This window comes from Biomphalaria glabrata, chromosome 4, assembly GCF_947242115.1.
Source record: "Biomphalaria glabrata chromosome 4, xgBioGlab47.1, whole genome shotgun sequence".
Classification (NCBI taxonomy): Eukaryota; Metazoa; Mollusca; class Gastropoda; family Planorbidae; genus Biomphalaria; species Biomphalaria glabrata.
This window is the reverse complement of record NC_074714.1, coordinates 55,501,214-55,645,392: the sequence shown is the minus strand read 5'-3', so window position 1 is coordinate 55,645,392 and position 144,179 is coordinate 55,501,214. Positions and strand designations below refer to the sequence as shown.

The 144,179-nt window shown below is 35.4% G+C and overlaps 7 protein-coding genes, 3 long non-coding RNA genes and 1 pseudogene across 19 annotated transcripts; 3 read left to right on the top strand and 8 right to left on the bottom strand.

The window, feature by feature from the left end:
- Positions 1–8,177: 8,177 nt before the first annotated feature.
- On the bottom strand, positions 8,178–31,179 carry LOC129925867 (uncharacterized). Of its 9 annotated transcripts, none has more exons than XR_008777604.1 (12): positions 31,072–31,178; positions 27,782–27,896; positions 26,699–26,809; positions 25,172–25,306; positions 19,155–24,225; positions 18,717–18,921; positions 17,934–18,047; positions 16,587–16,745; positions 12,153–12,291; positions 11,827–11,916; positions 11,092–11,181; positions 8,178–9,758 (listed from the first exon to the last, which is right to left on the bottom strand). It is a non-coding gene; the product is annotated as an uncharacterized LOC129925867 (long non-coding RNA). The 9 variants fall into 9 exon arrangements; XR_008777606.1 differs by lacking the exons at positions 27,782–27,896; positions 31,072–31,178 and adding an exon at positions 27,614–27,756 and having other exon boundaries at positions 19,155–20,478; positions 24,013–24,225; XR_008777603.1 differs by lacking the exons at positions 27,782–27,896; positions 31,072–31,178 and adding an exon at positions 27,614–27,758.
- Positions 31,180–40,839: 9,660 nt separating this feature from the next.
- Positions 40,840–46,526, bottom strand: LOC129926075 (uncharacterized). 2 transcript variants are annotated; one of them, XR_008777763.1, is made up of 6 exons: positions 46,274–46,526; positions 45,604–45,696; positions 45,391–45,467; positions 45,062–45,251; positions 43,166–43,285; positions 40,840–42,478 (listed from the first exon to the last, which is right to left on the bottom strand). It is a non-coding gene; the product is annotated as an uncharacterized LOC129926075 (long non-coding RNA). The 2 variants fall into 2 exon arrangements; XR_008777762.1 differs by having other exon boundaries at positions 45,604–46,526.
- A 5,335-nt stretch (positions 46,527–51,861) lies between these two features.
- Positions 51,862–69,206, top strand: LOC106066141 (protoporphyrinogen oxidase-like; annotated as a pseudogene).
- A 3,368-nt stretch (positions 69,207–72,574) lies between these two features.
- Positions 72,575–81,342, bottom strand: LOC129925647 (glutamate-rich protein 6B-like). Its single transcript, XM_056025356.1, has 6 exons — positions 81,163–81,342; positions 78,943–79,028; positions 78,585–78,737; positions 76,315–76,543; positions 74,418–74,494; positions 72,575–72,995 (listed from the first exon to the last, which is right to left on the bottom strand). The coding sequence occupies exons 1-6, from the start codon at positions 81,181–81,183 to the stop codon at positions 72,782–72,784; spliced, it is 780 nt and encodes a 259-aa protein (XP_055881331.1). The 5' UTR covers positions 81,184–81,342; the 3' UTR covers positions 72,575–72,781.
- Positions 81,343–91,789: 10,447 nt separating this feature from the next.
- On the top strand, positions 91,790–93,052 carry LOC129925990 (sporozoite surface protein 2-like). Its single transcript, XM_056027605.1, has 2 exons — positions 91,790–91,969; positions 92,289–93,052. Exons 1-2 carry the CDS (start codon positions 91,790–91,792, stop codon positions 92,982–92,984), a joined length of 876 nt encoding a protein of 291 aa, XP_055883580.1. The 3' UTR covers positions 92,985–93,052.
- A 7,136-nt stretch (positions 93,053–100,188) lies between these two features.
- LOC129925684 (caveolin-1-like) lies at positions 100,189–108,737 on the bottom strand. The gene is made up of 2 exons (XM_056025749.1): positions 108,531–108,737; positions 100,189–100,671 (listed from the first exon to the last, which is right to left on the bottom strand). The coding sequence occupies exons 1-2, from the start codon at positions 108,591–108,593 to the stop codon at positions 100,333–100,335; spliced, it is 402 nt and encodes a 133-aa protein (XP_055881724.1). The 5' UTR covers positions 108,594–108,737; the 3' UTR covers positions 100,189–100,332.
- A 3,912-nt stretch (positions 108,738–112,649) lies between these two features.
- LOC106076198 (caveolin-1-like) lies at positions 112,650–115,127 on the bottom strand. Its single transcript, XM_013237052.2, has 2 exons — positions 114,866–115,127; positions 112,650–113,690 (listed from the first exon to the last, which is right to left on the bottom strand). Exons 1-2 carry the CDS (start codon positions 114,926–114,928, stop codon positions 113,352–113,354), a joined length of 402 nt encoding a protein of 133 aa, XP_013092506.1. The 5' UTR covers positions 114,929–115,127; the 3' UTR covers positions 112,650–113,351.
- A 317-nt stretch (positions 115,128–115,444) lies between these two features.
- On the bottom strand, positions 115,445–122,400 carry LOC129925685 (uncharacterized). Its single transcript, XR_008777377.1, has 3 exons — positions 121,940–122,400; positions 117,724–117,871; positions 115,445–116,979 (listed from the first exon to the last, which is right to left on the bottom strand). It is a non-coding gene; the product is annotated as an uncharacterized LOC129925685 (long non-coding RNA).
- A 2,273-nt stretch (positions 122,401–124,673) lies between these two features.
- On the bottom strand, positions 124,674–129,764 carry LOC106070622 (caveolin-1-like). Its single transcript, XM_056025750.1, has 2 exons — positions 129,608–129,764; positions 124,674–125,150 (listed from the first exon to the last, which is right to left on the bottom strand). Exons 1-2 carry the CDS (start codon positions 129,665–129,667, stop codon positions 124,812–124,814), a joined length of 399 nt encoding a protein of 132 aa, XP_055881725.1. The 5' UTR covers positions 129,668–129,764; the 3' UTR covers positions 124,674–124,811.
- Positions 129,765–134,739: 4,975 nt separating this feature from the next.
- Positions 134,740–138,536, bottom strand: LOC106070621 (caveolin-1-like). Its single transcript, XM_013230566.2, has 2 exons — positions 138,365–138,536; positions 134,740–135,556 (listed from the first exon to the last, which is right to left on the bottom strand). Exons 1-2 carry the CDS (start codon positions 138,422–138,424, stop codon positions 135,218–135,220), a joined length of 399 nt encoding a protein of 132 aa, XP_013086020.1. The 5' UTR covers positions 138,425–138,536; the 3' UTR covers positions 134,740–135,217.
- A 1,915-nt stretch (positions 138,537–140,451) lies between these two features.
- Positions 140,452–142,381, top strand: LOC106070624 (caveolin-1-like). Its single transcript, XM_013230568.2, has 2 exons — positions 140,452–140,606; positions 140,949–142,381. The coding sequence occupies exons 1-2, from the start codon at positions 140,541–140,543 to the stop codon at positions 141,285–141,287; spliced, it is 405 nt and encodes a 134-aa protein (XP_013086022.2). The 5' UTR covers positions 140,452–140,540; the 3' UTR covers positions 141,288–142,381.
- The last annotated feature ends 1,798 nt before the right edge of the window (positions 142,382–144,179 follow it).

The window sequence follows — 144,179 nt, the reverse complement described above, 5'->3', positions numbered from 1 at the left end:
ATTGATAGTATATCATAGGTAATAGGCTGCAAAAATTTTCAATATGTTTAATTTTCATAAAAAAAAGAAAAATAATGATGTGACCGCAGGTGAAAAATGTGGTCGAAAAAAAAAAAAAAATTTTAAAAATTCATTTTGAGGTTATGATGCGACAAAATGTATTTAACCCATATACATTTTTTTTTAGTATACACTTCTTTCACTACATCTTTAATTAGGTGATTTAATGGCTGAAGGTTACAACACATGACTTCTGAACCTGGTTAAAGACAAGGGCTTTGAGATTCAGAATATTTATGATACCTCTAAGTCCACCAAACTCTAATGGGTACTAAAAATTAGAGTGTGGTATCAGCCAGGATAACCAACTACTTAGTAGGCTAAAGTTTATATTACTGATTAACATGCATGGCTAGATTCAGTGGCGTCACTAGGGTCGGTGTCACCCAGTGCGGTAGGCTCAGGGGGTCCCCCCCCCCCTTAAGGAAAACGAAATCTCTCCCTAAAAACAAACAACTATTGTGTGTGTTTTTTTTGTTTCTTAAAATTGAACAATAAAACTGTAAGCTAAATTATTGATTTGTTACACCCGAATTTAGGCAGTGTTATCACGGATTGGAAAGCAGGAGCCATCTTTCAAAAAGCACTGCCGATTTGAACAAACAAATCAATTAGCTTGGAGATGAAATCCACCTACTCAAAACAATCATTGTCCCAACGCCACCTTGAAAAAAGACTGAGCAGTGACGGCTGAGAAGGATCATTTGAATAACATACCGAGATAATGCTACCAATAGAGAAATATTTTCCATATCATTAGTGTCAATGTGTAATGCTGAGTTCTTGCTTCCTGAAGTACTCTAGACACGTGACAAGACGAATATTATAAACTAACTGAAGCTCGTTTCAGCAGACAAACATGAAGTTTATTTTACTACAATAATAATACACTGCACTCCTTGTTAGTGCTACAAGTCAAGAAATAATAAACAATCCTATCCGCATAGCAGCGGTATCAAATGTATCAATCACGTCCGCATCTCAGCGGGTAACAATAAGAACAATTACTACTAGTGACACTGGAGCTTCAACTATAGATATCCATTGAAATACGAATAATACCTTAATATTCAATAAGCACATAATGAAATCAACTCTCAAATATTATTAATCAACAATCATTAGTCCATCGACTTTCATCCTATATACATATATATACACCAGTCCAGGAAGCAACGTCCAACCTTCCTGGACCGGGAGCAAAACCTTACTGACTTGACTTGACTTGACTGAACTCAAAGTCAACTTTATTCATTCTACTTCCTGTTTTCTACATCAGGAATTCCACGTGTCTTTTAAACTCTTAACATGACGTGAACTTTAGATCATGCAATGTCAACTAAGACTGTGACAATTAGACAAGACGAAACATGTTTACTTAAGTCATCCTTAACACGAAAGCCGAAAAGAGGAGCGCAAAAACATGCCGTCAACGTTTAATCATGGTGTCACACCGATTCAAGAGGAAAGTGTAACGGACTTAGGTTAGTTCTTTGAGGGGCTATTTAAATGCCCCAATTGTATATTGTCAAGAGAGGGGTGTGTAAAAAGTGAAATTGTGTGTGTGTGTTTATTTTATTAGTTGAGTTGTAGATTGTTTTTAGCACGGGGTTTTCAAGGGGGGGGGGAGGGGACAATAAGGTTTCCTGTGGTCCGTCTAGTCAGAAAGCTGACCTTGTCTGAGTAGGGTGCTGGTGATTGTTTTTCGGTTATTATGCCTAGAGTAAGGAGATGTTATATTATTATTCTTGCTATGTGTGCGTACTGAATATTTGGGGTAATGCTATGATGTGTCATGATACCCTTATGTAATATATTATATTGTTTGCAGTAAATAAATACTAATTTTCTACTCCTTCGTTGAGTGTACTTTATAATACGCTTGTAGAGAACTACAGTTTGGGCATAAATTAGCTCTCAAAGAACTAACCTAAGTCCGTTACAGAAAGTAGCTGTGGAGAAAGCTTGCAGCCCTATGTGTCGAATAGCGCGCGAGCGCTTATGTCAATGTGTTTCTCAACATTTTGCATTAATAAAATGTTACTTTCGCCACTCAACTGATCAGATAATTTGTTAAGGAGGAGCGCCTTAATCTCACTCAGAGTTGTCTGGGGGGATCCCCGGGTGCCAAACGTTTTTCTACATTTCTGAGCTTCATAATCTCTTTCCCGTGGCGTGTACAACGTAATATTTTTCTCATAATAGGAAAATTACTAGTCAAATCAAACTGAATTCAGAAAGTTTAGTACATGCTGATTCTAAAATGTGAGAAACATTCGAGGTAGAAATTTGTATTTTTAATATTTTTTTCTTTGGGAAAGTGCATTTTCTCGACTTGGGTGTCACCCCCTGATGGATGCCACCCGGTGCGGCTTTGCACCCCACGCCTCTCCCCATAGTGACGCCACTGACTAGATTTAAACATGAAATGCGTAGGACGTATTTATCTTCTCTTTTGAAGTTATGTCTGTAATCTATATATATTTAAGCTTTAAATGCATGTGAAAATATTAGAGTTAGTAAGGAAGATAATGTGAAGTAGATTGTAAACTAAAAGAAAATGTTTTTGTAAAATAAAATATTGTATTGTCTTCATCACCTCATATCTGAACACAATATCATAATAAAGAATAAACAAGATGTGCTTTAATAGGTTTGTTAATTGACCTCAAAACAAATTTAAATAATAAACAGGTGTAGATTCGACTGATGAGATATCGGTGGACTAATTTAATTGGCTGTCAAGTAAAAAGTTGATTAATTACAGTTATGATTGGCTTATTCTACGACTTTAAATTATTAGGCTACCAACGCAGTTTGCACAGCACTCAAGAGAAAATTATTATAGTTCGCCAACAGCTATAGAGCACAACGACCGACCGCTTAAAAATCCCAGTCTTCACCAAGACTCGAACCCAGGACCCCAGGTTTTGAAGTCAAGCACTTAACTACTCAACCATAGCCCCACCGGATATGTTACTTACGTGTAATTATTTCATTGATTGCTTACTAGTCCATCTGACAGACACATCATACACACCCAGTCTTACATAAAGTAACTAATCTTTTACAGACCAGTGTAACAAACCGTGTTAGTTATTATAATGGTAGGGCTAAATTCATAGTTGCACGAGATTGTAAGATCCTGGTCAACATGTCCAGGTGAATGTGTGTAAGGACTGATGAGAGAGCGAGTTGGTGACTCGGGCACAAATGAGAGAGAGTGCATATACTTTCAGAGGGTTAGTTTAGACTATAGTTTGGGTTTGAGTAAGTCGAGAGCTTATTAGTAGGAAAGTCTTATCGTAGATAGTCCTTGTTGGTGAGCGTTGTATTTTCTTTTGCGTTTATCTGCGTACGGGACGTACTACTTAATACGTAAATACGTAGAATAGTTAATAAAGTGTTTCATTAACTATAAAGTTCTGAGATGTGTCTATTTAAAGAGTAGCCTATGTTCATAGGGCCGGATTTAGGACAGGACATGGTGGACCTACTGCCCCAGTGAATCCACAAGATTTTAAGTCTCAAAATTTTGACGTTTCAGCCACTTTTATGTTTGTTGGTTTTTGTTTAGAACATTGTGTCCGATAAAACTTTAAATTTTACGATTGACAAGAAAGAAGTGTATGCTTGTATCATGCTTACAACTTAGAAATGCAGTTTCGAATCTCTACGGCAGTGCGTCAAACCAGGACCTTACCCTCCACAAACTCAAAGAGAAATTAAATGTACCTTCTTTGTTTAACTAAAAAAATACAATAAAAATTTTGTTTAAGAGTCTATAAAGTATAAAGTAGAATAAATTTACAAGCAGGCCTACTTTGTTTCTTTCTTCCAAAACATGGCATATAGTTTTATTATTAATAAGTGGATTTTTTAATTTATGATTTAAAAAAAGTGTACGGGGCTCTACAAAATTTCTACCCCGGGGGCCTCCACATAGTTAAATTTAGCCCTGTATGTTCATGTTACACTTTTACTAGTTAAGATGTTTCTGTCGTCAAGAAGCTAACTAAGGCTTAGAGTCGCTTTCCAGTTACCCAACCCCCTAGACAATGACGTTTAACTCCAGGGCAACTCTTGAGATAGGCCAGCGGTTCTCAACCTTTTTAGTGTTGCAACCCCCTAATAAGATTCTCCACTAAGCATCGAACCCCAACAGTAATTTTTTATTCGTTCACGGACCAAGTTCAATCGCAATTGGCTAATGTTATAAAATTCTAATCGTAATGTCTATATTTGATATTAAACTATTACTCAGCCCTGAGTTGTCAAGTTCTTTGAATTGGTTGTGTCGTGTGGTACAGTTTGCAGAGAATCTGGGTAGTGAGAAACGTTACAATATATATATCTTTGCCAGTGCTACAAAGACAAGCAGCTTAATGACTTATAAGTAGATTAGCAAAGTATAAAAGATATAATGAGAAACAAGGTAGTCTTAGACCAAGCTTAATTTAATGATTTAGATATAGTCTTTTTTTTTCTCAAGACTTTGCAGCTACCTTCGTGTACAAATAAAATGACATTGTGCAAAATTTTGAATGCCAGAGTCTTTAGAAAATGTGAATATGTTTATCTTCATGCATAGTGAAAACGAGATTGAATAAATTCTTGTGAATACAATGACATTGTGCTTATTTTTGTGTGAAATTAACAAATCTTTGGTAACGAAGTAACATTTTGTTTACACTACAGATGATTATATTGTGATTCGCCTCCTGTAACCATATTTTCTTCATAGAGAATGTATGTTTAACTCTTATAAAATAATTGATTTAATAGAAAAAACTTTTTCAAAGTATTATTATAAAAATTAAAGTGAGTTTACTACTTAACAGTACTTTGTAGTTGGGCTTCTAAGATTGTAATTGAATAACTTTTAAGGCCCTTTTTTCATTGCTCTTTTTATGGTCATTAATAGAAGTTGCTGTAAACTGGTATGCTCCTCCTGACATCCTCCAAAACTTAGTCAGTCATCATTGACACATAAACATAACAATTCTCAATCTTATCATTGACACTAAGTCATTACCATTCTCAATCTAATCATTGACACTAAGACATTACCATTCTCAATCTAATCATTGACACTAAGGCATTACCATTCTCAATCTAATCATTGACACTAAGACATTACCATTCTCAATCTAATCATTGACACTAAGACATTACCATTCTCAATCTAATCATTGACACTAAGGCATTACCATTCTCAATGTAATCATTGACACTAAAAAATTACCATTCTTAATCTAAAAATTGACATAACATTCTCAATGTAATCATTGACACTATGACATTACCATTCTCAATGTAATCATTGACACTAAGACCTTCCATTCTTAATCTAATCATTGACACTAAGTCATTACCATTCTCAATCTAATCAATGAGGTTAAGATGTTTCCATTCTCAATCTAATCATTGACACTAAGACATTACCATTCTCAATCTAATCATTGACATAACATTCTCAATGTAATCATTGACACTAAGACATTACCATTCTAAATGTAATCATCGACACTAAGACATTACCATTCTCAATCTAATCATTGACACTAAGACATTACCATTCTCAATCTAATCATTGACACTAAGTCATTACCATTCCCAATCTAATCATTGACACTAAGACCTTCCATTCTTAATCTAATCATTGACACTAAGTCATTACCATTCTCAATCTAATCAATGAGGTTAAGATGTTTCCATTCTCAATCTAATCATTGACACTAAGACATTACCATTCTCAATCTAATCATTGACACTAAGTCATTACCATTCCAAACCTAATCATTGACACTAAGACCTTCCATTCTTAATCTAATCATTGACACTAAGACCTTCCATTCTCAATCTAATCATTGACACTAAGTCATTACCATTCTCAATCTAATCATTGACCCTAAGTCATTACCATTCTCAATCTAATCATTGACACTAAGTCATTACGATTCCCATTCTAATCATTGACACAAAGACCTTCCATTCTTAATCTAATCATTGACACTAAGTCATTACCATTCTCAATCTAATCATTGACACTAAGTCATTACCATTCTCAATCTAATCAATGAGGTTAAGATGTTTCCATTCTCAATCTAATCATTGACACTAAGACATTACCATTCTCAATCTAATCATTGACATAACATTCTCAATGTAATCATTGACACTAAGACATTACCATTCTCAATCTAATCATTGACACTAAGACCTTCCATTCTTAGTCTAATCATTGACACTAAGGCATTACCATTCTCAATCTAATCATTGACACTAAGTCATTACCATCCTCAATCTAATCAATGAGGTTAAGATGTTTCCATTCTCAATCTAATCATTGACACTAAGACATTACCATTCTCAATGTAATCAATGACACTAAGACATTACCATTCTCAATGTAATCAATGACACTAAGACATTACCATTCTCAATGTAATCATTGACACTAAGACATTACCATTCTCAATGTAATCATTGACACTAAGACATTACCATTCTCAATCTAATCATTGACACTAAGACATTCCATTCTTAATCTAATCATTGACACTAAGTCATTACCATTCTCAATCTAATTATTGACACTAAGTCATTACCATTCTCAATCTAATCAATGAGGTTAAGATGTTTCCATTCTCAATCTAATCATTGACACTAAGACATTACCATTGACACTAAGTCATTACCATTCTCAATCTAATCATTGACACTAAGACATTACAATTCTCAATCTAATCATTGACATAACATTCTCAATGTAATCAATGACACTAAGACATTACCATTCTCAATGTAATCATTGACACTAAGACATTACCATTCTCAATGTAATCATCGACACTAAGACATTACCATTCTCAATCTAATCATTGACACTAAGACATTACCATTCTCAATGTAATCATCGACACTAAGACATTACCATTCTCAATGTAATCATCGACACTAAGACATTACCATTCTCAATGTAATCATCAACACTAAGACATTACCATTCTCAATGTAATCATCGACACTAAGACATTACCATTCTCAATCTAATCATCAACACAAAGACATTACCATTCCCAATCTAATCATTGACACTAAGACATTACCATTGACACTAAGGCATTACCATTCTCAATGTAATCATTGACACTAAGACATTACCATTCTCAATGTAATCATTGACACTAAGACATTACCATTCTCATTCTAATCATTGACACTAAGACATTACCATTCTCAATCTAATCATTGACACTAAGGCATTACCATTCCCAATCTAATCATTGACACTAAGACATTACCATTCTCAATGTAATCATTGATACTAAGACATTACCATTCTCAATCTAATCATTGACACTAAGTCATTACCATTCTCAATGTAATCATTGACACTAAAAAATTAGCATTCTTAATCTAAAAATTGACATAACATTCTCAATGTAATCATTGACACTATGACATTACCATTCTCAAAGTAATCATTGACACTAAGACCTTCCATTCTTAATCTAATCATTGACACTAAGTCATTACCATTCTCAATCTAATCATTGACACTAAGTCATTACCATTCTCAATCTAATCAATGAGGTTAAGATGTTTCCATTCTCAATCTAATCATTGACACTAAGACATTACCATTCTCAATCTAATCATTGACACTAAGACATTACCATTCTCAATGTAATCATTGACACTAAGACATTACCATTCTCAATGTAATCATCGACACTAAGACATTACCATTCTCAATCTAATCATTGACACTAAGACATTACCATTCTCAATCTAATCATTGACACTAAAAAATTACCATTGACACTAAGACATTACCATTTTCAATATAATCATTGACACTAAGACATTGCTATTCTCAATGTAATCATTGACACTAAGACATTACAATTCTCACTGTTATCATTGACACTAAGACATTACCATTCTCACTGTTATCATTGACACTAAGACATTACCATTCTCACTGTTATCATTGACACTAAGACATTAACATTCTCAATCTAATCATTAACACTAAGACATTACCATTCTCCATCTAGACAAAATTTACATGGTCACAGTTTAAAAGTGAGTAAAGCAACAAACAACAATTAAATTTTAGAATCTTTATTCATTACCCAGCTCAAATACAAACAGATGCTTAGATAATAATAAATAATTAATAATATAAATAAAAAATGAATATAAAAAATATCAATAGTGCAACAACTTGCATTTTTTTTTTTGCATTTGCACAGTAACAGAACTGGTATAGAAAAATACAAAAGACATAAATGTGGGAGCCACAGCTGGGCCAAAGTAAAAACACAGCATATTTGTATTTTTTTAAGCATTGTTCACCCCAGCAGCAGTAAATCGCTACATGGCAAAATAACAAAGCAAAATTTGAGTAATGGTTTAATAATAATAATGATGCTGAAGATAAAAGATGAGTGCAGTGTTTTCATAAACCCTATTACAACCTACTTTCCTCTATGGCAAAAAGGTGCCTGAGTTAATCTTTATAGTGCTTACAGGAGTACCCCGTTACGCCATCCTTGAAGATACGATTTGGCATGCAGTCGCCCCCCATGTGGGATAATTTTCCAACCTATCACAGCTGTTGAATAAGTATTTCTTCTATACTACCCACACCAGCCTCCAGCAGAACATTTTTTTAAGGTAGTTCTGCCAGTGTATGAAAGTTTGGTGAGAACTACTGCTTGGATATATATATATATATTTAATTGTGAAACTTGAAAAATCTTCTTTTTATGAAACAAAACTAAATATAACTTTTATTACAACATAACACTAACCCTAATACTAACCTAGATGAAATGAAATAAATCTAGTAGCAATAATATAAAATGGTATTTTAAACAAAATCTAACTCACTACAAAAAACCTGTCTGTACAGTTTCAGATCCCTGGGTAATTTGCATTACACTAGACCATTTTTGTAATTTCACCATCCTCACTGCATATCCACCAACCAATCGCTAATTTCTCAACGTTACCTTGGAAACACCCACACACACACTCCATAACACTGCTATACACATTTTTATGAACATACAAAACATAAACATTGTATAATTATGTCTTTATCTAACTTTTGTTTTATAATTATTTTATCTAACTTTTGTTTTATAATTATTTTATCTAACTTTTGTTTTATAATTATTTTATCTAACTTTTGTTTTATAATTATTTTATCTAAGTAATTGTAATCATCATCCTAAATATAATTTTGAGATCTTGTTTTCTAGTCTTAACATTACGAAAGATAATCTAAAAGGTTAATAGTTATTGAGCTAACAAACTAATATTAGAAAATGGTAAAAAATCACTGAATACAATATATATACAGGGTGCGCCCAAAAAAATGTATACACACTTTGAACTGTCATAGACAATTTGCTGCTAAATTTCAGCACATGGAAAGCTTAATGTCTAATTAGAAAAATAAATGTGAAGGTGGTTCTGTACCACACACAGTACCGGAGTGGCAAGGAATTAACTGCAACATGGCAGACGTGCGTTTGAGTTTTGAAGAGCGGAAGCAGATAATTATCAAAATCATCCAAGCCATAGCTGTCTGCGCCAATAGCTGCAAAGCCAGCTGCTGGAGATGTGGGAATTGTTGCATTGAACAGAACACCATCAAAAGCTCCAAGTGCATTTGTACCCTAAAAAAATAAAAATAATTACATCTTATTTATATACCACAGCTTTAATCATTAAAAGATTCATTCCAAAAAGTTTCAAAGAGAAATGTTTAGGATTCTGAGCAACACAGAGTAAGCTTAGTTTTTTTAAGTATCAGTCTAATTCATTTTATATAATGTTTTCTCAAGCTCAGTTTACTAACAGAAAGTATTTTAATAGGTTAGTTTTAAAATTGCAGGAGATAATAAAAAGTTTCATTACATTTTTGGTTCTCTGCAGTGGCAATGGACAAAAATATTCACAATGAAAAGCCAATTTCATTCAAGGAATAATTATGTTGGACTAAGTTCAACTCTAATTGCCTTTTTCAACAGCTCTATGTACATAAAAGTTTTGGGAATTCATCTATCAACATGTGACATCAGCATAATGTCATAAACTCTTCTAATAATTTTTTTTCATGACATAAGAGATGGCAGATGATATAAAGGTTATCTGTTTCTGTGGCCTACGGTTAACAAGGGTGTCATGTGGCCAGCACAATGACCAACCGCCTTTACTTTTCCCCAACTAATATCAGGTACCCATTAGAGCTGTGTGGACTCAGAGGCGCCCAAAGATCCAGAAATTAAAAATCTTAGTCTTCACCAGGATTTGTACCCAGGACCCACGGTTTGGAAGCCAAGCGCTTAACTGTTTAACCATGGCGCCTTCATTTTTTTAATTTTTTTTTGTGATTTTTTTCTCAAAAATTGTATACCTTCAAAGTCATCAAGATGAGGCAGAGGAAATGGTTGGGAGGGACGGGGTCAGAATATGATCCTTTTTGTCCAGTAGATATAGTGGTCAGTTTGTAGACTTCATCAAGCCAGACACAAACCGTGAAAGATGGAATGTGATAATATGAATATATATATATGAATACAATATTAAAGTGCTGACTTATTTATTACTAAAGCATCTCCAGATTTTCTTTTGCTAAGTCTTTCTTTTAACCAACTGATGTGGCACAGCAGTAGGCTCTTTTTTTTTTCATTGCAAGTCTATGGTTATTTTTTTCAAATCTTTTTGTCTACCAACACTCTTTAAACTATTTCCCAGGTGGATTCCCTTCTTTAAATTTCTGTCTGTTAACATTTCAGCAAAGGTACAAGATACGAATACATTGCTTATGTCCTGAGAATGTTCTGCATTAGACACTTTAGGCCTACTCTGCTACTCTATCACCTAAATAAATTAAGTTATGCTTCTTTTCCTTGGTCTTTGTTTCACTGCCAAGTTTGATACGTAATACAAAAAGAGTCAAAGGAATTCATCAGATTAATTTAATATTTAAAAATAGAATTGACTCACCATTAGCTGTCCCAAATGAATGAACCATAATGTCAGGTTGACCATTAACCCTATCTTACTGTACCAGACATTCATGCTTGTTAGTTTAGCCTAAAGATAACAATGGTAGTGATATTTAGCTGCAAACATTTTACTAAATTTATATAACTGGTAATAAATTATTGTTAAAACAAAAGAAAGTCCATAGAAAAGAGATACAAATAAAACATAAAACAGTCTAATTTAAAACTAAATAAAATGATTAATTAACACATTCTTTTTAAGACTGGATGGCTGCCTGGTTGTGCAGTATGCACACTGGATTATCTTTCACAATGGTGGGAAGCGTGGTCGAGAGGCCAAGTGCGCTTGAACTTGGCTTGGCTACCTAGAAGGGGGCTCGAGGTTCGACACCTGACTAGGGCAGAGATGTGTTTACTGAGCGCCCAAAGGCAGCACGGAAAACCAACTCCTAGATACCCCCTCCCCCCACCGGTCCACAAATGAGATTGGACCAAAAAGCGCTCTGAGCATGCTATAAGCATGAAAGTAGCGCTATATAAAAGCTATAATAATAATAATAATGGTGCCAGGTTCATATTCTGCCAGCTGACATCAAACTTTTGAATTCATTTGTCAGTAATTATATTTTCTTTTTTTTTTTTTAAATACAAGCCTCATGCAATAGCAGTCTTTAACTTTTTCTTTATTGTTATAAATTATTTTAAGCAGAAGAATCTAATGAAATATACTTACCAAACTTCCTTTAAGATTTCAAGTTAAAAGTTGTGGGTGAACATCATCCCAGGGTATACCAGGACCTATACAGATAGAGTGGTCATGAGTCTGAAATACAAATAAAGTGATTGTGTCTGAAAAACTTTTTTCTTTTATTAATCAGAGTTAATATGTCATCTAGGTATGTCAAATAGATAAGTTTTCCAACCTGTAGGTATGTCTGACAGATATGTCATAAAGAGTCTTACAGTCTAGTAATGTAACATGCTGACAAATTTTTTCTTTAGAATCTTAAGGGGAGGGGAGGGAGGTAAGAAGAGTGCTTTTAAGAAATTATTACTCACTATGGTTTCAATTACAATGGTCAGGTCAGTTCATCAGGGCTGATCAATCCAACATAAGATCCACTATTTGGTAATTTACCTACGCCACTGTCATGCTTTAAATATTTCCAGCCAATAGAAGTAAATTGAGTTGTATGTGCTGAGAAAGGAAGACAAAAAAATGTTTGTAAAATGTTTCACATATTTTAGTTGTTCCTTCAGAGTTGAAGATAATTTACTTCCTAGTCCTAACTTCCAGCAGGATGACAGCAGGCAGGGTATTAACCCAGGACCATCGAGAAGTCCAAACAATATACCACACGACCAGGCAGCCAGCCTGTATGTATTATAAGTGTGATTCAATATGTTATAAATCTATATTTTATATATGTTATAAGTGTGATTCAATTTGTTTAAAACTACAAAATTCATTTTTTTTAGGTTTACTGTTTTTGACAGTCAAAATAGTGGTTTACATTTTTTTCCCACCATTTAAGAATTCCGATTACAATACAAAATTTAAAAAAATAGAAAAAAAAACCACATACACACATACAAAAGATTTGTAAAAAGCCTTGGCAGTCACATCAAACATTTTTTTCAAAACCAACAACATGCATATCCTTGATACAAAACACACACACTGGTGATTTTAGTCATAAGAGATGTACCTGTTACCAGATGTACCAGTAAGGTTGATTGGCTGTATTGTTAAAGATTAAAAGCAATCCATTATCCATACAGATCTAGTTTCACTAGAGAAAAGATTTTTTTTCTTGGTATCCAAATTCTTATATATAAGATTTCTATAATGTGTCTTCTTTCTACTATAACATGCTCAGTACACTTTTATTGTATAAATACGGTAAGGGTTATATAATTTGGCTCTAAATGAAAGATTTACCTGCTTTCCATATGAAGGGAGGGAAGGGGGGGGGGGCAAACATTATAGTTTCGGTTCTAATGCAGTCATAAGACCATATCTAGTATGACAGTCGACAGTAGAAACTTGCAATTAGATTCCATTATAGTTTCGGTGCTAATGCAGTCATAAGACCATATCTAGTATGACAGTCGACAGTAGAAACTTGCAATTAGATTCCAAGCAATAGTTCTACAAGTATATAGTAAATTTAAGATGTAGCACATAAATTATAATTTCCAAAATCTAAACATAATTTTTCTATTGCACAAAGTTATCCAGCTAGAGCTAAATTTTAAAGTAAGAGGCAATTCACAGTTGGAAACATATGAAAATATAAAGTAAAAATATTAATGTCCATCATGCATCAGGTTTAATTACAAAATGAGGATACTGAACACTTCAAGAACTTTAAACATTTCCTTTTCCACAACCAAGGTAACCAATCGAGCCTAGTAGGAAGCGTGGTCAAGAGGCCAACTACGCTTGAGCTTGGCTTAGCTTGGCTGCCTATGAAGGGGGCAAGAGGTTCGACACACAACTCGAGTTGAGTTGTGTTTACTGAGTGCTTTAAGGCAGTTAGAAAACCTACTCCCACTGGTCCACAAATGAAATTGGACCATAGTGCTCTGAGCATGCTATAAGCATGAAAGTAGCACTATATGAAAGCCATAATTTATTTATATAGTAAATATTTAGGGTTAGAAACATGCTTACAATTCAAGTAGATTTCCTTATTGAATGACACTACAAAATGTAATCATGTATAATCTGGATATTCTTCTTTGTTTTTATTATTCATTAACTTCAACAGACCTACTTTTTTTTCAGTGTCAGAGCAGAAGCACCAACAAATGTTACATTTTTTTTAATCTTTTTAAAAAAAAAGACTCACACCATAGCAAGTAAACTGCTTTACTATCGAAGTTAGTGGAATTAATTTAGGTGAATAGATAGTTCCAAACAGGATGCATGCCATAGTTTTACTTCTTCTAGACTTAATCATTATTTCAATTTATCAGACAATAGTTACCCAGATAACGATCCTGACTGCCAGGTCGTGCAGTTTGCGCGCTGGATCAGATTTATCGATGGTCTCTAGTTCAAACCCTGCCTGCTCCCATCCCCCGTCACCCTGCGGGAGGTTTGGACTAGGAAGTAAACTATCTTCAACTCTGAAGGGACATCCGAAACATGTAAAACAATTTACAAACATTCCAAAGATAAATACATGTTAAATTAGTTATAACTTATGAAGACATATAGCTATTGACATAGTTTTGATTTAAATTTGAGGATAAAATATAAAAACAAAAAAACCTTCATTAAAATTATAACAAATAGATAGTTGTATATTCTATAGCCCCATTTTCTAAAAGATCAATAGCAAATATTCTTTTTTTATGCTTTGTTTAAGCCTGCTTAGCATACTTTATAAAAGTGCATAATTTGACTATAGTAAGTATTGCTTATAATATTAGCCTTTTCTTGCATCAAAGTAAATCAGAAATATTATTTTAAAATCAATTGTTGATTTAACATAATCATCAATTTAGTGGCTCAGAAAAGAAAAAATGTCTGAAAAAATGATTATAATTTTTAGAATAGTTGCGGATTAAAATGTAATAAGAATGCCTTTTAAAACTTGCAATCTATAGGGCTTGCTAATAAAAATACCAAAGAGTGGAGATCTATCACAATGTGAGAAATGGGGAGGCATCACTTTCAGTACCAAGCAAGATTTTTAGCAGAATCCTACTAAACAGAATAAAGGGAGCATGTGATGAACACCTAAGGGAAGAACAGGCCGGATTCAGAAAAGGGAGATCTTGTGCTGACCAAATAGCTACACTCAGGATAATTGTAGAACAATGTGTCGAATGGCAATCTCCTCTCTATGCAACTTTTGTTGACTTTGAAAAAGCTTTTGATAGTGTCGACAGAGTATCTATTTGGACTGTAATGAGACATTATGGGATCCCCAATAAAATAATAACCATAATCAAGAACCTTTATGATGGTTTCACCTGCCAAGTAACCCACTGTGGCAAGCTGTCAGAGGAATTTCCAGTCACAACAGGAGTCAAACAGGGATGTCTTCTTTCACCACTCCTGTTCCTTCTAGTACTGGATTGGGTCACAAAAGAAGCCTACTCTAACGCAGGGAAAGGAATCCAATGGACTCTCATACAAAAGCTGGAAGATCTGGAATTCGCTGATGACATAGCCCTATTATCACACAGACTACAGGATATGCAAGAAAAGGTCACAGCTTTAAGCGAAGTAGGAAAAAGAGTAGGCCTCAAAATAAACCACCAAAAAACTAAAGTACTTAAAGTAAACAATAAACAAAGTGGAGACATAGTATTGAATTCTCAGACAATAGATCAAGTAGAAAATTTTATATACCTTGGGAGTGTAGTCAGTATATCAGGTGGAACAGATGAAGACATTAAACGCCATATAAATCTAGCATGTCAGACATTTACACAGCTAAAACCAACCTGGAAATCTCCTTACATCTCAAACAAGACTAAACTAAGAATCTTTAACTCTAATGTCAAGGCTGTCCTACTGTATGGTTCTGAAACATGGAGAACAACTGAAGCCACAACAAAAAAAATACAGACCTTCATCAACAGATGCCTGAGAAATATCCTAAAAATACACTGGTATGACAAAGTAGAAAACACCAAACTGTGGGAGATGAGTGGACAGAAAAATATAGAAGTGCAGATCTTAGAGAGGAAGTGGAGATGGATTGGTCACACCCTTTGAAAAGATACCAGCAACAGAGCTAGGCAGGCCTTAGAGTGGAACCCCCAGGGAACAAGACGCAGAGGAAGACCAAAAAGAACATGGCGACGCAGTGTACTTGAAGAAGCAGAGAAGACCGGGAAGAGCTGGGACACCATCAAAAAGCTAGCAAGAGACCGTGGAGAGTGGCGTGTTTTTGTCGAGGCCCTATGTTCCATAAGGAACTCAAAGGAGTGATGATGATGATGAATCTATAGGGCAGATGATGTAAATGTCATCTGTTTCAGTGGCCTACAGTTATAAAGGTATCATGATATGGCCAGCACAATGATAAACCTTCTTTACTTTCCCAACTAATGTCATTAGAATTGCATGGACTTGAGGCACTCTAAGATCCTGAAATTCAAAAACAATCTTCACCAAGATTTGAACCTGAAAACTCTAGCTTAAAAGCAGTTGCACTTAACCACTTAGCAAGTCTTCCCCCCCCCCCCATTAAAAATCAAATGTTCCATTATGAACCAGCACATCATCATTTGCAGAGAGAATTGCTGCCAATCTTTTGACTATACAGGATATAGCTAGCTTAAGCACAATAGAGATAACTTTATTCAAGAATTTTTAACTTTGGCTGAATGTGCATTGTGACAAGCTAATTCAGGAACTGGCTTATACTGTAACATTTATTTAAATATTTTAGACTAAAATTACAACTATTATACACTAAAATAAAATGTTATTTCATTCACTATGTCATTATGTTATGGAGTGTTTACCCTGGCCCAGCATCCTCCTCCTTTTGCAGCATTACATGTACTGTAATCTTCAGGGGCCCAAAGACTTTTTCCAGTGATGTAAGCCTCCAGAGAATCATATGTCCTTGGATAATGGCAGCACAGAATCACTTTTGCATAACACTTTCCAAAATGTACAAACTATTTAAATATATTAATATATGCCTTTATTCTAAAAACAACCTCATAATAATATACTTATTCTTTTAAAAGTTTCATAGAATTCATTACATGCTAGATATCCTTATATGTTCACCTAGATGTCTACAAGCTAGCAGAGCTGTTTGTTAGAAAGTTGATTAGGTCTTTCCAAACTAAGCCACTTTCAAAACTTAATAAATAGTGAACAATACACAAGTTACACCTAAAATAAAAATGCCAACAAAAGAGCTATTCAGGCTTCAGATGGGAACCCACAGACACAAGGCACAGAGGAAGACCAAAAAGAACAGGACAAACACAATCTTCATATCTTCTAGATTACAGGCATTACTTCAAAATAGAATATAATTATGTCCTATGCATTTCATGATCAATCTAGTCATGCATGTTAATAAGTTACTTCAACTCTACTAAGTCATTGGTTTTCCTGGCTGATTGAGGCATCCCATTCCCCCTCTCTAATGGCATTAGGGAAAATTGAAAATAATTATGTGGTGTCTTTTTATCTGTTTCTATCTCATCATCACTAGTTTTGGGGAGTAAAAAACTTAACCAACATACCCAATAGCATAAACAGATTTAGCTCATTTTTTTTGTTTATCTTTTAAGATGTCATGAGCAATATCCCATCCTCCATCATGTGCTATAATTAAAATATTTTTAAAAGCCATTTAAATCTAATGCATTTCTCAAAGTCTGCAAAGAGAGAGATAACAAAGATGTCTGGTAAATGTTGTATGCAGGCCTTCTAACAGAACTAATAATTTCAAAAACAAAAATGATTTGGAAAATATGACCCTAAATATACAATCTGTTGAATTTCAATAATCAATTTATTTATGAACCATCTGGTTTATTATATATTCAAAAAATATTTTGAAAGTTTAAAAGTTATAGAAGATTGTCCTTATAATCACTTGAGAAAAAATGTCAATATTCATTAAAAGTCAGAATACTTTTTATATCATTTCTACAATGATTCCCTATAGAATAAGTAATGCCTTTTGATGACAAGAAACTAATCTTTAACTCTTTGACAACTATCAGATACATACAATATGATCTGGTAAAAACAAAGATCTTCACTTTTTCCAAAAATATACAAACTAAGTATTATTATACAGTATGTCTTATAAAGATAGTATAGTATAAAATGTAGACAATTACCTTTATAATAAGTCCTAAGATAAGTTAGGAATGCAGTATTTCCCATGGCTGTGCAGCCCCAGCTGAGACCTACATATTTATATAATCAACACTATAGCCTCTCTCATTCCATATCTGATGAAGATAAATTAAAATTAGTTGTTAGATTTATACAAAGTCCCTGTGGGGCTGAGGGGCATACACCAGTTGGCTACCTTTCAAGGGGGCTGGATTTAGAATTCCAGTAAGCACCATACATTTTCATAAATTTTCAATTTAGATTTGGCTTGAGCTATGTTGCAGAAAGGGTTAAGTAAGGGTTGGAAACAGCATGGAAATCTTCTCCCAAATACTGCTTCTCCCCACATGTTCCCCAAAGAGCTTAAACTGAGCACTGAGCAAGCTTTATGTTATGATAAACCAAAGAAAAATAATAAATAAATAAACATCTAAATTTCATTCAACAGAAAAGTAAAATCTAGACAGTCAACTGTTAATTAAGGCTAGTAGAAACTAGAACAAATATTCGTTTTGTAGAGTTCATTTTCAAGAATGTTGTTTATTATGTTGCTATCTTGACTAAGGCTAACTCATTTGCCACAGAGGGCATTTCAAACCCAAGCAAAGGGGCATAGCACTTGTAATACATATTAACATAAACTTTTTCATATAGAGTTAAATATAAATATCTTTATATTATGAACTAACCGTGTATGTAATAGAGACCAACAAAAAAACAAAAACAGTCTAGAGAAAACAATACATAAGATCATAGAAAGTGTAGGTGCAGCTACGGAAACTTACCCCAAAGTAGTCTATTGTTAAATTATGCCTTCTTTTAGCTCCAGTAATCCATCCTTTCTTTGTCTACTCAATTAATCATATACACTCTGGTCTATCGTTTGGTGGTCTCCATGATCCTAGGTTAGACCCCTGCGTGCTGCCACCCCACATCTTCTTGTGGGACGTTCAAGCTAAAATGTAGTTGTTTTCAACTCTGAAGTAACATCTGAAACATGTAAAACATTTTTACAATAATCAGAATGGGTCACCACAATTTAGATCCTGCACACATAATAATTCCAGACTCATCATAGATAATCAGTAAGTCAAAGTTAATAAGTAAATACTGTTTGCATCAGTTTAATTTAACTGAAAAAAAAACACTTTATAATAAATATGTCATAGAAAAAAGCAGTTTTAAAATCAAAATCAAGAAATTACTATTTTTCTAAAATTTACCTTAAATAAATAAGTCTAAGATTTCATTCCCTGAATCTCTGGATAGTTGACAAAGTACCATAGTTTTGAAGTTGCCTAGGAAACATTTTTTTTTAGGAATTAGTTTCAAAAAGATCAAACTCATGCCTGTAATAAACCTTCCTCAGTTACCAGTACTATAAAAAAAATCCTGTGTTTGGTACCATGGGGTCAGTTTAAGCTTTATTAGTCTCATTGTAATTTTTTCATTTATGTTTTGAATCTTAATTAAATAACATTAAATCTCTAAAATCAGTGGCCTGACTTTTAAACTTATCTGTTTGTTTCTAGTGTAACAGTGTAAGCTTACTTTATCAACTCTATGGCTTACTAGATAGTAGATAGACTGAGACTCTAGTAGTAGGCTATTACAATTTTAAACATCAATGACTAATGACCAACATGGTTTCATCTTATAGATCTAGATCTAATACGACAATTTGTGTTGTGAAGAAGTTAGAAGGGAATTCACCTTGGCCTTTTGGATCTTAAACTTAATCCAGCATTCCAGGATATCATTATCACTCTTAGTCTTACTCTTTGTAGTTACGTCTCAGAAAAATAATGATCTTTAGTTTTTAAAGTTTAAAAATAATACAATCCCATTTCGCGGATTTAAAATAGATCTAGTCTAGAAGTGGATAGATCTATTAATCACAACTTCAGAAATATATTCACGCAAATCTATGATATAATCATAACTTATTTCCTTTTAGTTTCCATAGAGATAACAAAATATGTCGCGTTTCGAAAATCTAATCTAGATTATGTAGGTCTGTGATCTTACTCTTAACCTTTTTTTTTTTTTTTTGGCTGTATTACCTATGTAAGAAAATGTGAGTTCAGAACAAAGACCTAGATCTATATATATTATATTGGGAAGAAGGATCATGTGATGTCTAAAGATACACACAAACCAACAGTTACAATCAGCCTGCCACTTAAAGGATATATTAAGGATATAATATCAAGAACAGATATTGCAGTGTCAGTGTTCCTGGTGTCATGGCCACTTAGTTGCCGTTTCTCAAGCTTGTCATTGTGTACATGTGTTGAGTCCTGGCCTGTCCCTTCTGAGACGAGTGAACGTCTTTCCTGCTCTCGCATGATAACTGTGTCGTGTCATTCAATCTACTTCGAATTTGATATGACATTCAAAGTATGTTTTGATTGGAGGTTTAACTGTTCAGACTTTAATATGCTTGATATTTGGTAGTTCATTTGCGTATCAGTCCGTAAAATAAGATTTATGGATGACTGCTATTGTATAGAAAAATATAGACATACCAATGGGCTTTTAAAACATCTGAAATATAAAAAAATTGTAAGTTCATAAGATGCTAATAACAAAACCAGTCAATCATATCACGTAAGAGTATTAATTCTTTATCTCCGTAATTATTTTTCCATGTTCTGACTGAATTGTTCATTTTTCACATTTGTACATTCTATCCTGAAAACATTACTTTTGGTATAGAATTATATGAGAATGCATGCTCTTTTTATATAACAAAAAAAAATAAAGTTTATAAAACCAAAAATTAATTAAATTTAATGGTGTCAAATCAACGATGGTATCGTTAATTAGGAGAGATACAGTTGATAAGTATAAGTGACAACATCTTTATAAATTCACTACATATTATGTTGAAAAATACAACTTGTATAGACAAAAATGTATTTACAAGGAAGAAAATAGTTGATATCCTATGATTACAGACATTTTTTGAAGTCTAGTTATTGTTCATGTCTACAAACTTTTTGATGCTTAAATACCTGATAATGGTATGTCTACATACAAGATGATAGGCTTATTTCTACTTATGCTTGCTTCCCTAGTGCTATTAGAGCATGGAATGGGTTGCCTGAGCTAGCCAGGAAAACCAGTGACTTGGCAGAATTTAAGTCATTGGTTAATATGCATGACTAAATGCATGACGCGTAGGACGTAATCATCTTCTTTTTTGAAGTAACGTCTGTATTATATAAGATAAGATAAGAAGATGTTGACAAATTTGTTGTGTTACTACTGTGTTAGTGTTAGAGCGAGACCCGACAAAAGAACGAGCAATATTTATTTTATTTTAAAATTTATATTTAGTCATTTTTAAGCTTATTTTTCATTTTAACTCTTTCTCTCTTAATTGACGATGCCAACGTCGATTTGAATCCCATTAAACTTAATTGGTTTTTGGATTTATAAACTTTAATGTGTGTTGTGTAAAAAGAGCATGCAGTCTCCTAGAATTCAATACCAACTATAACATTTTCTGATAATCAAAAAAAGTTATTGAAGCTTAATCATAACAGGATAGTGAAATACAAATGAACAAAATGAATAATACTATCGGAATTAAAAAATAATAATTACGGAGAGAAAGAGTTAAAAAAGGAACTTCATGTTACATGGAGAAGAGATTGCCGTTTGACATACTGTTTCATAATTACTCTGAATGTCGCTTTTTTTTTTTTTTTTGGTCAGCACAATTTTCAACTTCCCGTTCTTAAATAACCCAGGCCAGCGCTAGAAGAACGGTCTGAATTTAGTGTCGATCGCTATGCCTTTGACTTATCAAATTGTTTCGAGTTTTGCAAGTGCTACTGTCATTTTTCTCCACAATTTTATCTCCACATTTTACTCACATTCCCACATTAACATTCTTATCTTCGCACTTTCAAATCCACATTTTCATCTCTACTTTCTCACCTTCGCTTTATAGTCTTTACATTCTTCTCTCTGCATTCATTATTTTTTTAATTTGTCATTTTTGTGCTTGAAAAGTTCTTGACTGTTCATTTACTCTAATAACTGAACAAAATAAATATGTATTTTAAAAAAGTCACAAATGAAACAATACAACGCGCACTCCTTTATAACTCTTTCTGTAACCCTTAGGATCGCATAACACACTTTGGGAAAACTGTCTTAGAAGAGATATTTTACAAAGAGAATTAGATGAATTACAGAAATGGGAATCAAATTGGAGCATGTCTTTCCACCCAGAAAAATGTCAGTTGTTAAGAGTAACAAAAAAACTAAAACAAATTAATTCCACTTATCTTATTCATGGCAAACCAGTAACACAGACTAAAAACGCAAAATACCTAGGTGTTATAATAAATGAAAAACTGTCATGGAATCCACATATTGATGAAACTACAAAAAAAATCAAACAAAGCATTAGGATTTATTAAAAGAAATTTCTATAAATCAAATAAGAACATAAAACTAAAATGTTATTTAACCTTGGTTAGGCCAATAATAGAATATGCATCCTCTGTTTGGGACCCCTCAACTCAAGAAAACATTAAGAAACTAGAACAGACACAAAATAGAGCAGTGCGATTCATAACAAACGAATATTCACATTTGACTAGAGTAACACCTTTAGTAAAATCACTAAATTTAGAAAGCCTTCAGGACAGAAGGCTCAAAAGTAAAGTAGCAATAATACATAAAACACTGAACCATAATCTTCAAATACAAAACAAAATTTAATTAAATAAGACACAAAGATAAAGGCAGATTCCTCGTCCCATATGCTAGGACAAATTTGTACAAATACTCCTTCTTCCCTAGTGCTATTACAGCATGGAATGGGTTGCCTGAGCTAGCCAGGAAAACCAGTGACTTGGCAGAATTTAAGTCATTGGTTAATATGCATGACTAAATGCATGACGCGTAGGACGTAATCATCTTCTTTTTTGAAGTAACGTATGTATTATATAAGATAAGATAAGATAATTAGCTGGCCGAGTCTAGGTGAAACATCGAGGACTGGGGGAGGAATGTGTATGACCATTTCAAATAGTATAACAATTACAAAGCTAAATATAAAGAAAGGGAGAAGACGTTGACCTTAATGCCCTGTAGACTAGACACTTGTTATTGTCACGTGAATTAACCTTTATTACATTGTGCCCGGGACAGGAGTTTTGTGATTAAATAAATAGGAGTACACTATAATGCAGTTTTTATCGTTGATGTATATTTAGGAATTCAACTTTTGTTGGCGTATTCTACAGTTACAATTATTCCTATTAGATATATCTTATTCCTAATGCATCCCTGGTGTTTCTTGAAGCGTTGCATCATCTGTTGGAGGGTTTTAAACTAAAATATATCTGGCCCATGAGTTCCAATTCAGGTCGTTACCACCTTTTTCTTTATAAATTATTTAATAAATAAATTTAATTACATGGCTTATCCAAACTAACTAATGTGAGTACTCTTTTTTTTTTAAAGTATTTTTTTTTTATTTTCTTGTTTATGATTCATCTTTTAAGGAATCACAATCTACAACAATATCTTTTTTTTTTTTCATTTTAATACAATAAATCTAAGCCCAATTACCTTGACTCTGACACACTATCATCACTATTTGAGAAAATATTTTTTTATAAAGATCATTTCGTACTTTCGCAGAAACAGGTTTTAAAAAAAAACAAGAATCAAAACAAAAACACAATTTGCATAATCTGTACGCCTATTACATACACACAAAAAAAATTAAAAAATAACGCAGTTGTTCACTTCCGTTTTAATAATCTCCCCTGATATAAAAAAGTAATATTATATTATTAATATGTTATATTATATTAAAAACAAATGAAACTGATAAAGCTGTTAAAGTATCTTAGCATGTCATTTTTTTTTTTCAATCTACATTTTAAACTAAACACTCATTATATAAATATTACTTTTACTTCTAATATAAAAAAATCAGTGTTTAGTTGTGTCGTCAACAAAACGCTAACTAGCGAGATTCTCGTTAAATAACATTGAAGTACGAAAGCAAACAGAGTTTGAAAAACCACATTTCTAATCTAGTGCTGATACCAGTAGAGTGTGAGTGTTTGGTATGTTTCGCCACTGATTCTCTAGATTCAACTTTTGTTGCCGGGGGCTGATCATGACACCTTTCAACATTGGCTTCAGGAATGACAATAAAGCCGTAACTTAATGCTGGCATTTCTATTGGCTCACGAATGTTTTTCGGGCTGAAGATAATCTCCCGAGCTGTCCATTATGACGTCATTGAGTTTGATGGCTCTGGTTGGAAAAGAAAACCAGCGCACAAAGTCAATTTGCTTTAAAATGTTTAACAAGATATTTCGTGAAGGCACATTTATAGAATACTGTTTAAATTTTTCTATACATTCGCAAAAGGCCCGCTTGATTCATTACTATTTTTCATGCACTATAACCAATGACTTAAATTCTGCCTAGTCATTGGTGTTCCTGGCTAGCTCAGGCAACCCATGCCATGATCTAATAGCACTAAGAAAGAAGGAGCATTTGTACACATTTGTCCTAGCATATGGGACAAGGAATGCGCCTTAGCTTTGTGTCATTCTGAGTATTTTATTAGTTTTTTTTTTTTAATTGCTACTTTAAATTTAATTCTTCTATCCTGAAGGTTTTCTAAGTTTAGTGATTTTATTACAAAAAGCAAACAATTTGTAATCGACATTATTGACCAAAAACGATGTGGGAAACCCCTAATGACATAAATACGAAGCTTTTAAAATCATAATCATACTTATCTACTCGCAATGCCCATAAAGGAGATGCGGTGGCTGAGCGGTAAAGCGCTTGACTTCTGAACTGGGGATCCCGGGTTTTAATCCTGGTGAAGACTAGGATTTTTAATTTCGGGCGCCTCTGAGTCCACCCAGCTCTAATGGATATCTGACATTAGTTGGGGAAAGTAAAGGCTTTGTACTAACCACATGACACCCTCGTTAACCGTAGGCCACAAAATCAGATAATCTTAACATCATCTGCCCTATAGACCACAAGGTCTGAAAGGGAAACTATGCCCATAAAACGCTCTGCCCGAATAAGGTAGGCCTGATTCAGGTAAGTCAAAGGTTAGTTTCCTTTGTCCCATCCCAATTTCAGTTTACCCAGAAACAAGTCCTACACCATACAACCGTCACATCTTTTTTTGCTTTGAGGAAATATAAACTTGCGTCTATAACTGATTGAAACTTACTGGCTTAGTACATCTTTGGCACCTGAAGTAAACCAATAAACGTCTTTTGCTTGACTACCAAACTGTGGTAGATTGATGACCACTGGCTCGTCCTTGACATTCAACATGTAAATCACCAAGGCACCAACCTTGTATCTAATAGAACATTTTGGTACAGTTTATATTTTAGAATCCTAGCAATGGATACATTAGAACTGAAAGTAACGTTGGCCTACTGGTGGGGCTACATTGGGGCTAGGTCGAAGCCGACTTGAGCTGAGCTGTGTTTGCTGAGCTCCTAAAGGCAACACGGAAGCTTTCTTTCTGACATCCTCTTCCTCGTTGTTCCACAAAAGAGATTGGACCATAGCGCACTGAACAGATATAAGCATGAAAGATGCTCTATGTAAAAGCGATTATTAAAAAAAAACTACTTTAGTGTCCGAAAACACAAGGTTGATGTACGTTTCATTATATTTATCTTTAATATAATTATCATATACCAATCACTTATGTATCAAGAGATCTCATCAACTGCCGTTAGGAAATCGCCAGAAATTTTGTACGCAGATTCCCTTTTCCTGTAAAACGCTTGTTAAGACGCGGTTTTGACAGATTCGCCACCTGAACCAGAAGAACTGAAAGCTTTCTATTAAAGCTTGTGTTTTATTGTCGATATTTTCCCAACAGGCCGCATTCTATGCATAAAGTATACATAGAAGTAGCCCAAAAATAGGACTCTTTGTATTTTTAAAGAATTCAACTTCTTTTAGGAGGGCTCTAAAAAAAACTAATAGCATCAAAAATATAGTGTGTTTTTTTTTTGAGAGTGCGATGAGAGAGCAAGGAATGATATTTTGAATCACTGTCATTTCTCTGCACTCAAAAGGGATCAAATGAATTCTTACAATTAATAAAACCAAATTGATATTCCTTTACATTTACACCACACACACAAAAAAAAAACAAGAATAATATTAGTGTGGAGAACGGGAATGGACAAATTGAGTCCTTTAATTGAGTCCTTTGTAATATTCTGAGACTGATGGCATAAAAAATATTTATAGCGTCTAATACCCTACCGCTATAGATCCTTTTTTTTTGCGAGTGTTAGAACACAAAGTGTCGGTATGAAGAACTTTCGTACACATAGGACCAGATTTAGACTTGATAAGGTTATAATCTATTTAAGATAAGAAGCCCTTGTAATCAGCATAATAAAATTTAACTGAACTATCCCTGGAAATATTTTATTTTGGGGTTTCCTAGAAAGTGGGGGCACTAAGCTAAAGGTTTATGTTGCCCATTGGTAAACCCAGCACTGTTTACACCGACCAATCCCCTTCAAATTCATAAATTTGATAATGATATGATTCTGGGTTAGTCAATTCATAGTTCTATAACTTCCTTTCAGACCGTCTCCAGATTTGTTGACTTTATATACAGTTTTATTCATGAACTTCATTACTTCTCCTTAGTTACTTCTAGGTCTGATATTTTTTTTATCACTTAATTTAACAAAAAGACGAATATTTGGAAATTATTTACCCTTGAGGTTTGGCACAGTTAGCGTATGCCCGGATGTAAGGAGAGTCTGATGACGCATTAAAGACGTGTCCTTCTAACAGTTTTTTTATACAACAACGTCAAATAGTAATCCTGTACGAAACGTTATCAAAACAGGTACATCATATTTGTCGTGAGCATAGAGAGAATTAACTTAAGTAAATGAAACCATTTAAAACTATGCTACACTATTATACTGGTGGGGCTGAGCGTCATACATTGGGGCTAAGTCGAATCCCGACTTGAGCTGAGTTTTGTGTTGCTGATCTCATAAAGGCAGCATGGAAACCTGCTCCCTGACAACCTCTTCCTCGATGTCTCGATGACGGTCGACAAGTCTTGCATGGTGCCCCAACGGTCCTATAGACTAGGTAAGGGATAGGTCAAGGTACACTATTACATCTAAAGAAGAAGAGCCGGGAAGAGAAAGCGGGAAGACAACATAAAAGAATGGAAGGGTCAGACATTGAAAGAGATTGTATCAAAGGCAATGGACAAAGAAGATCAACAGATCTTGTGTGGTACCCCAACGGTCCAACAGACTAAGGGATAGGTGAAGAAAGGTGATTATTAAATAACTATACTGTCTATACCTAAACATTTCTTGGCTATTGGCCTGCTTAGTTCTTATTTTAAGAATGACACAAAGATAAAAGCACATTCCTCGTTCCCTACACTAGGACACATTTGTACAAATGCTCCTTCTTCCCTAGAACTCTTAGAGCATGAAATGGGTTGCCTGAGCTAGCCAGGAAAACCAGTGACTTGGCAGAATTTAGGTTAATATGCATGACGCGTAGGACGCAATCATCTTCTTTTTTGAAGTAACGTCTTTATAATATAAGATAAGACATATCTAGATGTGCTGTATATTTTAAGAATGAAAAAACTACTTACATATCAAAGTAGGCATACTAACAACGCAATAAACAGAATATTTAAAGAGTTAACATCGATAATCACTACAGAAAATCTACTGTGACATTAACAGAGTTGCCTAACTTCAGTTACAAAAGTAATACAGTGAAACGAAAGGGAACAAAAAATATAACGAAAGCTACTTACAGGATTAGGTAAAAATGTTACACGGTCCAGCAGAGAGTAACTCCCTCCCCAAATGTTAAATCGATAGACTCGCGTATTTCCGTGTAGCGCAGACTGGCCAAGTTTATCTAGCCACCTGAAACAAAAGCAAATACTGTTCTACACTATCTAACTAGCACAGTGCATATGAAACAAGGGTCTCAGTTTCCACACTAGCACAGAGCAGGTCAAAGAAAAGATACCAGTTCCCTAATTAGATTGTTATAGTTACAAAGAATAATGCATATAGGCCTATAAAAGAATCCCTTTCAGACATTGCTATCTATAGAGGAGATAATGTAAAGGTCATCTATTTCTATAACCGACTGTTAACAAGGGTATCGCGTGGCCAGCACAACAGCCTTTACTTTCACAAACTAATGTCACGTACCCATTGGAGTTGGGAGGACTGGTGGGCGCCCTAATAATCAAAATCTCAGTCTTCACCGAAATTCGAACCAGAGACTCCTAGGTTTGGAAGCCACTCAGCGGCCACGCCCATTAACTTTTATATAGACCCATTTAAAGAAAATCGCACAGCGGATATTTTTCCCATACAAAGTTAACAGCTTTAAACTTTAAAAAAAAAAAGGGATCTTGGCTAATTATTATGCTACAACGTCACAATGCTAAATCTGCTACCATGGTAACATTTGAACTAATTTGTTGGCAAGGCATCGTGTCATCTAAATAGTTGCGCCGCTTGGACAGTCTTATAAAAAGAGCATGAAAAACACATGTACACAACCACATTTATATCTATAATTCTCTTCTTCCCTCAAGAGTTTGGACAAGAAGCAAGAGTTAAGTTAAGGAAAGATCACTCTCCAGGAGCTCCTGGTAACTCGACAGGAGGGCACGGGACATCTGTTTTAAGTTATAATATGGTTTAATTTAATAATTTATACACCTAGAATTAGCGCGGGTCCTATGAAAGTGCGGGGCCCACTGCGGTCGCATAGGTTGCAGTGGCCTAAGGCCGGCCCTGCAAAAGAGCGGCGTATTCTACGCCGCCGGTCGACAAGTGAACTTGTAAAACAAAAGTGACTCAGTTAAGTCGGTAAAACTTTACATCGAAGGACCCTTTTGAAGAATGTTACGCAAGTGGCAGCACCGCGCTGTCAAGAGCGGAATGATAATGCCGTATTAGTATTTATAGCTTTAGAAATCGAATACAATCTTAAAAGAAATGGACGACATCATAATAATCTCTTTTATCATTAAGAACCTGTAGATTATTGAGACATTACTTCAAAGTCCTGTTGGCACACACGTTCTAAAACAATTTATCCGTAACTGGATCCTATGTTAAATGCCTTTTATTTTCTCTATTTAGGCCTACTTAAGTGTATTTAAAGATTTTTTTGCATTTGAGCTGAAAACTTTGGTTTTCGCACAAGGAGATTTAACTTTGCTGGTAGTGGCTAAACACGCTATCAACCATCCTTGAATGGCTGGCTGGTCGTGTGGTATGCACCCCCCTGGACAGTCATTTTGATGGTCCTGGATTCGCACCATTGTCCCCGCCATTCCTTAATGTCCTGCGGGAGGTGTTGGTGTTACAAGACGGCTGATGACGTGAGCAGTGTTCTGGCGCCTGTTTCAACTGGTCGTTGTCTAGGTAATATGGCTGAGTCTCGACTGTTGACGCTGGTTTAGCCCTGTCGCGATGTACTGCTCTAGTTCAGGGGTCGGCAACCTGCGGCTCGCGAGCCACATGCGGCTCTTTGGACGTTAAGCTGCGGCTCTTTAGTTCCATGCGCAAATATTATATAATTTATTGTAAAAAAACTTTTAAAAATTGTTCTGATTCGATTCTATCTCTCAGCCACTTGTACTCGCTTTTCAGCGCACCCCTCTCCATGTCTTGAAATGTAACATATTTGCAGGTGGAAGATATTCAACTTTCCTTCTGCCTTATCACTTGATATAGATGAGTCTTACGACATAAAAGACACGGCACAAATTGGTATTTTTGTCAGGTATATGTCTTCCCAAGTTCCAAAAGAAGAACATATAGGATTGCTAACGCTCTCGTGACAAACCAGAGTAAAAGATAGAGCTAATGTCGTGCGAAAATACATTGAAGACAATAAAAGCGATATAAATAAATCGTTTCAGTAGCAACTGATGGAGCCAGAAGTATGGCAGGAAAAAATAAAGGGGCAACTACAATTCTTTGGCGCAAAATTGAACCATGAAATTTTTACGTATGACTGCATAATATACCAAGAAGCGCTTTGTGTCCAAACATCTCCGGACGAAATAGTTGAGGTCATGAATTTGTTAATCAAGATTTTTAACAGCAACTTGTTTAAAAGCACTCTACCATCGTCAGTTGAAAGAATTCTTAACGAAATGTTCGGAAGAAAAAAATGTAGTGGCTCTTTAAAAACGTTGAAATTTGGTAAATAGTAATTTTTGGCTCTTCCGACTCAAAAGGTTGCCGACCCCTGCTCTAGTTGTGGCTTTGTTATAGTTGTGTATATGTATATTAATCACGAACACATAGCTCAGGACATCAGAATGATATTTAAAAATAACTACCAGGTCATCCAGCCTCGTTCAAGACCAGGTCACGTGACAATAAAAATAAAGACAGGACAAAAATAAACACGTTATCATTCCCTTCCCCAGTAATAAAATAAATCTAATTTAATGAAATAAAACATAACTAGAAACCCAAATAAATAACTTAGATTATAAACAGAAATAATAATAGTAAATAAAACATTCTAAAATAGCGAAGCATAAGACAACGCGGGAGAGGTCAGTTGGGGGTCACATTCCAAAGACAGGACTGTGACTAGCAATGGAGTTATTCTAGTGAACACGCAGACAAACGGGGTGTGTACATAACGGTTAGTGAGTGGGCTAGAACAGTGTCTCCCAAACTGTGTTCCGCGAGGCCTGAATATGTCTTCCATGAATTACTGGAATAATTAACTAGTAGGCCATCACGTGAACAATCTCTAAAAACAATAAATAAAGCACAGTTTTCCGCTAAATACTCAGAATGTGCGAAGTGTTCCGATAAGAAAACAAGTTTGGGAATGGGCTAGAATGTTATAAAGAAACACCCGAAATATGCAGAGAAACAAACTTATCTAGGACATTTCATAAATTGGTATTTAGATTTTTCGATTCCCTCTTTTTCTTTTTTTCATGTTCTGCTTAAGTATATTGTGAAAGAGGGTCCGGAAACAGAAAGTCTTTAAGACGATGAACTTCAGTCTTAGTTTACAGACAAGTAATGATGCAGGCCTACTTACGAGAACTTTCCAGAGAGATTGAATATTTGCTGGAGTCAGCCTGTACAATCTTGGTACACCTATACGTCCTGCAGTCCTTCACCCAAGTACTACCTACGTCAGAGCACATTTCATTCATCTCGCAACCTGCGAAAGAGAGAGGGAGATATGAACTCCGATTGACAACAGGACACATAGGACATGGACAACAGGACATGAAAGATTGAGACAACAGGACAGGTAGGACTGAGCCAACATGACAGGAAAGACGGTGACAACAGGTCAGGTAGGACTGAGACAACAGGACAGGTAGGACTGAGACAACAGGGCAGGAAGGACTGAGACAACAGGACAGGTAGGACTGATACAACAGGACAGGTAGGACCGAGACAACAGGACAAGAAGGGCTGAGACAACAGGACAGGTAGGACTGAGACAACAGGACAATGAGGACTGAGACAACAGGACAGGTGTGACTGAGACAACAGGTCGGGTAGGACTGAGACAACAGGACAGGAAGGACTGAGACAACAGGACAGGAAGGACTGAGACAACAGGACAGGTAGGACTGAGACAACAGGACAGGAAGGACTGAGACAACAGGACAGGTAGGACTGAGACAACAGGACAGGTAGGACTGAGCCAACATGACAGGAAAGACGGTGACAACAGGTCAGGTAGGACTGAGACAACAGGACAGGTAGGACTGAGACAACAGGACATGTAGGACTGAGACAACAGGACATGTGGGACTGAGACAACAGGACGGATGGAACCGAGACAACAGGACAGGTAAGACAGAGACAATAGGAGAGGAGGGACCGAGACAACAGGACAGATGGGACCGAGACAACAGGACAGGTGTGACTGAGACAACAGGTCGGGTAGGACTGAGACAACAGGACAGGAAGGACTGAGACAACAGGACAGGTAGGACCGAGACAACAGGTCAGGAAGGACTGAGACAACAGGACAGGTAGGACTGAGACAACAGGACAGGAAGGACTGAGACAACAGGATAGGTAGGACTGAGACAACAGGACAGGTAGGACCGAGACAACAGGACAAGAAGAACTGAGACAACAGGACAGGTAGGACTGAGACAACAGGACAGGAAGGACTGAGACAACAGGACAGGTAAGACTGAGACAACAGGACAGGTGGCACTGAGACAACAGCACAGGAAGTGTATGAGATGTATACTGACCTTCGTCAACTAAAAGTGCTACATTATGGTCACATCGATATTTAATGCAAGACGTTAAACCAGGTAGTGTAAAAATCTCTCCCTGCCGGTAAGCATTGTTATTCACAACACAAGAGTCTGAAAAATACAACGCAACGAGATTGTTAACTCATTTTTTTCCTACAAAAAAAAAACGCCCTACAAAAATAAACTATCAATCATTCAATAAGCCCTCATCAAGAGTTTCTTCCTACAAAATGAAAATAAAAGTGTTACTCCCAATTATTCAATAATTTGAATAATTGAAAAAAAAAATGGATACGTTCTCAATCATTCTAAATTGGGAACATGAAAGGGATTAAGACCTCTGCTGGCAGTCACTCACTGAACTTCCCTTTGTCCGTTCTCTGTAGTGGAATATTACTTTTCAGCTTCATTTTAAAAAAAAGTGCCCTTGTAATGACAACAAATTTCCAGTAAAAATATAAAAAAAAGAGAGTCTTAGACTCTATATTCCTGAGTTTCATAAAAAAATTCGTATGTGTATCTGATATCATCTACATACAGCAGAAAGTAACTACATATTGTTAGATACTTAGTTTAGGAACCCACTGTAGTAGACAGACCTTGAAAGCGACATTTTATAGTTACGACACAGGCATTGGGTTAGAGATTATTATTGTAGACTTGCAGGACAATTACTGCTAAGCTCTTGAAGGGATAACATCGTTTTTTGACTCGACTGTGGCCCAGTCTGTATTAGAGTTTGTTACTCTATTTTCATCTCCAGTGAACTTGTTGCTGTGCATTGATCCTGTTGGTTATTTCTTTGTGACGTGAGGTATGTCTTAGCAATCGACCTCGTATTAGTAATACACTATACAAGATACCCTAGCATCTAAGATTATCAAGGTACTATAGAAATACAATAAGTACAACTTGTTACATTCGTTACAATATGTTATAAACCTTTATTGTAGGTGACAATAACTTTATGTCAACACAAACAATTATGTTCCAAAAAGATAAGTGACTTGAAGTGGATAAGATCTAAGTACATAAGATTTCCAGGATAACCAATGACTTAGCAAGAGTTTAACCGAGACCAGTCGTCATAGAAGGCCTCAGCACTGACCTGCAACGTTGCAAACTATGAGCAGTGGAGACCAATAGCTCCTTGTCACGTCACCGGTCTGTTCGACGTGGCAACGAGTCATTGACCAGCCCACGCGTTGTGACGTCGCAGGTCAGTGTTGAGTCCTATTATAACGATTGGTCTCGGTTTTAATCACTGCGATGTGTGGCTGAGAGGTTTCGGCTGGCTGTTTATCAAAAAGGGGGGGGGGGGCTTGAGTTCAAAACCCGACTCGAGCAGAAGATTGTTTACTGAGCGCCAGAAAACCTCTCATATACCCGCTCTCCCACTGGTCCACAAACGAAACTGGACCGTAACGCACTGGGCATGCTTTGGCCTAAACATGAAAGTTGCTCTGTATAAAAACAAAAACAAAAAAAACAAGCATGACTACACACATGAAACGAGTAGAGCGTCTTTTTGAAGTAACGTCTGTAATTGATAAGAAAAGTGTCGTCAACTGTTCTTTCGTTACGTCCTAACTAGTACGGTGATTTTAGAGTTATCAGACATCTACACTTTAAGAGGAGGACAAAAAGGAAAACAAACCCTTAAAAAACGGGAGATAATTATTAAACAAAGGACAAAGCAAAACTTTACAAAACAGCAGCAACAACAACTAAGCTTTCAATTTAGTTGCACAAACGTATCAACGGCTGCAATATATTAACAACATCTCGGGGCCAAAGCGACTTTTTACATTAATATATCATTCACGCAGCCAAAGTTACTTGTGGATCTCCAGGCATGTCTTTCTTATTCGGATTGAAGGGTTTGCCTTTCAGTGAGTCTGTCTGAACAGTGAGTCTATTCTTTTTCTTTTGTTCCACAGTGCAATGATGAACGAAATCGCCTTTCAGTGAGTCTGTCTGAACAGTGAGTCTATTCTTTTTCTTTTGTTCCACAGTGCAATGATGAACGAAATCGCCTTTCAGTGAGTCTGTCTGAACAGTGAGTCTATTCTTTTTCTTTTGTTCCACAGTGCAATGATGAACGAAATCGCCTTTCAGTGAGTCTGTCTGAACAGTGAGTCTATTCTTTTTCTTTTGTTCCACTGTGCAATGATGAACGAAATCGCACTTTCTGCGTTGGCATTATACTCGGTAATTAAAAGAAATAAAAAAATCACTGAGTAGTAAAGGCGTAGTAAGGGGGGGGGCACGATGCCCCGAGCGCCACCCTCAAGGGGGCCCCACAATCAGCCTATATGTCTATGTGATTTTCATGGAAAGTGGGGGGAGTCGCCAATAATGTACCTTGCCTCGGGCGCACATTTTGCTCACTACGCCTCTGCCGAGTAGGTCTAACTATAAGTAGGTCTAACTATAAGCAGCCTTGAATATAAAAACTGTAGGCCTACATGAAGGCAATCATAAAAAAAAAGTGTGATTTACTCCTCTGGTGTGAATGTATGTTTTGGTTTTTTAATAGTTACAATGTTTTGTTTGGTGTAATGCACAAATTGTAAGACGAATTTCCTTAGGGACAATAAAGATCATTATTATTATGTATGATCGAATTTGTTTAATCCAGAAAATTCAAAAGATTGCTGCTAATATGTCAATATGCAGTAAAGAAGAGACTAATTTTAGACCCATGCCTTCCGGCCCACTCAATGGCGACCACACCGGTCCATATTGGTGGCAGCCCACAGGACATTTGCCCAAAGTACTCAATATAGCCAGTCCGCCCCTGATTTAATAATAATAATAAGAAGAAACCAAAGTGTACATTCACACCAGACTCACTCATAATTTACATGTGACAAAGTTTATACCAGATTGTTCTTATTTAATGATTTGATTTCCAGGGGAACAACTTTTAAAAAGATACTGTGCTTCTAATGGTAGATTGCAATTATATTCTACTTCTACAACAAGCTCTTTCATTTTGTATCTTCAGGTTTTACTTTTGACTTATCCTTTTGGAATTTTTTTAATGTGAATTTTTTTTTAAATATACATCTAAAAAAAAAGATGAATCAATTTATTTAGAACAATAGAATTATTACAGTGTCTTTCTTCCACTCTATTGTTCTTATATGCCGACTGTCTGTCTGTTACACACACACACACACACTCACACACATACAGGCCTACACAGACGATCTCTTTCCTTTCAACTCACCGATAGGATTCGAATACGATGTGGCCAGAATTGCAGCGAATGTGATTAGAGATGTACAAATCTAAACATGTAGAGACAAGGAAATAAATAAACAAAAATATTTGAAGTTTATTTTATACGAACAAAATTTACATTTAATGTACAAATTTAATATAAATTGATACAGATATATAGTTATTTTATATAATTAATCTTCGGACTCGAAGACAAGTCTTTTTTTTTTTTCTTAAAGAGTTCTGTAAACACATTTTAGCTTAACACACGTACCATTTTCTGGACACAGTCTTACCAACTGCAAGTATCAGTATGCCTAAGTGCTTAAGTCAACCACTAAGTTCTCCCATTTATATAGATCTAGTTTTAAAGTGCATTGTTACTAGTCGCCTTTAATACATTTATCAATAGGCAAATAATTTAAAAAAATTGGGTCATAAATTTCACAATTAACTTTCAGCGGCAATTAAATATTTTTAAACTAACCGCTGCAGACGTCAAGGATTAAAATATCTCACAAATGGTTTCCCTAGCGCAGTAGAGGTCAGGATTAACGACATAACTTTCTAATCGGTTGGAATAGTCTATAGATCTAGTATCTAGGCTTTAATATAACTCTCTCTGTAATCAAATCATCAAAACTCTTTTATATAAAGTAGGGCTTTGAATTTTGATTTAGAATTGTTATACAGTAATTGAAGACTGAAAAATCTTGGCGAGGTGCGGTGTGTCGAAAAAAAAAAAAAAGGTGAATGTATGTGCGCCTTGGTTCTAAAGACGGTGAAAACCATAGACATAAATAAATATAGACTGGAAGTAGGAAGTTATTTTTATTTGGGGGGAGTCAATATGTTTTATGTACTATATCTATGTGAAAAAAAAATGGCGGCGATTGAGCTATAAATTCTAGGACTAACATTTCAGTCAATATATACCTTTGATCTTTAGTTTTGAAAAGTGCAAAACTGCCATATTCCCAATATTTTGTCTTTGTTTTATAATCATAGACATAGGCAAATATATATAGGTTTGTGATGTGGATCTACAAACTTATCTTTTCCCAAATATTTCCGATAATAATTTGTTCTTTATCGTCCAATCTATATATATACATGTCTATGGTGAAAACATTACGTTTTTTTTTTGCCCCATTCATTATGATTTATCTCATCTCACTCCTTTAGGCCTACTCTGGCGTTTTCAATTTTGTTAGAAATATAGGCTATATTTTTAAAAATGCTAATAGATTTTGTTCTTTTTAGTGGAGTTTAACAGATTGCTAGTGGAGCTGGTCAACATTGAAACATTTGTGTTTTTTTCCTTGGTCAGAAATAAAAGTTGTTACCCAGAGTGAGTTTGTTTAGAGAGTTTGTTTAGACCTACACATCTGTGAGAAGACTATTTTCCGTGGCTACGCAGCCCCGGCTGCGACCTAACTTTAAATATAGGCTTATAGTGAATCGGGTGTTAGCAGAGTCTCATTCTAATCACAGCATTTCCACGCAAGAGTTTAATCAACAGCCGAAACTACAATGGACTACACACCACACTGACTTCAAAATGCTTCACTTAAAATAACAGTACGGTACTGTTGTACGAAGCTCTACAGGTCTCTCTCTCTCATCCTGAACACAGGACGTGGCCATGAGCGATTGGTCTCCACTGTCCACAGATCACGTCACATATATGTGTCGGGCCTACTGTAATATAAAATCGCCTCCCCACTAGAGTTATAACAATCTATCTATCTATCTATCTATATCTCTATCTATCTATCTATCTATCTATCTATCTATCTATATATATATATATATATATATATATATATATATCTATATCTATATATATATAGGCTTGTCTTCGAGTCCGAAGATTAGTGAAGAATGCAGTATTTCCCGTGGCTGCGCAGCCCCAGCTGTGACCTTCATATTTTGCCACACCCAGGGCAAGCATAACCATTGTTCGTAGGTGGTCGATTTAGATATATATATATATATATATATATATATATATATATATATATATATATATATATATATATATATATATATATATATATATATATATACATAAATTACCCGTACACGTTACATATCAATACCTTACAATCTATCAAGTGTCATGTATATACCACCCAGTCACCGCGCTTCCATATAGGCCTATATATATGGGCTATATGTGTATTTGTGTGCAAGCTATGTAGGATATATCCTGGATATATCTATACAGGTCTAAATGTTTGTGTGTGCATTTCTTGACGGTCTTAATGATGGCATAGGCCTAGCCGGGCATAAGTCATAGATCACGATATGGTCTTGACGTTGGTCTATAGATCGAGACATTATCTGGATGAGATAAGCTGAGATCACGACATGATATTGTTGGCTTATAGATCTATGTCATATAAGTCCGGAAGTGATCATTATGTGACCTTCACCTAGACCGTAGACGGAGACATGATAGTAACTTCTCATCCTTTGTGATGTATGATCAGCACAATCCCATTTCCTGTGGCTATGGAGTTCTATATTCGCTTTAAAAAGCCGGCAGCACACATAGGAATTTATTTAGGCCTGTTGCGGTTGCCCGTTTTGATTCGATCTGCGTTATTTGTATTAAATTGATCCCCTTGTCTTGTTTCTCAGAATACCGACATTCACGGCTTCAAGCCACGAGGTTCGATCATTCCTTTTTTTTTGTAATGGGTTCATATTAGTAATCTTATGAGATGAACCGAGCAGTGGTTTCCAGATCAGACAGTTCGCCTATAATTTTCCTTTTTATAGGAAGGTTTTGAGTCTTTTGACACTCTTTGAGTGTCTTTTTATCGTAGGCCCTATGTGCGCATGTTGACCCCGTTGTGAGTGCTATCAAGTACACACTGACACAGCTCCCCATAAAAGCCAGAGTTTGGCAGGGATCACAAGATGAGATCATGACCTTCCATATCTAGTCATCCAATGGATATATCTTTAAATGTAACTCTGAAGTTGAAACAACCTAACCCTAAGTAGGCCTATTTACAATATTGTTGAGAATCTAGAATATACTATATTATATAGATTCTATATCGACTAACTTTGGCCTAGTTTTTTTTTTCGTAAATTTGTTATATTCTAGGACTAGGTAACTTTAGATCTAGATCTATAACATCGTTATATCTAGATTCTATATTAAAAGCTATTGTTTTAATGAATATTTAGTTAACTTTACTTTATATATACATAGATAGATAAAGAACTAGAATCTACCCTGATAGCAAAGATTTTGGGCCCAGTAAGGGCCCCAACTGGGCAAGCCCATGCTAACCATATGGGCCCCAAGTGGGGGATGAACGTTGGCCCAAACGGGTGCCCTTAGGGCTGAGTCTGGGCTCAGTCAGGGGGCCCAGAAAATCCCAGTGTTAAACCCTTGTGGGGCCAGTAAGGGGAAGGACTTGTGGGCCCCAACAGGGTAAGAGATACTTGGCCCTTTGGGGACAATTAATGAAAGCCCAATTAGGGCCCTTAAGGGTCAAGTCTGGGCTCAGTTAGGGGGCCCAGATGAAACCCTGACAGAACCCTCATGGGGCCAGTATGGGGTAAACATTGAGGGGCCAGAAAGGGCTAAACACATGGGCCCCATTTGGGGGATGAACGTTGGCCCAAACGGGTGCCCTTAGGGCTGAGTCTGGGCTCAGTTAGGGGGCCCAGATGAAGCCCTGATGGAACCCTCATGGGGCCAGTATGGGGTAAACATTGAGGGGCCAGAAAGGGCGAACCACATGGGCCCATTTTGGGGGATGAACGTTGGCCCAAACGGGTGGCCTTAGGGCTGAGTCTGGGCTCAGTTAGGGGGCCCAGATGAACCCTTGATGGAACCCTCATGGGGCCAGTATGGGGCAAACATTGAGGGGCCAGAAAGGGCTAACTACATGGGCCCCATTTGGGGGATGAACGTTGGCCCAAACGGGTGCCCTTAGGGCTGAGTCTGGGCTCAGTTAGGGGGCCCAGATGAACCCTTGATGGAACCCTCATGGGGCCAGTATGGGATAAACATTGAGGGGCCAGAAAGGGCTAAACACATGGGCCCCATTTGGGGGATGAACATTGGCCCAAACGGGTGCCCTTAGGGCTGAGTCTGGGCTCAGTTAGGGGGCCCAGATGAACCCTTGATGGAACCCTCATGGGGCCAGTATGGGGTAAACATTGAGGGGCCAGAAAGGGCTAACCACATGGGCCCATTTTGGGGGATGAACGTTGGCCCAAACGGGTGCCCTTAGGGCTGAGTCTGGGCTCAGTTAGGGGGCCCAGATGAACCCTTGATGGAACCCTCATGGGGCCAGTATGGGGCAAACATTGAGGGGCCAGAAAGGGCTAACCACATGGGCCCCATTTGGGGGATGAACGTTGGCCCAAACGGGTGCCCTTAGGGCTGAGTCTGGGCTCAGTTAGGGGGCCCAGATGAACCCTTGATGGAACCCTCATGGGGCCAGTATGGGGCAAACATTGAGGGGCCAGAAAGGGCTAACCACATGGGCCCATTTTGGGGGATGAACGTTGGCCCAAACGGGTGCCCTTAGGGCTGAGTCTGGGCTCAGTTAGGGGGCCCAGATGAAGCCCTGATGGAACCCTCATGGGGCCAGTATGGGGTAAACATTGAGGGGCCAGAAAGGGCTAAACACATGGGCCCCATTTGGGGGATGAACGTTGGCCCAAACGGGTGCCCTTAGGGCTGAGTCTGGGTTCAGTTAGGGGCCCAGATGAGGCCAGTAAGAAATGACACTGAGCTCTAGCTGAAATGGCAAAAAATGACATAAATAATTACATAAACAATTTACTAGTTGAAATTAATAGTTTATTGCATTATAAAATGTTAATGTTAGCAACTATTAAAAATAATTAAAAATACCGGAATATACTAAAAAACTGTAGCAAAGATTTTAACTGTGAAAATTGATCCTATAATATTATAGTATACTATGGAAAATGCATTGAGTCAACAAAAAAGTTGTGAATGATAACATGAAAATCTATAACAAATTTATAAAGAACATAATTCAGGATCATCTACAGAAAGTATAAGTGCTGTATAAAAATTATGTTTAAATCAAACAGTTTTGACAATCATAAAAACAACAACAACAAAAGAAAAACTTAGCTTTTGTAATTATATAAAAAAAATATAAAAAAATAAAAGTAACAAAAAAAAGTATTGAGTTGGTGGAATGTAAGCAATATGTACACTGAAATAAGTAAAAGCATATTCATTTAAATATTAATTGTAATAACAAAATGCTTAAAATGGCAAATTAGAAATAAGTTTTTAAAATATGGATGCTTATATTTTTAAAAGTACTTATTATACCATAAAATTTTTAAAAAAATATAATGGCTACCAAATTTATGAAATTTTAACATGTACAAAAGCTTGAATAGCCTATACAGAAACCTATAAATTATATATAGAATGTAATTCAGAATTATCTAAACAAAGTATGGGCCTGCTGAATGTAAATTGAAAAGCAAACTGTTTTGACAATCATGAAACAAATTTTTTTTTTTTTAAATTAACATCAGATTATGTTGTACCGGTAGTTCTAAAGAAAAAATGACCAAAACAAAAATAAGCTACCTGTAACAAGTTTGTGAAATGTTAGCAATATAAACACTGAAATTTTAAAAACATACATTTAGAACATAATTGAACATTAAGTAAATGACTTAATTTGTTTAAAATGAAATAAATGTGAAACATACTTTTAGAAAAATACCAGTGCTTACTTTACAAAAAAAAAATAAAAAAATAAATACAAAGAATAATTAATAACCATAAATATATAAATTTAAACAAGTAAAATATAATTAGAGAATGGTGCTTTTTAATCAATAGGGTCTACATGCACAAAAACCCAAAGCTGAGTCTGTTCGAGGTAAATATTCTCAAGACCTCGCCTAATTTTAGATGATAATATTTCAAAAAAATATAGGTCATGTACGTTACCCAGTACCAAAGAAAAAGTGTGTGCTCAACAATGAAAACTATACATTTATATATACCGGTAGCTCATGTTTATAATTTCAACAAAATATTTTTTTCAATTTTGAGCAGAGTAACTAGCTGCACTATCATATTCATAATTTTTTAACAGTGAATATTATATGTAAGAAAGAGCAAATGTTTCAAGCTACTGTTCAAAAGCCAGTAAACAACAATGATGCTCATATGGTACATCATCTGTAACTGTCAACTTATAACCTTAAGTTGTAATAAAAGTAAAGTTCCCCTTTTCAAACTTAGCATCTATAGGGCAGATGATGTTAAGGCCATCAGTTTCTTTGGCTAATGGTTAACAAGCAGGGTGTCATGTAGCTAGCTAAACAACTTTACTTTCCCCAGCTAAAATCAGGTACCAGTATCCACCAGAGTTAGGGTGTCTTAAAAATCCCAATTTTCACTGAGATTCTAATTCGGGTCTGGAAGCCAAATGCTTAACCACTTAGCCACCATGCCTTCCTTATGTTGCTATAGCTGAACGAAATAATTAATGGTGAACATAAATATTTATAATTAATATATGACAAAACTAATGTGTATTTGAAAAAAGCACAGTACCGGTAATCAACAACTAAGAACCACTACATGTTTTATGTAATGCACATACATAGTATGTTATTAAACTAACAAGATCCAGCACATGTTTGAAATATTATATTTACTTATTTCTTTGTTGTTAAGTCTAGATAGGTAGTTGTTTTTTTTTCCATTAGTCATTAGTTCTAATATCTGTAGTATGTAAATAAATTTGCTTGTGCATCTTACTTTTTTTAAACATTTATAAACTTTGATTAGGTTTGTTTGTAAAATGTTTTACATGTTTGGGATGTTCCTTCAGAGTTGAAGCCATCATTCTTCTTTTTTTACGATTTCTGTGCCATCACATGTGCCAAGTTCAAGTACTTTCTCTCTAAGTTATTTGACAGACTTGGGTAACTCACTTGAATAATCTAAGAAGAACATAGAAAAAAATATTTTTTTTTTAAAATATATTTCTATGATTTCAAAATTAAATGTTCATATAAAACATACAAAAAACAAAAACACACACAATGATTTTCACTTTTTCCAAACCAAAAAATGCTGACATTATCTATTCATGATTTGTGTATGCAGGCTTCATTAACTACTGTATTTTCACACATGTACATATCCTGCACAAGTTAAAAAAAAAATTAAAAAAATTTTTTTTTTAAAATCTTACAACTCGTATCATATACCAAACGTGACTTGACGTAAACTAACAGTACATTAATTGTTGTTTATCTGTCCCTCAAGAAGCAATTGAGCTTCAGTTGTTCCAACAAGTGATAACAGAGTTCAAAATTCTGTGAAATATGAGCCTACCATCATATGTATAAGTAGTATGTTTTTCCAATAGAAAGTCACTGACATAGTTATCTGGTGATGGTGGAGAAAACATTTCACAACCACACAGCGATTTATAGGAGGTGTAAAGACCTAACAGTTTACACACAATGTTCATAAAAAATTAAAACACTTATAAGCCTCTTAGGTTAGGTTGACGCAGCATTTGATCAAGAAATGATTTGAAAGAAAAGTAACAATGCAATTGTGGCATAAAAAAAAATTATAAAGATTATGTTAGTTAAAAATATGGAAATAAAAATTCATACCTAATATCCATAATTTGGATTGAAAATTCAATACATTTATTTTCTGTTTGTGCCATGTCCAGTCCAGACAAGTTATAATCCATACTATTGTTCTCTTAATGCTGTTTTCACTGGATAGATCTGTAATATATAAGATGAGATAAGTATGATTCTGCTGACACATAAATAAATAAATAGCTCAATTATTGTTTCACATTAGGTACTTCCATAAAAATTTCAAAATGATCACAATGCAATAGAACCTATTTAGTTAGATAGAGCTTGAGAAATGCTTTCCAATGATACCAATTTTATATTGCTGAGTTAATTGTGAGGGAAGTTATTAAATTTTTAGTGGCCAAAAATTAGCCTTCTTTAGCCTTTGTAAATAAATAAAAAATCTGTGACCGAAACAACTGACAGTTGAACTTAAATTAACTGTATTATAAAAAGTCTTAAAGATATGGGGTTGAAACTTCACACTCTTTTACATTAACCAGTATTCTGTTAAAATAAATTTTAAAAATAAGACCAAGCAATAAAATCTTTGAAAAAAAGTTAATATAAAAAAAAAGCCTTCGACAAAAAATAAAAATATATGTGATTTTGTCATCATATATGAGCCCAAAAATCACAAATAAAACAAATCAGAGATCTGTATTGTGTTTTATTTTGTTTAATTATAATTCTACTGTATTTAAATAGCTATTTATATGCATCAGATAGATAATTCTTATAAATTATAAATGAAAATAGCACTGCGCAGAAAAATATTTCCTAAAATTTAATGACTATAAGTTTCATAAACTTCATAAAAAAACAGTTTTAACCTTTTTGTAGAGCACTGGCAATTAATCATTTTAAAATGCCTTAATTTAAATGCTTTAAAAATTAGATTGTAAATGAAAAATTTCTTGCTTCGGACAATGAATTTTTGTGCAATAATAGCTCATCATTTTAAAAATATAATGTACTCATTTATTAACTATTAATTTACATGTATATTAATAGAAAAAAACAACACACAGAAAAAAAAATTAATTATTAGTTCGCTGAGCTAAAAATATGAAAAAAAATTGTAATAGTTAATATTATTTTTTAAAGTAATTAAACTTTTACTTTAAAATTTGCAGATTACAAAGTCATTATAATAAAGACACACCCTCTCCATAATCTAGCATTCAAACACTATAAAAGTTAATCTAAATGAAAGATTCCTATGTGTGCTTCTAAAAATAGCTTGTGATAGACAGAAATTGACCATTTCCAGTAAATCACAGTGTTGGTTGTTACTAAAAATAGATTTTAACCATCAACTTTGAAAATTAATATCTAAAGAGTGCGCCAAGCTACAAAGTTCAAACTTAGCACACAGATATATATTAACATGCTAAATTCAATAGAATTAGTGAGATTGTTGTAAGCATAAACACTTTTATTTTATTTAAAAAAGAAAATTTTACCCTTCTTTGTCTTTGTTAATTTTAATATCAAATATCTTTAATAAAGTGCGCCAAGAGAATTTAATGAAATTTGAAATATACACATTTCATAATATGATAAATTATTGTAGCAAACAGCATTGTTGTAACTTTTATAGGAAAAAAGTTGTAAAAATGTCAACTTTCACATAAACTTTTGTTAAGAAAAATTTAACAGATTGGCTTCAAAAGCAAATAAAAATGATCTCTGATATCTTATGTTTACAAAAAGTAATCATAATTAGTCCTCAAATCAAATACAATATGCTAAAACTTTGATGGAAATGACCACCCCTAAAAAAAGGGTAAAATGTGCTGACACACTTTTCAGCCATTTTTTGGGAGAAAAAAAATTGATCTAGGTCAGTTTATCGAAGTACCTATTCACATAAATGATATTTTACATCCTAAATCCTACAATATAATATGGCCTTACCAAATTTTCATGAGAATCTTCATCCTTCAGTTTCACTTCTATTTCCAACAGTTATACATTATTTGCCATTGGGAAATTTGCTTCATACCCAATCCTGATTGTATTTATCTCTGCTTCTTTTAATTGCTTTCAATTGAAAATGAGTCTGTACTGCACTCAAATCTTTTCTCCAGTATCTCTAGAACATGTTCTGCAGACAGAAAATAAAATAAGTATTAAATAAATTTTACAAGTAAATCTAGACTGCTAATATAAATTATTCAGGAAATCTGGATCATCAGATTTGTATACAACAAATTTGGCTTGAAAATATTGTAAAAAAAAATTACCAGTTTGATCAATAACATCAATGAGCTCTTGTCTCAACTTGAGTCTTGACTGAAAGTTATTTTCCAACATGGTCCACCTTGAAGAATATGCAAAAATATTAATATAGTAGTCTAAGTATAATTAGTATAGTAATAATTTTTTTAAACTTAATTAATTGGTAAATATAATAAAATTGAGTAGTAATAATACTTTATATATTTTAAATTAAATACCTGTACTCATTGACTCTTGGACAGATCCAGCAAGAAGTGATCATAGTGATGCCATCATTCTTTCACTCTTTGGTAAACTTTGGTTCCGATAGTCTGAAAATCATTTTTTTTAACATTTCAATTTTTTAAAATCAAAGTCACACATGAGAAATATTAAATACATAGATCTACATAAGGCATAAGCAATATAAAGATAAATTATTAATTCTGCACAACATATTGAATGACAAGATTATTGACTAGTTTCAGTATAGTATAGTATAACATTGTTAGATTTGCTTCTACAAAAAAGTATACACAAATGTATTTATAGGCCTACATTTTGCATTTAAATTGAAAATAGATCTCAAGAACTCACGTATTTTAAAATATTAATTTTAATGGTTGAATTTGGTTTTACTATCTTTTCTAAATTGACTTTCTAAATCTAATCTATTAAGGTTCTAATAAACTGTGAGACACGCCACGGGATTCGAATGATTATAATAATATTATAATTATTATTTCAAACGGCTTTCCTTGCGTCACTTAAAATAATTATATTATCTAGATTATTCTAGATTCTATATATATAGTATATCTAATCTACTTTAATTTATCCAGACTTAATCTCTATAAATAAGTATAAAATAATAAAGTAGATCTAATTGTCTAATAAAATAAAAAGTACCTTTGCTTGACGCACACATTCCAAAGTTGTTAGAATAGAGTCGAGTTAATAACAAATCAACACAATCTTGAAGTAGATCTATGAGTATTATGACTGGAATGGGATGGTCATGGTGTTTGGTTCTGGCGCTATTTTTCTTAATGATGCAATAGGCTGTAGCCTATCATGTAGACCTGTCTCTGGTTGGTCAATTGTAAGTAAGCCACGTGACCGGGTAGCCTACACATTGACCAGCGGCACAGTCTTTCTTCCCCCCCCCCCCCAGGACTATAATCTTCTCTAATACTGTATATTAATAGTGTCTCTTGTTGAATATTTAAATTGTTTGTTTTATTAACTCTAGTATTTCGATACCATATAGCAGTGTGCAGCATTTGAACAAATTATGTGCGGATGTGTTGGTTCATCTCGTGACCTCATCTACTTGACTACCGTACTTACACAAATTGCATTATAGACATTATAATTAACGAAGATGGTTCTTACAAAGTTAGATTGCACGATTTAAAATATGGATCTAATTAATTTTATATATATTTTAAATCATAAATATTCTAGAATGGGGTATACAGTAGATATTAGATAAAACACTGACACGTACATAGTCTACAACTATGGCTACAACACATTTGCATTGCCTCTGGATTTTTTTTATGCTCTTTATCTTCGTAGAATCAGTCATCGATAATATTTACGAACTGTGCCTATAATGTAGTTTATTAGATCTGTCATGTAGCATGTATTTTGAGTCATAACTTTTTTTTAAATGTATGAAACTGAATAGCAAATCCTGTCGTTCATATCATGATCTTGCCAGTTATATCTTATACTTTAAAATAAAAATTCCTTGAATTATATTTAAATCATAAGATAGTTTTAGTTACGTGTTTCATTATATCTGAATGTTATTGACCTAAACATTTGTGTAACTCATAAAAGAAAGAGATCACAAGGTCTATTACGTCAACAAAAAGATCGAGTAAAGAGGTGGTACGAAAAAGATTTACAGTGAGAGTCAGTGAGCCTTGACCTACTGACCATCAGTGTGCACACGTGTACTTTCTTGCTTGATAGCACGCGTTCTATGCAACAAGCAAGGAAAACGTCAAACACGTGTTAACCTAAGCTGATCTTTATTTGTAGGAATTTTACACGCACTCGATCTTTATAAATTGATATCTATATTTAAATATAACTGAGACAAACATTTAAATCAATATAAAAGCATTCTTATTAGTCATGTTTCAAAACGACTAAATAAATTCAAACAAGATTGGTAAAACCCCTATTGTTAGTATTCTTTGCTTGTGTAAAGTTTGTTTACATTAAACATATCTACCGGTACTGGAAACTAGCAATATAGGCTACATTAAAACTTTTAAAATCGGCTTATTACCAGAAGATGCAATAAGAATTGCAAATAATTTATTTATTTGAAATCTAATTGAACAGTGCAACTATACACAATTACAGTAAATCAGATCTGTATTATGAATGGTTAAAATATATTTAATACATGTTACAGATAAAACGTTAAAAAAAAAAAAAGAAACCAATGCTGTGCTTGTTTAAGTGAATCTGTTCAATTGATTTTCTATGTTAACCTAAATGTATATATATATATATATATATATATATATATATATATATATATATATATATATATATATATATATATTTATTTATTTATTTATTTATTTATTTCCTGAGGTAGACGTGAAAATACATAACCCTAAATATCAATGACTGGTCAGTAAATACCGGTACCGGTACCTTGCGCAATGATAGAAACCTACAAGAACGACAGATTCAGTTTTATTACTTCGAGAGGCGTCATTTTGTCTAGCGTTTCATTAGGTGTGAACTCGAGAAATCCAGCAGAGTGGGTAAAAAAAAAAAAAGAAGAAGAAAGGGGAGTTAAGTTAGAGGAAGGCTATAAAAGAGATCACCATGATGTTAATTCAACATCTGTGTCAGATAGACGTAGAGGGAGTGCGAATATGGTCACAGGGGTGTTACATTACATGAGCAAAGTCAAAATGATGCCTAAGTGAAGGTCCATTTACAGCAAGTGTTGTAAAGTCACAAGTTGCTTTTTTTTTTTTACTCGAAAAAATCAAAACACTCGACATCATATTAATCGCACTTTTGTATCTAGCCATCTCATGAAAAATCTTGGAGCTAGGCGATGACCCCTTTTTTTTTTAAAGTGTCACGTACTATATTAGATCTAGAAATTTTAAATTGGCATATAACATGCATAGTTCATACACACGCGCGCTAACAAACATGCACACACACAAATATCCCATATATATGTCGTTATAGTAGAAACGTTTTGATCAAACTACTGTGAGAAGAATAAATAAAATATATAATATAAATCACTTTTTGACTTAATGACATTGAATGTTTTATCTAAAAAATGACCTACAATCCAATTTATTTAATAAAGTATAATGTAAGATAAAATTATCACAGTTTAGAAATCAGCATTCTATAACTTTAAATTAAATGCAAAGAACGAAAAAAAAAGAAATAAAACATATAGGAACCTATACACATTTTTATGAAAATAAAATAATTAAAAAAACAGCAATATTGTTTGTATTAATAATCTAAGTGAGTCTATCCGAGCCAACATATCAAAGTCATGGTTTTCTTTTTTTTCTTTTACCTCCCCTCGAGTTATGTTACGTAATAACTTTCTATGTTTCGTCTGAGATAACAGCTAGACCGGGAGAGCATTCCTTGTCAGTAGGGAGAAAAGAGAGAGAGAAACTAGAGGCAAACTGAGCCCAGACTCAGCCCTAAGGGCACCCGTTTGGGCCAACGTTCATCCCCCAAATGGGGCCCATGTGTTTAGCCCTTTCTGGCCCCTCAATGTTTCCCCGTACTGGCCCCATGAGGTTTCCATCAGGGCTTCAACTGGGCCCCCTAACTGAGCCCAGACCTAGCCCTAAGGGCCCCCGTTTGGGCCAACGTTCATCCCCCAAATGGGGCCCATGTGTTTAGCCCTAGCAGGCCCCTCAATGTTTTCCCCGTACTGGCCCCATCAGGGCTTCATCTGGGCCCCCTAACTGAGCCCAGACTCAGACCTAAGGGCCCCCGTTTGGGCCAACGTTCATCCCCCAAATGGGGCCCATGTGTTTAGCCCTTTCTGGCCCCTCAATGTTTCCCCGTACTGGCCCCATGAGGTTTCCATCAGGGCTTCATCTGGGCCCCCTAACTGAGCCCAGACCCAGCCCTAAGGGCCCCCGTTTGGGCCAACGTTCATCCCCCAAATGGGGCCCATGTGTTTAGCCCTAGCAGGCCCCTCAATGTTTTACCCGTACTGGCCCCATCAGGGCTTCATCTGGGCCCCCTAACTGAGCCCAGACTCAGACCTAAGGGCCCCCGTTTGGGCCAACGTTCATCCCCCAAATGGGGCCCATGTGTTTAGCCCTTTCTGGCCCCTCAATGTTTCCCCGTACTGGCCCCATGAGGTTTCCATCAGGGCTTCAACTGGGCCCCCTAACTGAGCCCAGACCCAGCCCTAAGGGCCCCCGTTTGGGCCAACGTTCATCCCCCAAATGGGGCCCATGAGTTTAGCCCTCTCAGGCCCCTCAATTTTTCCCCGTACTGGCCCCATGAGGTTTCCATCAGGGCTTCATCTGGGCCCCCTAACTGAACCCAGACTCAGCCCTAAGGGCACCCGTTTGGGCCAACGTTCATCCCCCAAATGGGGCCCATGTGTTTAGCCCTAGCAGGCCCCTCAATGTTTTCCCCGTACTGGCCCCATCAGGGCTTCATCTGGGCCCCCTAACTGAGCCCAGACTCAGACCTAAGGGCCCCCGTTTGGGCCAACGTTCATCCCCCAAATGGGGCCCATGTGTTTAGCCCTTTCTGGCCCCTCAATGTTTCCCCGTACTGGCCCCATGAGGTTTCCATCAGGGCTTCATCTGGGCCCCCTAACTGAGCCCAGACCCAGCCCTAAGGGCCCCCGTTTGGGCCAACGTTCATCCCCCAAATGGGGCCCATGTGTTTAGCCCTAGCAGGCCCCTCAATGTTTTACCCGTACTGGCCCCATCAGGGCTTCATCTGGGCCCCCTAACTGAGCCCAGACTCAGACCTAAGGGCCCCCGTTTGGGCCAACGTTCATCCCCCAAATGGGGCCCATGTGTTTAGCCCTTTCTGGCCCCTCAATGTTTCCCCGTACTGGCCCCATGAGGTTTCCATCAGGGCTTCAACTGGGCCCCCTAACTGAGCCCAGACCCAGCCCTAAGGGCCCCCGTTTGGGCCAACGTTCATCCCCCAAATGGGGCCCATGAGTTTAGCCCTCTCAGGCCCCTCAATTTTTCCCCGTACTGGCCCCATGAGGTTTCCATCAGGGCTTCATCTGGGCCCCCTAACTGAACCCAGACTCAGCCCTAAGGGCACCCGTTTGGGCCAACGTTCATCCCCCAAATGGGGCCCATGTGTTTAGCCCTTTCTGGCCCCTCAATGTTTCCCCGTACTGGCCCCATGAGGTTTCCATCACGGCGTCATCTTGGCCTTCTGATTTCGCCCAGACTCGACCCCTAAGGGCCACATTTGGGCTTTCATTAATTCTCCCCAAAGGGCCAAGTATCTATAGCCTTATTGGGGCCCACAAGTCCTTTCCCTTACTGGTCCCACACGGATTTCACAAGGGAATTTTCTGGGGCCACTGACTGAGCCCAGACTCAACCTTAAGGGCCGAGTTCTTCCCCCAATTGGGACCCATGTGGTTAGTATGGGCAGGCCCAATTGGGGGTCCTTACCGGGCCCGAAAATTTTGCTATCAGGGATACAGTTATTGTATGCAGCGTTTACATCAGTTTTTATATTGTTCGTAAAAAATTTTCTGATAAATTTAAAATATCAAAAAATATAGTTTTCATTAAATATGTAAATAAAATTATTAAATCAAAAGAATCGTCTTTATATATTGTATAACAATAAAACACTTGTTTTTATTTCATAGCTATATAAATATATATTAAAACGAAATATTTTAATGTAAAAAAAAAAAAAAAAAAAAACGAAGCAATAAAAAGTTTATATAAAAAAATAACAAAACATTCAATGAGTTTATTGTGTTTATAATGAAATGGGAGACTATCCGAACCAATTATATTGAGCTCTTTTTTTGTCTCCCCTTGAATTTCATTACGCAACGAGTTTCCTGGCCGACGGTCTCGTCCGAGATAAGAGCGAGGCGGGGAGGGCACTCCTTGCCAGTAGGACGAGAAGGGGGAAGGTGGTGGGACCTTAACTGTATTACGCAAAATTCAGACCGCCAGCCGACACCCAGCAGTGAAACAATGGGGCGAATCTCTCCATCCCCTGCTACTTACGGGCCCCATTCATCTAAGGGGGGTTTTGAATGGGCGCATGACGGGGTAGGAAAGGAAAAAACTGCCCCGCACGACTATCCGGTTCCCCGTGCGGGCCCCTAACTCAGCCCAGGCCTGAACAGGTAGCTTTGCTGGCTGGGTAAACTGTCTATTAATCTATTTTTATTCAATGTAGCTCTAGAAGATCACAGACCTATAGAGACTCTATATAATATATAGGTCTGTGAACCAGATCTAGATTTCATGTATATCCCCACATACAGTAGATACTAAACGATAACTAGCCGTTTTAATTTTGTAAACGTTGAAAGCTTTTTTGTTTGTTTAGCAACTTCCAGTTCTTTGAGCAACTGATTAGACCTAACTTAACTATCAGCGTGTTACGTAAGACTTTCTACAAGTACGCGTATTAGTCTTACCTTTACTTACAGTTTAAAGTATACAGTATAAGTATTAATCAAGTAGGTCTACACTCTACACGGTCTACTCAGTCTAGTCTAGGACTCTAACTCTAGGTGACAAGTTCAACTGACAAGGCAAGGTCTTGAGTCTAGAGACTACTAGACTAAGGACTAAGACTCTAGTCTAGAGACTAGACTCTAGACATCTGACATGATCTGATAATCAATATCATAAATGATAAGACTGATTTGATTAGGCATCATAAAGTTGACATTTGTCATTAGTCATTGTCATTAGCATATCATAAGACTGATTTGATTAGGCATCATAGAGTTGACATTACTGACATTAGTCATTAGCCATGCCATGATTATCATTAGTCACAATTAGTGAATGATTAGTGTGACATTCATTAGCCATTAGCCTTTTTTTTTTTTAGGTATGATTAGCCTGCCTAGGCATTTAATTTTTATCAATGATTATCGTGATTCAATGAAATGAATGACAATGATTGCCCAATCAGAACCAAATCTTTTTAAATTTTATGTTTTATGACCAATGTGTCTTATTCGATAATTGGCAAATAAATTATAATTTAAATTTATTATAATAATAATAATAATAATAATTTTAATCTAAAAGTAGCTAGAGTTGTGCTGTTATCATTTAACTTGTGTATTTACAAAATTGTGTGAGAGCTTGCAATAAACTTAATGATCACAGTTATCTTATAAATTCCTTTTCTTTTCTTTTTATTCTTCATATTTATGTGCACTTCATCCCGATGTAGGCCTATCTTATTCTGCATTAACAAATAGTCTTCTTTATACTGACTATTCTTCTGCTTTTCAGTTATTTTGAAATATTAGATCAGGCTCTATTTATGATGATTCTTGGGCTAGTACCTTTTTTTTACTTTTCACATCCTGCTCTGTCCTGTCCCCCCTTAACTCTTTCTCTCCGTAATTATCTACCACATTCTGGTGGAATCAATGCTGGTATCGTCAGTTAGGAGAGAAAGCGTTAAAACGAGAATTTTATAATCATCCAATTGCCAATAGCATAGTACAGGTGTTCTCAATTATGATTTTTGCAGGGGCCACCCAAGACCAATAGAAATATGTAATATTATTAAAGTGTAAGACTTGAATTTTTTCCCATTGGTAGTTACTTTATTTATTGTTTAAGGATAGATGATGCAGAATCAGAATGATTTGTAACATTTTTATTGGGTAATAGTTCAGATACGCAGATACCTTTGCCGACCACCATGTTGTTTGTTAAGCATATTTATCTCCCTTACCTATATTGAACTTTCTATAACTTTTTTTAAAGAGAGTTTTTGTTCTTATGCTGTCAACTTATGACTTTTTAAGTGTATTTACTGAAATGAAGGTCTAAATAAAATGTTATTAATAAATTGATGAACTTGTTGTTTCTTCTTTTTTTCTACTTATGAAATTATTAATTAAAAAATATATGTTAACAATTAGATCTATAATTAATATAAAACAAATATGCATGAATTAAATGAAATGAAACACGCATCTAGATATACATGTTATGTTTAATTATTATTATTTTTTGAACAAAATTATGCATTATGACTTAGTGATCTTTTGAGAGCAATGACAATAAATGATATAGATCTAGTACGGGAAACTTATTACTATAAGAAATAATACTTTTATGTTTATCTGTTGATGATTAAGACTACAGTTAGATCTATACATTTCTAACGAATTTTAAGCGCTCTCTATTTTCGTAAAATCACACCACGAAGAGAAAGAATTTTATGAAGCTGACACATATCAGTGTCCCTTTCTCTTTCGCCGTGAGGTCTTCTGAGTGGAGTCTACTGTCTACCAGAGATTGTTTGGCGTGTGTTTTATGATCAGATAGGACTAATGTCTGTGTTTATAACTCTTACCACTACCTCTGGCTCCACCTCTCTTGGAGGGAGGATAGGTCGAGTGTAACTAGATCACGAACGTCTTTGTTAAACGTTACGTAGCACCTGTTAAACTATCATGTTTCACAATCTGAAATTTACTTTGCATAGAGTGGGGAACAAAAGCCAATGTATAAAGAAACAGATAAGAAGCATATACACTACTATTTAGATAATTTATGCATCTTTACTTTCGGAGTTCATTAAAAAAAAACCTCCTCACCTATTACACTAAATTTGTTTAAGATGTGTAGTTGTGGGGGGGGGGGGGGGTTAGCGACTCCGCCTACCAACCCTTCTCTTCACATGGATCCACCTCGCCCATGTATTACATTCCGTTACGGAGTCCAAAGCAAGTTTTCTCTCCCGCCGTACCGTACAGGTGGCGATTTTCTCCGTTTATTCTTACGTACCTTTAAACCCTCGCTGCGCCGGCCGTCACACGCGATCTTTGTCTTTACGGCAGAACTAGGTGTGATGTAACATCACCTTCCCCTGCTCGGAGCTTCGCCGGCGCCGTGGTCATATTAGGTCATCTACTGCTAGGATCGCTGGTATGCTCATAAAGGGAGAAGGGCAAGGTACGGTGTTTTACTTGGTCAAAATTTATCCTTCTTCGCTTTCTTTGCCGGTTCGTTTCACCGACATGCAGTTCAACTGAGGTCTAGTCGGATGAGACTAAGACTGAGACGTGACGCAACATAACGATGTCACGATCAAAACTCTCTTGGTTGTATCCTATAATGTCGGCCAGCTTCTACAGATAGTTATGTACGACAAAAACTCCCGTGGTTGGATCATATCGTGTTGTGATGCCATTGTAACATTTCCCGAATCTGTTATAAAAGGAGTTCCCTTCCACTCTTCAGTCCTATCATTACTTTCTCTACCTTGTTGTAGATATTGCTTGTTCTTATATTGTGCATTGTTTTTCATTCAATATGATTATAAGTTACCGTACATAATAAGAGAAGGATAAAGAACTTGTACTTATAGCTACCATATTTTTTTTTAACTGCAGCATATGGAGCTGATGAAAAAAGATACAACATGGGCCACAACTGCAGAAATGCTTGCAGCTGCTACACTACTGCAAAGAGACATCTATACATTCTCACCAAACCACAACAAAACAAAATACTCATGGCTATTATTAAAACCTTTATTTCATGATGCAAACACATACATACTATCTCACACAGACAACCATATATGCTGCAACATAACACTATTGCATACAAATGGTACCACAAGAGGCCACATGTAACTGTTTTTTGCCAAATCCACTGCTTGGAGTATGATGCTTTAGCCTAAATTTTTAAGTGTTGATTAATATTTCATCTTACAATCTATTCAGATTAGATCTATTTGGCTATTTGATTTTTTTCTTGCATGCTTTTAATATCTTAAATAACATTTAATGTCTATTATTTTCATGTATTTAAAGTCAGGGTACCGGTATCTATTTATTTAATTACTTTTATTTTGCCAATAAAAGATATTTTGTTAGGCTTAGAGTTATTTTTTTTATTTTTCTATTAATTTTTTTGTCTGTTGTATTACTTTAACTACATGATTTTAATTTCGATTTTTAGTTATTTTTCAAAGTACAAAAGATTGTTTGCAGTTTAAATGAATTTTAATATTAGATCTAATAGCTGCTAGAAAGAAAGACAAAGCAGCAACAGAAAAAAGTTGGCAAGTAATTCAAGGGAGATAGTCTAGTACTAAGCCTTAAAACCAAAATGGCGTATTTCCAATGACAATATATGGTAATAAGAAATAAAACTTTAAAATATATATTTTAAAAACTATTTATCTCCGAGGAAATCAAATTACATATTTGTAATCTGCATTTTTTTCTGCATATTCTGAAAATATAACAGAAACCTGATTTAGCGTTTCTAGTGTCGTATACTAATACCTTTTATTGTTATAGAATTAAATCTTTTTAAATCATAGATTTTATTTCTATAGTAAAATTTGCACTTGTCGTGAAATATATAAAAAGCATTTTCGTTTATATTTAATTGTTTCATTGTTTCACCATTGTTTAAAAGCCCATGTTATTAAAGTTAATATTTTTATTATGAAACATTCCAAAGAACGTTAAAAGAAAATGACAATTTTTTAATGGTATGGTTTCACTTTGATAGTTATATTAAAATTGAAAAACCACAGTATGTTATTTGTAACTAAGTTCTATAAGCCAGATCTATGATAATGAAATATCAGTAACTTCATTTTGATAGAAGCTGCCGAACTTTAATGAAAATGATATACACTCTATTTTAGACAATTTAAACAAGGCGTTTCTTTTTAGGTAGGAAACCTGTTGAAACAACTACTACAATATGTGATATGTGCAAATTTGATAAAACTGGTTTATTTTTTAAAACGTAAAAAATCTCTTGTGATTTCATTGTTATGACATTGATCTGGATTTCAATGTTTGGTACAATATGAGTCACCAAAACTTATCGGACATCATTTTATGATTCATTGACGAATGTTAGTGATGAATATACTGCCAAAAGAATTATAAGAAGCAAAGAAAAACATCACTGCAATGATCAAATGCAACATTCCTTGATTTGTCTTAAAATATCCGATACTTCCAAATGACACTTTAGTTTTGGCAGAAAAAAATTGACGAAAATTAATAGTTTTACATTTCCAATATTTTCTATAAAAATACAATGGTAATTTCTGTGAAAGAACATTTGCGCATGATCCTAGATGAAATTTCATGCTTTTCAAATCTACTGGATTTATACAAATTGCTAGGTATAATAGTGATGCAGTGAGAAATGATTTCACTTCAATATCAATTTCACAATTCTTGATCTATTTCAGTGATATCCCCTTTAGCTTGTGTTGCGTCTTTTTTTTTCCATTTCCAATAACATATTTTTGAGAAACACATTTGTATGATTATAAGCAATGCTAATCAGATGTCTTCTATATGATCATTATTACTATGGTAGAGTTAGATTTAACCCAATAACTGTAAGTAAGGGTAAGAGTAAGACTAATAGAAAAATAGGTAATAGTAATAGATCTAGAATCTAGACTATTTTCATTGGATAAAATTTATTTCTATTACCTTAAATTTGAAACTAAAAAGAGATGGCCTTAAATTTTGACTTGTACAAATATATTGATTTAGTTTTTATTTGTAACACTCTTTTTCTTATTTCACTTTCTTTTTTTTTTTTTTTTTAAATTAGTTTTATTTTCCCACAGTAACTTTAGTATGTTTGAATTAAATGTAGGTTGCTTAGATTGATAATCTTTATATTATAGGAATTGATTTTAAATTTAAAGCAATTTAAAAAGATTTAATTCAAAGAAAAAAGGTAATAATTAAAAGAAACATCCTAAGATTTATAGATTGACAAAAAAGTGAATTTTTCTTAGATAATTTAATTATGGAGAGATTTGTACAAACATTTTTTTTTTCATTGAGTAAATGATTGTATATCATTAGTGTCTTGAAAAATCGATCTTATATATTTACTAATAATATTATGTAGGGTGATTCTGTATTAAATAAACAAATTAGCAGTAATATTTATTAAGTTATATTTATTAAATTTAAATAGTTTGATGACATAATTACATTGTTTTTTTATGTTATTGTAGGTAATTCTACTTGAAGGCAGCAGTCGAGTAGGAGGATGGGTTAATACCACCACCTATCCTGATGGAGCTATTTTCGAACATGGTCCTCGAAGTTTACGTCCAGTGGGTGAGGCTGGCAGAAACACACTTTTGTTGGTAAATTGATGACAATTCTTTCACATAATGATGTAAACTTAAAGCTTTTCAGAACCAGAGTAGTAGTTAAGCTAGTGTTCTTTGAGTAACTGTATCTGATGATACCATAATTTGACTTGAGTAAACATTTCCATGTGTCAGATATGAACATTGTGGAAGTGAGTCAAAGGGATTGATTGCAGTAATAGTGCAAGTTTAAAACCAAGGGCCCCCACTCTGAGAAAATGGAAAAGTTTGTTTTTTTTCATTGTTCAATTTCAATTATTTTCTTCAACATTTTTAAAATTCTATTGATCAATAAGTGTAACAGTTGCAATTTAGAATGGAACATTCCAATAGCCTTCACACTTTTATCACAGCGCCCCCCCCCCCCCCCCCCCCCCCAATAAAAGCTAATGTTATTGAAAAGCATACTTGTTGATTAACTCTGGAGTTTAGTTTTGAAATATGTACGTTAAAAAATTGATTTGATGGAAAAATATATTTTAAAAGTGTGTTTGTTTGTGTGCGCGCAGGTATATGAGTGGAAAATATCAATAACCAATTTGTAGTTATAATTAGAACGTGGATTGTGCAGTATGCAAAATAATTGCTCAGTATTATATGGGTTATTGAAACAATTCCACATATTCTTGGGGGAGGGGGTGGGCAAGGGGTACTCAGCATTACAAAAATTATAAAAGGGGTACATATAGGTCAAAAGTTTGAGAAACACTGCTCTAGTTCATCACACACTGGCAACTGTTCTCATGCAAACTTACACATTTACGACACATATAAGTAAAATTTGGTTACATACAAATACACATATTCTTCCCTGACATTATTCAACTATAGTTGCATCAAGACAATGGCTTGTGGGAAAACAAAAGAGTAAAGTTCCCCTTTCAGACCATGCGGTCTACAGGGTAAATGATGATGTTAAGGTCATCTATTTCTGTGGTCCATGGTTAATGAGGGTGTTATGTGGCCAACACAAGGATCGACCGCCTTTACTTTTCCCTGTCTAATGTTAGGCACTCATTAGAGCTGGGTGGACTCAGAGGCATCCTAAAGATCACAACAAGTTCGAAAGCCAATTACTTTAACACTCAGCCATCTCACCACCTTATTGCTTCTAAGGTTAGACTTTATTTTTCAATTTAGAGAATTCCTTGAGACATTCCTACAAAATGTAACTCTGTATTCGTATTAACATTACTTTAAAAACATTTTTTTTATGAAGAATGGATGGCTACCTGTTAATGTTGTATGCACTCTTGACAGTCATTCGATGGTCTTGATGGCCCCGGGTTCGAACCCTGTGTACTGCCGCCTCTTACAATCCTGCTGGAGGTTAAAGCTGTGATGTAATTATCTATAAAGGAACCTCCAAAAGGTGTAAAAAAAAACATAACGGATCAAAGAAGAATAAGTTTTTAAAAAGTTAAATATTAATTTTTATTATATCTTTTTAACAATTAAAAAATTCCCATAATCGCATCTTAAAGTAAAATATTGTTTTGTGTAATTACTCAATTTAACTTTCATTTTACCTACTTAAAAAGGATTGAAATCTCACACATGGTTAGATAGGCCTACATCTTCAAAAAATGGACTTACTAATACACTATATCTTTGGCAATTAAAGACACAGATTGAATAGACATGTTACAATACATCAGTCAGTAACCTATATTTATGTTATTTTTACTTCTGGTTTTCATTGATCAGACATACAGCTAATGAAACTAAAATATCACACCTTCGACTTTTGCAGCTGATGCTCAATAATTGTTTATATATGAAAATGATGTTATGCTATTAGCTGATTATAATTGTTCAAATTTTTTAAAACAATAGCTTTGAAGACATAAAGAATAATTCCATGTTCCTCATTCTTTTGTAATTGAAATATGTTTTGTATACTCTACAGGCTGAAGAGCTTTTTACACTTAGATGCGTGGAGCATGTTCAAAAAACTGCCTCCTTTCACCAAGCCTCTAATAACCTCACTTTGGAAGGAACCTTTTCATAGAAGGAGTAATGAACAGGATGAGTCTATTTACAGTTTTGTAAGGCGAAGATTGGGTCCAGAGGTATATTCTTGTTGTTTTTTTTTCAGTCAGGGAGGTTTTATATAGAAGGATGTAATGTAGCGGAATAATACTAGATCTATAATATACAAAAAATGATCTGCTTGATATAAGAAGTAGTAAAGAATCCTACTTTCTGTTTCTATATTTTTGAAAACATCTTTTTAGTTTGCAGATATTGCTATAGATGCCCTTTGCAGAGGTATTTTTGCAGGTGACTGCAGAAAGCTTAGTGTTCAGGCATGTTTCCCACCTCTTTATGAAATGGAGAAAAAATATGGCTCCTTAATAGCTGGAGCTGTTTTTGGTTTCAAAGGTAAATAGGAAGTATTGGCTCTGTGATTTTGATATATAGCTTCTGTTACATCAGTTCAAGGCTTATCACGTAAAGAATAACAATATATATATATATATATATGTGCAATTCTAATGCACACATACATACATACATTTCATCCTTAAAAACCTCCTAAAATTTTGTCATGGAAAAGTGCTACTAACCCTGTCTAAATACTTTTGATTCAATGAATATAAGTAACCTAGCTCTCTGTAAACTTTTGTCCTTTGCAATTTTTAGTTTTAATTTTTACATAATTGAAAGTGTTAACTAATTCATTGACTTTTTAAAATGCATTCAAGTTAAACATCTGATTGTTAAAAAAAACACTCTTGCCGTGGAAAAAGCTGCAAAATTTTTTTTTGAGCTGTGCCATATTTTTCTATCACATTTATATCTCAAAAAAAAACATTTCACATTACCTTAAAATGATCTAAATATGTGCAACTTTTGGTCTTCTCAAAGTGTTTTGTTTATAAAAAAATTAATTATGTTTTCATATTGTTTACACTTACATATAAACTCTAACCCTACGAGCTAGTTTGTTTATAATGTGTAAGTTTGCTAAGCTACCTAAAAATTTGTAGCAACCTCCCTTTTGTCAAATTGTTTTATTTTTCTATATTTTTACTGGAATTCTAAATCTAAATAGGCTCATTTCAGTTTGAGATTTTTCTAAATCTAATAGAATGTTTAACAGATCAAACTTTCCTCACATCTTACTTCTAAATGTCTCTGTAACTTTATAGTAAATATTGGAACCAAACACACTGAACTTCAATGCCGAATTGGAAGCCTCCCCAAATAAATCGTAACTTTCAAGTAAAGTTATGTACCAAAAAAGACTGAATTCTTCAGAATTGACATAAGAATTAAACAATCCATGGACCCAGCACTTTGAGCATGAATAAAAAATATTGCTAAAAGTCTAATAAAGTGATTTTGAATTTAGGAACAAATGCTACTTTTTGGTAAAGACTTTTCTCATAGATGCCTGATATGCTAATGTCTTCATCTAAAAATTAATATTTTGGAAAGTGTTTATTAATTTCATCATTTGGAACTTGGCAACGCCAGGATGTATTGAGATCCAACATTGAAGAGTAAAACACTTTGGTGTCCCAAACTTTAACATAACATTTAAATTCATTAACATTATGTATTTATTTTCACTCAACTTAAGTGGAAGTTACTAATTCAGTTATTATTTCCTCAGATCCCAAAGTTGAAGCTACTGGCTTAGTCAGGCGAGCTATTGAAGATAAGTGGGCCTCCTGGTCATTATCTAGAGGGCTTCAACAATTGACCGATGCTATGGCTGCCTCAATACAGAACACAAAAGAAGGTGAAATAAGGCTGGACACTAAGGTCACTTCTCTCAAGCGAAATCAAAATGGTAAAATTATAGTAAGTGAATTTTTTTAAAAATTTGATTTATAATGGCCCCATTGTGGCTGGACAGTGGATGTGCCCTAATAAATAACTGGTTAAGATTGCTTCTAGTTAAGTTTGTCAGACTCTACTGTGATTAAACAAAATTTTGGATTGTCACTTTTAGTAAATGAGAATGAATCTTTCTTATTTCAGCTTTATTCCTGTCTAATGTCATTTCAACCCTTTTGCTCTCTGCAAGGATCATACCACCTTGTACAAATGTCTACATGCTGCCTGATTAAGGGCTATTTCGACCCACATAGTCATATTTCTTAGGTCCTGCTTAGTCTTGTTTTAGTCTTGGATGTCCTTCAGGTCTGCACAGCATAAAGGATGATTTTGAGAACTCTGCCATCTAGCATGTCACGACATGTCTGAGCCAACATTGTCTTCTATGTGTCATACATAGACACTGCTTTATTGAATTTTTGTTGGATGCAAACATGATCTTTCCAGAAGATGCACACAATGCATTGCAGTCAGCATATGTGAAAACCAGTCAATCTATGCTCTAGATATATGTCTCACTTCTATTAAACAGATTGCTTCCTATACAGGATTTTTAGACTGGCATTTTTGTTTTCATGGTCAATTTAGCATTTTTCCAGTCCGAGAGAATTTTGAGATTGCAGAGGCTTTTCTAATTCTTTTTATGACATCATCAGCTCAAAAATGTATTGTCTCTATTTATGGTTATTATTATTACTACTATTGTAATTTTTGTGGCTCATTGATTTATCTGTTTTATTCTTAGGTCTCTACCCCATCAGATTCTATTGAAGCTTCTCTTGTTATATCTGCTGTCTACAGTAAAGGTAAGACAAAGACTGCTTTATTGATCCTTTTAGAAAAATTTGTTGTGATTACAAGGATTCTTTTCAAGGTCCCTAGTCAATGAACAGCGCTGATACAGACTGACAGAATAAGGAACAAACAAATTGTACTTACAGTTCGCAACTATGTGATATAGTGATATTGGTGGTTGTCTTCTAAGATTTTGTTGCAAAAGCTTATTTAAATATGGTAGCATTTTGCAGGTGTTTTTTAACGCAGGGCCACAGCTGGGATGACACATTGCCTTGCCAAAAGTTATTGCACATGTTGGCAAATTTTGTATTGTTGCACAGTAAAAATTAACCAATAGTTTAAAGCTTTTGGTATAAGAAAAATAGCCACTGTATTTTTTTGGGGGCCTGTTGTCTACTATGACACCCAGATATCTGAATTAGTTCACTTGTTGTATTGGTTTATTGTTTATCTTGATTTCAAGTATCAATTGTTTTTTTCCTTTTGAAGAAAATGATTTCATTAGTTTTTGTGAGATTCAGTTCTAAAAAGTTTTCAGTGCTTTAGTTGGTAAAAGCATTTTATCAAACTTTGATAGTGAATTTTATCTAAAATAAGACAGACTATGGCAGCAGCTAATTTAGTAAATGCAACGGAGTCTTAGAGGCTTCTTATGTCATTAGTAGTAAGAGTAGAAAACCGGAGAAAGTCCACAACCTCATGGGGCCCCATACATTGAACTGGAGTTAATTAGTTAATTTACTTTTACAAACTGGGAACATAGAACCCATGATTGTAGTTAGTGGCTGATATTTAAATTACCCTGTGGCTCTATTTTGTTAAAAGCCATAAAAAATCTGTGAAGAGCACTTGTGCATATTATTTGGATATATCTATTCCAATTATTGATTGTTCAATTTAGGACATGATAAAAAAAAAATAAAAGAGATTTTTATATATACAACATTCTTCGTGTATTTTGGTTAATTTGGTAAGTTAAAGTTACAAATGTAAACATTGAGAAGAATCACTTTTGATTAGTATAAAAAGAAAGCAGAATCTTCAAAAAATTTTTTTTTTCTTTTATCCAAATAGATTTAGCAGCTGCCCTTCCCAAGAGCATGACAGATTTAAAAGAAGATTTATCTGCCCTTCCTTCTGTCAATGTTGTGGTGGTCAATTTAGAGTACAAGGAAAATGTTTTGCCAGTCAAGGTAAAATAGAAATTGATGGATAAACGTGTCTCCATATTGACCTAATGCTTTAATAATGTACAAAATGTTGTATTGGTTCAATCTGTTTTTTTTCTTTGATGATTTTTTGCTTCATTCCATGTATACCAGTGTTTCTCAAACTTTTACCAGCGCACCACCCTAAATAAAAAAAAACTTCTTTGACGCCTCTCCTTAGCCAGCTAGGGATTGGGGCAACCCCATAGGCTCCCCCAGTGGATTCTGGGAAGGTTCTAAGAATATATTAGACTAGAATAGAAATAATTACCACACTGTTTTTCAGTTTTATTTGGCATCATATGTTTAGAATCCAAATTTACATATTAAATGTTAGACCGTTTGTGCTTTTTTATATTTTTAAAGTGCTTTGTTAGCTAGAAAAGTTCTTTCTGGGGATAGTATTGGAAAGGCAGCAGGTTCTTCTTCTCTTCAGCAAGAGGGTGATAGGGAGCATGTTCTGAGCTTCAGAAATTCTTTTCCTGGCGTCTAGAAAACCTTGTCATCTTAAGAAAAGCAAATGTAAAAAAAAAGTCTGAAGTAAATAGTGTAGGGATGGGCCTATATTGAAGTACTTTCTTGCAATCAGACTGCACTATTCATCATTGTAAAATAAAGTTATAGGTCAAAGTATACCTAATAAAGAAGGAGACAGCACTGGCCAGTACTATTATGCAAGGGACATTTGAGGTACATATAGTGAAATATGTCAGTAGTTGGTGTAATTGTCATAAAATCATATTTTGTTAAGTAAGTCATTATAACAATGTGCAACAATAGAATATCGACCATTCTGACACAAGAAAGTTGTGAATAAACATGTTAGCGTAGATATTTTTAAATGTCTTCAAATAGTTTTGAGACAATATTGTTACAGACGCCTCTCATGAAAGGGGTGTACATTTTACAAGGTTCTTGTTGGAATATGAAATAACGTCTTTAACTAAAAATATTGTAATTTTTTAAACATTAGTAATAAGGAAATTATACTTCATTAATATCTTATCTTATAAAATACAGACATTACTTCAAAAAAGATGATTACATCCTATGTGTGTTCCTAGGTAATGTTAACCAATGACTTAAATTCTGCCTAGTCATTGATTTACCTAACTGACTCAGGCAACCCATTCCATGCCCTAATAGCGTAGGGAAGAAGGAGCATTTGTACAAATTTGTTCTAGCATATGGAATAAGGAATGTGTCTTTATATTTGTGTTTAAGTATTTTATTAGATTTTGTTTTTGTATTTGAAGATAATGGTTCTGTGTTTTAGGTATAACTGCTACTTTACTTTTAAGTCTTCTGTCCTGAAGGCTGTCTAAATTGAGTGATTCTACTAAAGGGTGTTACTCTAGTGACGCCTAGTCAAATATGAATATTCGTTTGTTATATTCAAACACAGATTGATAACTAGAAAAAAAAATGTAATTCTTAAAAAAAATATATTAATAGGTTTTGCCCCCCCCCCCTTCTCCCTCTTTTGTTGGGCCTTCCAAGATGACATCTTGGGGTGTGCAGTTTACAGTTTGAAAAATGCTGATTTACACATTGATTTATACTTGTCATCTTCATTTAATGTACACCACTAATTAAGTTCTATTGTAAACCTTTAATGAATGACTGTAAGTTTTGAATTATATTTTTGCCTTGTAGGGTTTTGGTCACCTTCTGCCATCATTTGAAAGTGGACCCATTCTGGGTGTAGCAGATCTGCCCACCGTTACGCAAAATGCGTATTCGTTACGCAAAATCTCCCCAAAATAACCGTCAGTACGCAAATACGCATTTAACCCGTCGCATTACGCATTTCGTATTTTCCCCCCCCCCTCCCTCTTGACTAGCTTATGAGCGGTCACGGAGGTCATGCTAAGCCGTGCTGTTGGGGGGGGGGGACAGAAAAGGTGGGGGAACACATTGTGTCCAGATCTATATGTTGATTGGTTCTTAAAAGCAATTAGATATAGTCTAGAAATGAAGAACGCGAGAGTGAGGGAGTGGCGGGTTGGTACCGTCAGTTAGCTGATACACCAACGTGACTTTTTTTTTTTTTTGTAAGTTCATTAGTAGAAATTATGTTGAATCCCTGATTCCCGTATTCATTTGTATAGAAAAAAAATATCGAAATGCTATCGATTTAAAACACATTGAGTGACATTGTAGATATCTAGTCTAGATCTGGATTCTAGATCTAGAATCTAGATAACTTGTTATACAGGAATAGATCTAGCTAGTCATTACGTTATGTCATGATTCTCTACATTACTCTACAATCTAGATCCAATTTAGTTGTAGTATGATTTAGATTGACTAGATCTAGATCGATAACATCTACTAATATCTAGTCAAGATCTAGACTAGATTCTTAGTCTTAGTATAGAATAGATCAAGGATGAAGGTAGGCCTACGAAAGTTTTGGAGTAGACCTACGTTTGTAGCGGATCCATAGGCATCGGTAATACTCTTGAGCCCAGATCTGGAGTAGATTATATTCATTATTAAGACATAGATCTAGTCTAGATATCATATCTATTGTCGTATTGATCTAGATTTTGATTGTAGATCTAATCATGACATCTAGATCTAGTATATATATCTATATTCTATATTATATATATTTATGACAAAATAGTGGATAGCGTAAGTGTTACGCATTCTGGTGCCAAAATACGCATTTTTACCGTCAGCGTTACTCATTTTGACTTTTTTTGGTAGGCAGGTCTGTATTCATTATTAAGACATAGATCTAGTCTAGATCTATATATTCTATTGTCGTATTGATCTAGATTTTGATTGTAGATCTAATCATGACATCTAGATCTAATATATATATTATATATATTTATGACAAAATAGTGGCGCATTCTGGTGCCAAAATACGCATTTTGACCATCAGCGTTACGCATTTTGACTTTTTTTGGTAGGCAGGTCTGGTGTAGTCTATGATTCATGCACCTACCCAGAACATAATAGAAAAGGCTGTCCAGAAAGCACTCGTATTACTGTAAGTTTTCTTTCATAAATAATCTAAATAAAACTTGTAGAATTTAATTTCTTTAAAGGGTTGTATGAGTAGTGGTTTCAAATTTTTCTTAGCTTCTCTTTTCACAATTCCTTAATGCCAACATGATTTTATACACTCAAGTGTGTTTCAATTACTTACCGGTGGTTTCTGCAGGTAATGCTCGGAGGATCTTGGTATGATGAGTTACTGTCTCCTGATGGAACTCTGCCTTCTGGTTCTGACATTGTATGGATGGCTTCTCAGGCAGCTGCTCAACAATTGGGCATAAAATCTCATCCAATCAGATCTCATGTAACATTGCAGAAGGTAAGAAGTAGTCCTTGTTATTGATTTCTATTTTCTGCCATTTCTCGGAGATATGACAATGCTGTTTAAGCACTAAAGGTTTTGGCTTTGCTGTAAAGATAATAGCCAAAAAACATTAACATGAAAGATAAAATGAAACTGAATGTGTCATATAAACATAAAATAAACATAAAATAGACATGTTTGTGGCTTGGAAAGGATGGAAAGCAAGTCTGGGCTTCAATTTGAAACTTTTAAACTCTTTCTCTCCGTAATTATTTTCCTTGTTTCGATAGAATTATTCATTTTGCTCATTTGTATTTCACTACCCTGTTAGGATTAAACTTCCATATTTTTTTTGTTTGTTATATTTGGTATCGAATAAAGGAATGTTCAAGTTTATAACTCTCAAAATCGATTTAGTTTAATGGGGTCAAATCAACTTTTTTGTTGTCAATTAGGAGAGAAAGAGTTAAAATAATAAACATAAACGCAAAAAAACATTTACCGTTAACGCTCAATGTTTAACATGTAAATTTGAAATAGCACTCTTTTCTGTTTTTGTGTCAAACCAAGTGCCAAACAATAAGTAGTTGAATGCAAACTCTGTGACTTTTTAGACCATTGAACATTATCACATTCTAAATGCTGAACCTTCTGTTTAGCTGTCTCTAATGTGTTATAACTTTTGGATTGTGTTTGTTGTGTATTTTATGTTGAGTGTTGTATTTTGTACTGGTGTGCAATGCTGGCTTAGAGTCTGTGTGTGTGTGCTGTGTTGTTATGATCTGGTTCGGCCTTCTTTTTCAGTACCACCTTGGAAAGAGACATGTTTTCTGAGTACCAGTTGTTATAGTATCAATTAGGATTTAATGACAGCACTGATGTTTAAGATACAACTCCTCCATTATACTGACATGAACTAGAAGATGAAAAACTAATAAAAGACTTGTGATACACACATACTTGGGAAAAACCTGTGAACATACTGAACATTAGACCAAGGGAGACTCGAAGAAATCAAACAAAACAAACACACAACATAACTTCAACATAAATAAACATATGAATGTAACACCAGTTACTACAGTATGCATATTTAATGTCAAGTATTTGTGTAGAACTTAATTTCTTTAAAGTGTTGTCTGGGTAGCACCATACTACAGTGTGCATATTTAATGTCAAGTATTTGTGTCATGACTTGTAGAACTTAATTTCTTTAAAGTGTTGTCTAGGTAGCACCATACTACAGTGTGCATATTTAATGTCAAGTATTTGTGTCATGACGATTAACAGATCATGTTTGGTGCTCCAGTAGACTAAGGGATAGATGAAGTTGAAGGTGTTTCATGCACTAATTATTATCTTTAATAGATTTTATTTCTTTGTTTACAGGAGTGCTTGCCTCAGTATAAGCTGGACATGTTTCTTGGGTGGAGAAAGTGGAACAGAAAATCAAGGAGAGTAACCTTCCATTGCACCTAGTGGGCTCTTCCTATAGAGGGCCAGCCATCAATGACTGCATCTATAATGCTAAAAAGGTGGTTGAATCTTTAAAGGCACACTGATAGCATTCACATGTACGAGCGTATGTCAAGTTCTCGCTGAATCCACTGTGTGTGTGTTGAAGTACTTCTATTTTGTAATAAATGTTTTAAAAGGTATGGAAAAAAACATTACACATGTGATTCTAATCATAATACCAGGATTGAGTGCCATTGTTCACTATTACACACATGTGGTTCTAATCATAATACCAGGATTGAGTGCCATTGTTCACTATTACACACATGTGGTTCTAATCATAATACCAGGATTGAGTGCCATTGTTCACTATTACACACATGTGGTTCTAATCATAATACCAGGATTGAGTGCCATTGTTCACAATTTTGTCATTCTAAAGATTGCAATGAAATATTTGTAATATTTTTTTCTGCCCTACCTCACCCTTCCTCTTGTCCCATCCTTTACCCAAAGTATAGTTTGTATTCTTTCAAAAACTTTTGAGAGAGAGAGAGAGACAGAAAGAAAGAGTATTTTGTTTGTTAATCAGATTTTAAAGTTTTACTCTCATTCTTATCTGGAATCATTCAAAGTCCATTAGATGACAAAGACTTGTACAGTTCTTAGAGAGTAGAGTTTTTTGTTGCAGCATGTTCAAGTAGTAGTTACAATAATGTGCATGTGTTTGTCCTAGCATGCTGGTGTAGAACTTGATCAGGCTAAAGTAATTCTGTAAAATAGAGTTTTCTGACTGATAAACCACTGGGCTGTGTTTTCTTTTCACAATAAAGTACAAGCTTAGACTTGATGGTATGTCTGTGAATCAAACTACTAAGACAAATAGTTTTCTTGTATTTTTATGTTCTATCAACTACTAATTAAGGTTTCAGAAACTTAGCAATACTTCTAAGTTTTCTCTGCCAGGTTTGGAATTTAATGATAGAAATGATTTTAAAGAGCGTTAAAAGTATTCGATGCATATATCAGTCTCCTTAACGTCTCGTAGCACACATATAAAAAGAAAATAGCGAATGAAATGAAATAAGGGACTGCACCAACAAGGCTGGAACCACAACCATCTGTTTAAAAACACTTTGTAAGATGTAAAATGTTTTTCAATTTGTTGTCACTGTTCTCTATGTTTGATGTCATGAAAACAAAATGTATGTTTCAGTAGGACAGGCAATGTCATTTTACAGTGAACTTAATGATAGAAACATGTCAATAGAGTTTTGGTTTATGGAAAAGAGTAAATAGAAGAAAACTTTTTTTCTTTTTTTACATATTTCAACTGCAGACTTTTGGTCCGCCGGTTGGGCACCATTGTTTTTGCCTGAAAGCGTCTTTACTGAAATAGTTGATCTCAAATGTTAAAGTTTTTACCGACATCATATGTTGATTTGAATGTTACTATGCATGATCATTTTCCTTTCCATTCTGCCTTTTTTCCTTTAAAAAGCCACAATATACTTTGATTCTTAAGCCTTGCATTGCTCTTTTTTTTTTAAAAATAACTTTAAAATACTAAGATGGATTCCTAAATGACTAAATTTATACATTGGAACAGAGAAAATAAGAAATGTATAAGATCTTGTCTACCAATAATCTGACAGAAAATTGTTAAATGCTATGTTGTCATGGAAGATATCATGTCTGTTTATTGGTAAATCTTTGCGTTTATATTATGCTACTACTTGGGAATCCATCTTTTTATTATTTCAGAAAATGTATTGTATCATTTATCTAAACAGTTGTTTATTTTAATTGACAATGTTTATCCTAACTTGTTATCCTTACAATTGAAAAACAAAAGTTGATATTATCAATATATTTCCACATTTTTAGAGATCTTTAAATACATCTTATTGTTTTTTTTATAACAATTTTGTTTATTAGTGTGTTTTGATGTGTTCAAATCATAGTTCCGATGCAATCCTGTTCATGATATAGCAAAATTATTTATAAATATATGTTATAAAAATACTGGGCAAATAACTCAAAAAGTGTAATAAATAAGAAAATCAAATAATTAACAATAGGCAACAGAAACGTCTGACTGACTTCGCTGTACTGAACCTGTACTAAAATTTCTGTGTTGTCTTGAGCTCAGCTGTTCTCAATTGTATTGGACTGACTTGACACTCTCTTTTTCTTAGGTTCCCTAAGGCTTTTTTCAAAAGTCGCTGTCCTTATTAGATCATCACATGACCATATGACAAGTAATTTACATGGAAAGTGTTTACATAAACCTGCTTCCCATATGCAGGTCTGAGTAACATGTCAGATGATCACACCAGCATCACTAGTTCAATTTTAACAATGCCCCCTTCTTAGATATGTCTGTCCATGGTACTGATGGAGTCTATTGATGTGGACCTTCTTCTGCTTCGACTGTGGACTTTTATGTATTCAGAACTAAGGAGTGTGTGGCATGTTAGAGAGTATGCAAGTAGTTCCAGTGACTGAAGTTCTCTCAAGTACATGGACAACACACCACACACATGTTAAAAATACCTACTTCATCCAATAATACCAATAATGCAATTCAATCCAAATATGAACATAATACCGTAGATGAGACAAGTTAACCCATGTCTTGAATTATACAGTTTTTAAGTACTACTTCATATTCACAATTACATGACTGCTCTCTTACATAAATCATAGTTTTACTTCAGTGCTAACTCAAATGACTTTAATCTCTTTCACCAGTCCTTCTGGTCATCTCATAACTAATGTTCACCTGTTCATGCTTTCACTCTCTTAGTTCAACAAATTCTTATGAAATATGATTAAGTACAAAAAGGTTATTATTTTATCTGTGACAGATTGCTTGTTCCATCAAACCTTTTCCCAGATCTACTTGATAACATGTTGACGATTGTCAGTCCTTTTTAGATCATCCAATGACCATATCATGGATAATTTACATGGAAAGTGTTTACAAGAGTCAGCTGATCACACACATGGTTACCCTGACCCGCGTCACTAGTTCCATTACAAAATATAAATGAATGTGACATGAAGTGTTTTTTTTTTTTTTAGTTTCATTTTCAATTCCTATTGCAAAGGACTCGCTAAAGTCAATTCAAACATAGGCAAAGAAGTAAAGTCTTAAAATTCCTATTGCAAAGGACTCGCTAAAGTCAATTCAAACATAGGCAGAGAAGTAAAGTCTTACAATTCCTATTGCAAAGGACTGGCTAAAGTCAATTCAAACATAGGCAGAGAACTAAAGTCTTACAATTCCTATTGCAAAGGACTGGCTAAAGTCAATTCAAACATAGGCAGAGAAGTAAAGTCTTACAATTCCTATTGCAAAGGACTGGCTAAAGTCAATTCAAACATAGGCAGAGAAGTAAAGTCTTACAATTCCTATTGCAAAGGACTGGCTAAAGTCAATTCAAACATAGGCAGAGAAGTAAAGTCTTACAATGCATATTGAAAGTTGATTTGTAACTGGGTTTAGTTATATTTACATATAAACAAAATAAGATATTAGTGTGCTCGTTTTAAATTACCAATATTGGTATAGTGTGTATTGACACACCGGGTGACCCTAGATATTTTTGTTTGGAGGAATAAACTGCTGATCAAGTTTCATATGTGACTGTCTAGCATGGGTCAGTTAACTATAGAGTGCTGATACCAGCTGAAGGGCAAAGTAAAATAAAGTTAATTGTTTGCATAGTTATTCTAGAGAATACTAAACTTCTATTCTCCTGTCTTCATTTTGATGCGACAAATGTGTCTAAGTGACACGGGCACACACAGGATGATCTTTTCCGAAGGAATGTTTCTAACTTATATAATAATGTCGAAGAAGAGCCCATTCTTTTAAACACATCAAACATTGAACAATAAATTTATTATATAGTCACATTTCAAGATATTTCAAGATTTTGTGTCCATGTCACTGCGTAAAAATAAAGCACTTTATCTACAGGTTTTAAAGAATCAAAAAAACAAACAGGAATGAATTTTTAAAATAAAAAATGTTAATGTAAATTAGACAAGAAAAACATGAGTTTAAAATATATACAATGTAGCTCTTCAAAAATATATATATATTTTTTTATATGAAATAATTTACTAAAAACAAAATGTTAATATATTTCAAAATAAATACAAAAGCATTAGTTAAAACTGGTAACAAAATAACATGTTTGGTCTCGTTTTAGATTAGTCAGATAGTGACCAAATGATGCATTTTCAAGAAGAGACTATTTTCAACATATGTAACTTTAGCAGCTATTGAAAACTTAGACTGTTTAATAGAGTTCTCACAGACTCCAGAGAAAAGATTCTCTACATTGAATTTTTGGAGCATCCAGTCCTTAGTTAATTTACAATGACAGAGGTCTGGTCTAAGGGAGGTAATCTGTGCTGTTTTGTTATTCTCTTTTCTTTATTTCTTGGAGATAAGGAATTCAATTGTTGTCGTTTCTGATTGACTTTGAATTGTTTAGATGTTAGAGATACAGGAGGTAACATTGAGTCCAGTTTGGGAGACTTGGGAAACTTCAATAAATTGTTGACTTTGATCATTAAACTTCTGTTAGAAAAAATTTAAGAAAAAAAAAATTGAACTTGTTAGTCTGTGATTTAAAAATGTCAAAACACAATTTACCTTTCTAGAAACATGTAACATAATTAGATGACCTTACTTCTTTACTTCAATCAAACAGAAAAACAAAGTATTTCTCAGATTAAATGTCACACATATACATACAAATATTGCTTATTGGTTTTGCAGATTAGTACGAATTATTTTATACATGCATGCGATATGCATGCTTAGTGTTCAAATACCAAAGGGCACACTTTTGGAAGACCATAATAATAATAATAATAATAATAATTTTATTTAAGAAGCGCTGTTAACAAACAAAATGTAGGCTCAAGGCGCTGTGATAACATTACAAACACAAACACGAGAGCTAAAATGACAAACTAATCTAAAAAAAATTAAACAGATAGGTCTTGATTTTTTTTCTTGAATGTATATCTGAGATCAATAGAGAGTGAGTTCTAAACCTTTTGTCCGTGCACTGAAAAAGCCCACAGACCATAGATTTTGAGGGAGAAACATGGCACCACTACAAGCATTGAGTCCATTGAGGGCAGGGCTCTCTGAGGGACATATGAAGTGATCAGTTCGCTAAGGTACAGGGGCATTTCTTTATTATAGTGTGGCCACCTTGTAGTCGATTCTTACTTTCACAGGAAGCCAATGGAGTGTGCACAAGAGAGTAGTAGCAGAACCCAAAGTAAATCTGAACCTATTTCACAAATTAAAATTTTTTTGCTATTTATTTTGGGGGTGTGGTGGATGAGTGGTAAAGTGCTTGGATTCGAAACCTAGGGATCCTGGATTCAAATCTCCAAGAAGACTGGGATTTTGAATTTCTGGATTTTTAGAAGGCCGCTGATTCCATGCAACTCTAATGGGTACCTGACATTAGTTGGGGAAAGTAATAGCAGTTGGTCATTCCTTCATCATTACATCCTAATTAAATCATCTACTCTATAGATCACAAGGGTACTGTACTTTTTTGGGGGTTAAGGTTATTCCTAAGAAGGTAACCATTGCCTAACCCTAGAAAACAATCCATATTATATTAAATTTCTGTTTTAAAAAGATGCCTGTGTAGAAAAAAATAAAAACTTTCAACATAATAATTTGCTAATAAGAAAAAAAAAAGATTAAGTCTTACATCTTAAAAAAAAAATCAAAAGTCAGAAATATTTGCAATGATATTTTGATTTAGAAAGGATAACCCAGAATAATATTTTTTTTTTACATTTTTCAGATGTTTTTTTCCAAATTGAAGTTAATTACATCCTCGGAAAAATCTCCTGCAGGATGACGCAGTGGACAGCACTAAAATCTGTGACCAACGAGATGATAGTCTACAGCGCATACCACATGGTCAGGCAGCCATTCATATAAATACAAATAATTCAAAGAACTTACTGAATGTGGAGTTTATGCTCATCTATGTAAAGTTGATATTCATTGAACTTGTCAAGATAATTCTCAGGCATCACCATCTTAAAATAGAGACAAAGTATGTGAATGATTATATGTGTGTGTACATATTTCTCATTTACTCAGTTTATATTATTTCATAGGCACTTTCGTTTTGATTTATATGTCTTTAAAAATATTCTAAATGAACACACACCACTAATGTATGTTAGTATGCATACTCATGTTCAGCCTGACATCAATTAGGATACATTACTTACATTTTTCATTTGCATATAGATTAAAATCCTTTGACACATATATTTGTTGTAATTTAGAGACATTTTTGTTTTGGGAGCTCAGTGTCATCATAGCCCCAGGAAGGTGAATGGGTTTTAAAGTCTCCAGCTATGATGGTGTGTCTAGTGCCTATCATTATTCTATCATCTTAAGCCAGTTCTGAAAGATTATAAGTCTTGATGCACTAGCATATATTGTTTTTCCTGATTTCCAACACCAAAGTGTCTGTCCTCCCCTGACCTACATCTGTGGGCACTTTCTTTGCAACCAGACAATTAGCCACTGATACAAAAGACTGGATGAATACCCCCCCAGCTAGAAAACTAGTAGATGGTTAGAGATGCAGAAGATGTATCCGGATATAGTCTTTCATGCATCATGCCACAAGATTAGTTGATAAAGATGGCCTCTCCATCAACAGGCAAAATATTCAACATTTTCACTGCCTTCCCCCTTGGTATTGCCCCACAGACCCAGACATTCACTTGAAACTAGTGGATTCCAATGCCACTAATCTAAGGCATTCATCTACTGCCACTGAATAATAGCACCATCAATGCCTTCAAGCCTAATGCTATTTTTACAAATACTGATAGGTCAGCATCAATAGACTCTGGAAGAGCAGGTTTTGGAGCCTAAATTGAGTTTCTTGGTTCTGACTCAGTTTAAATCTTTGGATCTTGTGGTAGTGTTTGCAGTTTCAATATGGAGGCCATGGTCATCTGTAAAGCCTTAAAAGTCATTACGAGGGCAACACAGACTGTTATGGTCACTGGCTCGAAGCCTGTGCTACAGGCTTTGCAAAGCTCTGGACTATGCCCCCCCCCCCCCCCCCCCTATATCAACACGGTCATCATGGCTTCACACAATATAAACCAATGCTAAGGCACCCCGGTAATAATGCAGTGGGTACCGAGTCAGATAGGAGTGACTGGCAACATCATTGCAGACTCCTTGGGTGTGAGTTTCCAGCATGCTCTGGCAACAATAAAAAAAAAATAGAAATGGAAAAATGGTTGAGTGCTGGGACATAAGCCTGTGAAGTCTGGAGGTGGAGGCTGCCAATGCCTGAGCTAGTTATAATAGCATAGTGAAGGATGGGTCACTGTCCCGTTGGCTTATATTTAGCATGTCTCACATGAATCTTTGACTCACTGCTGTAGGGAACAAGAGAAAACCATGTCTCATAATCTTGTTGATTGCCCCAGACTTGCTGACCTCTGTCTCGACAGGTCTGGGGAAACCACTAATTCTTGACCTATATTGTGACATACATGCACTTTGCAAAACATCAAGGTTTCTGTCCAAAGCTATTATAAGAGAGGATTTGAACCTCTTAAGCCCTCACTGAAATAAAGTTTGATGATGATGATTTCAGGAGATAGAATTTTGTTCAATTGGCTCCTTCATGTTGCTTTTACCAGGTGGAAGGGACAAAAAGACAGAAGCAGGTCAAGTTACAATATGCCCCACACCCGCCACCCTAAAAAAGGAAATATGTCTATGTTAACAAAAAAAAAAAAGAAAGTACTATGAAATAGAGGATTGTCTAATATCCATCTAGAACTGTCCTACATCCTATAATGAAAGAAATGACCTTTACCTTTAATTTGGTGCCTACATTAAATCTACAGCTTCTTTTTTTTCCCGTTAGGGATAAGGCTATATTCTCCTGTGACATCACTCGGACACTTAGAAAGTAGTTCATGCCAAAAACTATGGGCTGGAAAGGCGGAGCATGGACGTGGGTTTCATGATCCTTCCAGATCCAAGATCTTCTTCTTGACCCAGTAAAATCTAATTCAATTCCGCCCTGTTGATCATAATTTAACCTGAAAGAAAGAAATCACTTTGTTCATATTTAGGTTATTTTCAAACATGTTATATATTTATAATTTGTTTTACAACTTCCAAAACTTATAATGAAACAAAAAATGATAGAATAAAACCCTATGTTGATCACTTGTCAATTTTATTGCCTAATACATTGTTTTATTTATTGTTCTATCAGTTATGTAAGATACATTTTGTTTTGTTTTTTATCAGTAAATTATGATGACACTGCTCTAAATATAATTAGTCAAAGTAAAGTTCCCCTTTCAGACCGTGTGATCTATAGGGCAGATGACATTAAGGTCATCTGTCTCCTAATGAGAAGTGTGTTATGTGGCCAGCACAATGACCAACCGCCTTTACTTTACCCAACTAAAGTCAGATACCCAAAAAGTTGGGTAAATATAATATAATGCAAGCATATTGAAATAGCTTAAGGCCAACTTTAAAAAAAAAGAATAATGCAATAAACAGAGATAGATAGGAATACATTAAAGCTTTAAAGTCAATTGTATCATCCTTTTAGTTTGACTTCAGCTTGGAACACTACACTAATGTGATACAAAGTAATAGGAACAAGACTTAAACCCACATTTCCTGAGTTGACTCTGAACACTGAATTTTGAACATTGCTTTCTGAAAAGTGTCTATGAGTAATGTAGCATAGCTCTCCTACAATATATCACTTATTTAGACAAAATATTGGTACTACTATGAAATCTCACATTTGTATTGCCATTACTTTCATATCTTTTAATTTCCATTAGTTCATTATCTATTTACAGGTGTTAATATTGCATTCATTTAGACTATTTAATAAAGATAACAAGTAAAACTCAAAAGGAACATTACTACTATTTCTGTAAAAAAGAAATACAAATGAAAAGATCATCCATGTTTTAAGAGTATATGCCAATTGTCAATGAGGCTAGATAGGTGAATATTTAAAAAATATAATTATTTGTTTTCTTATTTCATTCAGTCACAGTCTCAGTTGACATTGCCTGATTTAATGTTCACCTCGGGTTAAGAGGTTAAAAGACACGTGGAATTCCTGATGTAGAAAACAGGAAGTAGAATGAATAAAAAAGTTGACTTTGAGTTCAGTCAAGCAGTCAAGTGATATACTTTGGACCGGGCAGTCAAGTAGTATTTTTGGTCCGGGACGGACAGTAGCGACTTAGAAAGTCGAGTAGTAATGTCAGTTAGGTAGTAATATTTGGGCAATTGATGCCAGTGGTCTTTTTGAGACATGTATTTCTATTAGTTATTCTGTATTATTCTGTACAGTGTTACCCGCTGAGATACGGACGTGATTTGTAATATACTCTAGAGAGTTTAACGTATTGGATATATTTGATATCACTGTCATGTGGATAGGATTATTTCTTGTAGACTTGTGTAACTAACAAGGAGTGCAGTATTATTATTATTGTTATCAAATAAACTTTATATTTTGTCTGCTGAAACGGACTTAAGTCAATCTGTAGTATCTATGTTTGTCACGTGTCAAGAGTACTCCAGGAAGCACAAACCCAGCATTCTACGCACAAACCCAGCATTCTACGCATTCGCGACACAGTAGTAGTGACCAGTCCCTCATGTGTGTGATAGTAATACATGTCACACAATATCAACGCCACGTCTCAAAACGTGCATTGACACATTCCTAAGTTTAAATATAGTCAATAACTAGGAGGCACTAACCCTAACTCTAACTCTGCATGATTATTATCAAAAGATTTAAACTTTCTATTTAAATACATTATATTTAATAAATAAACTTCAAGTGTATTTAAATCCTTGGATGTTATGGATCATATTGTTATGTTCCTCTCAGGCTCTGCCAGCACTGCTCAACACAAACAACCAACTCATAAACTTGACAATCCTAAGTTTAATGCCTGTATCTACATATCAATTAAATAAGTACTATATGATCCATAAGGCGAAGCTCAACTTCCTTTCCTATTGAAAGTTTACAATAATTTCACACAAAAATCAGGGAAACACATCTCAAGTTAAAAAAGAAACAAATACCTAATTTTTCCAACCATGAAATAGCAAGTTCCACAACCAGTTGCATCAAAGACTGCGAGTATCTGTGATTCTGTACTATCATCAAGAACAACATAAGTATTCTGTCCTAGTGTCACACTGGTGATTAAAATAGCAATTCTTCCAGAAGGATAACTTTAAATACGTTAAGGACATAGAAAAGAATTGTAATTCACCACGTGTGCACATTTGCATATGTTTTAATACATCAATCTTTAAAAACATACTGCAAACACAAGAAAATTATGGCAGATCATTCAAACCAAAACAGGTTTCTGACAGTAAATTCTGGTACCTCCAACAGTTCAAATTATTTAATTCTAATTTTAGCAAAGGATACAAAACATTTCCAGTTCCATCAGGAAATATTATAAGAAATGGAGTTCCATTTGGATAAAACTTTTGAATGATTTCTCTACCTTGAACCTGAAAAGCAGATTATAAAATATTTTAGAGTCAATAAAACTAAAACTTGACATTAACAGAACTACCCTAAAATGACATCATCAGAACTACCCTAAATTTGACAATAACAGAACTGCCCTAAACTTGACATTAACAGAACTGCCCTAAACTTGACATTAACAGAACTATCCTAAACTTGACATTAACAGAACTGTCCTAAACTTGACATTAACAGAACTACCCTAAAATGACATCATCAGAACTGCCCTAAACTTGACATTAACAGAACTGCCCTAAACTTGACATTAACAGAACTATCCTAAACTTGAAATTAACAGAACTGTCCTAAACTTGACATTAACAGAACTATCCTAAACCTGACATTAACAGAACTATCCTAAAATGACATCATCAGAAATACCCTAAACTTGACAATAACAGAACTGCCGTAAACTTGACATTAACAGAACTATCCTAAACTACACATTAACAGAACTACTCTAAACTTGACATTAACAGAACTGTCCTAAACTTGACACTAACAGAAGTGTCCTAAACTTGACATTAACAGAACTACCCTAAAATGACATCATCAGAACTACCCTAAACTTGACATTAACAGAACTATCCTAAACTTCACATTAACATAACTGCTCTAAACTTGACATTAACAGAACTATCCTAAACTTCACATTAACATAACTGCTCTAAACTTGACATTAACAGAACTATCCTAAACTTCACATTAACATAACTGCTCTAAACTTGACATTAACAGAACTGTCCTAAACTTGACACTAACAGAACTGTCCTAAACTTGACATTAACAGAACTATCCTAAACTTGACATTAACAGAACTGTACTAAACTTGACATTAACAGAACTGTCCTAAACTTGACATTAACAGAACTATCCTAAACTTGACATTAACAGAACTATCCTAAACTTGATATTAACAGAATTATTCTAAACTTGACATTTCAGAATTATCCTAAACTCACATTAACAGAATTGTCCTACACTTAACATTAACAGAACTGTCCATAAGCCAAAGCAAAAGGTACCTAGTTAACCATGGCACAATTTAATGAAATACTTTCTTAATATCTGCTCAACAAAATGGTACACTGGTATAGGTTCAAATGAAGAATGTCTAAGACAACACTAGATTCTACTAATGTGTCTAAATTAAATTAAAAACTGTTGGGAATGTAGAGTAATTAACAAATAAATACATTTCACTCCATGTTATTATAAGCCTGTTAATATCATAATGTGCTGAAAAATATTTTAGTCTTCTATCCTGAAGGATCTTTAGATTTAATGATTTTACTAAAGGTGTTATGGCGGTGGGCAGGGACTGAGCCTGGAACCATTGAGCCCATTGAATGATACACATACCAAATGACTAGACAGCCATTAGTTGTGAAACAAACACAGTATTACTTTCTAATGGTGGAACATTTTACATAAAACCTTACACTTGAATTAATGAAAAAAAAAACAACTGGTCCTGTATAGACAAACCAAAATGACAACTTATTGTTTTTAAATATAAAAATATAAAAAAATGCATGTCAAAAGTCAGAAAAATCTGGCCAGAATGAAAACAATGAAAGATAATTTTGTGATACCAAATTTTTAAATAAATAATTGAGTTTTAATTTACTGCATGAGTATTGTCACATACAAATGGCTGCCTGGTCGTGCGGTTTGCGCGCTGGACTGTCGTTCAGATTTATCGACGGTCGAGGGTTCAAACCCTGCCCGCTCCCATCCCACGTCATCCTGCGGGAGGTTTGGACTAGGAAGTAAACTATCTTCAACTCTGAAGGAACATCCGAAACATGTAAAACATTTTACAAACACAAAATAGATAACTTAAAGTACCTCGTTATACTGGTACTTTAGAGAATATAGTGTATACAGAGCAGGAAAATGTAAATAGTGAACATGAGTTAGTTAGGACTGGAAGTAAGGTATGAGAGATGAAGAGTTAGTGGAAGAAGTTGACTTAAATTAGTTAGAAGAGTTAGTAAAGTAAAAGTCAGTCAAGTACAGTAGTGGTAGCAAGATAGTATATGAGTATGTGGTAGAAACTGAAAATAATCAAGTCGTTATACAAAATCATAGAAACCATAAAAAGATGTTTACTTGTCCACTAACTAGTGCCATAGGATGAAAGGGTTCAGGAACGAATATCTCTGTATCTGGGTCATCAAGATTGAGAGGACTTGGAACTCTCAGAGTCCAGCCTTCCTCTAGCAACGATCCGACCCCATGATAACCTGCTAACTATAGCAAAAAAACAAACAACGCAAGCTTAAAATCTATGGCCATAATACAAGATCTTCGGGGCTCGCAAAGACCTTCCTTCAGGGAACAGTACCAAGAAAAAGAAGAAGAGGCAGACAGATAAAGCGATGGGAGGACAGCATTAAAGAATGGACGAGCATGCCATTTAAAGAGTTTCTTATTAATGTAAAAGACAGGGAGGAATGGAGATAGACGGTCGACGAGTCTTGATTGGTGCCCCAACGGTCCAACAGACTAAGGGGCAGGTAAAGGTAAGGTAAAGGGTGTGTAGTGTGATGTTGCTTGTTCAGGCTGTCTTGAAGTCAACCAATTACTCTGCAATCGTTTGGGTGTAATTGTTCGGGTGTATTACGTGTAGTTGAACAACAATCCAGATAGAACGAGACAAACATCTATTTTAACTAGTGAAGAGATGTAGTCGACTCTGATGAACAATTGTACATGGATTTATTCTGATAAAAGGCCACAGTAGAAGTCTCTGTCACTAAACACGTCGTTACCCTGTAATGTTATATCGCTAACTGATTTTCCGGTCTCTAACCCAACATATCCCAAACGTCACTAGTCCCGTTCAATATGCGTCTACTATGGTGCGTCGCTAAATAACTAAAATAACTAACCTATATAAATAAGGTGTCTAACAGATTCCTCCCCCCCTTGAAAAAAAAATATGTCAATATTTTTCCACTACTGTCAAGTCTTACAAGGGCATTTTCAATTTAAGGGGAAGACCACAAACATAAAATCTTGATCTCTTCATCTTGACATCTTCATCTTGACAGTTTCTCATATTCATGTCAATGTTCATAACAGTTCATAACATTCCAAAATCATCTTCATTAGTACACAGTTCATCATAAAAGAAAATGTGGCATCTTATGGGCACGTCACACGTCACAAGTGTTCTTCACTGGCAGTAATCTGATAAAATACAACATTTCAAAAAACAATTATATACTTTATTTACACATTCAATAATTTTTTTTTTCTTACCACCCTTTTATACGCTTTTGTCCATTTTTCTTTTATACTCACCATTTTCCATAGAACTAACTTTCGTCAATGATATATGAAATGATTCACACAAAAAAAAATATATCCATACTTACTTTTAAATGCTTAACATCAACTTTACTTATCTCCCTTTTCCATAATATATAAATTGTGCCAATATATTAATATATATTACATACTCAATATAATCATAGTTTATTTACAAACTTATTTCATTTCAATGTCATTCTAGACAATAGATCAGCTACAATATTCACAGATCCACTAATAGCTTTCACTTCAAATTTATACTCCTGTAGTGCTAAGAACCATCTATAAACACGACTGTTTTTCATGCTCTTTTGCTGTATATACTGAATAGGTTTATGATCAGTTAATAATATGAATTTCCTTCCTATTAAATAGCTCTCTAGCTTAGTAATTACCCATATTACAGCTAAGGCTTCTCTTTCAATGACACTATATTTTTTCTCTGCCTCTGATAATTTTCTACTTACATATAATATAGGATGTAAGTTATCATAGTTCTGCATTAAACAACCACCAATAGCATTACCAGATGCATCAATTGTGACATAAAATATTTTGTCTTTATCAGGTAGTCTTAATATTAGTTCATGACTAAAAACATCTTTAATTCTGTCAATAGCTTTCACACATTCCTCATTACAAACTATTTTTTGAGGTTTTCCTTTTTTAAGTAAGTCATTTAATGGATTCACTATTTCTGCTAAGTTCTTTATAAACTTTCTGTAATAATTTACTATTCCCAATATGCTTTTAATTTGTCTTTTTGTTGTAGGTATTTCAATATTAAGTACTTTCTTTATGTTATCTTCAATAGGGCTAATCATGTTGTTATTTACTTTATGTCCTAAGAAAATTATTTCCTCCAATCCTATTTCTACTTTTTCTGCTTGAATTGTAAGTCCACTTTCTTTTATTATTTTGAACACTTCTCTTACATCTACCAAATGTTCCTCCCAACTATTATTAAAAATACATATGTCATCCAAATAGCAAATAACATTTTCTTTGTTTCCAATTATCATGTTCATCATTCTATTAAATGTGGCAGGTGCATTTACTAATCCAAAACTCATATAATTCCATTGAAAAATACCATATGGTGTTACAAATGCTGTGTAAGGTTTTGCATTTTCTGTTAAAGGTATTTGCCAATAACCTTTAGTTAAATCTAATTTAGTAAAAAATTTTGCTCCATTTAATTTATGTAAAATATCCTCTATATTTGGCATTGGATATGGGTCAAATTCTGTGATGTTGTTAAGTTTCCTATAATCAATACATAACCTTATATCTCCATTCTTCTTTTTGGCTATCACAATTGGTGAAGCATAAGGAGATGTTGATGGCTCAATTATACCTGATTCTAGTAAATTGTCTATTTCTTTCTTTACTTTGTCTTGTAAATGTAGTGGTATTCTATATGGCTTAAGCTTGATAGGTTTTGGATCTGTTACTTTAATGTCATGTTTAATAATATTAGTTTTTCCTGGTATACTGGAAAAAATTTCTTTGTATTCCTGTATTATTTTAGTTATATCTTTTGACTTTTCCTTAGTTAAATTATTAAGATTAATCTTTTGCCAAGTTTGATTCTCTTTTGTTTCTATTACAGGTATTTCCTTAATATCATTTTCATTGTGATTTTCATTTGTTATTATCATCAAGCATTCTTCTCTTTCTGAAAATGTATTTTCTATTTCTTCCTGAATGTTTTGTATTAACTCATCTTCTCTATCATGATACAGTTTCAAATTATTTATGTGATATGTTTTAATTTTCCCATTTATTTCAATTTGATAATTGTTTCCTACTTCTAGTGTTTTCAATTGTCTTTTCCTATTTAGATTCTCATGAGCACTTTGTTTGTACTTCTTGTTGTTGTTATATGCTTGAGTCCATATTTCTTTCAATTCTGTTGTGATTGTTGTTTCACTGTCATTGTTTAATTTATTCTCATTGTCTATTAGATTTTCTTTAAAAACATCTAATTCATCTCTGGGTTTTCTTCCATGTATTATTTCATATGGTGAAAATTGTGTTGCTTCATGGATGTTGTTTCTATGAGCAAATAGTACATAATTAATGTAATGATCCCACTTGTTCTGATTATTCTGAATTATTTTTGTTAGTGATCTTTTTAATGAACCACCATATCGTTCACATAAACCGTTACTCTCCAAAGAGTATATGTGTTGTATATTGTATTGTTTAGTCCATTTCTTAAATTGTTCTGACTTAAACTGAGATCCCTGATCACTCAATATAATTTTAGGTATACCATGTCTTGTAATTACTTTTTGAGTTATGGCATTAATGATATTCTCTGCACTTGTGTTTGATAATGGGATTGCCTCTGGGTATCTACTAAACATGTCTATTACTGTTAGAATGTATTTGTTATTATTTTCAGTTTGAATTAAAGGACCTATTAAATCAATAGATACTTTCTGAAATGGTGCTGTAGGTTCATCCATTTCTTGAATAGGTGCTTTATTCACTAGGCTTTTATTAGATCTCTTTTGACATATGTCACATGAGTTTATGTATTTATTGATTGTTGCTTTCATTTTGGGCCAAAATACTTGTTTTGACAAATTCCTATAACATTTCTTTACTCCCCTATGTGCTGCTAAATTATTATCATGTGTCATGATTAAAACATCTTTCCAATATTTCTGTGGTAAGACAAGTTGTTTTATTTTCTTGTTATCATTACTTGTTTGTCTAAACAATATTTTATTCTCTATACAAAATTTCTCCATTGGATTATTATTGTTTTTATCTGATATTCTTGAATAAATTTTCCCAATAATATTATCATTCATTTGTTCTAATGCAAATGTGGGTGTTGTTTCTTTTTCACTTTGAGATATTTGTGTTTCAAGACTATTTTGTGTTTCATTTTCTATCTCTCTTTCCTTAACATCTGTATTTTCTGTTTGTATTACATTACTGGTTTCTTTTTCTTCATCCTTACTTATTACATTTATTGTATTTTTCTGTTTCTCATCTTGTTTATCCATTGATCTTGTTATTATCATACTTGTTATATTTTGTGTTTCTATGTTTTCATGATTTTGTCTTATGTTTTTGTATTTGTTTTGCCAGTCTTCTAATTCTTTTCTAGAACATTCTTTAACTCCTTTTATGTTTCCTACTAACATATCATATCTCATTTCTGGTATTGCAATGCCATCACAATAACCAGTGAAAAATGGAGTTTCGATGTATACCCTTATAGCTTTAAATTCCCTTACGGTGCCATCTGCTAATTCTACTTTCTTAGTAAACCCTTTATACCAATGAGGTTTGACAAATTTAGTTTTTACTGCCAAAGTGTTACAACCTGAATCCCTGATTAATTCCACCGGAATTCTATCTACAAACCCTGGGTACACTGCAAAATTGTTCCTATTTCCTTCCATGAAATATATCCTATCTGTCCCTTTATTTTTGTATTCCCTACTGTAACTCCTATTTCTATAATTTCCCCTGTCATTCCTATCTCTACTCCTATATCTACTGTTATTTTGTTCATTGTATCTATTTCTACTTCCAGACCTACTATTCCCTCTTCTACAGTTAGCTGCTATATGACCTTTTCCTTGACATTTAAAACAGATTATTTCACTATATTTTCTATTTCCACTATTTGATCTGTTTCTATTTCTACTTCTATCAACATTTTCTTTGGTGTATCCTATTAAATCTACTTTGCTCTTATCTCTATCAGAAAATGGTTTATTTGGATAGGCATTTTTGTATACTCTCATTATCTCTGTTATTTCATCTATAGTTTTTGGGTTTCTTTCTCTAATAAAAGATTGTAATTGAGGATCACATTTATTTACAAAGTTGTCCACTAAAATAAAATTTTTTAATCCCTCATAAGAGTTTGTTACTTTTTCTAATTTTACCCACTTATTGAAAAAATCCTTTTCCATATTAATGGTAGTTTGGGGTTCTATTCCTAATGATGGTATATTGTCAAAGTATTTCTTTCTAAAAGTTGTAGCATTATGACCATAGGCATTCAATAACTCTCTTTTTAAAACCTGATAGCTATCATCAATATGATGGTCATGATTTTGGCATATTGTTAGAGCTTGACCATGAACAAAGTCTATCAGTATTTCAGACCATTCTTCTTCAGGCATATTAAATGTAGACATTTTTGCCTCATATCTTTTCAGGAAATCACCAATGTCATCCTTCTGTTCATCAAAACTTTGTATCTTCCTCTTTAGCCATGTCTGCGAATTAGGGTTGTCTCTTTGAGTGGTATGATTATTTGAGTTATTTGTGTTATTTCCTTGTTCAGTTTGGGCTCTGGCTTGTGCTGCGTCCAATCTCATCTTCTCCATTTTAGCTTCATGTTCTCTCTGCCTTTCTTGGTCCTCTTTTTGCTTTTCATATTCTTCCTTTCTGATCCTATCTTGTCTCTCTATCTCTTGTCTTTTTTCTTCTTTCTGTCTCTCCATTTCTTCCTTCACAACTTGCTGTACATAAGCTGCTAAGTCCTTTCCTTTTAACTCCATGGCCTTTCCATCCTGCATAGCTGCTTCCTTAACTTCCTTAAGGTCCACATATGATGATGTAGCCATTGTGTTTTATATTTTATATATATATTTTTATTTAGCCTATATTGGTTATGGCTATACTTTAACTTTATTTTATATTTAGGTTTTTACACACTTTTATATAAGTTTTAAGTGTTATGTCTCTATCTATAGATTTAGTAAATGTGTAAATCTAGTCTGAGTTATTATGGTTATATTCAAATCTGTATATTAGGTCCAGTATTACACACAAATTTAAATCTAGTATATTATAGTATGTATAATAATACCATTTAGATCTATAGTTATCAAGAGCACTATGACTTTTAGATCTAGTATGAATAACTATGATCAATTTTAAAATCTGGTATGACTGAAGTGTCTAGAGTAAATTCAAAGACTGTCTAGAGTCTAGATCTAGAGTAGATTATGGTTCTATTTAACCATACGAAACAAATATGTGTATACAATGTCAAATATATCTTCAACAAGATATATATATCTAGAATGTACTACCTTCATTCATTTTTCAATTAATAATATTTCAAATTAGAGTCTAGATAATTAAATTGTACCAAAGAGATGTACAAAATTTGTAGATCTATATTTAGCCAGACGACAGTGTTTGACTACATAGCCAGTTTCGGCATTATTCTCATGGCAAAATCATATTTGATTTTAACCGCTCAAACTAAAATTATTTTAGTCTGATTCACAGTAAAAGAATCCTACCCGCACTTTCTATCATTAAGTGAAAAAAAATACAGATCTAATTAAATTAATAAAAATAAATAATTTAAAATAATATAAACAAATGAAATAATTAAATGAGACTATCGCTATGGGTTGGGATATGACAATATGGCACACAATGATGACGTCACGAAGTAACCAGGCAACAACGGATATGACGTTTACACAAACAAAACAAATTACAACTCTAAACGTATAATATAGCTTTTCATCTAAATTACGTCTTCTACCCCGACGGGTTTTAAGGCGCACCACCTGATTTTACTCAGGCTAACGTACCAAATTTAGACAAAATCTATTTCTAAGGGCAATCTAAACATATACTAATAAGAAAAATGGCACTTAGCTTTTGATAAGAAAGATCCCTTTGTTCGGACTCCCGAATATGCTAGATCACAACAAATTCCACTGCCTCTCTTCCAGTTCTGACTCTGTTCTCCGGTGCTACCAGTATCCCACGTAATGCCACAGATGTCCTGATATGCCACAGCAAAATGTTCCAGTTTCTTTGACGACTGTTGATGACCGTATGTGTAGTTCCGACGACTTTGTGTACACAGTTACTGACGAATAGGTTAACGGTTCTTCTGGCGATGACTTGACTTGTGTAGACGACTACTGACAAATAACAGTCTCTTGACGGCAACTTGATCTGGACGACTGACGAATAACGAATTTCTTGACGATGTCTTGATCTGGGCTGACGAATAACGGCTTTCTTGACGATGACTTGATCTGGGCTGACGAATAACGACTTTCTTGACGATGACTTGATCTGGGCTGACGAATAACGGTTCTCTAAAATAGTTCACTGCTTCTGCTGCTACTCTGGTAGTACGACGAAGTTTGCTGTTGTACTCTGCTTCACTAGACCAAACTGTCCAATGTAGACTAGGTGAGACCAAGGTCACCTCCGACGACGTTCCGTTATACGATTAACTGTTTTCAACGAAATTAAGTGGATGTAGCTGTTTCCACAACTTCACTGCTACCAAGTCTAGGTATGGTCTAGACCGACGAATACTAAATATATCACTAACCTTCCAAAGGTTAAACACAGTGACCGTTATAAACGTGGCAAGCAACCGGTTCAATGAGCAAACTGCTCCACAAGAATCTCTCCAAGGGTAAGACGACAGAGCGATTTCGATTTAGTTAGCTACCAAACTTGTAGTACTCACAATACTTCTGACAGCGGGCAAACTGTCCTTCTCGAAACTGACGAGGTAAAACTTGATACTCGATGTGGCTCCTATGACGAAGAAAAAATATGTCCAACAGGTTTACTAACGATCTCTCACCCGTTATGAATGAACGGTTTCTCTGGTTGTAGGTCGATACAGCATATGAAGATCAGGCTTTGATACTATACTGGTTAAGTAGACCAGACGTTGCGATGATTACTGTCCCGACGAAGGTCACCCTGAGTTAACGGCTCGTTGAACGTGCGATCAAACAGGCGACGACTGCTTGTAGATCTAGAACAAAGTCACTCTGCGATGATGCCGTGTTCAGCCGTACTCCGATGAAATCTTATATCTTCGAGTGCACGACCCTCACCTGAGTAAACGTTCTGCTTCGAGGTCCGGTTCGATGTTCAGCTTCATCAGGGATTCGGCTTCGAGGTTCGGGGTCGCCACTGTGATGTTGCTTGTTCAGGCTGTCTTGAAGTCAACCAATTACTCTGCAATCGTTTGGGTGTAATTGTTCGGGTGTATTACGTGTAGTTGAACAACAATCCAGATAGAACGAGACAAACATCTATTTTAACTAGTGAAGAGATGTAGTCGACTCTGATGAACAATTGTACATGGATTTATTCTGATAAAAGGCCACAGTAGAAGTCTCTGTCACTAAACACGTCGTTACCCTGTAATGTTATATCGCTAACTGATTTTCCGGTCTCTAACCCAACATATCCCAAACGTCACTAGTCCCGTTCAATATGCGTCTACTATGGTGCGTCGCTAAATAACTAAAATAACTAACCTATATAAATAAGGTGTCTAACAGTAGCCAGCCAAGGCTAACTAGCCCCTCCTGCCCGAGGCTTACTGTTTTACAGGCCAGTTACTCGCTTTTGCCCCTTCTCCTGTTAGTGAAAGCAGTTCCGCCGGACTCAACTCATGAAGGCCAGGAGTTGGACTGGTTTTCAGAAGCTACTTGTTTGAGAAAGAGTAAGTATGTTTGTCCTTCGTTATCTCTGCAGAATGGAAGACCACCGCATCCCTAAACGACTCTTGTATGGCCAACTAAGCAAAGGAAAGCGCTCTCAGGGTTGTCAAAGATAGCGCTTCAGGGACACGCTCAAAGCTTCTCTGAAGGCGTTTAGCATAGACCCAGCGACCTGGGAGACAGAGGCACATGACAGAGCATCATGGCGTCGCGCTGTGAAAACTGGCTCACAGGTTGCAGAGGAAAAAAGAATAACGCTGGCAGAAGAAAAACGCCAGAGAAGAAAAGCAAGTCAAACGACACTAGCTCCAGCTGGAATAACCTGCCAAGTGTGCGGCCGAACATTCCGGGCTCACATAGGTCTCACCAGCCACATGAAGAGGCATAAAACCCCAGTGCAAAGCCCTCAGCCCCCTGGATGACAAAGTGGTCATCCTCGAACCACGATGGACGAACTATATCTATATATCTCTTTGTGGAACAAGAAGTTAGATCGTAATAAATACAAGTGTATCTGAGATATTGTATTTTGAACGTATTTAAAATTGTATATTTCAAGTATGATTGGCCCTTCAACTTGTTTTTTTAAAGTATACTCTTATAAAGATTCAGTCTTTGTTTTGTATTCAAATAATCAATCACATTCCATGTTTGTAAAAAGTTAAGACTAGTGACCCTTCTACAGTCATTCGAAAGTACACACGACTTGTTTTGTTTGGTTATTAATTAAAGTAGTTGGATTTCCTTTCAGAATTTGCGATCTATAGAGTAGAAAAGGATCTGATCATCTGCTTCGTTAACGAACAATGTTGCCATTGCAAAACAATAGTAAGTCCAATGTATTGTTTTTTATTGTTCATATACATTTTCAAAAATTGTATGTCTTAAAGTGAACAGATATCTAGAACTTTTTTTTTTCTTTTTTTTTTTTTTTTTTGAGGAAACCTTAGCTTTTTAGTTTTTGACTTCAGTTGTCTAGCTTAGTACATCCTAGGAATCCTTGGGCTTTTGCCTCTTTTCTTTGCCTCTTTTTGGGGCGTTGCCTCTTTTTTGGGCTCTTGGGGCCCTGAGCACCTGAAACAAACGGCCCCCCACGTGTTAGACATCCTCATATCCACGCCCCAAATTACTATGAATCTTCAGTCTCTAGATTTAAATAAAAATAATTAAATATTGTCTTGGATTCAAGAGAGGCAACCCATAGAAATCATCCCAAACTTTCCCTGCCGTACAAGAAAAGCCGCAAATGTATACAATAAATATTTTAGCTTGAAACCTACCCAGCATAAGAAGTAACTCAAACTAATTTGCATGGTATACTAAGTACTTAAGTGTAAGACAACTTAATTAATTGTATTTTTTTTTGTTATAAAATAAGATATAAACACTTATACATATAACCACACGCACAATGTATAGTCTGATAGCGATTGTTCATTTATTTGTTAAGAAACAAAACTCATGAATAATTGTCATATTGCAATAACTTTCATTGATTAACTCCCCTAACAATTTTTTGTTAATTCTTCTTTTTTTTTCTCTCTCTCTCTCTCTCCATTCCACCTTCCCTTAAAAAAAATAATTATAGGTTTGAATTGTGATATTCAACAAATTCTACAAAAGCACAAAAGACAACGTAAAAACAGCGATCTATACAATAATGCCACCATTATTAAACAAAGTGACCATTATGAAGGTTATGTCACAGAAGCGGTCAATTTCCACAATGCGACTACTAAACTGGTAATATGTCTAAAAGAATTTCCTTACCCAAGGCTAACCGGAAAAAACGTTTGCCGTTTTTACATTTAAAAAAGTCAACACTGTGAAATTTTTAAGTATAACTCACCAGAGGCCCAATTTGTATGACCTAATGGTTTACATTGATAGCAACAGAGACACAACAATTCAATTGCTATGTGATTGATTGGTGAATGAACTGTCGAATAAAAACAAGCTACCGCCGTTTGTTGCAAAATCGTTTTCAGATAGTCAACAACAACAACAACAACAACAACAACTATCAGTACAAAAGCAACCAGTACAGCAGTCAGCGCAGCAACCTGTACAACAACCTGTACAACAACCTTACAACAACATGTGCAACAACCTGTGTAACAACCTGTGCAACAACCTGTACAACAACCTGTACAACAACCTGTACAACAACCTGAACAGCAACATGTACAACAACCTGTACAACAACCTGAACAGCAACCTGTACAGCAATCTGTACAGCAACCTGTACAGCAACCTGCACCGCAACAACAACAACCGCAATGGTGAAATCCGGAACAACAACAACCGCATCCGTCAAATCCGGAACAACAACAACCGCAACCGTCAAATCTGGAACAACAACAACCGCAACCGTAAAATCCGGAACATCAAAAACCGCAACCGTCAAATCCGGAACAACAACAACTGCAACAGTCAAATCCGGAACAACAACAACTGCAACAGTCAAATCCGGAACAACAACAACCGCAACCGTCAAATCCGGAACAACAACAACCGCAACCGTCAAATCCGGAACAACAACAACCGCAACCGTCAAATCCGGAACAACAATCGCAAACGTCAAATCCGGAACAACAACAACCGCAAACGTCAAATCCGGAACAACAACAACCGCAACCGTCAAATCCGGAACAACAACAACCGCAACTGTCAAATCCGGAACAACAACAACCGCAACCGTCAAATCCGGAACAACAACAACCGCAACCGTCAAATCCGGAACAACAACAACCGCAACCGTCAAATCCGGAACAACAACAACCGCAACCATCAAATCCGGAACAACAACAATTGCAAACGTCAAATCCGGAACAACAACAACCGCGACAGCCAAATCCGGAACAACAAAAACCGCAACCGTCAAATCCGGAACAACAAAAATCGCAACCGTCAAATCCGGAACAACAACAACCGCAACCTTTCAATCCGGAACAACAACAACCACAACTTTCAAATCCGGAACAACAACAACCGCAACCATCAAATCCGGAACAACAACAACCGCGACCGTCAAATCTGGAACAACAAAAACCGCAACCGTCAAATCCGGAACAACAACAACCGCAACCGTCAAATCTGGAACAACAACTAATTTGCATGGTATACTAAGTACTTAACTGTAGCAGCCCTGAGCACCTGAAACAAACGGCCCCCCACGTGTTAGACCTCCTCATATCCACGCCCCAAAGTACTATGAATCTTCAGTCTCTAGATCTAAATAAAAATAATTAAATATTGTCTTGGTTTCAAGTGAGGCAACCCATAGAAATGATTTGAAAAATATATGCTTAAACAACTTGTAGCAAAAGTCAATAACAGCCTAGACCCTCACCAATTTGCATACAAAGCAGCTAGAGGAACTGAGGATGCCATTCTTTTGCTTTTGGACCAGCTTTATAAGCATCTCGATATACCCAAAACGTATGCACGAGTCCTCTTCGTAGATTTCTCCTCGGCTTTCAATACCATACAGCCACATCTAATGATAAACAAACTGAGTAACTGAAATGTAAGCCCTTACTTTCAAGCATGGGTTCTAAACTTTTTAACCCAACGGCCCCAGTATGTTAAAGTCAACAACACCAAATCGTCAACTCGAGTACTATGTATTTGTCTTGCCATTTGACATTCAGTATTTTTCACAGACATGTCATGTGGAAGTGATTCAGTTTCTTTGCATGTTAACTGTACACTATCCATGTTTCTGGGGCGTAGAGCAATGTAGGGAGGATGACGGCTCGATAGACCCCTAGTTTTGTATTTGTGATGATACCGCTTTAAAGGAATGGGTTGCCTGAGTCAGCATTGAAAACCAATGATTTAGCATATTTTAAGTCACAGATCAACATGCATGACTAGATTGACACGTGAAATGCGTAGGACCTAATTATTTTATTTTTTTGAAGAAACGTCAGTAATCTATAAGTAATACCAAAAAGTTTGAAACTCATTAAGGCTGCTATTGTAGTGTTTATAGTTTTCAGACTACATACATGTATAAATAGAATACATCATATAAGCCTACGAAAGCATACATTCAGTTTTCGATGCGTTATCAAACTTTATATGTTTTGAATAGAATTAGGCTTACACCTATGATGAAACACATGGGCGTAGACGAGAGGGGAGGAGCTCAAACCATCACTGGCCTCAGATCTCATTGTTTGAAAGGGAAACTTTACTTACTTCCTGAGTGCAGCCAACTTAAGCAAACTACAGTCACCAAATTTCATGAACGTAGCCAAAAGGGGGTTTGTGGTTTCCCTTCCCCCCCCCCCCCTTTCCAATACAAAACTAAAAGCATTTTACCATTTTCTACCAGTCGCTGAACTCCAGTGAATAGAAGATTAGTTTTTGATCTTTTTAGCGGAAGAGTAGCAGGCTAATTGCACTGTAGATACCTTAAAATAAGCATTTTTTAAAGCTTAAAAAAACGGAAATAATGCTTGGATCCGGGGCATCGCCCCGGACCCCACTGGGGGAGCTTACAGCGCTCCCCCAGACTCCCTACTGTCCCTTGGCGGTGTGTACTGCCTTTCACTAATTATAGGAAGAGAGTATTCTAGGGTAGAAAAAACGTTTAAAATAATGAAAGATAAGAATGTAATGAAGATTAATTACATATACACACACTAATATATATATTGCGTAGGGGGTTTAAAATCCTCCCCCTACACCGAAAATATATGACATGCCATTTGTGGGCCGGTTTATAAGGTAATGCTCGGGCCGATTTTGATACCCAGTCCGCCCCTGCCACTGAATGTTGAGTTATTAATCAGAAGACTACTGCACGACTTTTACATATAAAGAAAATTAAATAATGTAAGAACCATAGCTCGCTATAATCACCACCGTCCTTGATTTTTTATCAATTGTCTCTCTTTGATCAAGTAAAGATTGCACTATATAAAAGTAGGCTACATTACATATTAGCCAGGAAGGACTAATACTGTTTTGTATAACAAAAAATATATAATTACACCAGGAATCTTCTTTGATTCTTTATTGTTTACCTTATTAAATATATCCATATAGTCTATCGTCTTTCCTAAGTAAGGCTGATGTGTTAGATTGATAGATAGATTGATAGAAAAATAGATACATAGATAGATAGACTGTGTTGTACTAGCATTTTTTAAAAATTTACTTTGAGGAAGAGGGAAAGAATCTTTTATTTAATGAAAATTAATTACGAGTCAAATAATTCCTTTTATTTAAAAATAATAATAATAAGGCGTGTATTTTTAACACGATTTTGCATTGTTTTCTAATTATCTTTTTACACTAAAGGTAAATGTGTATTTCGCGGATATGGAGGTTGCAAAATATATAAAACACAAGAAGGACTGCATAGACACTTCAAATACTACATTCCTCCTTAATCTTCGAAGCCAAATCTTTTTATAACTCTCTTACCTATTTATTTTGTTTTAAAAACAATTATTCCTAAATATATGCCCACAATTTAAACTGTTTCTGAAAAGCTATAAGCCTAACATTCGGGTCAAGGTTCTGTAACCGAGCGCTGCGTCACGTGATTATAGTTGCACCACAACCAGACCAAGTGTTTACAGGTTGTCACTGACAGCCAAGACAAGGAAAAAAAAATAGGATTGGTGTTTTGATTCACGGTACTGCCATCACTCTGATGTTATCAGCCATAGTGTTTCTCAAACTTTTACTAGTGACTCACTTTAAACCAAAAACAGTTCACTCCCATCATCGTTACTTAGTTAGGGCCAGACGATCGACGCAATCACCCCGAGATGGGGCAGCGTTTTTTTTTTTTTTTACATTATGAGTTTGAGAAATGTATTCTCCTGGCATCAACAGACGCAATGGACAATTCAACAAACAACATTTAGCCACGTAATTTTCTATCTCTTCTATACAAAGTACGATCTAATTTTAATACACAGTGGCATTTTTTTCCGTTGTTTCATCAATGTTATCACGTGACTAAATGTTTGTTTACAATTGGGGAATGAGGTCCATTATGCACATTGGTCTCACTACAACGCACTATTTTTTTTTTAATCTCTAGTAAAAAGAGCGCGGCTGAAAGAAGTTTAAGTAGGATTGGGACATCATTGGGACTCACTAAAGTGTGTGAGACAACGCAGTGGAACGTGTATGATTCTGATTCATCATTAGATCATCTCCTGTTCAACATTTATTGTTTTTCTCACTCTAAAGACACCAACAGTACCACGACGTACGTAGATTGAAAGAAATTTGACCTTTCTAACCTTAGAGAGAGATGGGTAGACTTGATGCGCATGTTCCTAAGCGAATTGAAATGTCTTTTAAAAAAAAAAAAAAACGTGTTTTGAATCACTTTTGTTGCAGACGACTTTTGAGGAAACAGCATGAAAGTTGTAATTTAATTGTTTTAAACTCTGATAATGTTTTTTTTTTTTAAGTTATAAGTTTCTTACATTATGATAAAGTCTGTAGCTACAGTGCAAATTAAACATTTTGATTTGTCCTGTAAATAATTTTCTTACATTATGATAAAGTCTGTAGCTACAGTGCAAATAAAACATTTTTAATTGTCCTGTAAAAAAAAAAATCGCCTTTGTTCCCATCTTAACAGCAAGTCGCACCCTACTAGAGGTCGAGACAGTTTGAGAATCTCTGGCCTACAAGTAGCACACTGCAGCCACTAGCCTGCTTCAATTGTCTAAATATATAAAGCAACTGAAGTGGAGAAAAATCAATCGTAAACATTCAATAAGTTAAACACAAATATAACAATGCGGTTCACGTCTATATATATATAAATTCGAACATTACAATGTATAAGAAAACAAGGTTACAAAGACAGTTTGTGTGGAAACACAAACTTAAAATCGGCCCCCCGAAGTGGTCCACCCAGGCAGGCTTCAATATTTTCAAAAAGAACATCCAAATGAAATTATATCAAAGACAAATGAGAGATAAAGAATGGAGAAGGAAGGTTGACAGATCTTGTGTAGTGCCCCAATGGTGCTGCAGATCAAAGGATAGGTGCAAGTGAATGCAAAGTTAGATGTGAACCTGGACTAATTGGTTCCCCTTTCAGACCTTGAGGTCTATAGGGCAGATGATGTAAAGTTCATCTGTTTTTGTGGCCTACGGTTAACGAGGGTGACGTAGCCAGCACAACGACCAACCGCCTTACTTTTCCCCAACTAATGTCAGGTACCCATTAGAGCTGGGTAGACTCAGAGGCGCCCAAGGATCCCGAAATTAAAAAAACTCAAGTCTTTACCAGAATTCGAACCTGGTCCCCTGGTTCAGAAGCCAATCGCTTTACCGCTCAGCCACCGTGCCTCCTCCAGCTAGGCTAGCCACTTGATTATTTTTTTCCACTCTTTCACCTTGCAGCCCAAAACTCCAGCATGTTTTGAGCCAAGAGTATTGCTCTTCAGGTAATTTTTCATACAATGACATTCATTTCAGCTAAGCAACTAAATATGATTTAAATATTTTAATTAAAATAAAACATGCAGCTTTTAAGTCATGATTATATTATATTTATAACCTTTAGAAGAATAAGTTGAAAATCCCAGTCTTCACCAGGATTCGAACCCGGGACCCTCGGTTCGGAAGCTAAGCGCTTAACCGAGCCTCTCCTGTCTTTACATAATCTAATTGTTTCGAAAACACTTTTACTTTTATTTTCTATAATTATGCATAAAAAAATGACATAAGAAAATGAAGTTTATAAGATTACTATTCGTTTTAAATTAGGTCTAACTTATAATGCATACTAATTAGCTTTTTCTCTTTAAAAAACTGCTTGCATAACCGATTTTAAAAATATCATAAGGATCTCTTATCTCTGCCTGTTGACCCTTCTGGGGCATATGCCACCAACCTAATTCCTCCAGGCGTCTCGGTTCCTGGCGAGTCTCTCAAACTATCCTCACAGCTTGTCCATCTGCTTGTAATCTGCTTCCAAATTTCGGCGACATGTATTTCTGGGGCCGTCCCCTCTTTCTCCTGCCTTGGGGCTCCCACGTGACGGGAATGTCTTGTGATGTTGGATGCAACTTTGCGAAAGATTGTTGCCTTGCCTTCGCCAGCGTCTCGAAGGAAATCTTTTTTCAATGGGCTGCTGCTTTGTTCTTTGACACAGTTCCTCATTGGTGATATTGTCTGCTATCATAAGTAATAAATAATGTCTTTTTATTAATCTGTTCATTGTTTGAACAAAAAAAAGTGGAGTCAGTGTTTTGCCTGGATGATATGGGTGTCATAAACTTTGGTCGATTGACCCTTAGCAAAATATATTTCTGTTTAAAGTTTGACATAATATCCCAAACAAATCCGAGTGTCTTTCTGAATGTTGAAATGTTGCTATAGAATATAGATTTTTTTTTTCATTTCCAAGTTATGTTTAAGTGTTTTAAGACTATAATCCGATGACTTAAAGACTACTGAGCTGACTCACAATGCTATTTCTTTAAAGAAAGGCCTATATCTCGACAAATAGGCATTGGAAGGGGTTAGCTTATATATATTTTATAAAGACAGTCTAGCTAAAGTAGTAACAAAGGAACATTCCTCGTCCCATATGCTAGGACAAATTTGTACAAATACTCCTTCTTCCCTAGTGCTATTAGAGCATGGAATGGGTTGCCTGAGCTAGCCAGGAAAATTTAAGTTATTGGTTAATATGCATGACTAAATGCATGACGCGTAGGAAGTAATCATCTTCTTTTTTGAAGTAACTTCTGTATTATATAAGATAAGATAAGAAGTAACAATAGGACCAGACCGCTGAACATAAGCTTCCTTCCAAACTTTGAGATGTGCTAGTTTCGTCTCTCCCACTAATGTATTACACCAGCCTTCATTTTCCTCTACCGTCTAAAGTCTGAACCAAGCAAGAGAACAAGGTATATCAGCATAAACATTAACTGAAAAGTTTCAAAAACTCATTGCCAGTCACACAAGATCTATACGTCATAGGTCAAGTGAATTGACATTTCAATGGTGTAAAGGAAGCATACGGCTGTCACGTTGAAAAATGCGCTGACGGATCACAACTTAGACCAAATGTGAAATTTTCCAGCACACGCCGGTGGACACACTCTTGACTGGCAGGTCACAAATGTTAGTGAACTTAAAGCCAAACTCACGTCCAAGACCGGAGTCTCTCTGACCACTTTCTAGTCAATGCAGCTTTTGTATTATACAACAATTATGCGAAACCACAGAGAGGCGTGGTAGCAAATAAGACAATAATCTTTGCTGTACATAATCTGAACAGATCTCAATTTTATATTATAATATATTATATTATGCACTAATCATTTTATAATCTGTATTGCTTGACTATTTTTTTTAATATTTAAGATTATACTAACTGAATACAAAATGAAGCACGTTTGACATTTGCCATAAAATCCCTTTGTCTCTTAATCAAAAGATTTGAGCGATCACGGTAACATTCACAGAGATACCCCCTTCTTCCCCCTCCCTTTCCCAACTGGTCCAGACAAGTGATATGATCATAGCGAATTGGGAAGCTAAGAGCATGAAATTGCTTTAAACACACAAAAAAAGGTTTAAAAGATTTCTAAACGCACAGATTTATTATTGTTAGTCTAGATTTGTTACACATTTAATTACACCACTGGCCCAAACTAATTGATACAATTACACTCAATATAAGCTTTTTTTAAAAGTATTTTTTTCTGTTTGTCTAGTTGTAGAGAAGAGATATACTATTTCTTTGCATTTTTGTTAAGGAGTGTGTGTGTGAGAGAGAGAGAGAGAGTGTGTGTTTCTATGGTGAGTGCGAGTAGAAGCTCACGATTGGTTAGTGACTGTCTGATGCAACATAAGCGGCATTATCGTAAGACTTGTTTTTTTTTATTTACCGTTAGATTTTATTCAAAATACCATTTTATATGATTACTAAAATGTACTACATTTATTTCATTTCATCTCAAGTTAAATTTGTCTGCAGCATAATAAAAGTTATACATAGTTTCATTCACAAACAGGTTATTCAAGTTTTATTTCAAGTTTTGCAAGTGAAAATATAATATCCCCGCAGCTGTTTAGTTATCTACCAGCAGTTTGGTGCTACAATTCAACGACCGTTAACCAATTTGAAAGATTTTTTTTATATTTAATAGCATTTTAAAAATAACAAGCATTTAAAGGGCAAATCATCATTTTCTTTCCTTCTATTTGATTCAGCAGCTGACATGCATTCAATAACAGTAAATCGAATATCGCGTTTTAATTTCGAAGTTATAAACACACTTTTTTACTTTCGCTGTCAAAAATGTGTAACAAAAACACAAAAACATTATTTTTTTCAGAAAGTTAAGTATTTCAATATTGTTATAATTTACAATTTTATCTATTTCGTTTAGCGGGAATCACTACTACTGAAATTGTATAAGAATTGTTTTTTTTTTGTTAATAAATGTTCACTCATTTCAAGAAGCAGTTATCCATTTAGAGTAGTGACTTTGATGTTGCTGAAACAGTAACTAAACGCTTCGAACAGTGGCTGGTAGAAACACTGGACACAAGTGCCGAAGAATTTCTGAAGACATCCACAGTTGATGAGATAGATCCTCATGCATGGCGTCACGTACCAGACGTGCCAGAATGTTATATGAGCAAACTCACAACCCCAGCAGATGGCCAATGGGATGCCGCACAGCAAAGTGAGAAATTTGTAGCAACAACCCTTGCAGCAGTTAAAACAACAATAGGCTCCTTTCCAACAACAGTTGATGGAGCGAACGCCATCTGGCTCCCCGAAGACGTCTTCAAATAGAACCTAAAAGTAAATTGACAAAAAAATAATTAACATGTTTTATTTAATAGGATATTGTATATAGACAAATAACATTAAATTGTATGTTAAAGTTACTTTTTAAAAAGATAAGCTATAATTCCCACCCCCCACCCCCAGATAGTATTTGATTATGTTGTTTACATTTTAAAAGCACTGGAAAAAAACGGAGCGAGAAAATTTTGATTTGTCCCAACTCACACGATTCCAAGGAAACATTATTTCATACTTGTGGGAAGCGTGGCTAAGTGCGCTTGAAATTGGCTTGGCTACCTAGAAGGGGGCTCGAGGTTCGACGCCCGACTCGGGCAGAGTTGTGTTTACGGAAAACCAACTCCTAGATACCCCCTCCCCTCCCCCCACTGATCCACAAATGAGATGGGACCAAAGCGCTCTGAGCATTGCTATAAGCATGAAAGTAGCGCTACATAAAAGCCATAATAATAATACTTACGTTTGCTTACAGGACTGCTTAGTTTATAAAGCACATTTTGCTTATAGAGCGTTGTTTTTCTTATCTATTACAATACGTAGACTACAGAAAGATGCGGGGTATCAGATACCAGGTAAAGAAGACAAATGAGTTTGTACTCTTACTAGTCAATACTCAAACTGGTTAGAAAAATACATTAACTCTTTAATACTGCGAAGAGACGTGAGCTGACCTTTTTTGGTCTTTTGGTCTTATATTATCGCCATATTTTCTTTAACTTCTTCTCCTAATCACCTTGGTACCTCAGTACTGCTATTGTTATATGTAACATGTCATTATTATTCATAATTTATTTCACCACTAAAAGCTTCAAACTCTTTGTTTCATTAGTTTCATTATATTAGTTTCATTATATTAGTTTCATTACTACTACTTCGAAGCTATCTCTATTGTCAGAGAGAGTGAGAGAGATGCAATTTAAATTAGGGTCTTTGTATTGGAAGAAGCCTCGGGCTTGTATTAACCCTAAAAAAAGAATTGTTTGTGGGGATTATTACGGATAAAAATGTTGCGGCCTCTGGGTGGGGAAGTACGAAGCAGGACGTTTTGGCGACGCCGTTTTGGCGACGCCGTTTTGGCCCCGCCGTTTTGGCGCGAAGGTCGTTTTGGCGCCAGCCGTTTTGGCGACGGGACGTTTTGGCGCGATATACATTATGTACGTTTATTGTATTAATTCTTTTAAAAGAATTATTCATATCTATGTTTTGCATGAGTGTTTGTGTTACGTGTTTTCACGTACTAAATGTAAATGTGTGTTTGTTTTTCACATCATTTTCTTTAATAAACATTTTGGCTTATGTATGTGTGTTTATTAAGAGGCACACTTTTATTTTCAAAAAGTTTTTTAAGATATTACTTTAAAATTAAAAAAAAAAATCAAAAACAAAATGAAACGATGATAGACTAAAAATTGATGCAATTATTTGTTTACATTAACATTGGTTTATTTGATGACTGTATGGTATCTCCAGCTATACATACCAAACACTTGCTAATAATAAGTAAAAAATATAATACATGTTTCTCAAAAGACTTTAAGTTACGTATACATAGACACCAGGGTTATTTGCCTAAGTCGCTGGAATTCAAGGGTTCATTAAAAAGTTGTGTGCAAGTCCCTTGAGGTATTCAATGATGTTCCTCTGTTGATAAGTTTGTACAATTACACTGATTCTCTTGTCTGTGTCAATATACTTTTTTCGTTTAGAAAGAGGCTGGTCTCCCCGGATATATTGTTCATATATAAGGTCACGGCCTTTCTGGACAGCTCGTATTCCATCAATGAATTTCCATATGGTTGGGTGGCTCATTCCAAACTCGGCTTGTAGTCGCCGATGTGCTGCTTCCGCAAAATTGTTTGTTCGATTATCACCATTGAGTGTTCTCTGATAGACAGACCACATAGGAGGAGGAAACAGGGCACATCGTCGAGTTCTACTACGGTTCAGACGTCCAATATAAGTGTCCTCAAACCAGTTGATTTAGAACAAGGTCGTTGTTTACAGCATCAGTGTGTAGACGAGCTCTACATTCATTTTTAAGTTCACAACGCCAGAACTTCTTAGAGTGGTCTGCACTAAACTTATCGAAAACATAGAGATATCCTTCATGCGAAATTTTTTCTTTTCCTCGCTTCGACTGGACTTTTTCCATTTTTTATATAGACTGCCACCAGGTTTTTAGTTAGAAATATAATAGAATAAAATGGCGAAAATTTTTTCTAGTCTGTCTGCGTACTGGATAAAATGATTAGTGAATGGTCCAAAGTACGCGAGCTTATAAAGACGTAGGGGCGAAGAGATTGAAAGAGAGGGGTAGACTTTGGGCCGCCCTCGGAATTAAAGATTAAGGATTATAAATTCGCACCTAGGGATGTCAAGTGGACTGCTAGAAACAGATTATCGTCTTACGCGTGAGAGAGGGGAGGGGTGGAGGAAAGAGTATATACAAGGAGTGAAATGTGAGCAGAAGAGAGGGGGCGGGATAGGTGTCACATGTAATGACCATTCCCAAGGAGATGATCGCCAGACGCATGACGCCAACGACCAGTGTTCGGTGCTGGTCTTGTCTTCATTTGTTTAACTCTACCTGCGTCAATGCGAGATGTGTCACCCAAATCACCCCTACCCAATTTCTCAAAATATATCTTTTCAAAGTATCATAGTGTCGTGAATTTGTTTCTATCTATTGTCACCCAGAGTGTTTGTTTTTATTGGTGGATTCACGTTAGAGTTTGTACTGACCACATTCCGTGTCTTGATCTTTACTATGTGTGGAGTTATTGTCGTCATTCATCGTAATAGAGCTTTAGATGTTAACATGGTTTTTGTTATATTACAGTGTGACACTTAGCTAATTCGTATATTACACTAATGTCAAATAAAATACAAAATCTTTTGGAAAGAAATCCAAAAATGTCATCCAGTGCGATTAGCAGAACTCACATATAGCATGTCATTACCATTCAGGAATCTGACTTATTATAGGCCTATATTCATGAAATAAGCAAAACCTTTATAATTAAAGAAAAAAAATTCGCTGAACGGTGTCAGAATTTATACTATACATACAATATTATGGTATAGTGAAATAAACATTATTATAAAAGTTACGTGCTTATTAAATTATCGTCAATGATATCTCGCGCCAAAACGTCCCGTCGCCAAAACGGCTCGCGCTAAAACGTCCCGTCGCCAAAACGGCGGGGCCAAAACGGCGTCGCCAAAACGGCGGCGCCAAAACGTCACGTACCGGGGGAAGTAGCCTGTGTGGTGATGCGGGACCAAATAACTATAGGCCTACTCGTTTGAACTTTTTTTTTTGGACAGTGGGATGAAGTAAAAGGATGTTAGTTCGGTACCTGGTTGCTATTTGGCGATGACACCGGGCAGGGGTCAGTGGTTTGAGTTCTCGTCTGGGCCTATTTTTCACCTTATTTTCCTCACCTTGTTGTCTTAAATACTTGTTACCTTAGTTCTGTTGTTACGTTTCTCTCTCTAAAGAACTTGACAACAAGAGGTCTAAAACAATGTGGTATTTTAATGAGTAAATAAACAAATGACAAGCCAATACGAAACAATTGGCACCATAATAAACTGACTAATAATAATAGTTCGTCCATCGTGGTTCGATGATGACCACTTTGTCATCCAGGGGGCTGAGGGCTTTGCACTGGGGTTTTATGCCTCCTCATGTGGCTGGTGAGACCTATGTGAGCCCGGAATGTTCGGCCGCACACTGGGCAGGTTATTCCAGCTGGAGCTAGTGTCGTTTGTCTTGCTTTCCTTTTCTGGCGTTTTTTTTTCTGCCTGCGTTGTTCTTTTTTCCTCAGCAACCTCTGCGCCAGTTTTCACAGCGCGACGCCATGATGCTCTGTCATGTGCCTGTCTCCCAGGTGCCAGGGTCTATGCTGAACGCCTTCAGAGAAGCTTTGAGGGTGTCCCTGAAGCGCTTTCTTTGCCCACCTTGCGAGCGCTTTCCTTCGCTTAGTTGGCCATACACGAGTCGTTTTGGGATGCGGTGGTCTTCCATTCTGTAGACATGACCTGCCCATCGCAGCTGGGACTGCATCAGGATTGTGTGGATGCTTTGCAGACACGCTCTTCGAAGGACTTTTGTATCTGTATCCAGATACAGAATAAACTGACTACATTGTATATCACCGTAGTGCATACTAAACTACTGTCTCTCTTAGACTCTCTATCTCATCCTGGACTCGTACTGCTACACACGAGGACTCACGCCACCCGGACTGACTTCACGGCCGACTAACAGTCTCTTCGCTGTCTGAACTACCTTACACACTGTCTCTGGTCCACGAAGGCTTTCGATCACATGACCATAACATGGGTCATATTTGCGTGTACTTGTAGTACTGTCCATTGTCAGTTGACCTGTGTCATTTGCCAGAGTCACGTGTGTCCAAGGCCGGCCTTACGAATTTTCGAGGCTCAATTTTAATGGATGCTAGCGAGGTCCCCTCTTCTTATTTTTTTTTCAATAACAACTATTATTATTATTGGATCATTATACCAACATTTGTTTTACAACATGCATAGGAAGCAACTCAAACGCAACAGGCATCAGTGGGTTAATTAAAGTTACGCCAATAGTACGATAGGCCTACACTAAATATGTTAACTCTTTAAGTCCTACATCTTTTAAAAGCCTGAGACTAGAGCCACGACTGATAGTGATATGCTTGATGTAAATTGCGGGGCCCCTGCCAGGCCCGGGGCCGATTGGATCAATCGGTTAAATCGGCCTCTGCATGTGTCGGTAGGTCGCACACGAATTAACCCTATCGATCCGCCAATACAGCTACACTATGCTACAGGTCATTATTATTCGTATTGTAAGACGTGACTCACTGTCAAAAGTCATCCTTCAAACTACAGTGGAGGGAACACGAAGAAAGGGTCGTCCAAAAAAAAAAAAAAAGCTGGATGAGCAATGTCAAAGAATGGACCGGCCTCTCTCTTTATCTCCTGCTAAGAACAGCTGCTGACCGAAACAAGGGGAGGGATTATCACAGCACCCCTAGGACGAAAGTCAAGGGAAAGATGACGACGAGAGCATCGCTCCGCTTCTTTCAATGGTATTGCTGATCAAACTTTTTAAAAAACATACTTTAGCCATTAAAAATGATGGCATCAGAGGTAACGAGAACAAAAATTGACTTAGCAATCAGAGATGAGGAGAAAATTGACTTAGCAATCAGAGATGAGGAGAAAATTGACTTAGCAATCAGAGATGAGGAGAAAATTGACTTAGCAATCAGAGATGAGGAGAAAATTGACTTAGCAATCAGAGATGAGGAGAAAATTGACTTAGCAATCAGAGATGAGGAGACATTTGATTTAGCAATCAGAGATGAGTAGAAGTTTGATTTAGCAATCAGAGATGAGGAGAAAATTGACTTAGCAATCAGAGATGAGAAGGAAATTGACTTAGCAATCAGAGATGAGAAGAAATTTGATTTAGCAATCAGAGATGAGGAGAAAATTGATTTAGCAATCAGAGATGAGAAAATTGATTTAGCAATCAGAGATGAGGAGAAAATTGATTTAGAAATCAGAGATGAGAAAATTGACTTAGCAATCATAGATGAGGAGAAAATTGATTTAGCAATCAGAGATGAGAAGAAAATTGATTTAGCAATCAGAGATGAGGAGAAAATTGATTTAGCAATCAGAGATAAGGATAAAATTGACTTAGCAATCAGAGATGAGGAGAAAATTGATTTAGCAATCAGAGATGAGGAGAAAATTGACTTAGCAATCAGAGATGAGGACAAATTTGATTTAGCAATCAGAGATGAGTAGAAAATTGACTTAGCAATCAGAGATGAGTAGAAAATTGACTTAGCAATCAGAGATGAGGAGAAAATTGATTTAGCAATCAGAGATGAGAAAATTGACTTAGCAATCAGAGATAAGGAGAAAATTGACTTAGCAATCAGAGATAAGGAGAAAATTGACTTAGCAATCAGAGATAAGGAAAGAACGTAGAAATCAGAAATTAGTCTATGAGGAATCCATAATGACCTACATTTAAACGTAAAGTCCAATTTCTAAGTCTGTAAACGGCTTATTTCATTTCATTGACATTCCTACGCTTCGGTTGTAATGCATCATTACCCCATCATGACATCACATCATGACTCCATCATGACATCACATCATGCACCCATCATGACATCACATTATGACACTCATGATGGCATCACATCATGACTCCATCATGACATCACATCATGCACCCATGATGACATCACATTATGACACTCATGATGGCATCACATCATGACTCCATCATGACATCACATCATGCACCCATCATGACATCACATTATGACACTCATGATGGCATCACATCATGACTCCATCATAACATCACATCATGCACCCATCATGACATCATATTATGACACTCATGATGGCATCACATCATGACTCCATCACGACATCACATCATGCACCCATCATGACATCACATTATGACACTCATGATGGTATCACATCATGACTCCATCATGACATCACATCATGCACCCATCATGACATCACATAATGACACTCATGATGGCATCACATCATGACTCCATCATGACATCACATCATGCACCCATCATGACATCACATTATGACACTCATGATGGCATCACATCATGAATCCATCATGACTTCACATCTTGCACCCATCATGACATCACATTATGACACTCATGATGGCATCACATCATGACTCCATCATGACTTCACATCTTGCACCCATCATGACATCACATTATGACACTCATGATGGCATCACATCATGACTCCATCATGACATCACATCATGCACCCATCATGACATCACATTATGACACTCATGATGGCATCACATCATGACACCTTCATGACTTCACATCTTGACACTCATTATGGCATCACATTATGACACCTATTATGGAATCATGAATAGATCTAGAACCTTTGACTAAATCTTGTAAGACTAAGTTTAAGGAAACGTTTGAGCGTAAACTAATATGAACAGGTATGTTGTCATTAATTTAAAACAAATTTAGAAAAGAAAACATAATCTTGTATGTGACGTAGGAGAAGGAAGAGACTACAGGGAATTATAATACTATATCTGACGTTGCTTCAAAAAAGAAGATAATTACGTCCTACGCATTTCGTGTGTTACTCTAATCATGCATGTTCATCAATGAATTGACTTAAATTCTGCTAAGTCGTTGGTTTTCCTGACTGATACAGACAACCCGTTCCTTTCTCTAATGGCACATACTAGGGAATAATATAATAAAAATATCAACCGAGGGGATAATGACAACTGACTTCACAGATACCTTCAAAGCCTTAACATTCATAAGAAGATTCTCGTGGATTGTCAGAGGGCGGTACTGCTGCAGAGCTGCCACATCACCAGAAAATTTCTTAGTGGGAACTGATAAAGGGAGACTACAATGAATTTGGTTTCTCTTTAGTGAAACTCGCCCCTGGCATTGCCAGAGAATGAAAACACATTCGTTTCTAACATAATCATAATAATAATATCAACCGAGGGGATAATGATAATTGACCTCACAGATACCTTCAAAGCCTTAACATTCATAAGAAGATCCTCGTTGCCTGTCAGAGGGCGGTACTGCTGCAGACCTGCCACATCACCAGAAAATTCCTCAGTGGAAACTGATAAAGGGGCTACAATGAATTTGGTTTCTTTTTTGCGAAACTCGACCATGGCAATGCCAGAGAATGAATACTGGTTCGTTTCTAACATAATAATAATAATAATATAGTCGTTAAAAATGATTCTAACCAAACTGACCAAACTTTATACCTACTCTTACGTGGTCGTTTAGACCATTAGGATCCCTGTTCAGCAGGTCCAGCTCTGAACCAGTCATTCTTCAGGAGATAATCAAAGAATGATCCAAGAAATCATCTATATCAACCTTTAAATGGGATTTCTTTATATACCTAGCCCTTATCATGAAGGCCTACTATAAGTAACAAAGTTACCAAATCCTCTATATATTATATCAATGTAGGCCTATACACAATCTTAACTACACATTAGATATAGTTCAATCGAAAAACAAACAGTGACGTTTTCTATTCTGAGCTCTTTTTTTTATCTATCAGTCGATAAGCCAATAGCATTGATTTCTTTCAAGAACATAGGGCGTCTTCTAACTTATCCAGATATTTTCATATTGCCGTCAATAGATCAATATTGAGCTCACTAAGAAGCGTCTTGATGGCATATAATATTTATAACATATTTGCGGACTACAGAGTAGCTTTAGCACATTATAAATAAACGAAGAAATGTAATTAACATAGCATTAATATATATCTTTTAAAAAATAACAAACACTAAATTAAAGAAGAACTCTTTAAAAAAGAGCTTTAATAACCGAAGATTTTGAATTATAAATAATTTCTTAATAACAGGCACAATATTAGTGAGTTCAAATCTGTGTCGGCGAGGCTGTTAACTGTTTCTGTTCTGTGACGTCGTTACAACATACATTAATCAATATCTTGTAGAAAATGATAGTTATACAGTCCAGAACCAATATTAAAATCTTTTGTTATAGTATAAATATGTTCTCTTAATATGTTTGCTATGCACATAACGGACGGAATGACAGTAGTAGCGATATGCGTGGCACATTTACTTCAAAGTCTAAGCAGTTTAATGATTTAAATACATGATGTAGTGAAGTATGGATGGCTGCCTGGTCGTGCGGTTTGCGCACTGGACTGTCGTTTGGATTTATCGATGGCCCCGGGTTCAAACCCTGCCCGCTCCCATCCCCCGTCGTCCTGCGGGAGGTTTGGACTAGTAAGTGCACTATCTTCAACTATGAAGGAACATCCGAAACATGTCAAACAGTTTACAAAAACAAAACAAGTACTGAGTAGTTTAAATGCGTTTTGAATCTTTTTTTTTTTTTTTTTTTTAGTAACCTTCACGTTGAAAACGCATGCCAACTTGTCACCCTCATATATCCCTTAGTTGGACCGTTGGGACACCATACTAGATCTGCCAACCGTCCTTCTCCATTATTATTATTATTACTATTATAGCTTTATATAGCGCTACTTTCATGCTTATAGCATGCTCAGAGCGCTTTGGTCCAATCTCATTTGTGGACCAGTGGGGGGGGGGGGGTATCTAGGAGTTGGTTTTCCGAGCTGCCTTTAGGCGCTAAGTAAACACAACTCTGCTCGAGTCGGGTTTCGATCCTCGAGCCCCCTTCTAGGTAGCCAAGACAAGCCAAGTTCAAGCGCACTTAGCCTCTCGACCACGCTTCCCACCACTTCCATTCCGCTGTCCTTTGCTTTGGATAGAATTTCATTCACAGACAGGCCTGACCATTCCTTGATGCTGTCTTCCCATCGTATTTCCTGTGCTCATGTCTTAGTAATAGTCTCTGTCAGGACTGAGTTCTGGTCAGCCTGGGTCTCCTGTTTACTGTAGAGGAGAAGGGGGGCAATTCAGGTGGTTGATTTCAAAACTGTTATTGTTTTGGGTTGTTTTTGTTTGGTGAGATGTTTTGTTGAACAATGTAACTCATGATAAAGCAGTGTGTTTTTGTTCCTAGTCCAGGACAGTTGGACTTTTTTGGATATATATAGTCTAAGTGTAGACTCTAACTATTTTTCTGTATTATAGTGAAAATAATGTAATTAAACATGTTATATGTCGGTAAAGTGGCATTCTGAATCTTATTTTGTCATTGTACGTGTCATTATGGTATTATCCAGGACTTGGGTACATTTAGCATGACACATACAGATATTAGTGGAAGTAGGCCTTGACAGTCTCTTCCACTTGAATAGCCTTGACCATTACATAACAATGATAGAACCTACTCGATTGTTGTTGTTTTTTTTTTATTTCTAGCCATTCTAATCATTGAAAATTTTGACTTCCGTAGTGAGTCTCGTTATCTCCCTTTCATAGACATAAATAAATATAGACTGGCCGATAATAGAGTTTTATGAAATGAAAATTTGTGACTTGCATTTCTGTGTACTTTGTTTATGTCTAGGAGTTTTGTTTCATCTCTAAGACTGAAGATCATGCAATTTTTCAATTTTTCAGAATTCGGAAATCCGAATGCAATAGATATACATGTTTTCAAGTTACATGAAGTTATTTCCTTTTTCCAGTCTATATTTATTTATGTCTATGCTCCCTTTATAATTAGAATTATCTTTCGTTTCGAAGTGCCTGTGAAGTTTTGATGGAACCAAAGAACTGTTTGCAAGCAGATGTTTATTAGTCTGATTGCAGTTGTTGTATTTGTGACGAGCAGTCATATATTTACATCTCCACGAGCATCGCTACAATAGGCCACGAGCTATTTGCCTGAAAGCCAATTTAATTTCTATTTTAGAAAAACATACATTGCTATTATACCATTCCAAACAATTATTTCAGAGGTCCAGGCCTATATCCTAAAAGAGCTACAAGTGAATATGTTAGATAAATAGAATAACTTAATGTTGTGATACTTAATAATTACGCGCTGGGAATACTTTAACTCTTTCTCTCATATTGGACAATATCAACGTTGATTTGACCTCATTAAATTAAATTAATGTTTAATTTTATAGACTTAATTATGTTTTATATAAAAAGAGCCTGCATTCCCCTTTAATTCTATACCAAATAAAACATTTTCTAATAACAAACGACAAAGCTATTGAAGCTTAATCATAACAGGGGAGTGAAATAGTAATGGGTAAAAGGAAGAATTCATTCGAAACTTAGAAAAATTATTACGGAGAGAAAGAGTTAATTTCAATGTTTTGTATGAAACCGAGACGCAAGCAGCGTTTATGCTTAATTCTACCTGGTCGTTCGACGGTCTCGATGGTCCTGGGTTCATACTTTGCCCGCTGCCATCCTCCGTCGTCCTGCGGAAGTTTGGACTAGCGAGTAGATCATCTTTAACTTTGAAGTCACATCCGAAAGGTGTAAACATCATACATTATACAAAACAAATTCAGGATGTATTCTAAGTTACACAACTTAACGTTTCTCTGAGCTAGAAGTAAAGTCATTAGCTCAAAATTTATATTTTATTTTTTATCGAGTTGATTTTTCTTTCACCAAGAAGAGCTAATGTAATACCACTACAATCATTTTTTCGTTGGAATCAATTCACTTGTAGCCTGTTAATGAATCCATTTTTTTTAATTTGTATCTAATTAGTTTGAGAATTCCGGGTCTAGGCTATGAACGCAGTAAACTTCCTTCTAGAAGTGTCAAAACTTAACAAAATTCTTGAAGCATTAAGGTTTACTGATTTACATATCTTCATTGTAAAGCTTAATGCTCTGTCGTAAAGCTTTACTTATTTCATTCGTCTAGTTATGTAGCTATAGTAGTCAATTGTTTAGCCCACAGGCTTTTTTTTCTACTTGCACCAATATTCATTTTCAAGTTAATGTTTGAAAGATTATTTGAAGTGACATTTTAGGGTATTTGTCGTTGTAAGTCGCAGACAGGACATTCAAATAAGACATTCGGGATCACTAAGCGATTTGAGAATTAAGCAGTTCGAGTAGTCCCACTAAATTGTAGGACAGTTGACCTGCATTTACGTCCTATACTCCAGTAGCACCGAGTGACAGGGCATTCAAACAAGACATTCAGGATCACTAAGTTCGAGTAGTCCCACTAAATTGTAGGACAGTTGACCTGCATGTACGTCCTATACCCCAGTAGCACAGAGTGACAGGACATTCAAACAAGACATTCAGGATCACTAAGTTTGAGTAGTCCCACGAAATTGTAGGACAGTTGACCTGCATGTACGTCCTGTACCCCAGTAGCACCGAGTGAGCGAAACCTGTAGCACTGTAGTTCGAATCCTAGCATAAGATAATAATACATTTCGCTCAACAGAATTATGACTTTGAAGAAAGAAGAAATAACTGGATTACTTTAGAAGACAATAAATTTATTTATAGAACAGCTCTTTTTACATTCCATTTTCATTGGACAAAATAGTTTTAAATGAATATCTTTATCATTAACATCTATAAAAATGTATACATCGAATACTGACAGCGATTGCAAGGTAAAAAAACAAAACATCAATACTCTATTTCAGTGTAAAATTATTTCCAGACATTATGAATTAGCAGTTGAATATAAAAAAAAACAGGAGCTGGCTGGATACCTAAACTCTGGTGGATGGTATCCTATAAAAACAGAAGCGTATTGACCCTAATCGTAGTTTGACATAGGAGAGCTCAATAAATTAATTAATACACTTTTCATTAGGGCACTATATGAGTTATTCCCCATGTTGAAATGAGCATAGGCCTACTTATAATGGAAACATGAGGGCTAGAATTCAAATATAGAAATTGAAAAGTATGGTGCAATAATAGCTATGAAAACAATATAACAGGTATCACAGATACAGTATTTATAGTCAAATTAGTTTTGTTCTTTTTTGTCTTGATATTAACTTCAATCCAATTATCCAAGCTTTTGAGTTATATCCAAGATCTTATGATGTATTAACAAATAGTAGATCAAATACTTATGTTCCAATCGCTACGCCGCATAAACATTTTCGTGAGTTATAAATAACACAAACAATGGCACTTCTTTTTTTTTGACCTAGATAACTTTATCCGGACATGTTCGTGACCTTAATGTTGCTAAAGCAATAGCTCATAGCCTCACAAAGTGGCTGCAAGTAGCACTGCAGACATGTACCGTAGAACTTCTGAAGGCATCCACAGTTGATCATGTAGGCTCTCATGCATGGGGTCACGTACCAGACATGCCAGAAAGTGATGTAGGCAAACTCACATCCCCAGCAGATGGCTAGCGGTATGCCACAAAGGACTGTTAAAAATTTGTAGCAGCAGCCTTTGAAGCAGTTGAAACATTTGTAGGCACAGCTCCAGACGCAGTCGATGGAGTGGGCGCCGTCTGGTTCACCGAGGACTTCTTCAAAAAGTACCTAAAGAGAAAAAAATATAAAAAAAATTAAAATGTATTTGGGGTGATCTACCTTATTGTGTCCGTTAAACATATAATGTTGTAACATTCTGTATATAGATTAAACATACTACAAGCATAACGCTTTATGGGGCACATATTATATTGTTATGACTTTGCCATGCGCACCGCCATCCAAGATAGTGCAGAAAGAAGGTGCGCACTATCTGTGACTAAACAAGTCGGATGTTGACATTAGGACTAACGATTTCCGCCCAAGAAGAGAGCCAATATGGAGCGGCTGTGCTCAAGGCAGATGCAATTTGTGTTTGTGATGTCCTCGTGTAAATAAACGTCTATATCCTCGTTGAGTTGCCTCACTTCAGTTATTACAATATATTAGTTTTAAATTTACTATATGTATATAGGGCGCGCAGTGGCTGAGTGGTTAAGCGCTTGACTTTCGAATCTCGGTGAAAGCTGGGATTTTGAATTATTTGATTTTTTGAGGTTGGTCGTTGTGCTGGCCACATGACACCATGTTCATTAACCGTTAGCTCGCTAGATCTGAAAAGGGAACTTTACTTTGAAGGCATGGTGGTTGAGTGGTAAAACGGTTTGTTTCCAAACCGAGGGGTCCTGGGTTTGAATCCTAGTAAAGACTGGGATTTTTAATTTAGATCTTTAGGGCGCCAAACAGCTCTAATGGGTACCTGACATTAGTAGGGTTAAAGTAAAGGCGGTTGTTCATTGTGCTGGCCAACCGTGGGCAACAGGAACAGATGACCTTTACATCATTTGCCCCATAGGGTCTGAAATGGGAGCTTTACTTTTTTTTTTTTACTTAATGTATATATATATTTGCAAAGGTTTTTAATATCAAAATCTTTACACAATGTAGAAATAAATACAAGATTGCTACGAAAATAATTTGTGGATTAAACGTTTGACACAGTTCAATAGTTTGTAATAAAAACTGTAAAAGCCATATGTAAAATAATCTCACTCCGATATGTCTCTCTATTTGTATTTAAATTTAATGCCAAAAAAATGGTTTTAATTCTATTACATACCCTAACTCTCTATTTGTATTTAAATTTAATGCGAACAACAGTATATTAATTCTATTACATACCCTAACTCTCTATTTGTATTTAAATTTAATGCCAACAAAATGGTTTCAATTCTATTACATACCCTAACGTGATCGTTGAGACCATTGGGGTCTCTATTGACCATGTCCAGCTCGTATCCAGTCATTGTTACTGATGGTCAGAGTCAAACTTACTAACTCAATCACAAAAGTCACTGACACGCTTGGTACTGGCAATGATGGAGAGAATGCTTGCAAGCGCGTCTTTATACCTAAACACCAACACAAAAGAGAGATGTTCGTTTTTCTGGTAGCTATGTCAACAAAGTGTGTACTTGAGTGGTGTCTTAAGTGTGTGTTTGTGCGTGTGTGTGTACATATATAGGTTGGGTAGGGGGTGGTCGTGCAGTGTACATACGTCATTAAGAATAAACAATGAAGCCATCCATCGATTCCTTTTTTTTCGGGCAGCAGTGGTTATTGATGCCTATATTTTTTTTTGTGTTGCTCGATTATCGGCTTATCGATCTCTGATTTGCATTGCCATCTAGTAACCAATCAGGTTTTAGTGTTGACCCATTTTATGGAACTCAAGCCTCTTTGTTGTTTGCTAAGCAATCTTTCAGTTCAAATCAACCGATCTTTTCTGAGGGCGACATAAGCTGAGCCTAACAAGAGAGAAAACAAGCATAATAATCGATAATTTTGTATAGTTATTTCATATGCATTTTAATTGATAAAGAAATGTTTAATAATAATAATAGCCGTACCACTGTCTCATAATTTAAGAAAAACTGAAACAGAAAAACAAAGAAAATATGGGAACCTAGGCTTGGAGATTAAGCGTTTATGGAAGATATCCAAAATAGCAATATACCCCATTGTTATATCAGCCGAGGGGATAATAACTGACCTCGTAAATACCTTCAAGCCAACTTAAAGGCTACGAAAATAAGAGACTGCGCCGACCAAGAAGAATGTTTTTTGGACATTCCGATGGTCTAGAGGTTAAGTTAGCTTAGTGCGTTACCGCTAGGCGGTGTTGTCGTTTCCAGGGTCACTGGTTCGAGCCTCGGTCGGCGCAGTCCATTATTTTCGTAGCATTTAATTCACTACTATCTCTCTTACAATTTTAGTCCCTGGTGCTGCTAATTATTTATGTTTAATATAAGTAATGATCTAACTAACAGCATTTATTTTTTTTTTAAATGTATGTTTATGTCTAATGTTCAAATTGCCAAACTAATAACATAAGTTGGGGAAAGGGAAGGGTGAGGTACTTTAGTTTAAAGGGGGGAGGAGGGCGTATTTTATTTCGGCCTTGTGTTATGAAGTGTGTGTGTGTTTAAATGGTGACGGTGGGAAGAGATTAGCGATTGTTTATGGATTGTTTTTGTATGATGCAACATAAGTAGCACTTTTCTCACTTGATCTTAGGGGAGACGACTCGACAACGTAGGACTGAAAGGTTGTGATACTGTAGAGGGGTAGATTTTGTTAAAAAAATTTATTACTAAAGTCTAGTACAAGATCGCACACCAAGAGTTGCGATGACATGGAGGCCAATACGAGGAAGCGCAAACAGGGACGTCCTCGTATAACCTGGCGCCACACCTTTATGGAGGACCTCAGAACAGTGGACACCAGGTGGGAAGAGCTTCAGACATTGCCAGTGACAGATCTTTGTGGAGACAGCTTGCTGCCCAATGCGCCGAACGGCACGGAAGGAACTAAGTCTAAGTAAGTACATTAATTTGATTTCACATTAACTTGATTTTGTTTATATTATAAATAGCGTGTTTTGTTCTACAAAGGGAAGTTACTCAAGTTATTTGAAGTTCTATTAGTTAAAATATATAACGCCTACAACGGTTTAATTGTCTACCAGCAGTTTGGTGCTACAAGTCGACGACCGGTAACAACACCTTGGAATTATACTTGAGCTTAACTCTTGCATTGTTACACTTTGCTGAAATTGGAAGGGCAGCTTTCCTTCTAGTTCCAAGTATATACCTCTTAACTCTTTTTCTCCGTAATTATTTACCACATTCTGGTGGAATCAATATTGGTATCGTTAGCCAGGAGAGAAAGAGTTAACTCTTCGACTATCCGTATTTGAAGTAGAAGAAACAGTCTAGCTTGGAAGACTTCGGTTTAGCCGATGACATCTGCAAACTCTCTCCGATACAACAAACGCTCATGCCAAATTGATCAGATTCTAAGAAGCGAAAAATAAAAAAGACTGGATCACTGAACTACAAAAAAGAAAACCGAAGTTATGAGAAACAATGACAAAAGAGCCTAATCGCACTAGAGAGCGAGAACATCCTTGATACGGACTGTTTCATTTATTTGGGAAGTAGGTTTATCAAAGAAGGTGTAACCACTGGCACGATCGCAATAATAAAGCTAGGTTTGTCTTTACCACACTTTAAGCAATCTGCTGGTCCTAAGCACTGTCTGTATAGAACAAATCCCGAATCTTGAACACAAGCATTAAGTCTGTCCTTTTGTATATGTTCCGATACATGGAGAGTGAAAAAGAAATATGAAACAAATAGAACTAATATGAAATAAATAGAACGAATATGAAACAAATAGAACGAATATAAACACAAAGAAATTCTATATTGAGTGAAATTGAATCAATTATTTTGTATCGATCATGTGATTAATTTGAATACATCTAGAGTAGACTAGCAATAATACCCTTGTGCGATTGAAAATATTTTTATTTATTGTTTTTGTTTAGCGCAACTGTCATGCTTAAAACGTGTTCAGTGCACTTTGGTCCAATATACCTTTGTGGGCCAGTTGGGGGGTAGGGAGAGGTATTTGGGAGAAGGTGCTAAGTTTCAACTTGATCCGAGAATGGGAAGTGGAAGAAATAGCGTGAAAATATTCCACTCAGACCGGCGGAGCGAGTTAATACAAGCTTCGTAAAAAAAACAAAAGTCCAGACCTGGGCTAAAAGTTTCATCAACCAGATATTGGAATCAGGTGGCCGAAATGATATCTACTGTCAGCTTGCAGGTCATCTTGCAGATCATCTTGCAGGTCAGTTTACAGGTCTTCTTGCAGGTCAGCTTGCAGGTCAGCTGGCAGGACACCTGGCAGGTCAGAAGCAAGAAAAAATCTATAACCATAGACTTTAAAATCGAAAAGGGAGCTGAATAGGACACACATTGTGAAAACCAGTTACTAATGTAGCAAGTCAGGCACTTGATTTAAGTCCGCAGGGAGAGAGGAAATTTGGCGGGTCTAAACAAACCATGGGATCAGGTGAAAAAAGCTGCTCAGATCCGATTTCGGTTGAGAGGTGGGGGTTACACATGAATAAGTTAACCAAGTCAAGACAGTTTAGTTTCATATTTATCTCCAAATTCAATTAATTCCATAACATTTACTCTTTCTAATAAGTCCATTTTTCAAGTACCACTTAACAAAGGTTTTAATCAACAAAAGTAATTGAAAGATGGCTGCCTGGTCGTGCGGTTTGCGCGCTGGACTGTCGTTCAGATTTATCGATGGTCCCGGGTTCAAACCCTGCCCGCTCCCATCTCCCGTCGTCCTGCGGGAGGTTTGGACTAGGAAGTAATTATCTTCAACTCTGAATGAACATCCGAAACATGTAAAACATTTTTACAAAGAGCTATATTGTCCACCAATGACAAACTGTGGGGTACTCCATGAAGGTCAAGTTATACGAGGATTTCCCTGTTTGGTCTCTCCTCGTATTAGCCTCCATTTCATTGCAACTCATGTTATGGGTGATTCCTACAGTTGGAGGCCGTGTCCCGCAAACCTCATGCGACGCTCGGTCACAACCTCTACATCAGTGATGCCAGACCTTCGTTGCCCTAACCCAAGCAAATTAAATACACATAAGATCAGATTTATGTCGCGGGCCACAAAAATACTCGATAGAAACAGAAGATGAAATACAACTTGAAAGAGAACATCTTTCATTTGGATTTTGTGTTTTGAAAGCCTTGATGCTTAACGCCTTTGATTTGATGGAGTTTACCTTTGATGAAGTCCAGTAGGGAATCGGCGCCATAGGCGCCATTACCCCGTTGATTGTTATCCAACAACCAGGCCTGGATATGGGATTCCCCATTCCGTGTCCTGTCTGAGGGCTCCCAGTAGTAGCGGCCGTAGTGGTGACTGGGCGGAAACCAGACCGTACCACATACACAGCACACTGCCCCCGGAACGGGTCCCATTCGCTATAAGTGGTAAAAGGCAGCACTTTCCATGGGCAGCTTGTCTCATATTCCTATAATGTTACCGCCACTGTTCCGTGCGGGAGCCGCCACTCCAGCTAATTCGGTCACTGATGACGACCCCCTTTGTGAAACGGTGTGGCGGGCATTTTGGATTGGGGTGCGGGCTATTTGTTCCATCACTACCCCTTGTAAGATAAAAAAAAAGCTCACCCAGGGAATCCCGCAATGGCCTGATTCGCTACTCGTACCTGGCCTATCTAATTCACTTCTAGTCGTTTCCACCTGAGGCGCTACGCTGAGGCGACGGGTAGCTGGAATCCTCTGGGGTGGAGTTTACAGAACTGACCACAACTGGCTGGCCGCACAAACCAGTGACTCCGTACTAATCAAGACCGCCCAAAGACCTGGGTAAAGTAAAGTCGTTGTACTGGACACATGACACCTCGTTAAACGTAAGTCACAGAAACAGAAGACCTTAACATCAACTATAGATCGCAAGTTACGCATGACACTAATGTTAGGTATCCATTAGACTCAGACGATCAAACCAGAGTTTTTCACCAATTCGATAGTTATTTATTTTTTTTCCAAACATATACTTACACTGTCAAATGTGTTTCTATCCTTGTGTCTTTATGAGTATTTTATTAGGTTTTGTTTTTGTTTTGTAAACTATGGTTCAGTGTTTTTTTGTATTATTGTTACCTAATCTCTCTTATATAATCTAAAAAAAAAAAAACAAACAAAAAAAACACAACAGTGTCTTTCATTACTACATACATTTAACTATCTTATCTTATATAATACAGACGTTACTTCAAAAAAGAAGATGATTACGTCCTACGCGTCATGCATTTAGTCATGCATATTAACCAATGACTTAAATTCAGCCAAGTCACTGGTTTTCCTGGCTAGCTCAGGCAACCCATTCTATGCTTTAATAGCGCTAGGGAAGAAGGAGTGTTTGTACAAATTTGTCCTAGCATATGGGACGAGGAATGTGCCTTTATCTTTGTGTCTTTCAGAGTATTTTATTAAATTTTGTTTTTGTATTTGAAGATTATGGTTCAGTGTTTTATGTATGATTGCTACTTTACTTTTGAGCCTTCTGTCCTGAAGGCTTTGTAAATTTAGTGATTTTACTAAAGGTGTTACTCTAGTCAAATGTGAATATTCGTTTTAATCTCTCTTATATAATCTAAAAAACAAAAAAAAAAACAACTCAACAGATGCAAAACAGTGTCTTTCATTACTACATACATTTAACTTGAGTATCGCTATTGATAAAATCAATAAACTTAAATACACTCCAGGACAGTAGTTGGAACCAGTGAAATCTGCCCATGTGGAGTATCACCAGAAAATGCCGACCACGTCCTCCAAAACTGTTCTCTCCACCAAGAGGCCCGTAAAAGACATTGGCCCCAAATCACCCCAATAGAAAGAAAACTATATGGAGAGCTCCCTGATTTGGAAACCACTGCGCAGTTCATCTCATGTATTGGTCTAGTCATATGAACACTCCAACATAACAATGAGAACGATGAAGAAGAAGAAGACGATACTGAACTTCCTATTATGGAGAGCTCCCTGATTTGGAAACCACTGCGCAGTTCATCTCATGTATTGGTCTAGTCATATGAACACTCCAACATAACAATGAGAACGATGAAGAAGAAGAAGAAGAAGTTGTAGTGTATAAAAACATTTTTTTTTTTTAAATTTACAAATACCAACGCCCAATCAGCGTTTCAGACGTTCCTTCTAAAAATGAAGATTTTAATAATAGCCCAAAATTTCTGCAAGTGGGCCGGGGGGGGGGGGAGGCGGTAGGAGGGGTTCAAACACGGGACCTTATAGACAACAATCAAAGCGCTTGAACTAATCAGTAAAACCTATACGTTAGAGTTATCTTATCTTATATAATACAAACGTTACTTCAAAAAAAAAGGAGATGATTACGTCCCAGGTGTCATGCATCTAGTCACGCATGTTAACCAATGACTTAAATTCTGCCAAGTCACTAGTTTTCCTGGCTGGCTCAGGCAACCCATTCCATGCTCTAATAGCACTAGGGTAGAAGGAGCACTTGTACACATTTGTCCTAGCATATGGAATGAGGAATGTGCCTTCGTCATCATTAATCCGTCTCTAGAGCAGAGGCGGACTGGGTGTCAAAATCGGCCCAGCCATTTCTATACCATCCGGCCATAAATTTTATATGTGATGGACATCCAATTGTAGGTCTACCAGTCCAAAAATCATTGTTAAGTTTGATAATGTATTGATAGCTGTAAACCTTTTAAGCTCGGCGACCCCTTTTTACTATCCCCCACTATACCGCGGACCCCCCCCCCCCCCATAACGTACGCAGCAATAGAAGAATACACTAAATACAATCCATATTTTCCATGGTCTTAGGCGATCCCTGACAAATTGTCATTCGACCCCTCAAGGGGTCTCGACCCACAGGTTGAGAGCCCCTGCCTTAAAGGAATATATAGGTCTTATGTTGCTTTTTAATCGCTAAGTGTGTCGGCCCTTAAAGGATAAAGCCTACTAGTAACACTGTTTACGTATGTAGGCTATTACATTATTTTGAAAAATGTGTTACATTAAATTAGTAGGCCCAAGTAGAGTCTGTAAAATATTTTTTTGTTTTTCAATACATCACTCAGAGGGCCTCTAATGTAAGAGAATACTATAAAACCTTTAACAATTTAACACGTGCCATAGTGACGTCCTTGCGGCTGTTATCTTATAAAATACAGACGTGATTTAAAAAATAAAGAAGGGGATCATTGTGGCCCTACCGGCCCATTTGGGTACCGGCCCACCGAGCATTTGCCCGAATGCCCATATTGCCAGTCCGCCCCTGCTCTAGAGACACAGAGTGTGTAGAAGTCTAAGTCTTTGAATGGTAGTGAATAACAGTCAGCTTTTTCTAACCTTGACTACGTTTTGATGTCTCCTTCTGAAGACTTATAATAATCATTCTCCCTAATAATGGATCATTGAATGCACATAAGTAATCTTAATCATCTATCAAGTCTCTGTATTAATCCGAGAAAGAGAAATACACATTCATCGGTGTATCCAGTAGTGAGAATATTTATTGCTGCCTTAATCCAGTATACGATAGAATATAAAACAGAAGTCGTCTATACTCTCGCCACATTTGTTTTTCAATGCTTGGAAATAGATTTACTTTCGATATTTACAATTGTGTAACTGATTAAAAATATAATCCTTTCAATCGAGAAAATGTTCAATCTTAGCCAGTGTGCGGCACACGGTTTCTGAAATGAAATATTTATACAGCACGACCCGGACATGATGCGAATAGAGCTGCCAGTTCCAAGAAAACCAAGGTCGAAGGTTGAAAAGAGAAAGACGATCTAGCTAGATCGAGTACTATGCAAGTTAGAATTGATTTCTTAGTAAATTCTCTATGATTATTTCCAGGTATTTTACATTGACCTACTACAAATGAGTGTGTGTTTGTGTCTGATTTGTGTGTATGTGTGATTGTGTGTATGTGACTGTGTGTGTATGCAATTAACGGGACAGTTTAGAACTTTGACCTCCAGTACAGTTTGATCTAGAAGTCCTCAGTCAGTGTTGTTGTTTTTTTAATTTTATTTTATGATGGTTTAATTGAAATAAAGGCTATACAAACATAAAGAAGAAAAAATATGAAATAAACAATTTCTCTTTTTTCCTTGCTGTCATTTCAAAAAGTGCATAACTTTGGTATGATTGAAGTTCAAGGAGTAACCTAATTAGGAGACTTATCGTTTTGAATTTTACTGGAAGGAAGGAAGTCCTTGAAACCAGGGCCGGTCTTAGGGCACTGCAACCTATGCGGCCGCAGGGGGCTCCGCACTTTCGTAGGCCCCGCGCTACCTCTGGTTGTAAATTATTAAACTAAACCATTTGAACTAATAACAGGGTTTCCGCGGTCTCCTGATTTTCCAGGAGCTCCTGGAAATCTCCTGAAATTGCAAAGTATACTAAAAAAAAGTCAATAAAAATCTGAAATTATTAAAATATCCTAAAAACTCAAAACATGATATTTTGCTAGTTGATAGTAAATCTAAAAGGCAGACCTGAATGTTTATCGGCTTTATGTTGGAAATCTAACTTCTAATGTAGATGGCTCGTAAAGTTAATTTGATCTTGATTTAGCACTTAGTAAATTACGAATAACATACAAAGACGAATTTATTTTCTAACAAACAATCTTAATTTTCACTTATTATCCTTATCCCTACCGTCCCAGACTAGGCCCCGCGGAATCCGTTTCGCATAGGGCCCCGCAATCTGTAGGACCGGCCCTGCTTGACCCCCCCCCCCTCGAATGTTTATATCATTCTTTTTAAACTCTATATATTAACGGTCGTTTGGAAAGAAATTAATGTAAATCTAGGAATATTTCCGTTCTCTTAATATCGACTGTAAGCCAATAATAGATCTATCGATCTATCATCTATGTCTCAGGAAAAAAAAATATTTTGTTTTTACTCACGAATTATGTGTAGTCACATAGCAATAAATGTGTAAATTACTTGTTATGTTCTTTGGGTCGGATAGTGGATAGGTCTAACACTCGAAAGTAACAGTGTCAACAAACACTTAGTCTGGTTAGTGACCCAGTTTCTCTAAGCGTTGGTGGTACTAGTTCACTAGTAGGAGGGGGGAGAAGATAAAGAAACTCTGGTGCACAAGGTCATGTTACAGAGTCACTGAAATGATTGTTGAAGTTGACTATAATCTACTGAGTAAAAATAAAAATACATTCAATCCCTTACAAAGTTCTACAGTATAACTGTCTAAAAGTAGAGTTCACCTTTCAGACCTTTCTGGTCTATGGGTCATCTGTTTCTGTGGTCTACGGTTAACGACCAACCGCCTTTACTTTTCGCCAACTAATGTCTGGTCGTGTGGTACTCGCATCGTACTGTCAACACGATGGTCCCGACTTCAATCCAAAATTGCAGGAGGGGGTATGAACTGGGCAAGGACGTAATAATCTTCAGTTCAAAGGTTACGTCAGAAACCTGTTTAAGAAAATGTTGAGACGACAAAGTAATTCTCTAATGTTTTTCTGACCTAATCAAATTTGCTCTCGCTTTCTTTTTGACATAGTTTAGGCATCTATAGATAAATTTAATTATTTTTCATGAAAAAAAAAATGCAAGTAGGTATCTCAGAAATTTAGGAGTAAGGATTGAAGTGGTCTTAGACTGATTGATATTGTGTCTCTTGCAATCAATTTTTGGTGGTAGATGACCAACAGTAGTGTAGTTCATTATATTTCGAGTTTAAATATCGACAATCATGTATATATATATATCATGGGCGTAGCCACGATTTTTTTCGGGGGGGGGGTTCTTTCTTTTGAACCCCCCCCCCCCCGACTACGCCCATGATATATATATATATTGATATCCTTTGAATTATAGCCGTGAGTTTTATCTCCCTCCAGAGAGTATCTAAGCGGATAAAAAGATAGAGGCCAGAAAGAAACAAATATATATATATAAAAAAATAATTTTATTTATAAAATAAATGATGATTTTATCTTACAAAAATTATAAATCTACATTTCTTTATTATCGTAATTCATAATTCAAAATGACAATTCTTTTTTAACGGATTTATTCTGCAATTTATTTATAAAAAATTTAGAAGTTGTTTTCATTGTTCTCCGTTGTCTATTCTGTTTGATTGGGTAACACTTTGATTGGGACCTCAAAGACAGACATTGCATAACTCTTGATGCTTATTGTAGTTCCATGTATTAGGGTTGGTTGTTTAGCTATCCCTTGTAGTTGGTCACTTTAATGTTACTGAGCAAGAAACTAAAGGCTTCACACAAAGGTTGGCAATAACATTGTAGACATGTGCCGTAGAACTTCTGAAGACATCCGCAGTTGATCATGAAAGATCTCATGCAGGGAGTTATATACCAGACATGTTGGAAGGAAATGTAGGCGAACTCACATCCCCAGCAGATGGCTAGCGGTATGCCACACAGTAATGTCAAGAACTTGTAGCAGCAGCCTTTGCAGCAGTTGAAACATTTATAGGCGCAATTCCAGACACAGTTAATGGAGTGGGCGCCATCTGGTTCAGCAAGGACTTCATCGAACATAACCTAAGATAGAATTCATAAACATTCATCAAATTCAAACGTAAGGCTGAGTGAGTCAATTTGATCAAACATAACTTTTGAAAGGCAATATAGTCAAAATAACTTTAGCAAGACTAAGACTAGCACTAAGACTGCTATATTGATCCATATGGACATTTTTTATGATTACAAGCACTCTTTTCTCATATAAAGACAACACACCTGTCATATCTTTATTTATAGATATTGTGATTGTATTAATTGAGAAGCACGAAGTGTAACCTTTTGTTGTGTTTCACGTGAAGTCTAAATCTAATCGAGAATAGAATCTCGTTTGCGAGATCTGACCACATGGTCAAGGGGCAGTAGTGGCCATGTTCTCAAGATGAAAGGATGTCTAGCGTAGCTGATTAAGTGATTTAGTATTAATGGACCTCATTCACCAATCGTAATCAAACAACATTTAGCACGTGGTGCTCTATCTCTTCTACATAATTTACGATCAAATGTTTAATTCGTGATGGTTGTCACGTGACAGTTTTTTTTCCGTTGTTTTATCCATAAGATCACGTGACTAAATGTTGTTTGTTTACGATCGGTGAATAAGGTCAATTGTGTGCTTAGACTATTTCATTGGATATTTGTGATGCATAATATATATTTCTTATGGCTGAAATAGCCAGTGAACTGTTATTTTGTTTTATGGTAAATAAAGTAAAAGTCTGCTACGTGAAGACTTAATTGATTACTATACATAATAAATGTTGTGCCGTGCTAATAGCTGTAGACATACGAGATAAGTAGTAGTACGAGAACTCAAGCGAAACAAGACATCTTTTAATCATAATAGTATGCACAATCAAATGTCACATAAGAGCCGTGAACAACAACAGACACATATAGATAAATAGAACATACACAACCTAACTGTAGCAAGACAATATAGTGAGACATAGTCTTATCTTATATAATACAGACGTTACTTCAAAAAAAGAAGGTGATTACGTCCTACGCGTCATGCATTCAGTCATGCATATTAACCAATGACTTAAATTCTGTCAAGTCACTGGTTTTCCTGGCTAGCTCAGGCAACCCATTCCATGCTGTAATAGCACCAGGGAAGAAGGAGTATTTGTACGAATTTGTCCTAGCATATGGGATGAGGAATGTGCCTTTATTTTTGTGTAGCAAGACAATGTATTCAAACATAACTGTTGCAAGACAATGTTGTCAAACATAATTTTAGCAAGACATTATAGTCAAACATAACTGTAGCAAGACAATATAGTCAAACAAAACTGTAGCAAGACAATATAGTCAAACATAACTGTAGCAAGACATTATAGTCAAACATAACTGTAGCAAGACAATATAGTCAAACATAACTGTAGCAAGACAATATAGTCAAACATAACTGTAGCAAGTCAAACATAACTGTAGCAAGACAATATAGTCAAACATAACTGTAGCAAGACAATATAGTCAAACATAACTTTAGCAAGACAATATAGTCAAACATAACTGTAGCAAGACAAACATAACTGTAGCAAGACAATATTGTCAAACATAGCTTTAGCAAGACAATATAGTCAAACATAACTGTAGCAAGACAATATAGTCAAACATAACTGTAGCAAGACAATATAGTCAAACATAACTGTAGCAAGACAATATAGTCAAACATAACTGTAGCAAGACAAAAATAACTGTAGCAAGACAATATAGTCAAACATAACTTTAGCAAGACAATATAGTCAAACATAACTGTAGCAAGACAATATAGTCAAACATAACTGTAGCAAGACAATATAGTCAAACATAACTGTAGCAAGACAAAAATAACTTTAGCAAGACAATATAGTCAAACATAACTGTAGCAAGACAATATAGTCAAACATAACTGTAGCAAGACAATATAGTCAAACATAACTGTAGCAAGACAATATAGTCAAACATAACTGTAGCAAGACAAAAATAACTGTAGCAAGACAATATAGTCAAACATAACTTTAGCAAGACAATATAGTCAAACATAACTTTAGCAAGACAATATAGTCAAACATAACTGTAGCAAGACAATATAGTCAAACATAACTGTAGCAAGACAATATAGTCAAACATAACTTTAGCAAGACAATATAGTCAAACATAACTGTAGCAAGACAAACATAACTGTAGCAAGACAATATAGTCAAACATAACTTTAGCAAGACATTATAGTCAAACATAACTTTAGCAAGACATTATAGTCAAACATAACTTTAGCAAGACAATATAGTCAATCATAACTGTAGCAAGACAATATAGTCAAACATAACTGTAGCAAGACAATATAGTCAAACATAACTGTAGCAAGATAATATAGTCAAACATAACTTTAGCAAGACAATAAATTCAAACATAACTGTAGCAAGACAATATAGTCAAACATAACTTTAGCAAGACAATATAGTCAAACATAACTGTAGCAAGACAAACATAACTGTAGCAAGACAATATAGTCAAACATAACTTTAGCAAGACAATATAGTCAAACATAACTTTAGCAAGACAATATAGTCAAACATAACTGTAGCAAGAAAATATAGTCAAACATAACTGTAGCCAGACAATAAAGTCAAACATAACTGTAGCAAGACAATATAGTCAAACATAATGTAGCAAGACAATATAGTCAAACATTACTGTAGCAAGACAATATAGTCAAACATAACTGTAGCAAGACAATATAGTCAAACATAACTTTAGCAAGACAATATAGTCAAACATAACTGTAGCAAGACAATATAGTCAAACATAACTGTAGCAAGACAATATAGTCAAACATAACTTTAGCAAGACAATATAGTCAAACATAACTGTAGCAAGACAAACATAACTGTAGCAAGACAATATTGTCAAACATAACTGTAGCAAGACAATATAGTCAAACATAACTTTAGCAAGACAATATAGTCAAACATAACTGTAGCAAGACAAACATAACTGTAGCAAGACAATATAGTCAAACATAACTTTAGCAACACATTATAGTCAAACATAACTGTAGCAAGACAATATAGTCAAACATAACTTTAGCAAGACAATATAGTCAAACATAACTGTAGCAAGACAATATAGTCAAACATAACTGTAGCAAGACAATATAGTCAAACATAACTGTAGCAAGACAATATAGTCAAACATAACTGTAGCAAGATAATATAGTCAAACATAACTGTAGCAAGATAATATAGTCAAACATTGCTTTATTTTCATTTTAATGAGACTCTAAAAAAACTTAAACGGCTTTTCTTTCATTTCTTTGTTTGATTTTGTAAAGAGCAAAACACGATCTGAAATGTTTCTGACTATAAGTCGTTATAGTTTGTGTCGTTTTAAGACAAGAGCAGCCAGGCAAAATAACACAATCATCCATCTGCGTCTAAGTTTTAACCTATAATTGTATCAAGTAAAATTTAACTGGGGCGCAGTGGCGAACCCCAGGTTCGGAAGTCTAGCGCTAAACCACTCAGCCACCGAGCCCCCTTTTCATATAATAAAGAAAAGAAAAGACCTTGCGAGCTATATATTGTAAAGCTTATCTATTTCGTTTAGCGAGGGTGTCATGTGGCCAGCACAACGACCAACCGTATCATTATAAATGTTTATGTATAAATAAGTATAAATAAAAAATATTCAGATCACAGTATAAATAATTTTTCTTCTAGCGCTTCTGTTTTTATGATTTGTAGCACTAAATACCAATAAGCTATTAACTGCAGAAGATATTTAAGAAATCCGAGCCCATTGTCAAGACTAGTAAAATAATTACTGTGTTCAGCTCTTGATCTCAATCTTTGTGTGCGTTGATATTTCCAAAATGTATTTAATAATAAAGAGCCAAAACGTCTACAATTAAATTTAATGTATAAGTGTACTCTTGGTATAAAAGTAGCATTCACAAAATACTCTTGGTATAAAAGTAGCATTCACAAACAACAATATGATTTTAACTATTTGTTTTTATATTTATATATTTGTTTAATTTTGTAAATTTATTTTTAGAGAGATAGATAGAAAGACAAACAGACAGAAAGATAGATAGAAAGATAGAGTAGATAAGATAGATAGATAGATAGATAGATAGATAGATAGATTGATAGGCAGGCAGATATAGATAGATAGATAGATAGATAGGTAGATAGATAGATAGATAGATAGATAGATAGATAGATAGATAGATAGATAGATAGATAGATACATATAGATAGATAGATAGATAGATAGATAGATAGATAGATAGATAGATAGATAGATAGATAAGATAAGATAGATAGATAGATAGATAGATAGATATAGATAGATAGATAGATAGATAGATAGATAGATAGATAGATAGATAGATAGATAGATAGATAGATAATCATAGCTAACCAATAAATTTACTACAAACTGAAAGAGAAAAAAAAAGGTGGATAACTTCCTAGAGAGTCACATACCCTCACATGGTCATTTAGACCATTAGGATCTCTGTTGATCATGTCCAGCTCGTAACCCATTCTGTAAGTATAATGTACACCTAAGTTAACACTATCCAACTGACGTGCAACCACAGAGACTCATAGACTGGCCAGGTCTCGACTTTTAAATGCCTGTCGAAGTGACTGAGAGTGAATTTCTTTTAAGGTTGCTAATGGTATGAATGTAAACTGAGTCCCCCGACGAAGGTCTTTTGACAATCTACATACGTTTAATTAAAAGCTGGGACTTCAATGGAGTGAAAGTCTTTGTTAATCATGTATGTATAGAATAGGTCTCTTTACAAGACGTCTTTTAATAAATATTGACATTTGAAAATCAGCAGTATGTCTGTAAGAAAGGAAGGGGTAGGAAATGAAAGGGAAGTAACTAACAGACAGGGGGGAGGAGGGGCAAATGGAGAAGTAATGTATAAGGGAAAGTTGGAAGTCACGTGACGTAGGAGTGCTAAATTTAAATCTTAAACATTTATTTTAATATTCAAAAACGATCTTGTGATTTTAATCATGTTTTCAGAAATTTAAAAAAATTGATATTAATATTTTTAAAAAGTTTTCATACAATAGTAAAACATTTTAAACTTATTATCACCAACTGGCTTTACAGGTTTTCCAATAATGGTACAGCTCTTAGTAACTTTTCCTGAACTGCGCCCCAGTCCGCAATTTGCAGCCAGGGGATCAACGTCACATGATCCAATCATACTCCCCCCCCGGCCCCATCTTAACACCAACATGTCTTAAGAGAGACGACACTAACAGCCGCTAGGCTTTGAATGGGGGAGGGGGGGGAGATCTTTTGGAAAAAGAAATTAATTTGAAAATATTTTCTATTTTTATTTATTTTTTTTCTCAATTAATTAACGTTTACATCTGGTCTTCTTTTTGAAGGCATATATAATAATAATAAGGCTTGTCTTCGAGTCCGAAGTCTAGGAATGCAGCATTTCCCTTGGCTACGCAGCCCCAGCTGTGACCTACTTATTTTGCCTCATGAAGGAAAATATCCCTAATATGAAAGATAAGTTGCAATTTAAATTGCAAACTCTATGGTTGATACTCAGATATTTCCAAAAGTATGACGTCGTTTTGTGTGGCGCTCTTCTTCCCTCATGTAAGCTACATTTCATTCAGAGATGTTTGTAAATAGTCGCTTTAGTGCTAACATAATTTGTGGCTAGTACCGTTCTAAATTAAATTATGTAAATAATTTATCATCATAAATTACGTTGTCCTAAAACTAGGAGACAAGGACAGTAATAAAATTGTTTTAATCGTCGGAGAACAACTATATATTGTTAGCAAATACTAAACTGTAATTATCAACTCCTGAGATATCCTACTACCCTATGATTCACTGCCAGTAAAAAAAAATTGTTTTAATCGTCGGAGAACAACTATATATTGTTAGCAAATACTAAACTGTAATTATCAACTCCTGAGATATCCTACTATCCTAGGATTCACTGCCAATAAAAAAAAATTGTTTTAATCATCAAATTGTTCTCTCGGTCGTTGGATTGTTGCTCCTGACAGCTAGTACAACTAAACCGATACATGGGTACTATACTTTGTATTGTAGAACTTTTTTAAAACTTAAAAAAAAAATACAAAACTGTATCTTTTATTATTAATTTACTCAGATTCAACTTCATCACCATCATCATCAAACTCCATTTGAGGGTGGGCTTAAGAGGCTCAAATCCTCGCTTGCAAAAGCCCTGGACAGAAACCCTGCTGTCTTGCGTAGTGCATACATGTCGCCATACAGGTCGAGAATTTTGGGTTTCCGAGACCTGTCAGGGGCAGATTCAACTTAAGATGCGATGTAAATCTAGTAGTAAAGTTCCCCTTTCAGACCTTGCGATCTATAGGCAGATGATATAAAAGTAATCTGTTCCTGTGGCCCACTGTTACGAGGGTGTCATGTGGCCAGCACAACGACCAACCTCCTTTACTTTTAACCAACTTATGTAAGATACCCATTAGAGCTGAACGGACTTTTAAAATTAAAAATCCCAGTCTTCACCAGCATTTGATTTTGAACCCGGGACTCCTCGGTTCGGAAGCCAAGCGGTTTACCACTCAGCCACCGCCCCTCAAAAAGTAGTAGTAATACTATGAAATGATATTATTTAAAAAAACAAAAACTAACTCATTAAAAAAAAATCTTTACTCTTTTGCGTCTCTTATAAGTCTCTTGATCAACTATTACCCACTTGACTTCTTAACATAAATTATGACAGACCTGCTCGTGGTTTCATCATTCTACGTGGCCAAAAACTAACACTCTCCTTTCATCGTCGTAACCTAGGAAACACACACATAGGCCTACTCTCCATAACACAGATATGATAAGGGAACAATTAAGTGTAATTATCAATTCCTGAGACTCACTGCTGAGAGTTGGGTGAAATTATTTTATTATTGACATTTCAAACTGCACGTTCCAGTGGTTCAAAAAAAACATTACATGTCATATAATAGAGATTTATAGTTGCCTCTCTCCATCGTTCCAGTCATAGCTAATGCTATCATCTCAATTCCATGAAATGATCTAAAGTGCTATTGAAGGAAACCTTACTAATAAAGATAACTAGTACAGATAACCTGCACCCATTAAACCACTATTACATAAGATCTAAACGAAGTGGTCGTCTCCTTTCCATTAGAACTAAAACAGAAAGATTTAAAAACTCCTTCATCCCACTGTCGGTCAGAGTGTTACAAGATCATCTCTCATCATCGAGAAGTTCATAGAAGCATAATTGATAAAGCGCTGGTTATGAGTGTGTATGTGTTTCGTGTGTGAATGTTGTTCGTATTTGCATCTGTATTGTTATTGTTACAGTAGTAACGCTGAGGTTGTCAATTGTAGTCAAACTGAATTTCCATTTGATTGGATCAATAAAAATTATCTTATCTTATCTTAAAGGTCACCTCAATCATCTTCTTTTCAAATCAATTTTGCATTTAATTCAATTACTTCTTGTGTGTTTTCTTAGTCACACTTTATTAATTCCTTAACTCACTCAATCGTTCTTCTCTATTTGTATCCCTGTATATAAATGTACGCTTAAATGTCACAAAAAAAAAAAAAAAACAATACACGAGGTCCAATTCTTCTTTATTTCACCATTAGTGCAAGGTTTATAACAGACTCCCCATGCATAGTTGTAAATAGGAGAAACTCCACACTGATCTAACATGTCTATGTTGCTATGGTGCTAACTAAGACACAAACTTCACCGTGGAGGAGCATCACAACAATTAATAACTACAACTTTGTTGATGATGAGGAAATCAAACAGAATCAATCTATAATTTTCTTGTTGTTATAGCTAAGAAAAAACCGAGAGGACCGGGAAGAGCTGGGAAACCATAAAAAAAAACTAGCAAGAGACCGTGGAGAGTGGCGTGTTTTTTTGTCGAGGCTCTATGTTCCATGGGGAACTTAAAGGAGTGATCATGATGATGATGATAGCTAAGACGTAGCGTAGAAATGTTATTTGTCTTGATTCGCAAATGTCATATGCATGCCGAGGACAGACGCAGACGGCGAAAAGAAAATCTGAATCGTCCACCGGCGGACAATGGTTTTGCTTTGCAATAAACGTGGCAAAATAAGTAGGTCACAGCTGGGGCTACGTAGGCACGGGAAATGCTGCATTCCTCATTAATCTTCGGACTCGAAGACAACCCTTATTGCTTATTATATATATATATATATATATATGTATTATAAAAATATATATTATAAATATGGGAACATATGTGTGGGCAATGACCTATAAGCAATAATCAAACCGTTCTTTAGCCTATGTGTAATCAACTATTAAGATAAGCAAGTCGTATTATCAAAGACTCATCATAAAGGATCAGGGTGATGTTTACGAAATGTAATGTCTAAATGGATTAGCATTAAAAGAAAGTCATCAACATAAGGCATAAGGGGAATTGGAAAGGGGTAGTACCTTTGATGGTCCGGCATGCTGCACCTTTAGGTGGACGGCCTCACTGGTCCACTTCCAACCCCTAAATCTCTCACATGTGGCTCCAAGCGCCATGCCCTGGAAAACCGCTTCAGCTGGCGGACTAAACCATGTGAGGGGGGTGGTGATAACATAGCACCACTGAGTGAAAGGCCTTCTAGACTAAGGTCACCTGCCAGGGCGGAAGAGTCCCAGGATGGACTACAACGGCCACGTGTTCAGGACCAAGGCGATTCACCTAATTGGAGGCATTCGGCTGTGGTAAGCATGGAGAGGGATGGGCGCCGCCATGCAAGTGACTAGCCCTCGTTACACCAAATGAGAAGATGCATCAACATGGTTTTCGGTTAAATGAGTAGGCATAAAATAAATGCAGTTAAGCTGAACTGCTATTAACTCTTTCTCTTTGTAATTATTTACCACATTCTGGTAAAATCAACGCTGGTTTCGTCAGTTAGGAGAGAAAGAGTTAATAAGCTCTTGAATTCCACGTTAAGTCCAACACAGTGACATTGGAAATCTAAGAAGATTATGCTGATGTGCCAATCCAAATCACATTTTTTTTTTACTCAACAAGAAAAACATATTTGGCTACCTAGTTAGAATCGTAGTCTTTCATCTATCTCTGAGAGAATGCACAGCACGCTAGCCAGCAAACTAAGCATTAAATGGTATTCAATGGATACAGAGTGAAAGACAAGTATTCCCGAATGGTTCTCACAATTGATTGAAGTACAAATGTAGCACTAAGCGCCCTCTACCAGGTGCATCAATTAAAACAAGTAATTATAGTTAATTTGTTTCAGCAACTCAAGATAAAATTTATAGAAAATTTAAAAAATGCGAAAAGAGAACTTTAAAAATCAGCCACATGTTTTATTGTCCTGCGTTGAATTTGGCAAAATAAGTCGTTCATAGTTGGGACTGTATTCGTTCTTAATCTTCTTGAATCCAAAACAAATCTTTTATGTACAGTTTTGATGCTATTCTTCTCTGATTTTAAAATATATAAATTGTGATAGCAATAAAGGAATTATTGATTAAAATAATTCTTTTCTAGTTCTAAGCACAGACAATTACACACATAAACCAAGGAAATAATCATGGTAAATATAAGTTTAATATCACAGATATGCATTTGTCGTTTATATTTTTATAGAAACAAATTTCTTTGAGTAAGTTGTCATAAATTATCTCGTTTTGTTCGCATTATGTCAAATAGAATTTTTTTTATTGTTGAAATATAAAACAAGAGTATGTAAACCACATATCAAATTATTTTTAAAAAGCAAAAATGTATAAGACACTAGCACAGGCAGTAGAATTAAGATCAATTGTTAAATCTATCGAGTGCATTCTACATAAAGGAAATAGTGATTATTCAAGACATTTGTAAGTACAATAGAATATTGTTCTTTCAGTCAGTGTGTTTCCCTATTCCGTTGTGGACACTCCACTTCTAACAACAAATGTCTAACCCTTTTAAGAAAAAATTCTTTGATGTTATTCTAGATTATTGGTCCTTGTTTATCAGCTGCTCAAGTGAATATATGTACAGAGACTCAACGAAACTCTTTGCTTATCCCGAGTAATTTGTCACTCTTATATTACTGAAGCAGTAACTGTAGGCTTCAAACAAAGGCTGGCAGTAGCACTGCAGGCATGTTCCGTAGAACTTCTGAAGACATCCGCAGTTGATCATGTAGATTCTCATGCATGGGGTCACGTACCAGACATGCCAGAAAGTGATGTAGGCGAACTCACATCCCCAGCAGATGGCTAGCGGTATGCCACACAGCAATGTCAAGAACTTGTAGCAGCAGCCTTTGCAGCAGTTGAAACATTTATAGGCGCAATTCCAGACACAGTTAATGGAGTGAGCGCCATCTGGTTCACCAAGAACTTCATCGAACAGAACCTAGAAGAAGAATAAGAAATAGTTTAATCCTTAGTCAAATGTTAATTAAAACCTGTAACTACCAAGATATAAGAAATGAAAAATTCATATCTTTATTAGATACGAAATAATTTAAAACAAAGTCTTAAAGTCGACTATTAATATTTCAGATAGGCTAGTTAAATAAGGGGGCGCTGTGGCTGAATCGTTAAGCGCTTGGCTTCCGAACCTGTATGTCCTGGGTTCGAATCTCGGTGAAGACACTGCTAGTTAACTGTTGGCCAAAGGAACAAAGGATCTTTAACATCATCTGCCCCATAGACCTCATGGTATGAAAGGGAAACTACTTTTTTTCTTGTCTTTAGTAAAAACAAACAAATGATAATATTAAAGTTCCCCTTTTGAAACTTGTGATCTATAGGGCAGATGTTTCTGTGGCCCACGGTTAACAAGGGTGTCATGTGGCCAGCACCATGACCAACCGCCTTTACTTTTCCTAACAAATATCAGGTACCCATTAGAGCTTGGTGGACTCAGAGGCGCCCGAAGATCCCGAAATTAAAAATTCTCAGTCTTCACCAGGATTTGAGCCCGGGACCCCGGGTTCGGAAGCCAAGCGCTTTACCACTCAGCCACCTCGCAAATAATCTAATAAATGTTTGAAATTGTTAGGGATTGGATAAGCTTGATACATTGTATTTGGAGATATTTAAACAGCTTCGACGAGGCTTATCGACTTATGATAATAATGGAATTGATTCCATAAATCAATTCCGCGTTTTATAAAAATATTTTACCGTTATGTACCTCGAGGTTTGAAATATTGCTTAATGTTTTTTTTTTATGTTTATGAACCGAATTATCTTAGTTGTATGTGACAAAATATGTAGGTCACAGCTAGGGATTGCGTAGCCACGTGAAATGTTTCGCGCTTCCCTTATTTTAAGATGTATATTTGTATCTATAAGAAATGCAGAGAATATTTCATATGTAAAGTTGGAAAAGTTTTATTTTAACTTTAACATAACCCTAAAGTAATCAACTACCATCACACAAGTATTTTGCACATATGAAATCTAAAGCTGAATGAAAAACCTACTTTGATCTATTGTTTTATATAAATAAATTTGAATATTTGAAAATTTCTAGAAAAACCTGCAGTCTGTTAAGAGTTAAACTAATTAAACTAATGTAAATTATGAGTGAGTCTGGTGTGAATTTACACTTTGGTTTCTTATAGTTATAATGTTTTTTGTTTGGTGTAATGCACAAATTGTAAGACAAATTTCCTTACGGATAATAAAGATTATTATTATGTTAGAAATGAACGAGTAGTCATTCTCTGGCGCTGCCAGGGTCGAGTTTCGCTAAAGAGAAACAAAATTCATCGTAGTCCCTTTAACAGTTTCCACTGAGGAATTTTCTGGTGATGTGGCAGGTCTGTAGCAGTACCGCCCTCTGACAGGCAACGAAGATGTTCCTAGGAATGTTAAGGGCATAGCTTCCGGCGGCCATTATTATTATTATTATTATTATTATTAATATCAATAAAATGACGGTATACATATTCTTAAGAGACTTTCCTGCAATTTTAATCTCTACAGATATTTTTTTTAAAATAAAAAATCTCAGGAAATGTCTTCGAAAATTGAATGCATTTAGAAATTTAGATTTAGGCCTAATACCAACAAAAGTTCAGGAATGTCAATATCAAACTTAATACCGACATCGAACATTTTGGCGATATAAAAAACTTGAGTGTCTTTAGATTTGTGTCCTTAGATTTGTGTCCTTAGATTTGTGTCTCTACGCTTCTGTCTGTGGAATGGTCTCTAGATTTTTAGCTCTAAATTTGTAAGTTTTACAGGAATTGTGATGCGTAAGACAATATACCCATTATCACAGTAAAGAGTACGCTCCCATCATATTGATTGAAAAAAAACTGCCGAATCAAAATGCCTCAGGACCAAGAAAAAGTCTTCCTGTAAGAAACTATGCCGAGATATGCAAGACAGTCAAAGGGCATGAACCCGGGACTATCGAGACTACCAAACGACAGTCCAGCGTGCATGATCAAATACTTATGTTATCTTATCTTATAAAATACAGACGTTACTTCAAAAAAAGAAGATGATTACGTCCTACGCGTCATGCATGTTAACCAATGACTTAAATTCTGCCAAGTCATTGATTTTCCTGACCAGCTCAGGCATCCCATTCCATGCTCTAAAAGCACTAGGGAATGCTAATAACGCATTAAGCTTACATCTAAATAACAATGACTATAAAAAAAAAGATGAATGCGGTTAGTTCATTTGCTACACAAGACCATTGACCAATGATTCATTATCCCTTCCCTTTCCGTGGACTGTCTTGAAGAGAAATTTGACTATATTGTACAGAAAAGAATGAATTATTCTATGTTTTTATAATTTGGTGTAAAGCGCTTAGTCAATGACGAATAAAAAAAAAGCTTTGTGAACACTTAATACAGAGAATGGAAAGTGTTCAAGTTGTTATCAAACTTCATTATCATGAATGAAGCATATGAGCAGATTTTTAATTGATCTAAGATTGTACTTCTTATCTTATCTTATCTTATATAATACTGAATGAAACAAGTAATCTCAGTCCTATATAAGTCACAAAGATACAATTATTTGATACAAGAACAAAGAGTCAAATAAATGATAGAATGTGTTTTAAAAAAATTACCTATAAAGATGTTATTGTAAAAATAAAGACATTTTAAAAAGAAATTTTATGTATTATATTAATGAAAAAAAAGTCGTTTAGAACTAATGTTCTTCCAGTCTGATGAATGCCTACCCTGACATGGTCATTCAGCCCATTCGGGTCTCTGTTGATCATATCCAGTTCGTATCCCATGGTTCAGCAGTAGCCCGTGTTAGTAGTGCACACTCTGCCAATTAAAGTTCCAAAGTGAAGGCGTTGGCAGATACTTGTCAACTTTTATAAAGAGGCCGTGTTTTCGTCAGGTCACCTCATCAAAAACTTTATTTTTTTATTCCTTTCAATGTACATGAAAATATTGAAAGTGCAGCCATTCAAATAACTGGCAACCACCCCACCCCGTTGGCACTTATCTTTCCGTTAGACCCTAAGTAAAGAGTCGGCGTTGACACTGTAACAGGGTTTAAAGCTTTTAATGGGAAGTTATTGATCTCTTTTCAATGTGACCATACGGAGGACATTTTTTTTATAGAGTTTATACGTGATCTGAATAGTTGATGAGTTTTGGTCAATACATTAAAATTAAATGATTTACAGGCTACTTGGTGTTTTAAATTAAATAGTTGATACTTCAATGGCATGCCCTTCCATTCTTTTATGTTGGGCGGGCATGCCATTGAATGAGGTTCTAACTAAGGCTAAGGACAGAGAGGAATGGAGAAGGACGGTGGACGAATCTTGCGTGGTGCCCCCACGGTCCAGCTGACTAAGGGCTAGGTAAAGGCAAACGTTGATACTTATTACTCGAATCTTGATTGGAACCATGCTGAATGCAGTTAAAGATTAAAGACTCTATTCGGTTATAGTCATTTACAGGTCAATAGAGTTTATATCCTTATAACGGTAGGCCTATTATGTAGTAGATGTGTAGTATCTTTACAGTTTTTTTTAAAGATACTGTATGGGTGTTTTGGGCGTCTTTGGTGTTTTAGCGTTTGTTTATATTGTATTCTGTTTGAAAGTCTCAGGCTATACTTAGAGGTCTTAATTAATACAGTAGGCGCAGTGGCCGAGTAGTAAAGTGCTTGGCTTCTGAACCGGGGTACCGGGTTCAAATCCTGGTGAAGACTGGGATTTTGAATTTCGGGATCTTTAGGATCTGAGTCCACCCAGCTCTAATGGACATCTAACATTAGTTGCGAAAAAGTAAAGGCGGTTTATCGTTGTCCTAATCACGTGATACCCATTTAAAGTAACAACACTAAAAAAAAAAAAAAGAATAACCAGTCTTTAACACTCACTTAAAACAATATCACAACCTGGTCGATTTCATAGTCTTGACAACTGAAGTCATCCATCACTTTGACTAACACCAGACGTTTTAAAGTTAACAATCAAAGAATTGAGAACCTCCATACCCAGGTAATAAGCGCAGAAAGTTAAACAAAAATATAAGCAAGAGCGTAAAATAAGAGTCACGTGAGTTGTTACTAATACACGACTGCATCATTTTAACGTTGTTATAGAAAGGTCAAGATCTGGATAAATGAAATCGAGGCTATTCTTCTTCCCGGCCTCAGCGTTGCATCTCGGGGAAAAGTCCATAAGAAACTTCCTGACAGGGGGGTCTGTAAACTCAATCATTCTTGGCCTCTTGCAAAATCCTTTTATTTAGTCAAGAGAAATAAAGCTTAGGATCGACTCTTAATTGACACTCTTTCAAAGGAAAACTGAAAAGGAAATGGAGGCAGACCTATTTCAAGCAGACGACATAAATGGCTGACAAGTGGCAAAGATAATAATAATAATAATAATAATAATAATAATCTTTATTATCCGTAAGGAAATTTGTCTTACAATTGTCTTACAATATAAAGAAGAAAAAATTTCAAAAGCAAAGTTTGTGCATTAAAAAGATGTGAAAATATGTAAAATAGTGGAACTAATATTTCAACTTTAAACAGGTCAATAAAGTTTATTTAGGGAGAGTAACTCTGATGTGTAACACATAGGGCCACTCAATATTATTAACCATTCGCTTCACGAATATCTAGTATAGAAGTATATTGTCACAAGATATTCTTGGTGTATTGTGCATGCTTTGTTACATAGATATAATCTTATAATAATACTTGGGTCATGTAACATAATCCCAGCGCGAAGCTATTGGCGGCTTAATAATAGACAATGACACGTTTGAAGACAATGGCCTTTATGGCTATATAAGTCTGTTGAAGAGGAGGAAAGTTTATTCTCTGACTAGTCTTGACGCACTGTTGGCCTGTCGAAATTAGTAAAGACACAAGAGAAAATGTGCAGCAAAGTGGATATAGATATGGTCAACAGAGACCCCAATGATATCAACCTTCATGTTAAGGTTGGTCCAGTAAAATAAGTTTATAGGTTCATTTGTTTAGGATTTGGACAAATAACTTTGTCTTTCTAGAAATAATATGTACGTTGCCGCTATAAAGAAAATGTACATTCTGAATTTAAATAAAGTAAAGTAAATGAACTTAATCTTGGTTCATTGCATTATGAATAAGAATTTGTTGAATGGGTTAAAAAGATTTAATTTTCACGAATAAGCGATGCAAATGTTTCCATTGTTATGACTTTTTAAAAAGCATGCTTTAAATTTGTCTATAGTTATAACTATTTAAAACTCAATGCTTCAGGCTTGGTAACTGCTATAACTATTAATTATTATATTTCGCAGGTGGCTTATGAAGATGTTATAGCGGAACCAGATGGGGCTCACTCCTTCAACTGTGTCTGGTCATGCGCTTATAGAACCTACTCCTGCTGTAAATCCTTTGCCTACAATCTGCTGACCATCCTAAGCTGTCTGCCCCTGTCCATCTGTTGGGGCTGCCTCTATGCCTACGTCAGTTTCTACAGTATTTGGATTATAACTCCTCTGATGAGATTCTATTTGATCAACTGCGGATGTTGTCAGAAATTCTATAGTGCATGTATTCAATGTTACTACCAACCATGCTATGAAGCTATGAGCTACTGTTTCAGCAACATCAGAGTAACCAATATGTCAGGATAGAACTGATCGGATTGATGCAGAACTGGAAGTGGATATTTAAACGAAACATTTTATTCACGATAAATGTGTGAACAATGTGTAAACATTTGTTTTTTATACAAAGGCTTCATCTAATAAATAAAGTATTCTAATAACATTTACGAGCGAGAAATTATTATGATCTATTTAATGACTCTTATTAATGTCGGATGTATTGTTTTAGCACAAACTTTATATCACATTGATCACCCAGAACAGAGACATACATTGCTCTTAAAGAAACTTAAGTATTTTGATTGTTAGTATTAAAGTTATTAGGTCTACAAAACATATTGAAGATATCTAATACTTTTCTTTGCCTGACCACCGCACCGATTTTGTGTTTAGCTGTACAAATACATTACATTCGCTGGCGTCGTTTGTTTGAAATAATAAATAAGAGATTTTTGTGTTAAAATCGAGCTATATAAACTCATCAAGTTTGACTGTGACCTGATAGACTATAACACTAGAATTCCAAGAGTCTTAAACTCAACTCTCAAGACAATTACAAAAAAAGAGACCCTTACTCTTTGTGTCACTTAAATTTAATAAGTACTCGACAAACTAGTGAGACATTTTGTGATGAATGAAAAGAAACAATAGTAACGAAAAGTAATTTATATTCGTGATCACTTTCTTCTTAGTGGATATATCCTTCTTTTCAGTTTTTATTTCCGTTTTAGTGACCCTAATTAATCAGATGTGAATACGCCTTTGACTCTGTTCATTTTATAGCTTTTAAAAGACAGAGCTATTGTAAAGGCATATAATCCATAGATCTAGTATCTTTAATTTATTTTAAAATTATGAAAACATCTCTTATTTATAAAGTTTTTGGAAAAAAAAATAATTTCCGAAATTCCTTAATTCTAATAAAGTTTCTAAAATATCTTTGAATTTGAAATCAAAAGTACAAGTATTAGCCTATATTTACACTAAGACATACCAAAAAATTTGAAAAGTTGAAACAGAAAAGATGTTACTTTTTGAACTAGTTTCTCATGTAAACTTTTGTTACAATTTTACAAACATGTATCATTTTTAATATTATAAATAAACATTATACTAAGTCATCCCACTGTGTACCTGTCTTTTGAAACTAAAGCAACATAAAATATATATTTACTTAATATTTGGTATATTGATTTACTTCGATCTTGTAGGAAAATGTTTAATCTCAAGGGAAATAATTCAAAATGTACTTCTATGTAGAACATTCTAAACTGTAATATAGGACACCACTAAGCAACAAATTCATCTCATGTTAGTGAAACTACTAAATCCACCCTGGCAAACCTTTGTATAATGTATTGTTTTAGATTCCCGAAGATTGTATATTAGTGCAGTATTTTATATGGCTACGCTGACCCAATTGCGACCTGCATATTTTGTTACAATTTATGTAGACAAAGCGGTTGTGAGAGACCTTTTTCTCCCCTCGTCTGCGCCTATGTAGGACAAGGGCTTCTCTTTTGGGCTCAAATGAGTCTCCCGCGACCCTCGCGAGGGCTTTCCAGCTGTCTCTTTACTTAGTAAAGAAAAGTAAAGTACCCTTTCAGACCTTGTGCTCTATATGTTTTTTTAAAGTTTATAAGTTTCGGTTAGCGAGGGTGTCATGTGTCCAGCACAACGACCAACGACCTTACTTTTCCCCAACTAATGTCAGGTACCCATTAGAGCTGGGTGGACTCAGAAGCGCCCTAAAGATCCCGAAATAAAAAAAAAAACCCAGTCTTCTCCGAGAGCCTGGGACGCTACGGTTTGGAAGCCAAGCGCCTTACCACTCAGGTACCGCGCCTCACTCTATATATCTTACTAATCACAGTAAACATTTCTACTGACCCATCTAATAGACCAGCTAATAAGTGCATCTTACGCATCTTTCTCTTTAAAATTATCTTTAATTATCTTTAAAAGTAATTTTGTTGCGGCTATAGAAATAGATCTTCATATTTTATAATTTAAAAAAGAAATGTAAGTATTGAGAAATGTAAGCATTGAGAAATGTAAGCATTGAGAAATGTAAGCATTGAGAAATGTAAGCATTGAGAAATGTAAGTATTGAGAAATGTAAGTATTGAGAAATGTAAGCATTGAGAAATGTAAGCATTGAGAAATGTAAGCATTGAGATGAGCTTAGCTGCTTGGTTGACGTGCGCTTTCTTGATAGACCGCACAGAAAATTCGAGACCTAATCAAGTACACGCTATGAAACGTCAACACGCGCTTTGGTCTGTTCAGCAATTATTTCAACTAGTTTTAAATAGTCTTTAAAAGGCCAATACACAAGTGTAGCACCCAACTCATTAACTATTTCAGTCAGTCTCGCTAGGCATATAAGCTTTTCAAAAGCCCGGTCTACCTGTGAACTAAATAGTTCTACCTTTACTAGGTCACTACAAATCACATCGTGGTCTGATAGTCAGCATCGATATGATCCGAACCTATAAATAATACAGGTTAGGATCTATTTCTCTAATTTGAAACTTGGAACAATCTATGGAAATCTTGTGCTGAAGTCAAAACAACTTATAAATGAATATTTATACTTTTTTTTTGCATAAGCCCAATGTCAAAATAATTAGTCACGAAACACAGCAATACGTCCTAACAACTCTTATATTAATATTAGACGTTCCTTCAAAAAAGAAGATAATTACGTCCTATCTTATATTAATACAGACGTAACTTCAAAAAAAGAAGATGATTACGTCCTACGCGTCATGCATTCAGTCATGCATATTTACCAATGACTTAAATTCTGGCTAGCTCAGGCAACCCATTCATGCTCTAATAGCACTAGGGAAGAAGGAGTATTTGTACAAATTTGTCCTAGCATATGGGATGAGGAATGTGCCTTTATCTTTGTGT

What these genes read in the sequence shown, in the direction of transcription:
- LOC129925647 (XM_056025356.1), bottom strand. Translation starts at nt 81,183, where the DNA reads ATGGCACTAGTTAGTGGACAA. An exon ending in GATGGAACTGGAAATGTTTT is followed by an intron (nt 78,738 to 78,942) that starts GTATCCTTTGCT and finishes ACGTATTTAAAG; the next exon opens with TTATCCTTCTGGAAGAATTG. An exon ending in ATGTAGGCACCAAATTAAAG is followed by an intron (nt 74,495 to 76,314) that starts GTAAAGGTCATT and finishes CTCTATTTTAAG; the next exon opens with ATGGTGATGCCTGAGAATTA.
- LOC129925990 (XM_056027605.1), top strand. Translation starts at nt 91,790, where the DNA reads ATGAACTGTCGAATAAAAACAAGCTACCGCCGTTTGTTGCAAAATCGT. An exon ending in CAACATGTGCAACAACCTGT is followed by an intron (nt 91,970 to 92,288) that starts GTAACAACCTGT and finishes CAACTGCAACAG; the next exon opens with TCAAATCCGGAACAACAACA.
- LOC129925684 (XM_056025749.1), bottom strand. Translation starts at nt 108,593, where the DNA reads ATGACTGGTTCAGAGCTGGACCTGCTGAACAGGGATCCTAATGGTCTA. An exon ending in GTCTAAACGACCACGTAAGA is followed by an intron (nt 100,672 to 108,530) that starts GTAGGTATAAAG and finishes ATTTACTTTTAG; the next exon opens with GTTCTATTTGAAGACGTCTT.
- LOC106076198 (XM_013237052.2), bottom strand. Translation starts at nt 114,928, where the DNA reads ATGACTGGATACGAGCTGGACATGGTCAATAGAGACCCCAATGGTCTC. An exon ending in GTCTCAACGATCACGTTAGG is followed by an intron (nt 113,691 to 114,865) that starts GTATGTAATAGA and finishes TTTTCTCTTTAG; the next exon opens with GTACTTTTTGAAGAAGTCCT.
- LOC106070622 (XM_056025750.1), bottom strand. Translation starts at nt 129,667, where the DNA reads ATGGGTTACGAGCTGGACATGATCAACAGAGATCCTAATGGTCTAAAT. An exon ending in GTCTAAATGACCATGTGAGG is followed by an intron (nt 125,151 to 129,607) that starts GTATGTGACTCT and finishes ATTCTATCTTAG; the next exon opens with GTTATGTTCGATGAAGTCCT.
- LOC106070621 (XM_013230566.2), bottom strand. Translation starts at nt 138,424, where the DNA reads ATGGGATACGAACTGGATATGATCAACAGAGACCCGAATGGGCTGAAT. An exon ending in GGCTGAATGACCATGTCAGG is followed by an intron (nt 135,557 to 138,364) that starts GTAGGCATTCAT and finishes TTCTTCTTCTAG; the next exon opens with GTTCTGTTCGATGAAGTTCT.
- LOC106070624 (XM_013230568.2), top strand. Translation starts at nt 140,541, where the DNA reads ATGTGCAGCAAAGTGGATATAGATATGGTCAACAGAGACCCCAATGAT. An exon ending in ATATCAACCTTCATGTTAAG is followed by an intron (nt 140,607 to 140,948) that starts GTTGGTCCAGTA and finishes TATATTTCGCAG; the next exon opens with GTGGCTTATGAAGATGTTAT.